General features: G+C 44.0%; 3 protein-coding genes and 1 pseudogene across 5 annotated transcripts in view; 2 read left to right on the top strand and 2 right to left on the bottom strand.

Moving 5' to 3' along the window:
• The first annotated feature begins 15,686 nt into the window (after positions 1–15,686).
• LOC147018057 (uncharacterized) lies at positions 15,687–17,220 on the top strand. The gene has a single exon (XM_085897348.1). It carries the CDS (start codon positions 16,078–16,080, stop codon positions 16,846–16,848), a length of 771 nt encoding a protein of 256 aa, XP_085753474.1. The 5' UTR covers positions 15,687–16,077; the 3' UTR covers positions 16,849–17,220.
• Positions 17,221–21,430: 4,210 nt separating this feature from the next.
• Positions 21,431–37,721, top strand: NDUFAF3 (NADH:ubiquinone oxidoreductase complex assembly factor 3). The gene is made up of 5 exons (XM_085897350.1): positions 21,431–21,623; positions 27,235–27,427; positions 27,662–27,728; positions 35,831–35,931; positions 37,208–37,721. The coding sequence occupies exons 1-5, from the start codon at positions 21,562–21,564 to the stop codon at positions 37,301–37,303; spliced, it is 519 nt and encodes a 172-aa protein (XP_085753476.1). The 5' UTR covers positions 21,431–21,561; the 3' UTR covers positions 37,304–37,721.
• On the bottom strand, positions 37,674–63,946 carry LOC147018055 (protein kinase C delta type-like; annotated as a pseudogene). The gene is made up of 17 exons (XR_015062237.1): positions 63,448–63,946; positions 62,525–62,622; positions 57,153–57,254; positions 56,711–56,771; positions 52,040–52,190; positions 50,679–50,710; positions 47,574–47,659; positions 47,186–47,315; positions 46,469–46,578; positions 44,912–45,011; positions 44,525–44,673; positions 42,978–43,151; positions 42,794–42,885; positions 42,537–42,599; positions 42,301–42,439; positions 41,720–41,908; positions 37,674–38,528 (listed from the first exon to the last, which is right to left on the bottom strand). The product of XR_015062237.1 is annotated as a protein kinase C delta type-like (transcript).
• A 49,460-nt stretch (positions 63,947–113,406) lies between these two features.
• The window catches only part of LOC147018054 (prickle-like protein 2), a 23,813-nt gene continuing 15,323 nt past the window's right edge, over positions 113,407–121,896 (bottom strand). For both annotated transcript variants that reach the window (XM_085897346.1, XM_085897347.1), the window contains 3 exons: positions 118,541–118,727; positions 116,268–117,116; positions 113,407–115,132 (listed from right to left, as the gene is read on the bottom strand). In XM_085897346.1, the coding sequence (XP_085753472.1) occupies positions 114,213–115,132; positions 116,268–117,116; positions 118,541–118,727 (1,956 nt within the window). In that variant the 3' untranslated portion in view covers positions 113,407–114,212. The remainder of the gene's footprint in view (positions 115,133–116,267; positions 117,117–118,540; positions 118,728–121,896) is intronic.

Genomic DNA, 121,896 nt, shown 5'->3' with positions numbered 1-121,896 from the left:
ACATTAAACCACCAGACCTGAAAGTCAAGAAAACTTTATGAGTTTCTGTATCATATAAAACAAAGTGTATCATTGCATCTTTCATGGTATTAAATATATTAACAACCAAAGATGACCAACTCTTTTTGGAACACCCATACAGTTCCCGAATACAGATATCCTTGTGCTTTACATTAGATGATGCCCTCATCTCACACCTGATGTGAAGTTCATCACTGGTACAGGACCTTCAAGATGTGTTATTAGCCTACAAGCAATCGTTGAAATAATTGGTGAGAAAGAAACAGAAGCCATGCCAAGATTCCATGCCTTCACTGGCACAGATCAACCTGGACCAGCAGATAAGCAAACTTACCTCCTGGAAAACCTTTGAGACTGCTTCTGATGAGGTGAAGTCTTGGAAAGCACATTCTGCCTTCAATCGAAATCAGAGAAAGTTTGGAAGCATGTGCGTGTTAGCTGTATGATAAAGGAACTCCTCTCAAAACTGTTGCTGATCTGTGCTGGAAGCTTTTCTGCAGGAAGCTGGCAGAAGGAGAGAAGTTTCCTCCAACCAGAGGAGCCCTTCATCACATGATGCTCAGAGCACATTACCATACAATGATTTGGGAGGAAGATACAGTGCCAAAGCCAGATCTGCCATCACTCACAAACTGTGGATGAAAAATTTATGACAACATATTCACGCCTGTGTCCACATCAGAACCCCCTGCTCCTCAAGCAATAGCTGAATTGGTGAGATGTCAGTGCTGCAAGACCCTGTGTGAAAAGAGGTTCTCATGAAGGCAACACAAACTGTAATGCACAGAAATGTGAAAATGTGAATCAGATGGCAATGTCTGTATGTGCAACACTACGATTGTAAATAACCTCACATCTGTGCCGGGTGATCTGATTGCTACTGATGACTACAGTTTCTCTGATCTGATGTAGTTGAAATTGTTGATAGTTTTGTGATGAGCCATGTTTGAACTAGCCATTTCATAATAACTCTGGTCGTTATGGTATCTCCATTTGTGGGTTTCAGGAGGTGGGAGGAAGTTCTCCCAGAACTCAGTCTCCACCTCCTCCTTTTTTGTAAAGTATCATGATTCATGAACCAAACTCTGAAACTTCGTTCTCATAGCCCCCTTCCAAGGGCTCTTTTCAGAATCTTCACTGGACTTCTGACAGCTTCCACTTACAGCTCGTTTGTGATTATATTCCCCGGAATGATTTTAAGTACTCCGTCAGGGTTTTCTTCATCATTCTTGTGGCTCCAACGATCACTGGTACAATTTCAGCTTTCTTCAATTTCCAAGTCCTCTTCACGTCATTTTTCCGATCCTGGTATTCGGTCATTTTCTGACTTCTGTGGCATTTAGTCCAAAGTCATTGGGAACTGAAACCTCGATCAACAATGCTGACTTTTCCTTTTTGTGTTTGAGCACCATGTCCAGACACAATGCTTTGTTAGCAATGTCCATGCTTGATGGGATTGCTCTGGAATACACATAAGCTGTATGAATTATATGTATGTATGTATGTCGAATCATTATAGGATCGTCCGTCCATCTGTCACACGAAGAAAAAGCAGGACCTCGAGCAGGAAGTGGGTACAGTATTGACACCATATTTCGCTCCCAGTGGCAGCAGGTATTATATGTATATAAGGGCCCTGTCACACCTTGACGTTTTAGCCAGCGTATGGCAACGTATCAAAATGTATATAAAACGCTGGCGTACACTGAACTATTAATGTTTTTTTTTCAGTTTTGGGTGTATTCATAACGAGTTGGACGTATGCATAACGTATTAGTAACATACACAGAACGTTTCGATAACTTATAGATAACTTATACCAACGAATGCTTAGCGTGTTGTCGACATTCACAAAGTATGCCCAACGATAGCCTAACGTATGCATAGCGCGGCAGCGTATCGCCGATGATCACGTGGGATAGCCTATTAATAGGCTGCTGCTCCACGATTTAAATCGCTGCCGCTCGACTATTTAAATGGACGCTGCCGCTCGACGATTTTAATCATAACCAAGCCAGACATCAAAGTGTCAACATCATCGACGTGCCGAAGAAAACTTCGAAGAATGCTGCCAAGAAGTCTCCTGGCCATGGCCGTGGACGCGGACGCAAGGAGGATCCATCATCACCCACACCCTCCCCATCACACTCACCTACGACCACTGACATGGACCTACTACTACTACTACTACAACTACTGATACTACCGACATGGACAACTACTCACCATGGAGTCTGAAACACTGCCGGGTTCCTCCTGTGAACCCCATTATTATATACCAATTCCCCAAAACTCTGCCAAATACGCCATTATACGGTAGCTGTAAGTTAGAAACACGTTCAGTAAGTTCTGTGGTCATTCGGAAGACGTCAATATGCGTTGGAGATGCATTGCACATAGGTTCAAAGCACGTTACTCATAGGTTAGAAATAAGTTTCGCTACGCTAAACATTACCTCGACGTGTTTCGACTTATGAGTAACTTACAAGTAACGTGTGTCGACGTGTGTCAACGATCGCGTAACGTGCCTACAACTTATGGCCAGCGTATGCGGAACGTGTGAGTCACACGCTGGCATACGTCGAAAATTTTTGAGCATGCTTAGAAATTGTCGACGAGCTCAGCATACTACGATGTATGCCAGCATGCTTCAGCGTGCTCTTAACATATACAAAACTTACCCATAACGTATTCGACGTGTTCCAGCGTTTTAGACAAATTTTTCATACGTCGGCATACGCTGGCTAAAACGTCAAGGTGTGACCAGGGCCTCAAAGGAAGAGTCCTGTCAAGTTTCATGGAAATCTCACCATCGGGCTCAAAAAAAAAAATTCTCACATATTTTCTTGAGTATAATAAATAGATGACTCCCAAAGCCTTTAAGTCAGACATAAATGTATGTTTTCAAACACCTTCGTAGTTCATGCTTAATGTGAAACAATTTATCCATTTTTTGAAGAGCATTCATTCGTTTCTCCATAAGGAATGGCTTCGTGACGAAACATCTTCAAAACTTTCGGAGCAACATGCACACAGTTATACAACTCACATTTTGCAGAGGGCACCCTGCAATGTCTCAAGTATCGGAGCGACAGCAAGTGCTCTGTGATAAAAAGCGGTCGGGTGTGGAAAAGACAAAACATTCCGGGTCTGTAAAATCCAGATTAGGATGAGAAAACTCTGCTGAGCCTTCGATGGCAAAAAGAGAAAAATCAATAAAATGCTTCAAACTCATCTTTTAAAATTGAATATTTTTGTCGTTGCGGTAAAAGTCATTCTAATTCCATTGAGCTTGAATACTGGTATTTAACTAACACGTGCCTGATTTTCATGGATAAATAAACTGTATGAAAAATTAAATGAAAAACAGTTATAAGTTTGTCAGCTTTATAAGGCTGAAGGAATTACACCAAAGATTTTTGGCAAATATCATCAATCGTGCTGTTCTCTGCCAAAGGCCTTACGAGTTTCAGATAACAAAGTTACAGCTGGATCCCTTAATTTCTCCGACCAGTTTATTTCCGGGTATAGTCTCAAATAACTCAGATTATACTTTGGGTATATTCTCCAATATATACAAACACAAAACCTAGAAGCTCGAACCATAACCCAAACACTATAATATAGCCCGAATCCCAATCCAAACCCTATAAGAGCTTAATCCCTAAACCAAACCCTATAATAGCTCGAACCCAAACCCAAACTCTAATAGCTCGAACCCTAACCCAAACTCTATAACATATCTCGAATCCTAATGTTAAACCTGTTATAGCTCAAACCATAACCTAATAATAGCTTGAACCCTCACACGAACCCTGTAATAGCTCTAATCGTAATGCTAAACCTATTATAGCACAAACCATAACCCAATAATAGCTTGAACCCTCACACAAACCCTGTAATAGCTCGCACCCCAACCTAAACCCAATAATATAGCTCGAACCCTAACCTAAACCCTATAAGAGCTTGAACCCTCACACGAACCCTGTAAAAGCTCGAATCCTAATGCTAAACCTATTATAGCACAAACCATAACCCAATAATAGCTTTAACCCTCACACAAACCCTGTAATAGCTCGCACCCCAACCTAAACCCAATAATATACCTCGAACCCTAACCTAAACCCTACAAGAGCTTGAACCCTCACACGAACCCTGTAATAGCTTGAACCCCAATCCAAACCCTATAAGAGCTTAATCCCTCAACCAAACTCTATAATAACTCGAACCCTAACCCAAACCCTAATAGCTCGAACCCTAACCCTAACCCAAACTCTATAATATAGCTCGAACCCTAATGCTAAACCTATAATAGCTGAAACCATAACCCAATAATAGCTTGAACCCTCACACAAACCCTGTAATAGCTCGAACCCCAACCTAAACCCAATAATATAGCTCGAACCCTAACCTAAACCCTATAAGAGCTTGAACCCTCACACGAACCCTGTAATAGCTTGAACCCCAATCCAAACCCTATAAGAGCTTAATCCCTCAACCAAACTCTATAATAACTCGAACCCCAACCCAAACCCTAATAACTCGAACCCTAACACAAACCCTAATAACTCTAACCCTAACCCAAACTCTATAATATAGCTCGAACCCTAATGCTAAACCTATAATAGCTCAAACCAGAACCCAATAATAGCTTAAACCCTCACAGGAACCCTGTAATAGCTCCAACCCCAACCCAAACCCTATAATATAGCTCAAACCCCAACCTAAACCCCGTAATAGCAAAATCCATGACCCAAATCCTCTAATAGCTCAATCACAAACCCAAACCCGATAATAGCTCAAACCATAACCCAACAATAGCTCAAATCCTAACGCCAAACCTATAATACCTCAAACCCCAAACCTAAACCCTATAATAGCTCAATCCAGAACCCTAATCCAATAGTAGCTCGAACGAGAACCCAAACCATATAATACCACCAGAACCCCAACCCAAACCCTATAAAAGTTTGGACCCGAATGCAAACACCTCTCATTCTTAACCTCACAGATTCACTCCAAACCTAATCTTGACCAAAGGTTAGAGGGGTGGGGGTATATATTATTGGTTCATCAAAATTATACCCAAAGGCCAATGTATATCATTATTTGCCACAAAATATACCCAGGATACAATGTGGGTATAGCCCCCATGAGACAATACGGGTGTAGTTTTCACAGCAGCAATTTTACAGAACGATATCTCAACAGATAATCTCCTAGCTCTGACCTTCTTCCTGTTCTGTTATTCATCTGGAGAAATTCTTTCAGCCTTAACTTCCCTCTAAAAGAACAATATTGCTTGAGGCATCCATAAACATTCTTGGATGGATTCGTTATCTAATTTTGCGTGTGGGCGAGGGGGCTCGGGGCACTCGGGGTTGTGTTTACCACCAGATCACGAATTGCAAAATTTCCAGGTTGCAAAGTCACCTTGTGTTGAGTGTCAGCGATTATATTTCAGACGAGTGGGAATACCAAACGATTGACCCAAAAGGCAAGTGTAACATTAAATTAAATTAACAAAAAGCTTAACATGTACTGATGAACCAATCGATGAAACCAAATCGCTCACAGCACGTATGATCCACACATTGATGCTCGATGCTCAGAGTCTGCATTTGCACGACTGGTCTCTGTTCTCTAAAGGTTGAACAAGACAACAGAGCAATATTGATTGTGAAAAGCACAGCAGCCCCAGAGGCATGATATCCTTCACCTGCAAATCGTTCCACGAATCTGACTTATGACGGAGTCCAGAAGTTGAATGCCATCAGTTTATTTGTCATTGTCCATCAGACTGGGGTTGTTGTTATGGTTCCTCTGCGGGCTAGTCTTCCCAGGAAGAAGCTCTGCTGCAATCGCTTTGGTCACAGTTGCACTCTGGTGTGACATGCCTCCTTTCTATTGGCCTCTCTCCTCCTGAATTGTGAAGGTTTCCAAGCCATCCTGACAAGTGCGTGCACGTGCACACACACACACACACACACACACACACACACACACACACACACACACACACACACACACACACACACACACACACACACACACCGAAATGGCCATATTCATATGAGCACCACTGATGATCTCATCAAAGATGTGAATCTCATCTACTCTGCTGAATTGTCTGATATCTCCTCTTATGTCCATTTCATTTTATAGACAAAAATAGTCTCACTGATATTGTTGCGAATCTGGAAGCCATGATCACACACAACATTCAGGTTCCTATAGCTCAGTTATCTCGGTAAGTACGTGCTTTATAGATAGGGTCCCGTCCCTTGTCTGAAGGGTAAATCAATGTAAATGCGCTGTGATGTGTTTTAATAGTTAGGGGTTTTACCAAGAGTCTGCAAAAGAACAGCCCTCCTCCACCAAGAACAACCATTCTCCGCAAGAACAACGCTCCTCGGAAAAGAACAACGCTTCATCCCTCCGCGGGTTGAGGAAGGGGAGGGTGAGCACGCCGGAGGATATAAAAGAAGAGAGAGGAGAGAGGGAGATAGGAGAGAGGAGAGAGAGGGGAGAGAGAGAGGGAGAGAGGAGAGAGAGGGGAGAGAGGAGAGAGGAGAGAGAGGGGAGAGAGAGAGGGAAGAGAGGAGAGAGGGGAGAGAGAGGGGAGAGAAGAGAAGAGAGAGAGAGAGAGATAGATAGATAGATTGGGACCATATTCTGTGCAGAACGTTGGTGCTGCAAAAGCAGTCTCCTTGGCTCTTGGGCACAATCCTGGACGGGTCTCCACTCCGACACAGTATACCAGCATGCTGGCACTCATTTTACTGACCTCCGAAGGATGACAGGTTGAGTTAACCCCACCTGGTATTATTGAATAGCTGAGCGGGATTTGAACTGTGGACCCAAGGATCCGAGGCCCACCACCCTAACCATTAAGCCAACACCAGATAGAAGAGAGAGAAGAGAGAGAAGGGAGAGAGAGGGGAGGGAGAGGTGAGGGAGAGAGAGGGGGGACAGAGGAGAGAGAAAAAGGGGAGACAGAGGGGGAGAGGAGAGAGAGGAGAGAGAGGGGGAGAGGGGAGAGAGAGGTGAGAGAGGGGGAGAGGGGAGAGAGAGGGGAGAGAAAAGGGGGAGAGAGGGAGAGAGAGGAGAGAGGGGAGAGAGAGAGAGAGAGGGGAGAGAGAGGAGAGAGGGGAGAGAGAGAGAAGGGAGAGGGGAGAGAGAGGGGAGAGTGGGGAGAGAGGAGAGAGAGAGGAGAGAGAGGGGAGAGAGAGAGAGGAGAGAGGGAGAGAGGAGAGAGAGAATCTGGTAAAGAGTGGGAATGTAACAATGGTAAAAAAAAAAACGAGAGGTAAAATATGAGTCCATCAAGTGCGATGCAAATTATGAGACACTCAAACTGAGGACGTTCTTGCTAATGAAACTCACAGAATTTACCCAGGTTGCAATGCAAGCTAATGTTTCAGTATGATTGGCCACTCGAAGCCTTTCCGAGTTTCCCTTATATGATCAGCATGATCACTGCCAGCAATGTTTGCCCAGTTTGGATTGTCGTGAGGCACAAAGTTAAGGGGTAGAATTGTCGACAAATACGAGGTTTATATGCACAAAACACAGGACTTTTAAGGGAAACAACTTTCTTGAGTGAGAAATATGATGGCGTGCACAATTATCCTGCATGATGCAAGCTTCGACAACACTTACAACAGCATTTTGAGGTTGAGAAACATTAAATTATGGCTACAAAGGTTGCAAACAAGATTAGTAATGTCTTCGTTTTGTCATAAATGTTCATGATGTAGAAAACAACATTTATTCAACAGGATTCAGCAGAAGACAGAATGGAATGACAAGTCAAGTTAGTTATACATTTGGGCAGTTTTCACAATTGCCTTCAACCATTAACTCCCTCTTGATACTCTTGTGGCAAATGTGAACCATTATCAGTTAACTGACCCACATCAGCTCCAAGTGCCTTTCACCGAAGACGAGATACATGCTCCAGAAGCAACACAACGAATGTTTTTCCATTGCTTTCCCAGTCGGGTGAGGATTTTAACCTTCAATCATTAGATTACAATGAAGAAGTTCAGACTGCTGAAGCAACCCAGAATCTGTGGACTATTTTGAAAAACAAGAACAACTCGTTCTTTATCTCTATTTAACGACTACTGTAGAGTGTACGAATTTCATGAAAAAGAAATGTTGTGACATGTTCAGGTCTGCATACATGTGCCCTTCCGTAGTGTTGTGGTTTCTGGTTGTTGGCTGCAACTGGCATTGCTTCTGTTGGAGCTTCGTCTTGTGCTTTGTTTTTCTTGGCCTGGATGGACTGCTCCAGTAAATCTGGGATTCAGGCCTTAAAAATTTGACATGACTGACCCATGACAGAAAGATATATTTTGCAAACCACTTATTCCCCCCCCCCACACAAATTTTAAACCCTCATTTGACATAATGACAGTGGACTAAAATGGTGGACAGGATCAAAAATTGCAAACCTGCTCTGCCAGAATTGCAAAACTGGACAAAATCAACCATTTTGTTCCAACCATTATCCCTAAAGTTAGAAACCACCAGTTGGATTTTGAAAGTCCTCATATTCTGACTTAGCTCCACCCAAATGGGAAATTTTTGTGATCATATTTGGTCATATATAATGTGCAAATGGGTGCTTGATCAAGCAAGACAAGCCACTGTCCTCTGAGGATCTGAAATTGTGGAAAATGGTGGTCTGCAAAGTATACGAGACGATTAGTTGCTCATTATATCTGTTTATAACATTGTACAATTTACTTGACTTGGCGCAGCAGCCAGTGAGCTATGGAACCGGGTTTTACAAAAGAGAAAGATCCTGTCCGAATACAGATTTTGCCACATATCTCATTTGTCAGTGTGGAAAGGAATTTGTTTCGGTGCACAAATTGTCTGCACTGAACTTTACAGCACTTGTCAAAGCAATTTATAAACAGTTGGATGAAGTGGAATTTCATGAAATCAGAAGCCATTCAAATGGTATATCACGAGAGGCAAAAGTGCATGTTAAATGCTGAAACAGCTACACAAATCGAAATAGGTTCAACAGAGAAGAAGGAAGGCTCAAAGGATGGCAGAGAGCAGTGGATGAGTCAGTATCAGCTTGGGTGCAAGACAAGTGAGCACAAGGATAAACGTGTCATTTGGGGAAAATATCGAGATAGGAAAAGCAAATGGAAGTTTCTGCTTATCGTTTAACCCAGACTGCCGCAAGACCATAAAAGAAAAGTCAAAAAACACTCCATGATGAAGACATGCTGAACAGACAACAAGGCTTTGGTGCAGGTTCCATTGAAATGGTGGCTGAAGACTTGCTGAGTGTCATCGCTCTTGCGTGACCACCGGCACAAACAAGAAAACTTTGACTGGAGCCAAACATCAAACAGACACATCTATTAAATTATGCATTTGAAAAGCTCATTGTTGAGATACAAGCTTCCCTTTTTATTGAAAGTAGGACACGGTACTATATTCCACATGAGAAAATACAACCAGTCGCTTCGCTGATGGGAATATTAAGAGAAGGGGAAGAGGGAGAGAAGTGCGACAGTGAGAGGGTGGGAGAGATAGAGGTGGGGAAGGAGAGAGAGAGGGGGGTCGAGAGAGGATGGAGGGGAGCGAGGAGGGGTGGGGGAGGGGAGAGTGAGGAGGGGGAGGGAGAGAGAGAGAGACAAGGGTGTGTGGAGGGATGGGGGAGAGTGAGGAAGGGTAGCAAAGTGAGGAAGGAGGGGAGTGAAAGAGGAGGGAGAGGGAGGTGGTGAGAGGGGAGGGGAAGAGGAAAGAAAGCACGGAGGGAGGAGCAGAGAGGGTAGGGCAAAGGGGTGGGAGGAAAGTGAGGAGGGAAGGGAGAAGTGAGATAGGAGGGATGGGGAGCGAAGAGGGAGGGGAGTGAGTAGGGGTGAGGCATGGGGGGAGCTAGGAAGGGGGGGGGGAGTGAGGGAAGAGGGAAGAGTGAATGAAAGCAGGGGGGGAGATCATAGAAGGGGAGGAGAGCGATGGCTCACCATACATCCCTCATCCCACCCTATTCTCTTCCTCCCCCCATCACCTCAACTCCCTGTGGACTCTCACCCCACCCATTACCCATTTTCCCTCCCTCCTCAATCCACCCAATCGCTTCCTCACCCTCCACCCACAACCTCCTACCCCAGCACCTCCCTCCCTTCCCCTCCCTCCTCCCACCCCTCCTCTGTGACAGGTGGTGGCTCGTGTGTTTATAAGTTATGAATTGTCAGAAAATGACTATTGAAAACCCCCAATAAGGTGTAAAACTATAAAGTTTCATCACGATTAACTTTGGGAGCTCAAAGCAGCTTGTGGAGCACTCGCCAAGTGTCTTAAGTACTCAAGCAAGCACTCTAATGAAACGGTTGATAAAGAATGGCTGGCCTGGCAGGTGATTCATGATGTTTCCAGCAAAGATGATGAGCGCTTTATTTATAATTATTTTTGTTTCACTCAATGAATTTATACATTCGGCACATGCCTTAATTATTTTCTTCACTCAATATAATTCTCCAAAGAGAAGAAAAATCGCCGTTTAACGCTTCGGTAATTTTTTAATATGGAGGAGGAGGGATCACAGCCTTGCTTGCTTTTAAGTGAATACGTAAATGCACTGCGATATAAGAATCGATAATTTCTTTAAATTTTCCATTTCACTCCAGATTTTGACACGTTAATAATCCACATGCTCCGACCCTCAAAATCTGAAGACAGATTTTAAATTTATACATTAATTAGTCCGTGAGAGCACATCGTGGTTCCAGGGCAAGGTGTTTTTGAGCAGGCCGCAACAAATGATACATTAATACTCGTGCGAGGGAGAGCGGGTTGACGAAGGATAAACCTGTTTTTGTCTGATAAACATGAAGTCTGAGCATTGGGGATTTCGTGGCTGAAGTTGACAGACTAAAGCAGCATCTCTCAGAAACAGACTGTCATGTAACGTGATGGTGAAGCACCTGCTGACGTATCTACATTCCTTTCAGCAAAGAGAATCAGGTTTGAGCTTAAAGATCAGACAAAATGGTCGATATCACTTTTGGATGGCCCATCGTCTTCTTTGGCAATTTATTTATCGATGTGAAAACTAAGATTTGCGTGTTTAGGGCGATTGGACAAACTTTTTCTCGTCTGTTTAATTGAAACTTTGTTCATCACATTCAATGTCACCATTCTTCATTTTCTTCTTCTGTCAGTCAGTTCAGGCCGAACTCAGATGGCATTGATCGATCCTCAGCTTCCATTCCTCTCGATCAGGCATTGCTCTGTGTATTTCCTCTGTCTTCAGGCACGTATCCTTCTTCACCATGTTGATGTAGTTGAGAGCTGCTCTGCCCCACTTTTGGCCTTCCATGTTTAGGTGTCCAGAGTTAAAGATTGGAAACAGTTCGTTTTTGCGACGGAAACAGTGTCCGGCAGATCTGAGACATTTTCTTGTAAGTTTAACCGACAGCGCTGGAAGACAACCACATACAGTATGTCACTATTGTATTGTTGAAAGTTGCTGTTTGAAACTTTCTCCAAAGAATTTGGATTTCTCGGAGTTTAGGGAAAAATACTGGCCCTGGCTTGTTGGGCTCCAAGAAAGATGTTTTGACACCAAATAATGAGAAAATTTCTGGTTTTGAGGTGGTAAAAATGAGCTAAGGTACAGTATTTAGCTTGGCTGGTGCTCAACCATAAGAAGTCTTTGTTTCCCTCGGCTCAGGCTATTTCCTTGGCAGAACAGACTCTTCGAGCAATTTTTGCCTTTTCTCGATGGTTTGTTTTTGTCACATTGTTGATCGCCTTTATCCTGGTGAAGTCTTGTTGGCCTTCATTTTGGCAAGGCCCTTGATGACTTTTATCCTGCTGAGGTCCTGGTGCTGGTTTCATGGAGTTGTACTTACTTGCTCTTGTTCCTCCCACCCCATCTCCAGATACAAAATATTTAAATGTAACGACTTAATGAGTTTTATGGAGTGAAATAAGTTTTCATTTTAAATGGCTTTGAACCTTTTCCATGTTTTGCCTTAATTAATTAAGTCCACAGTTTAACGGATATTTTTTGTAAAAACACAATTATCTTTGGTTCAACCTTTGTTTGGTATGTTCTGTTTGCAGAGATTCTTGGGAAAGAAGCATGCCACCTGGCTGATGCAATGGGAAGTTTCCTCTGTGTACCTGTACTCTCAAATGGTTCTGAACTCAATGAGCCAAAACTCCGATGATGGAGTGTTCGTGTCATTTAGAATATAGTTATGTAAAAACTTTAAGAACAGACAGCACTTTGGTTCAAGTTAACGTTTAACATGGAAGATCAGCCACGAAGTTCAATTCAAAGTTTCAACTCTGAGTCCAGAGCATAGCACATCATGTGGCGGAGACTGGACGGTCAGTTGGAGGCTTGGCATGTACTGAACGGACAGGGCAGGGAGCTGACCTTCTGAGACAACAGCTTCACTCATCGGAGGGCAAGGATGCATGGAAGATGATATGCGAGGAGATGCTGTCGTCCTGCTGGACTACCATATGATCATCATACTGGAGCTGCAGCATCCAGCCATACTGCTTAAGCACCGTAGGTCAGAGAACAGATGAATGAGTGATTGATGCCATCATGCCCGTTACCATACTGGTGTTTGGTTGCGGAGTCACAGGTGCTGTAGCCACAGAGTCTCAAAACAATGCCAAACACACACACACACACACACACACACACACACACACACACACACACACACACACACACACACACACACACACACACACACACACACACACGTAGATATATAGAAAATCGAGTTATCGACTTCAACTCATCACTAAAGGTTGATGACTTTGTCCAGTCTGAGTGGTGTCAAGCTTGAGTGCAGGTGAATGCAGTCACAAGTACAAAAAGAAGTAAAATAAAAATAAAAATGAGGTATCGACACCAGACACCAGGGACCAATTCGGCGTTGTGTCTGAAATAATATGATCCATTCGGTGACTCGGGTGTCATAAATGACCAGTGCCCATGGGAATAAGCTGCTCACCAAAAGGGGTTCGATGATAGTAGTCCTGCGCTTGAAAGGAGCAAAGACATACGTTAGATATGGTACGAAACTCCATGAGTGAAGAGAGCAAATGCATCACTGAAGAGAGGGATGCGAGCGCAGTTTAACTACCGTGAACTTTAGTTTAACTCCAGTGGATGTCAAGTCTGTGAGTTATTTCCATGATGGTAAATAGCGAGTCGCCAGGCAGGAAAGTGTCCTCACTCTCGTTAAAGTCTTCCTCCATGCTCGTCCCTTGAGGGGGAGGTACTTGAGCCCAATAGTGGTGTTGGGCAAAATGATTGGTCAGAAACAATATAAAAACCATGCCTACACTACTGCCATTGGTAGGACAAGTAAATGGAACAAAGTTCATGATGGAAAAGTACTAACAAGTTGGCAACGATGAATAGTACACCACGAGTAGCCCCCTCCTAAATCGCTAGTGACCAGAATTTATCCACATAGGAAGAAAGCGATCGATCAGAAAGGTGTAAAAATTGTAATGTAAAAAATGAACAGTCCCAAAGTTTTAGGTTCAAAAAAAAAAAACTGCACAAAACAAGCTGGACAATGGATTTGACGGCTAGATCTTCTTGGCCACCGGCACTTGAGGAACAGCTGCCGGTGCTGGTGCTGGTTGCAAATGAGCCGTTGTTGGTGACACATGTGCAGTAGTCAGGTCATGTTTTACAAAAGTAAGCTTGAACCTGTCAATGTTGGCATTGTCATGTTTTCAATTGTAGTTAATAATGAAAAACTTGTCAGCACGTCGGATGACTTCAAACTCTCCGTCATATGGGAGTTGAAGTGGCTCCCTCGCCGCATCGTTTCACACAAAAACATGAGTGCAACTCTGAATGTCTGAATTGGCCTGGGTTTGCCTGTGCTGTAGCCTGGTAGGTGTAGGTTTCAGGTTCTCATGTCTATCCATAGTGAATGTACATCGTTGCTCAGTTCCAAGTCCTGATTAAACTGACGAGGTGCCATAAACTGTGCCAGCAACTTGAGAGTTATGCCAAAAACTAACTCAGCAGCACAGCAACTTAACTGCAGTTCGGACACCGATCAAGACTAAAGAAAGACTCTCCGTCTAACTTGTATTTGCATGGACTTTCAGAGATGCTTTCAACTGTCGATGGAATCGTTCCATGAGCCCATTAGGTGATGGGTGATAAGCTGTGGTTTGGGTTCTCCAATTGTCTAGCAGATCAGACAGAACTTGGAAAAGTGCTGATTCAAACTGATGACCTCGGTCTGTAGTTATAGTTGAGGGTGCACCAAACAGCTACCCAATGTGAGATGAATGCTTGTGCTACCATCCCTGCTGTCTGGTAAGGGATGGCATTTGCGACCGGCCAACAAATAAAACAAATGCATGTGCGCAGGTCTGTATTGCCGTCTGATGGAGGTCGAGGTCCAACTTGATCAATATGAACATGGTCGAATCTGGCGTCTGGTGTAGAAAACGAGCCAAGAGGAGACCTCATGCGTCGATCGACATATTTTGGATTTCTGACATGCTCTGCAGGTTCTGAACCAGTCTCTGACGTCATGATTCATTCCCTGCCAGAAAAAATGCCAAGTCACTAAATGTTGAATGGCTCTGATGCCAGGGTGAGACAAATTGTGCAGTGTCAAAAACTGCACATCAATACTCGCTCGGAACGTAAGGGTGAGGATCACCTGTGGAAACATCACTGGCAATCCTTCCCTCAGAAGTAGGGAGTGGTACCTCCAAACTGGAGCGATGTTGTATTGGTTCATGGCCTTTGTAATTCCTGCAGAGTTGTTTTTGCCATTGATGTTCCTCAAGTCTGTTGTGAACTGGGAGATGAAATCAAGATGTCATACTTTTCACAGAGAGTGATAATCGAGTCCCGACTTGAGAGCATAGGTCAATGGCTTGTGGTCTGTCTAGCTCTTGATGGAGAATATCCTCCCTTCCAGCATATGCCGAAAGTATTTGACACCCATATAGGCTGTTAGAAGTCCCCCCCCAAACATGCTATATCTGGTCGCTGCAGGTTGAAAACACTTTGCGAAAAAGGAGAGTGGTTGCCAGATGTCATCTCTATTCTGCTGCAAAACTCCCCCTAATCCAAGGTCTGAGGCATCGACTGAGAGGCAGATTGTTGCTTCAGCCTTGGGAGAAACAAAACGTGTGACCTCAGCTGATCTCACCTTGACCTCTTTGAAGGAAGACGATTCTTTTTCATCGAGGGTGATGGGGTGATTTTTCTTATTCTTGTTACGTAGTATATCTGTCAACGGCTGAGATACGTAGGAGGAGTTAGGGATGAAACGCCTGAAAAAGACACAAGGCCAAAAAACTCCCTCAACTTGCGCAGTGATGTGGGTGCAAGAAAGGCTTGTATGGTCTTGACTTTCTCGTCCAGTGGGCAAATGCCACGTTTGTCCACGATGTGGCCGAGGCAGGTGAGTGATGCCACTCCAAACTGGCACTTGCTGGAATTGATGACAATGCCATACTTGACAAGGCGCTCAAAAAGTAATCGGAGGTGTGCCTCGTGTTCTTCCTCCGGAGGGCTTGCCACGAGCAGATCATCAAGGTAAGTGCAGATGAAAGGGACACCATGGATAACATCATCGATCAACCTCTCAAACATCTGCGAAGCATTATGCAAGCCGAATGGCATGAAAACAAACTCGTAGAACCCAAAACGTGTTTAGGCCATCAGCCGTAAGCTGTATCATGCAGTTTCGTTCCAATCATCGGGGGGGGGGGGTAGACAAAACCTTGATAATATGATAGTATATATCCAAATACATACGTATCCAAAAGTTCTCTACTCAAATAGCTGCAGTTATTGTGTATTTTCATCTTGAAAATCGATGCTTCAGTGCACGACAACAATGCAAACACCAGAAAAGAAAAAAAAAAAACACCCCCACGCTGGGTCAACAAGTTTAAGCCAAGTTGGACAACAGAGTTCAAGTGTATCAAGGCTTTGCATAAGGGAGACGGACATGCCTTCTGTGATATGTGTCGCTCAGACTTCTCCATCAGTCATGGGGGATGCAAGCTATTAGGATACAAGCTGTCACTGAACAGGACAACCAGAGGTCGAACAGGGAGCTATTTGTCGGTTTCCAGGCAATGCAACTCATTGTGAAGAACGCCCGAGAGGGGACCAGTGGAGTGACGAAATTCAGAGCAGAGATCCGAATGTTCTACGTTGGTTCCCTGACCTACATGATGGACAAATTCCCATTCCAGGACCCTTTGATTGGGAATGCGGTCATCGTGGACCCAGCCTCCTCCAAGACAGCTTCCATGCAGAGCCTACTTACACTGGTTGAACAGCTCCCTGCATCTGTTTCCCCAGAAGAGAACAGAGATGCGCTGTGCAGAGAGTTCTGCACATATCAGTCAGATGGCACCCTGCCAGCATATGACCCAGAGGAGAGGGTCGATGTGTTTTGGGCAGCCATGGAGAAGATGATGGACCCTGCCACTGGCACCAGCCAGCCCATTTACCCATCGCTCTGTAGACTGGCCAAACACATCCTGCTGATCCCTCACAGTAACGCCTACTGCGAGTCCCTTTTCAGCATGGTCAAGGAAATGACAACTGATCAGAGGAGCACGTTGGGTCGCGGCAAGGAAGGTCACGCCAAGTCAAGCGTGTACGAGGACAGCCATGGCGTCAGAAACACTCTGTGTGGTTTGCTGGCAGGGAAGATTAACATCTTCAAGCCGGATGGAGTCAGCTGCTTCTCGTGGAAGCCAGATGCCGACCTTCTTAAGAAGGCCAAATCTGCCACCTACCAGGCTCTGAATAGCTAAATGTGCATCTTAACTGTTCAAACCTGAAAACTGTAAATATGTTTGAAACTGTAATTGTTGTTGTTCGTCTTTCGGCTGCTCCCGTTTGGGGTCGCCACAGCGGATCGTCCATTATGATCCACATACTGATTTAGCATAGGTTTTACGCCGGATGCCCTTCCTGACGCAAACCTGGTCACCTCTTACGACACAGGGATAAGGATTGGGTTTCGCCATGATTCCAGGCTGCCCTGCACCCTCTCATAGTGCGGCCCAGTGCAGAGAACCCATCCTCAAGCGATCCTCCAACCCAAGCCTCCGAGTAGCCAGATTACAGGCGCACGCCACTACGCCCAGTATATGTGTGAAACTGTAAATATGTTATGAAATCAGAGTGGCCAGTCATTTCATTCATAAAGATGTATCAGTGAGTTTATGTAAAGTCTTGTGTACATGTATGGGCACATACATGTGGAGCTTGGACAGTGAATAATTTATGGAAACGTGACTGATGATCATGATCTCTTAGAAAAAGAAAGATTGGTGAGTAGATCAAACATGTTAAGTTTTCTCTTTTTCACTCTAAAAATATGTTGATATATTTCAGCTAACTGTGGTCTCAAAATGCAGGAGATTGCACCATTTTGCTTCATTTTTTTGAAAAATTTATGGGGGCATGCCCCCAGACCCCCCGAGGGAGCGTGCAACTGCGTCGCATACCAGCCTGCCACTTTCCCTTCAAAAAGGGTTGGCAGGTATGAGACTGTCATGTGACCACCTAAGTTGGCCAAGATGGCAGCTTCCTCCAGGGAGGAAATCACCAGCAGCTGATCGGTGACTTATCGGTAATTTTTGATGAATATGGCCAGTGAGGACGCTCCCCCGTGTATTATTCACCAGGACAATGTAGCGAATGAAGAAGTCAAACGTTTTACATCTGTAAGATGAGATAAATGGAGATAAAGTGTCAACAAATGGGTCGTCTTAGACGGTCACGAACAACGTTTAGCCGAGAGTGCTGGCGCGGGAGGACTAACTTCGATCATGGGCCTATTGTACCCAGAGTGCCAGCGCGGGAGGCCTAACCATTGTGCAACGCCAGCACATCGATCCAACAAATGAACGCCATTGACCCTGCCTCGGACAGCTTTATATATAGCCGGTCAGCCACGGCCGGACATTACATACATACGTCCGGTGGAGCAGACAACTGGACAGTCGAACCGGCACTGATCGACACTTGAGGCGCACCCAGTCAGCGCGAGGATGGACTTTGCCGCATTGCTAGTCGTGTGGCGTCTTCGTCTGGGAAGAGCAACCCTCGCCTCGCCATCGTCAGGGTGGCCTTGGGCCAGCCCCGCAGGGTTGAGTCGATGTAAAGGGGCGCCGGGCGGTATCGTGTGTCGCGGAGAGTTGATTCAATTATATTTATATATTTTACACCCACGTAGTTCGGCTCTAGTGTTGAGGACATTCCAGACCTCACGGGGTGGGGACCCAACCTCCTTACCCGTCACTGCTTCAGCCCCTAGATGGCCCCGACTACTACAATATGGAAAGCGGGGTAAACTAATTTTGGCTTTTCGTGGGAGTTGCAGGTATACAACATGTCCAACAATATTCGATGCAGAGCGCAGTTTTTTTGGCGATGGGTCATCCATGCAATCATCAACAATCGCAGAGTCATCATGCATGGTTTGTGAACAACGTTTCTCAGCCCCACGTATTCTTTTTGCATCGATGAAGCGACGGTTGCAAGTGTCGTGATAGCCCAGATGACTAGGAATTTCTTCACACTCAATATACACTCGTGCACTCTCGGCTAAACGTCGTTCGTGACCGTCGAAGACGAGCCATTTGTTGACACTTTCTCTCCATTTATCCCATCTTACAGATGTAAAACGTTTGACTTCTTCATTCGCTCCATTGTCCTGGTGAATAATACACGGGGGAGCGTCCTCACCGGCCATATTCATCAAAAATCGCCGATCAGCTGCCGGTGATTTCCTCCCTGCAGGAAGCTGCCATCTTGGACAACTTAGCTGGTCACGTGACAGTCTGACGTAATTTGCATACGCTGTCAGCCGATCTATTGGCTGCCGAGGCGTCACGTGGCCCACACGTGATCCGAGTGGAGAAAATTCAAATGAGAGAACGCTGGGAATGCATCGATTTTCAAGATGAAAATACACAATAACTGCAGCTATTTGAGTGGAGAACTTTTGGATACGTACGTATTTGGATATAAACGATCATATTATCAAGGTATTGTCTACCCCCCCAATGAGTGGAACGAAACTTGATTTTCAGGCACTTCCTGAGCCATGGCTGATGGCCGAGTTGTGATGGCTATTTTGTGCAAGTCAGTTGGCTCCACTGTTATCTGGTGATGTGTTCTGACGAGGTCTGTCTTGGAGAAGCATGCACCTTCATCTCTTTGGCTCTGAAACTAAGGTACGCCTGATGAGCTCAGCCTTGAGTTTGATATAACGTTCTGAGGCTGGAGGGGTATTTAGGAGGTCCCTCTCTTCTTGTGCTATTTCTGGCTGGAGCACCAGTAGAGTACGTGGTTTAATCCGTCGTGCGAGCATGGTGCACGGGGTCACCGTGCAGGGGTGCTGTATCGTGGAAAGTTTGGCCGAGCCGGGCACGTTGTATCGTGTGTGTTATTAAAGTTGATTTCACCTCACCAAGACTGGTGTTTGGCCTCAGTGCTCCGTTGGGGATTCCCTTTAACCCATGTGGCATGGTGGCAGCGTCGGGATACCATTCCACGCACTCTTCATCCCAGAGACGGCGATCGGCAGAACGTCCCTGTTACGAAAGCCATCTTCGAACCCCAATGGCACCTCACAAGAAGGTGAGCGGTCAACCAGCTCACTCTGTAGCTGTGTCATAAACAGCGTCCGTACAAAGTGCCCGTCGTAAAAATGGCCACCACACACCATACACCAAAGCAGTGGTCACTTAGCAAGAGTGAAACGGTGAACTCGTTTGAAAATTGGAGACACAATTTTCTTTATATTTTATCACTCGATCCCAACTTTGCGCCCTTCCTCACTGAGGGCGTCACCTGGGAGAAGAAGAGCAGAGCGTTCCCTCTTCGTGGACTTGTGGATGATGGTGACGATGTCCCCGGTGTGCAGCTTCACTCTGCCCAACAGAAAGTCACCGTACTGGAACTTATGCTGGGTCAGATTGCAAACTACTGCCCTGTGATATCCCGCAACAACATAGTCCGAAACTCCACCTCTGTCGTCAACATATGGCAATCGATTCGCCAACATTTTGGATTCCAGTCGACAGGCGCACACTTCATTGACTTTGCAGCGATACGCCATAACCCCGAAGAGTGCCATGAAGACTTATACCAACGCCTGATGGCGTTTGTGGAGGATAACCTGCTTCGACAAGATGGCGGCATCTTCTACCATAACCAGGCGATCACGGAAGATGAGGAATTGTCTCCCTCGTTGGAGAACTTTATTGTGCTCACATGGCTTCGCCTTGTCCACAGTGGACTCCCTGGACTCGTCACACAACGCTATGGAACTGAACTCAGGTCCCGCACTTTAGCCTCCATCAAACCGGAGATATCCCAGGCGCTTGACTCTCTACTAGATGAGGTCCATGTTGCTGAAGATACAATGTCCTTGCGCACTTCAACATCTCTACCACAGGTCCCCCGCCCGGCATCGTTCCCATCATCGTCAAAACCTCGTCAAGTCTTTTTGGGGACTCGTTCCAACAACCTTACGAAGTCCTGTCCCCTCTGCAAACAAGTACGCCGCACTGATTGCAGTCATTTCCTCAGTGAGTGTCCTTTCCTCCCCGAACGAGATCGTCGGTACATCACCAGAGCTCGCCATGTGGCTGACGTAACTGAAGAGTCAGACGACGAGTCTGGAGACAAAACATATGCCCATCTGGACAAGGTAGTTAATAACAGAGACTTTACAGAACCGTCCACTATCTCGCATGTCCAGACTCGCCAGTCTCCATATCTAGACACCTTCCACGGCCACCACACAACCCGAGTTACCATCGACGGTGGCACCGATGAAAAGTACACGACAGACGTCCAGCCTGGGTTGGAACATTACATTAATGACTCAGTGACAAAGAAATTGTCACCTTGTTAAATATCCCAGGGCTAAACAAAGTTAGATGGGGGGAATCTTGCTTTTCATGTATGTAAACTACTGTTGTTGCGTAAGTGTTTTATTATTGTGCTTTTTATTGTTTTATACGAGAGAGCTGATGAGGGTGAATATCTCTGGAACGTCTTTGTGCTTCTTTTACTTCGATAACTTGCCTTTGATTTTGTACTGTAACGTTAGCCATGTTGGTGTAGTACGTGACAGAAGTACGTCTATTCTTTGGATGAACTCAGCCGGTTGAAATAGTTTCGAATTCTCAGTTTTATGTGAAGTTTTGTAAAAGTTCGTTTCAAGATTAATATTTTTTAGACCTGAAATATTTTACATTGCAGAAATAGGAAATTAAGAATGAGGGGAAATCTCGTTTTGAGGGTTTTTTTTAATCTAAAGGATTAAAAAGATATTTGTGAAACGATTGTTCCGAGAATGAGTTGTTTTTTGGATTCAAAACGACGATTGAAAACCGTGTTTGATTTTACCCGGAGCTGTTTAAGTGAAAGTACGAATCTCCCCGAGGGAATGAATTATCTCAGAGGAAGGACGATCGGAGTGAAGAATGAAGGAATAAATACACATGGCTCTGTTTTCGAGGTGTATCCGACGGCTTCGGAGTTCGTACATGACCAATGTATTCAGGTTTGGTGTTCATTACTCATTAAAACCACTTTGATCTTATAATATGATGGAAATACCTCAATCCCCGATCGGTTTTATCTTCCTGATATTCACCTTGGTAACCAGGACCACGTGGTGTGTTCGCTCGTCCTTAAAATTCTATTTCATGTGGAGGGAGATAACACGGATCTGTTAACGTTCGTTTTACCTTCACAAACACCTCCCCCAACACCGCTGCACACCTCCAACGCCGCTGCACACCTCCAACGCCGCTGTACACCTCCCCCAACACCGCTACACACCTCCCCCAACACCGCTACACACCTCCCCCAACACCGCTACACACCTCCCCCAACACCGCTACACACCTCCAACGCCGCTGTACACCTCCCCCAACACCGCTACACACCTCCCCCAACACCGCTACACACCTCCCCCAACACCGCTACACACCTCCCCCAACACCGCTACACACCTCCCCAACACCGCTACACACCTCCCCCAACACCGCTACACACCTCCCCAACACCGCTACACACCTCCCCCAACACCGCTACACACCTCCCCCAACACCGCTACACACCTCCCCAACACCGCTACACACCTCCCCCAACACCGCTACACACCTCCCCCAACGCCACTACACACCTCCCCCAACACCGCTACACACCTCCCCCAACACCGCTACACACCTCCCCCAACACCGCTACACACCTCCCCCAACACCGCTACACACCTCCAACGCCGCTGTACACCTCCCCCAACACCGCTACACACCTCCCCCAACACCGCTACACACCTCCCCCAACACCGCTACACACCTCCCCAACACCGCTACACACCTCCCCCAACACCGCTACACACCTCCCCCAACACCGCTACACACCTCCCCAACGCCGCTACACACCTCCCCCAACACCGCTACACACCTCCCCCAACACCGCTACACACCTCCCCAACACCGCTACACACCTCCAACGCCGCTGTACACCTCCCCCAACACCGCTACACACCTCCCCCAACACCGCTACACACCTCCCCCAACACCGCTACACACCTCCCCCAACACCGCTACACACCTCCCCAACACCGCTACACACCTCCCCCAACACCGCTACACACCTCCCCAACGCCACTACACACCTCCCCCAACACCGCTACACACCTCCCCCAACACCGCTACACACCTCCCCCAACACCGCTACACACCTCCCCCAACACCGCTACACACCTCCAACGCCGCTGTACACCTCCCCCAACACCGCTACACACCTCCCCCAACACCGCTACACACCTCCCCCAACACCGCTACACACCTCCCCCAACACCGCTACACACCTCCCCCAACACCGCTACACACCTCCCCCAACACCGCTACACACCTCCCCCGCCGCTGTACACCTCCCCCAACACCGCTACACACCTCCCCCAACACCGCTACACACCTCCCCCAACACCGCTACACACCTCCCCAACACCGCTACACACCTCCCCAACACCGCTACACACCTCCCCCAACACCGCTACACACCTCCAACGCCGCTGTACACCTCCCCCAACACCGCTACACACCTCCCCCAACACCGCTACACACCTCCCCCAACACCGCTACACACCTCCCCCAACACCGCTACACACCTCCCCCAACACCGCTACACACCTCCCCCAACACCGCTACACACCTCCCAACACCGCTACACACCTCCCCAACACCGCTACACACCTCCCCCAACACCGCTACACACCTCCCCCAACGCCACTACACACCTCCCCCAACACCGCTACACACCTCCCCAACACCGCTACACACCTCCCCCAACACCGCTACACACCTCCCCCAACACCGCTACACACCTCCAACGCCGCTGTACACCTCCCCCAACACCGCTACACACCTCCCCCAACACCGCTACACACCTCCCCCAACACCGCTACACACCTCCCCCAACACCGCTACACACCTCCCCAACACCGCTACACACCTCCCCAACGCCGCTACACACCTCCCCCAACACCGCTACACACCTCCCCCAACACCGCTACACACCTCCCCCAACACCGCTACACACCTCCCCCAACACCGCTACACACCTCCCCCAACACCGCTACACACCTCCAACGCCGCTGTACACCTCCCCCAACACCGCTACACACCTCCCCCAACACCGCTACACACCTCCCCCAACACCGCTACACACCTCCCCAACACCGCTACACACCTCCCCAACACCGCTACACACCTCCCCCAACACCGCTACACACCTCCAACGCCGCTGTACACCTCCCCCAACACCGCTACACACCTCCCCAACACCGCTACACACCTCCCCCAACACCGCTACACACCTCCCCCAACACCGCTACACACCTCCCCCAACACCGCTACACACCTCCCCCAACACCGCTACACACCTCCCCCAACGCCACTACACACCTCCCCCAACACCGCTACACACCTCCCCCAACACCGCTACACACCTCCCCCAACACCGCTACACACCTCCCCCAACACCGCTACACACCTCCAACGCCGCTGTACACCTCCCCAACACCGCTACACACCTCCCCCAACACCGCTACACACCTCCCCCAACACCGCTACACACCTCCCCCAACACCGCTACACACCTCCCCCAACACCGCTACACACCTCCCCCAACACCGCTACACACCTCCAACGCCGCTGTACACCTCCCCCAACACCGCTACACACCTCCCCCAACACCGCTACACACCTCCCCCAACACCGCTACACACCTCCCCCAACACCGCTACACACCTCCCAACACCGCTACACACCTCCCCCAACACCGCTACACACCTCCAACGCCGCTGTACACCTCCCCCAACACCGCTACACACCTCCCCCAACACCGCTACACACCTCCCCCAACACCGCTACACACCTCCCCCAACACCGCTACACACCTCCCCCAACACCGCTACACACCTCCCCCAACACCGCTACACACCTCCCCAACACCGCTACACACCTCCCCCAACACCGCTACACACCTCCCCCAACACCGCTACACACCTCCCCCAACGCCACTACACACCTCCCCAACACCGCTACACACCTCCCCCAACACCGCTACACACCTCCCCCAACACCGCTACACACCTCCCAACACCGCTACACACCTCCAACGCCGCTGTACACCTCCCCCAACACCGCTACACACCTCCCCCAACACCGCTACACACCTCCCAACACCGCTACACACCTCCCCCAACACCGCTACACACCTCCCCCAACACCGCTACACACCTCCCCCAACGCCGCTACACACCTCCCCCAACACCGCTACACACCTCCCCCAACACCGCTACACACCTCCCCCAACACCGCTACACACCTCCCCCAACACCGCTACACACCTCCCCCAACACCGCTACACACCTCCAACGCCGCTGTACACCTCCCCCAACACCGCTACACACCTCCCCCAACACCGCTACACACCTCCCCCAACACCGCTACACACCTCCCCCAACACCGCTACACACCTCCCCCAACACCGCTACACACCTCCCCCAACACCGCTACACACCTCCAACGCCGCTGTACACCTCCCCCAACACCGCTACACACCTCCCCAACACCGCTACACACCTCCCCCAACACCGCTACACACCTCCCCCAACACCGCTACACACCTCCCCCAACACCGCTACACACCTCCCCCAACACCGCTACACACCTCCCCCAACACCGCTACACACCTCCAACGCCGCTGTACACCTCCCCCAACACCGCTACACACCTCCCCCAACACCGCTACACACCTCCCCAACACCGCTACACACCTCCCCCAACACCGCTACACACCTCCCCCAACACCGCTACACACCTCCCCCAACACCGCTACACACCTCCCCCAACACCGCTACACACCTCCCCAACACCGCTACACACCTCCCCCAACACCGCTACACACCTCCCCCAACACCGCTACACACCTCCAACGCCGCTGTACACCTCCCCCAACGCCACTACACACCTCCCCCAACACCGCTACACACCTCCCCCAACACCGCTACACACCTCCCCCAACACCGCTACACACCTCCCCCAACACCGCTACACACCTCCAACGCCGCTGTACACCTCCCCCAACACCGCTACACACCTCCCCCAACACTGCTGCACACCTCCCCCAACACCGCTACACACCTCCCCAACGCCACTACACACCTCCCCCAACACCGCTACACACCTCCCCCAACACCGCTACACACCTCCCCCAACACTGCTGCACACCTCCCCCAACACCGCTACACACCTCCCCCAACGCCACTACACACCTCCCCCAACACCGCTACACACCTCCCCCAACACTGCTGCACACCTCCCCCAACACTGCTGCACACCTCCAACGCAACACCGCTACACACCTCCCCCAACACCGCTACACACCTCCCCCAACACTGCTGCACACCTCCAACGCAACACCGCTACACTGCTCCCCCAACACTGCTGCACACCTCCAACGCAACACCGCTGCACACCTCCCCCAACACCGCTGCACACCTCCAACGCAACACCGCTGCACACCTCCCCCAACGCCGCTGCACACCTCCCCCAACACCGCTGCACACCTCCAACTCCGCTGCACACCTCCCCCAACGATGCTGCACACCTCCAACGCCGCTGCACACCTCCCCCAACACCACTGCACACCTCCAACGCAACACCGCTGCACACCTCCCCCAACGCCGCTGCACACCTCCCACAACACCCCTGCACACCTCCACCAACACCACTGCACTCCCCAACACTTCTGCACTCCCCCCAACACCGCTGCACACCTCCAACACCACCGCTGCACACCTCCAACACCACCGCTGCACACCTCCTCCAACACCACTGCACACCTCCAACACTGCTGCACACCTCCTCCAATGCCACTGCACACCTCCAACGCTGCTGCACACCCTCCACACACTCCACCACCCCTCTCTCCCTACACACACACGCACACACACACACACACACACACACACACACACACACACACACACACACACACACACACACACACCTCTCCCTCCACAGACACACACACACACACACACACACACACACACACACACACACACACACACACACACACACACACACACACACCTCTCCCTCCACAGACATGACACACACACACACACACACACACACCTCTGTCCCTCCACAGACATGACACACACACACACACACACACACACACACACACACACCTCTCCCTCCACAGACATGACACACACACACACACCTCTGTCCCTCCACAGACATGACACACACACACACACACACACACACACCTCTGTCCCTCCACAGACATGACACACACACACACACACCTCTGTCCCTCCACAGACATGACACACACACACACACACACACACACACACACACACACACACACACACACACACACACACACACACACACACACACACACACACACACCTCTGTCCCTCCACAGACATGACACACACACACACCTGTGAAACCCAATGACATCATACACAAGTTTGTTCAGACGAGTTTAAACTGATTTGTGATTTACATTGAACCGGTTCCTGCACACTATTTATTATTTATTATTATTTATGTATTATCGTGTCATTCCAGGCAGCGGCTCCGTGCTTGCAGCACCAACGTCTCTGATGATGAGTTCTACCAAAGAACCACATTGATGATGCTTCAACGAGACTCACCCGACATGATGTTCGTGGACAGCTACAGCCGTGTTGGATTCGTCATTAATGGCAACTCTGTCATGGGTCCTTGTGCTCTCATTCCCAACGCCATCCTGCAGTGGAACGTCCGTGTGTTTCTTTGCTTTTCCACGTCTAACTTTGCATGGTGGAAGTTCGAATCCTTAAAACAACCTGGTCACGTCGCTACATGTCTGTAGTGTTGATTTTATTTCTCACATCTTGTATCTCCTGAAATGATGTTCCGATGTGTTTCCTGTAATTGTGCATTCTCTGAAAAAAAAAAAATCTTTGGAAATGCGATGTATGTATAAATAATCGTGTCTTTCCTCGCCCTCTAGGTTAGGGACTGGAGGGATATCAATGAGGAAAGCCTGTCCTTGTTCTACCTCATTGAGCCACGAATAGGTAAGCCGAGCTGATCCAAATAAACCGACGGTCTCGCCGTCTCTGTCCATGCGCACCGATGTTGTTGAGCGGCAATGCTTCTGTGCAACTTCAATCGAAATCTACCCTGAGCTGTCCAACGACATGTTTGTACGTAGACCAGTTCATTCCAGAGTACCCTTTTGCTTTTACACCACCTTTCGAAGGGGTTCTGTGTTGTACTCGTTTGGTGATATCATTTGTTACCTCCGCCACTGAAGGTGAAGGTTATGTTTTCATTCCTCTCTGTCTGTTTGTCTGTGTACAGGATATCTCAAAAAAGTTGGAGACACATCCGGATGGAATTTTGGGGACAGGTTTGGTGTAGGACGAGGATGAACTGATGAGATTTTGGTGAAGGTCCGGATCCGGATCCAACTACTAGAATTTAAAAAAATTCTTCACCATTGAGAGATCGGGCTAAACTGATATAAAGCACAATATCTCAAAAAGTTCTCGACGGATTCGGATGGAATTTGGTGGACATGTTGGGTGTGTAACAAGGAAGAAATGGTTCGATTTTGGTGAAGATCTGGATCTGGATCTGGATACGATTAATATTTATTTTTTTAAAGTGATTCTTCACCATTGAAATATAGGGCCAAAAACGGCGTGATATCTGAAATATAGGGCCAAAAACGGCGAACATGGCGTGATATCTCAAAAATGTATTGGGCCAGATATGTTCTGCTGGATCAGGCATTGCATGGCGGAGGTATGCACTCTACCTCGTGCCCTTCTAGCTTTCAATATATTCCTCCAAGGGATTATCTTGTCCATCTGGGTATTAGTTGCATCAATTTCCTTGCATGGACGTGATTGCTGTCTGTATCCCATGTTTGTGCTCTGTGTTTTGGCATTATTTACAGTGGCTACAGCAGACTTTCATTAATTTTGAGACAGGAACTGTGTTTCACTTGAAGAATAGAACCTGTCTACTCTTTTCAAAAGGTATCGTGGAGTCTTTATCATTTCTAAGCAGCTAGTTTAATCATATCATCCACTCCTCCACAGGAAAACAGTATACTACTGCATCCTTGGAATAAACTGAGGAGGGGGGTGGGGGGAGGTTTTTGGGTGGGGGTTGAGGATGGACATGCACCTGGTGGTGTACCTGTGGGGAAAATCATCGCAATTATGTCCTAATTGCCATCCCTTTTTGGTGGGAAGAGCTTTGTCTACATGTGAGATCAACTTTTATTGGGTAGTCGATCTCGTCAAAAAAAATAAAAAAATTCAAAAAATTTTTTTTTTACTTTGTTCTACCCTTATTATCAGTATTTCCGTCGATATGTTTGTCTGTCTGTCTGTCTGTCCCTCTGTTCGGTCCAGTGCTCCGTTAATACAATGGCGATTTCAATGAAACTTGGTTGGTAGGTTCATACCATGACCGAGTTGTGTGCAAATGAGAACCGTTGCTATGGACACCACCGTTGCCGAGCAACGAGACTTTCAAATTTTTTATCATAAAAAATTTATTTTTTCGAAAATCAAAAATTGGGCCATGAGCGACTGTGGGCAGTACATTCAGCTATATTGTCAAAAATTTCCAGCCGGATCCTATGAAAACATTCGGAGAAGATAGACTTTGAATGAACCCTGGTCGAAAACAATAAAAAAACAAAGTTCGTTATATCTCAGAGACTATGAGTCAGATGTACATGAAACTGGTATCGTAGGTTCATGGTATGTCCTAGTTATGTGTGAGAAACAACCGTTGCAATGGACCCCTCCATTGCCAAGCAACGGCCGAAAAACCTCTAAATGTGGGGGTATTTTAACGAAAAAACAATCTGCAGCATTAACCCTTGAAGCTAGAATCATGAATTTTCTTGTGCTTAATCCTCAGGTCATTCCCCATCGAACGGGCCCATCAAGTCAGGTTCTATTGGGTAGGCGACAATCCATGTCCGCCTACCAGCTTGTTAATGTTGCAAGTCTGTCCTGCAAGCCGTTGTCTTACCTGCTCCTCCCTCCTTCCACCTTTTATTTTTCTGATCTTTCTGTTGCTCAACATTCAATCCTAGATTTGTCATTCCAGCACGAATGTCTCTGAATCTCGCACTCTCACTATGTCTCCTCGAAAGGACCGTTTGGAACACCCCCACCCCCATCCACATTCTCAACAATCCTCTGAAAGAAGTCCTTTCTTTTAAGCTTCTGGGTCTCACTCTCTGCCATGACCTTTCCTGGGACATCCACATTTCCAACCTGGCCTCCAAAGCCAGCCACCGACTAGGAATCCTCCGTCACGCAAAGTCCTTGCTCGGCCACCTGAGCTCCTGACCACATACAAAGACCACTTTTGTCCGCAGCCTGATGGAGCACTGCTCTCCCCTCTGAGCTGGTGCTCCTGCCTCCCACCTTTCTTGGCTTCATGCTGTGGAAACCAAGGCATTTCGGATCATTGCTATCTCCCGCTGAGATGAGGCTGAGTCTTTGGGCCTCTCACTCTCTCACCGCAGGCAGGTCGGTGGTCTTTCTGCCTTCTACCGTCTCCTCTCCGGTCTCACCCCACCTGCTCTGTCTGCGATTTGTCGCCACCATATTTCCACAGAGCGCTCAAGGTCCGCCAACAACCCCCTTCTGGTAAAACTACCAAAATCCCGAATCACTGCTCACCTTCACTCTTTCATTCCTCTTTTTTCCCGCCTTTGGAATAAACTCCCTCACTCTGTTCAATCCCATTGTTCCCTCCAGGCCTTCAAAACAGCTGTTCACCACCACCTCTTATCGTCCCCCATCCAAATCCTCGATCTTTTCTACCCCCATGAATCTACCTCAAACCCACCTCCTTAAAATTCCCTGCTTTCCTTCCTGAAAGTCCCTGTAATGTCCATCTTGTGTTCCCCGCCCCATCTCTCTCCCTTCCACAGATCCCCTAATGTCTCTGTTCCCCACTATTTTGTCCTTCCCTCTTCCTCCCCTCCTGTCTCATGCCCCCCATTGCTGTGCGTTGTGTGTTAGCTCTCATACGAGCCTCGACAAGGCATACAAAAAAAATAAAAAAATAAAAAGCTGGGCTTCTTATTTTATTTTATTTTATTTTTTTAAACGGCTGCTTGAGACTCCCCAGCCGAGAGCTTATGGAATGTTCCATGTGTAGGGAGTCGTAACGTGGTACAAAAGGAAATGTGTGTGGGTGCTGGGGAGAGATGATTGTCTACTCCAAGAAAAGGGTAGGCATGTGCGTGTAGTTCAACTGAAGGGAAATGAAAGGTGATGGATGTCAATAAAAGGAGGAGGTGTGTGTGTGGACATTTGGAGGGGAGTAGGAGTAAAAATGATGATTGAATACCAAGAGAGCATGAAACAGGTACTCGTCGGCAACAGCCTCTTCGTGCACGTCCATCTGCCTGCACGTATGGTGACGGCAAATTGCATGTCCTGCCGCCGAGCAAAGAGGTTCCATCATGTCGTTGACCCCCACCCCCTTACTTTTTCCCTCATTACTCCCCCTCCCCCCTCACCACTGTCCTCTAATGCTTGAAGTTCTTTTGTGTCTCCTGCTGTCCTCCCAGGCTTATTTATTGTCATAAATTAGGCTTTCTGCAGTGGATACAATAATGTTGGCACTCATGTAGAGATAGATTTGTGTTTGTCTGTTTGTTTTTACCTCCACCACCAAAGGTGAAGGAGGTTATGTTTTCAGCCTTTCTGTCTTTCTGTGTACAGGATATCTCAAATAGTTGTAGACTGATCCGGATGAAATTTTGTGGGCATGTTCGGTGTGTGACCAGGATGAACTGATTAGATTTTTGTGAAGATCCAGATCTGGATCCAGCTACTAGAATTTTTTTAAGTGCTTCTTCACCATCGAGAGATCGGGCCCAAAAAGATATATAGCACAATATCTCAAAAAGTTGCAGACGGATTCCGATGAAACTTGGTGGACATGTCGGGCGTGTGACAAGGAAGAATTGATTCAATTTTGGTGAAGATCCGAATCTCGATCCGGATCTGATAATTTTTAAGTGATTCTTCACCATTGGGAGAGCGGGCTGAACCGATATATAACACGATATCTCAAAAAGTTTGGATGGATTCAGATAAGACTTGGTGGACATGTTGTGCGTGTGGCAAGGACAAAATGATTCGATTTTGGTGAAGATGTGAATCCAAATCTGGATACGAGAATTATTTAATCTCTAAAGTGATTCTTCACCATTGAGAGGGCTAAAAACCATATATATATATATATATATATATATATATATATATATATATATATATATATATATATATATATATATATATATATATATATATATATATATATATATATGGTATACTCGTATAGCATATTTCAAAAAAAATGTATTGGGCCCGAAATGTTCTCGTGGATCAGGCATTGTGTGGTGGAGGTATGCTCTTCACCGAGTGCCCTTCGAGTTTTTTATTTGTTATTTTATTGCTCCTGTGCTGGTGATTGGTTATTATTGGACACCCTATTAAATTTGTTCAGATTATTGTTATTAGCCGCGTCGCGTTGCGAACACTGGCTCTAAGAGAGCTCTGCGTTGTTCTTCTTCTTCTTGTTCTTCTTCTCCTCCTTCTTCTGGTGAAGACAAAACCTTTATGACGTGGCTCTTGGACACATTTGTCCTTTTTATAGTTCTTCCCCCCTCACTTTTGCACGTTTATTCTCTTTTTAATTTGTGTTCTTTGTCATGAAACTTTCAACACAGGAGTGACTACTAATGGAGAATTTTTTTTATTATCGATAACTATGACATCATAGGTGATGTGGTATGGCAGCCATGTTGCATTAAAGGGAAAACTTTGGACCTCTCTGAAACCGCTGAACGAAAATACATTGAAACTTGGCACAGGTAAGGGATTCCTCATGGGGAATAACATTTTCATAACGATGACATCATCGGTGTCCTAAAGATAACGCCATAATTGGATGCGTCAAAATCATTGTCTTTTTTTGTTAGTTTGTTTGTTTGTTTACACAGTTGAGGCTCAGAGAAGAGCTAGTACTAGTACGAGGACACTGAGCGGATCAGGATGCAACAGGACAAAAGGAACGGTGTTAGAGGGGGAAACACCAACGGCAGAGTTGAAGGCAAAGATAGAGGCAGACTTGGACAAACAATGGGTGTGGGGAGAAATGACTGGCAGGAGAGGATGTGTGTGGTAGATAATATGGATACAGAAGGGAACTCTCAGGAGAAAAACTGGAAATTTGGAAGGAGGAGCAAATCTGGAGTGAGGGTTAACAGGGGTAGAAAATATTATAGTTTCCCAGGCAAACATGCTCCAGTTAGAACCATAGTACATGAGAGTAGTACTCTCATATACCAAAATTGGTAACGGGTCCTACAACAGTAGTCCGCAGACAATTACTACAGCAAAGGAGTGCTATTTTTGTCTGGGTTTGGATTGTGGATGATCTGAGATTGTGGTGAACAGCTGTCTTGAAGACCTGGAGAAAAGAATGAGATGGAAGAGAATGTGGAAGTTGGTTCCACAGGTAGGTAAAAAAAAAGAGGAATGAATGAGTGGAGTCATTAGAGGGGGGAATCAAATCAATATGAAAATTTTTGTGAGTGATCGATGAAGAAATTTGTCGAGATAATTAAATTTATGATGTCATCGGTGACATGGTCTGACAGCGAGATATTTATTTCAAATCTTAACATATACCCTTCTCTGAAATGGCTGAACAGACCAATGCGAAACGTTACATATATGATCACCTACCCATGGTGAATTTTTATTTTTTTTGCTAATAATGATGTCATCGGTGATGTGGTTTTGACAGTCATGTTGGATTTTAGCGAAAACCTTGAAAAATCCCCTTCTCTCAAACCGCCCAACCAAATGCCGCGAAACTTTAAGTAGTCATCGACTGGCTTTGGAGGTAAAAGGATGATAACTAAAATGTCATCGGTTACGTGGTATGGCAACCATATTGGTTTGATGAATAAAAATCTTGAAAAAAATATTTTTCTGAAACCACTTAACCTATGAAGGACATGAAACTTTTGCACATGTGATCCACTACCCTTGAGGCTTGCAGTTTGATAATGATGACGTCATCGGTGAAGTTGTGTGGCAGCCATATTGGATAGAAAAAAAACCATATCTGATCAATGTGAAACTTCATACATGTGATGGACTACCTACTTTGAGTTGGGTTTTTAATTTATTATGCCATAGGTCATGTGGTCAGGCAGCCATATTAGATTGAAAAAAAAAATACTCCCCATGTGGAATGTAGTTTTCTTTCGATGACGTCTACAATCGCGTGGTCTGGTAGAGAACAAAATGTTAAGGTTTCTTCCTTGAATCCAATATTGCTGCCAAACCAGGTGACCAATGATGTTTTAGTTTTCAAACTTTAATCCCTATGTGTAGTTGATGATTCGGTTAGTTTTGCTTCGATCAGTTTGGCTGTTTGAGAGTTTTTTTTTTTTTTAAGGTTTTCGCTAAAATCTGATATGGTTGCCAAACCATGTGACCATTGACGTAATTATCAAATTTGTTTCGGTGGCGGAGGTTATGTTTTTTTTCCCCCCTGTCTGTCTGTCTGTGAACAGGATATCAAAAAATTGTGGACTGATTTTGTTGAAATTTGGTGGACAGGTTGGGTGTGTGTGATGAGGCCGAATCCATTCGATTTTGGTGAAGATCCAAATACAAGAATTTTTTTAAATTTTTTAAGATGGGGCGAACAATGATATATAGCATGATATTTCAAAAACTTGTGGACAAGTTATTCCAAAACTATGTGGATGAGTTGGTGAGGTGACAAGAACAAGCTGATTCAATTTTGGTGAAGGCCCGGATCCAGATCTGACACATCATTGGGATACAAAGTGTAAGCTGTTCAACTTGGCGCTGGTATGCACTCTACCGAGTGCCATTACAGTTATTATTAACATTGGGCTGACACGATGATCTGGGTGAAACCTAGACGTATCCTCATTTGCCTCTTTGCTGTCCAGTCTGGGTTCGAATCCCAACCCAGCTATAAACTTTCATCCCGATGTTTCACAGGCAGGGTCATAGAAGAGCTAGAAGAGTCCCTCAGATGGACATATAACTGTGTGTCCTATCTGCCGGCTTCAGTCGGTGGACGTTAAAGATCCCATGATGTCCTTTGTGAAGAGGAGGCAAGCTATCATCGGCACCATGGCTAAGTTACAAATTCTTGACCTTACTACTGCCGGTAAGGCATTAGCAAACCACCCAGTATATCCCTTGCCAAGAAACTGCTTCAGCAGCACCCATGCTTTGTCACAGAATATGGTACATCAGAATGGGAGTTATTAAAATTATTGTGCTGGCAATATAGTTTTGAGGTCTGTGCACTCTCCTTTGAGCTGTCCAGCCTGGGTTCACATTTCAATCCAGCTCTGAACTTACCCTGCTCTTTTGCATGCACCGTGATGCGGCAACGTGTGCGCAATCCATCCAATGGACTTTAAACCAGAGGTCTCTTCTCCTGGCAGTGGTTGTTCGTGGATCTTAAAGATCGTTTGGTGTCTTTCTTGAAGAGTAGGTGAGTTATCACATATATTCTGGACAAATCCAAATTCCTGCTGCCTCCAATCGAACATCAGGCCTGGTTAGCCGATTTGTGAAAGACTTTGGCCAAAAACCTTCCCCTGTCAATTCCACATTAAGGTGGAAATAATTGGGCTGTTAAAAAGATTGCAGGTTATGATAATTTATTGGCTGTCCTTTACGTGATGACTGTTTCCCCACTATTGGGATCGTTTGAAACAAAGGGGCTAAAACCCTCTCTCACACAATAAAAGCGGCCAATAACCACTTGGCTGCCCAGGGTGTAGCCCCATGCAGACATGGTATCGGACCTGCTCATGTGACATGCTATAGTGTGCAGCTATGAACCTCACTCTTTGACAAAATCTTCTGCCTGCGAATCACCATGATAAGTGCTTTCTGTTGTGATCCAATTGAGAATGGAATCCAGATCAGACAACTTGGAGGCAAGCAAGCTGTCCTCACAGAATGAAAATTCTATTTGAATGTGGATCATATGTGAAGCTCTAAGAATGTTTAAGTTCATCAGGTGGTGAGTAGCTTGGTGTTTGTTTTATTGTCCCCAGAGATGCTATTACTGGGTACGGGTGACTGCTCTCAGAGGTTGGATTCGGCTCTACTGAAGTTCATGAAGAGAAAGGGAATTGGGGTTGAGGTGCAAGGCACGGTAAGATTATCTTGTATCACGTAGTCACCATGTTCTTTGGTGGTGGTGGTGGTGGTGGTGTTAACAGTGGCCTGATGTTAAATACGCGTGCGTGTGTGTGTGTGTGTGTGTGTGTGTGTGTGTGTGTGTGTGTGTGTGTGTGTGTGTGTGTGTGTGTGTGTGTGTGTGTGTGTGTGTGTATATGTGTGCGTTTTTGTGTGTTCCATTGGTCCAAGTATCTAATTTGCACAACAAGCCAAACCATGTTGAGGACTGTTATCATTTATATGAAGTAGTTGTCTTCCAAAATGGTTTTTAGGGATGTTAGCATTCTGATGAAAATTTTGACGATAAGTACATGTGTCTCCTCCATAACTCCAAAACCATGAAACCTAGCACCCTGAAACTTTGCATGCATACTATGGGAACTCTAAGGAAGTACAAGAGTGAAAATTTGATGTTTGGGTTTATTTAAACTCCCCTTTTGAAGATAATTAACGGCCTTGTTTAATTATATCCTTCATCAGGAGATCCTCGGTTGGGTATGTAACAAGGACAAATTTATTTGATTTTTGTGAAGATCAGAATATGAGAATTTTTTTTTTGTGATTCTTCACCAGAGAGTTTATTTTCTGACTCGCAGAGGTGTTCGGCGTTGCCCTCCCTCCCTCCCTCCCATCCCTTCCCCTCCAACAGCTGCATCCTCCCACCCCCTCTCCATCTGGACTACCTCCCCACCCCACCCCTTCCTCTCCCTCCCCTGATTAATGGAGGTTGGCTTTAGGGCTTCCCTCTCTCTGGCGCAAGTTATCTCCACAGCTAACACCCTTTGCCACCACCACCAGGTGGCGCTACACGATACACATTTACATAGACAATTTTGGTTGACCTTCCCTCCCAAACCCCCACGAATACAGATGAAACCAAGTAGCCCTTATTCACCATGAGGTCGAACTTGGTCCAAGTGCCAAGTTTGGTGGCAATTGGCCCAGTAGTTTTTGTGTGATTGGTGTTCCACACAGACAGGCAGGCAGACAGAAAATGACATTTATTTATTGGATGGGTGATAATTACTTAAATTGGCTTTTGATACAATTTGCTTTTGGTACATCCTTCTTGCCAACCCACACTTGGCAAGTGTGGTGAGTATGCCGAAAGCCTCTCAACATGAATTGGGGGTGGTTATTGCTCTGCAGTGACTGAAATAGGTTGGTTTGATGATTGAGAGAATCAATAAGAGAACACCTTGGTTAGCTGAGTTGAAAACAAAACTGATGAAGTTCTTTGTTGCCCACAGCCCAATGCCTGTGCCACGTTCAACTTCCTCATGTCTGATCGAAGAATTGTTGGTGCAGCACTCATTCCACCCTCAAAGCTTCCAGAAGATGATTAGTCTCGCTGGTCCTGCATCATGATCATCTTTGGCTTTGTATTGAATTGCTGCCTGCCTTTAGAAGGAAAGGTTAAGATATGGATGAGTGTACAAGATAGTTTTTGATTCATGTGCGTGTTTATTTTTGGACATGGTGCCGGAGATAGCTTGCCTACTCTTCATGAAGGACACTGTGGGATCTTTAATGTCCAACTAATGCTGGCAGACGGGATGCCCAGTTTAACGTCTATCCGAGGAATGGCACACACATTGATGAATCGCCCTGCCTGTGAAACAGCTGGGTCGGGTTGCAAACCCATGCTAGATGGCTTGGAGGCGAGGGTGTGTATCTCGTGGCCATAATATCAACTTGTGTAAATAAGTGCAAATATAAAATAAAATTGTACTTTATTTCACCAAGAACCAAGACAAACATACACGCGGTGTGTACAAAATGAATGTTTTTATATGTTTCAATGATGCGATGGTTCATGAATATTTTTAGAATTTAAAACAAAAAATAATTAAACTTTTATGACATCAATGAATTTATTACAAAAATTAAGTATAGGGACATAAATAATATTTAACATCACATCACCAGCGCGTGCACAATTTTATACCTGCTTCGCTCTCACTGGGGGTGCGGCGTCATGTTTACAACAAAGGTTGCAACAGCCCTCTTGTGGACGGCCTGGATAATTCCTGCCTCGTGGTAGGAGATAGGTTGTGTGGGTGGGCCACGGGTCATCCTGCCCTTTAATGGAGATGTCTGTGTAAATCGGGACTGACAAAGGAGAAACCTTCAAAAATCCTTTGGTTTATGGAACCAATCACATGGCTGTCACCAAATGACAGACGAGGCTTTTCGGACAGGAACTCCTGGTCGAAATTGCTGCAGTCACTGGCTGAGAACTGTAAAGTAATGCAAGATTTCAGATATTTGCTTACTTTCATGTAATTATACATTGGCTTTCGAGAGTCATCATTGGAGGAGGAAAGAGTTAAAAAAAAAAATTGAAAAGGGGGGGCATGCAAAGTCAATAGTTCCATCCTACATAAATGACATGACAAGTTGCTTAACTTTTGACAAAACCAACACAAGCTCCTCACATACCACTTTGGGCTTGAAGGGCGGTGTAACTTCCTTTCTCTCCAGAGCGTCCCAGTCCATGTTGTTGAAGAAAGGATGGTTTCGGATATTCCCAACAACACCGAGTCGTTTGGTGTGGTCTCTTTCAAACAACTGCATTCAGTTAGATTAAAGTGTTTGGCCCATGGAGCAATCTGGACCAAATCTGCTTTCAAATGTTGTTTCGTCAACAATAGCATTGTGCCAAATTGTACATTAATTATCAGAGGTAGTGATTTTAATCCTGTTAATTGCTGATTTTGTGAACTAAATACATTCAATTGCAGTGTCAAGTGTTGAAGCAAAATCAATCAAATTCCCAAAGAAATCGGAACTACGGGGATTTGATCTTAATACATACTGGCGCCGGCACTCATGCTCTCCAAATTTATGACAAAAATTTAGTATAGAAACATAAATGATATTTAACAACACATCACCAGTGTGAGCACAATTTCAAGAGTGTGAATGCCCATCTCAGCCCACATTTGGTAGGCAATTTAAAGTGGTGGTATTTCCATAAAGTGACTTTTTTGGCACACACTGTACATCTGAAAATTATTTTTGGCACATATTAACTATCATCATATTTTGCCTTGCTGGACAACACAATTTTTGTGAGAGAAAACGACAAGTGATCATTTTTGAAGTTTTCATCATATGTATGTATCGAAAAGTTATGCGCCCAGACCAGGAATCGAACCCAGGTCCTCTGGTAAACCACACCAGAGCACTGGTACGGGTTACCAGAGGACCTGGGTTCGATTCCTGGTGTGGGTGCGTAATTTTACCACATATACATTTTACATACGTTTTGTTTCCTGTTCATTGATAATTATATACTAGTGGGGTGTGCTTACACATTTATGTCAGCATACGAATTTATGTCAGCATATTCCCATTGTCTCGGGTCGCTCACCTGCATTTGATTTTTTCATTTATTTACATTTTCATTGACGGATGTTGTCCGACTATTCTGTGATCTTACGCCCCCCCCCCCACCCCCCAGCTATCATCTTTTCTTCCATCAGCACGCAAAATTTCAGCTTTCTACGTCACCCAGAAGGTCCCAATCGTTAATATCAGCTAGTCCGTGGTTTGGAATATATATAAATAGATAAATATATATTTATATTTATATATTTATATATAGACTCGTCCCACACTCCTCCAGCCGAAGAAGCTGCGTAAAGCAACCCAAAAAGACCTACACAAGGTAAGTGCTACGCTGTTTCAAACCCTTCCCAGAGTCCCTCAACAACTATAAAAGACGTTCACACATGAGGATCCTAATGCGATACACCCACTCGGCTACCGGACTGGTTTCATCACTTGTTGGCGAATCATCAGCGCTAGCCTAGACAGCAATGTATACCAATGAGGCTCCCAAGCATGTACCACGTGAAATGTCAAAAGCAGTCAATATATAAATAAAGACCCACCCATATTTTTCACCTGTCAATGGAGGGAATAGCCAATCAGCTCTCACCAATCACCAAAACCAATTAAGAGGGGTGATTGTTGGTGCACGTTTTGCAGGAGCTTCAGTGACCAAGACAGCTCAACTTGCTGATGTTTCATGAGCAACGGTGTCCAAGGTGATGTCTGCATGGAACTCCGAGGGACAGGCATCATCAGCAAAGGACAAAGAAGCGCATACTCCAGGATCGTGATATCTCAGATCAATTGATTAGAAATTTCAACCTGAGGCGTGAGGAGCCAGTTTCATCAAAAACGGTCTGCCAAGAACTCCATAGAGTGGGATACAACAGTCTGGTTGCAGTGCACAAACCGCTCATCACACCTGGCAAGGCATGTTTGCGAGTCCATTGGTGCAAAGAGCACAGGCAATGGATGACTCAGGAGTTGAGAAATGTGATATGGTCAGATGAATCATCCTTCACCATGTTCTCGACAAACAGACAAGTGCATGTGTGGTGCCAACCTAAAGACCTCTACAACCCTGAGTGCTTGGTTCCAACAGTGAAAGGTTCTGGTGGTTCTGTAATGTTGTGGGGTGCATTTTCTGGCATTGTTTTGGTGCAGTCATTCCCTTAGAAGGCAAGGTCAATGCCAATCACAACTTACTGGTACCGAGTGATCATCTTCACCTGAAGTTGCAGCATTTATTTCCTGCCAGGAGGAGTGTCTTCCAGGATGACAATGCCCCCATCCACAGAGCACGAGTGTTCGCCCAATGATTTGATGAGCATGACACTGATGTTATCCATATGTCATGGCCTCATTCACCAGATCTGAACCCAATCAATAATTTATGGGTTAATCTGGAATGATGTCTGAGACGGTTTTTTTCAACCTCTATCAAACAACCTCTATCATATTCAACTACTGTATTTAGGAAATGTTTTTTGCATGTATTGTTTTGCACCTTCACTTACCTGAATTTAATATATACACCAGGTGTAAGTTGATTGACTTTCTTGTGGAAGAATGTTGCTACATCCCTCCTGTATAATTCCAGACGCTGGTGGACTGTATGCCATGGCACATAGAGGCCGCACTCGCCTCATGTAACTTTACATTGGTGTTTCCATTTTTTTTCGTCCACTACCTGTTATATATATATATATATATATATATATATATATATATATATATATATATATATATATATATATATATATATATATATATATATATATATATATATATATATATATATATATATATATATATATATATATATATATATATATATATATATATGTATATATATGTATATATATACATATATATACATATATATACATATATATACATATATATATACATATATATATATATATATATATATATGTATATATATGTATATATATGTATATATATGTATATATATGTATATATATGTATATATATGTATATATATGTATATATATGTATATATATGTATATGTATATATATGTATATATATGTATATATATTGTTTTATTTGACATCATTATTTTGAAAAATAAAATAAAATGCACAATTAAGCAATATAATTCAAGTTATCCCAGTAATTTCTCTGCAGGCGCCCTATCTTGACCTCTACTGGATGTAATACATTTGTGGTTTTGCAGCCAATTACGAGCAAGACTTGGCTGCCTACGACAGAAATTGCTGGCATTGCATTTGCTGCATATGGTGTTTTTTTTTTTTCATGCATCAAATGTATCACGTTTGAGAAAAATCAGATCAAGTAATTTTTTTGTTTGTTTGTTTTTGTTTTTTTACTGCTATTAAATCTAACCTGCGAATAACTAACAGATGAAAGTGGCAAAAGGCACAAAAAGTCATCTCAAACCTTGCACAGAATGTCCCGAGTGTGCTCTTCAAGTGCACGAGGGTAGTACGGCGTGTGCACACGAATGGCTTCAAAGAGCTCGTCCTCATCTTTTCCATGGAATGGAGATTGTCCCACAAGCATCTCATACAGTAGTACACCAAAGGACCACCAGTCCACAGACACCCCATATGTTTGTCCAAGCAGAATCTGGGGGGGGGGGGGTGTAATCATAGTCATAACCTTTATATGTTTGGCTTGGGGTTTTTTTGGTACATTCCACCCTGCCAATATCAACTTGTCACATATTCAACTACTGTATTTAGGAAATGTTTTTTGCATGTATTGTTTTGCACCTTCACTTACCTGAATTTAAACACCATCTAGATTGTCAGACAGTTTGCAGAAACATGCTTTGAAAGGCAATCAAGTTCGTTTCTAGAAAATAAAAAATTCTTGTATTCATGTTGATACAACCCCCACTGCCCGTATTGATTTAACAGTACTAATGTGTCCTTTATGTCAACCTTTTTATCTACAGATGTTATTATTACTCCTTATGAGATTTCAACATAATTTAATTATTTCAAACTGAAGGTCACCTCTGGTGCAATATAGTCAGGAGTCCCGCAGAAGGTGGTTGCCCTTTTTTCCCCAAAGATATCCTCCTTGCACATTCCGAAGTCAGCAATCTTCACATGCCCCTCATTGTCCAACAGGATATTGTCCAGCTTTAGATCTCTACATTGTAGGAAGGCAAGAAATGAATAAATCTAGAACCTCAGGCAGAATGTTGGGGATATGCATCTGCAAATCACCATATGTATACTTGGGTTACCTGTACACAATGTGTTTGGAATGGAGGAATTGTAGACCACATATTACTTCGGCTGCATAGAACCTGGAGGGATCAGAACGATAAGAGAGCACTATCTGAATTATTTACCAAAGGTAAATCCTGAAGAGAAGTATGCAATGGCAACATTTTGAGTGTTGGGCCATAAAAAAAAAAGTGATAAAGATGGCAAGTTCAAATATCAAACCCAACAACTGTAAATGACGTAACATATTTTTTAATTTTTTCCCAGTACATACATAGCTCGTTGCAGGTCAAAGCGGCCATTTTCCTGGATGTGGAACATCAGATCTCCTCCATTGAGATACTCCATCATGAAGAACAAATGCTCCTATTGTGCAAAGGAATATAAGCATTGCATCTATTTCTCGAAGTGACATTTTACATCCTCGCTGCTACTATGACTTTATGTCCTCGACTCACCTTGGTCTGAAAGCTGCTATAAAGATAGGTGAGAAATGGGTGTTGCCAGGCAAGTGCCAATACTCTCTTCTCCACCATTGTGCATTCCACATCATCATCCATCAGAACCACATCCTTCTTTAGGACCTTGAGGGCAAAGAACTGGGCACATCCTGTAAGCTCTGCTAATAGGACCTGTCGAAGATAGAAGAGAAGAAGAGAACAAAGAGCATGGGAGATTAATAGAGCAATTTTATGAAGCATGTACAAGTTGTACATGTCCTTCTTGTCATTTGGAAAGTGGAATAGAGGGAAGAAAATTGTGAAGGAACGGAGGTAAAATATTTATGCAATGTTTAAATGTCAACATGAGGATAAGTCACATACCCAGAGGTAGTGATGCAGGTGCGTTTATTGATGAGATGTTACGTTTATTGATGAGAGTTAGAGTATCTGCAGCAATGACTGAAGAATATCCACCACCCCCCTCCCCCTTTTTCTGAGGATAAGCAGTCTGTATCATGCACGGTCAAGAATGGACCAATGTGATAGTTTATTACTATTATTTTTTTTGTCCGATAAGAAATTAACTTTTTCCCTGGGCTGGGATCCAATTCGGAATTGAGCTCCTTTCCTGTACCTCATCTGACGTCACACAAAAATTGTCGTGTTTTGAAGCACAGGTGCTTTTCTTGGCAGAGTTTTCTCACCGGCTAGCACTTGAAGGGTTAGTGCTTGAAAGAGTGGAATCGCGATGTTTGGAAAGAGAAAATTACATCCCATTACATCAATAAACTGACTTCAAATTGAAAGAATATATTTTGAAAGTGACTGTAATCGGGGGAATCCAATTATCACCATGCAATTCTGATCCTAGCCATGTTTTGTTTTGTTTTAACTTTTTTTTTTAATGACTCGTGCACCTACCTTTTTGAAATCCTGAATCTGCCTCTGACGTAGCTCCTTGCACATGAGTTCATGATATCATATTCTAAAGGTGGAGGTTAATTATGCAAACATTGGGCTTCCAGATTCCGAGAAGGCCACTGGAGTCTGCAGAGATTTTCTTCCATTTGTTATTTTTTATTATTATTATTATTATTATTGTTATTATTATTTTTTAACTGGGCACTGATGGCCTTAAGGTCATGTATTAACTTTATTAGTTGCTTAAAGTGGAGCCCTTTATCAGCAGCAACTATCAACCTGTTGCCGTTTCACAACGTGGGATCCGACTGGGATTGGAATGAGAAGAGCTATTGGGCTGCACACTCGGACAGGTTTATTAACATAATAAGGATTGCTTGGCATTGCTCCGTGAGTGTGTAACTTGTGATGAAGTAACCCCATGTTGAAATCCCATACACTGTGCTGATTTTCTTCTGTTGTCTACCAATGTCTCTGTAATTCATCTAAAAGTACACTTGTGTTTCATCCTGTCCTTGTTCTTGTGATTTATGTGCAAGCGCCCCCATGAGCCTCAGACACCAGGGACAAAGAAAAATGTAATTGCTCACATATTTTTGCTTTCAAACTTGTTCATCTCCACAATGCTGCATTCCACTTACCTTTCCAAAGCTTCCTTTTCCCAGCACCTTGAGCAGGGTTAAGTCGTTCAGTGTTATGTTTTTGACTCTGCTCTTCTCTGGACTTTTTTCTTGGAGCTTCAATGTATCGGGCAGCACCAGTGGTCGGTGGAATACTGCACCAGCTGATTCTTGCAACAACACATTGACATTGCATGGGCACGGTGTTGAGGCTGTGTAACCGTTTAACATTTCATAAAAAGTGACTTGAGAGTTAATTTTATAATATGAGATTTTTAAATACTGTTGTAGCTTGGCAAATCATTTCCATGGATTTGAACTGTCAAGGGTTTAAAACAGCATTGAAATACCACTTTGCATTGCTTATTTTCTCTGGTTTTATTATTTAATTATTATTGGTCTCCTTACCAGATTCTTCCCAGGCAACTGAAGGTGGTCGCTGAGAAGTTTCCGTGCCTGGTAGGAGCAGAGGTCCAACTCTGCTCACACTGTCTCTCTTTTTCCGCATCTAGCAGAGGAATGGTAATTTCAAAGAACAAACTTTGTATTCTCAGCATAACCTTTGGTAACCCAGCAATAAGCAGAACACTCGTACTTCAAAAGACACCGTTAAATAATTACGATTTTGATACTTTCCATGTTATTCAAGCATGAGGATGAATCGATGATTATAATTAATGATTCCTCTGAGTGACATTCAAAATTAGGAAATTTAGATATGATGGGAGGCCATTTGGTTCATTATCCTCTCTTTATTTTTATTTTTTAAATTTCTACGAATGAGGATCGTGGAAGAGTAAGGCAGAACTGACAGTGGGACAAATTTCGAAGGAATGGATAAACAGGCAAAGAGGGGAGGAAACATTGACATTAGCAAATAAGATGGTTGGGTTAGGAAAGGTTAATGGGGGTATAGTGGGGCAACTTAGCATAACAATTGTGCATTTTGTGAGGAAAGCACCAAATTTGGCACACTGGTAGCCTATCATATTGTGAACAGATTTGGATATTGGGCCATCTCAAAATTTTTGATGGCAGTGGAAAATGGCTGCCACAGCCATCAGCAGCTGAATTTGAGATGGCCCAAGATCCAAATCTGTTCATAATATGTTAGGCTACTAGTGTGCCAAATTTGGTGCTTTCCTCACAAAATGCACAATTGTTATGCTATATTTAGCTAAGTTGCCCCACTAGTAATAAAGATCATGGGACAGAGAGGACAACACCCTTTTACGACTGCATTAACAGCCACAATTAATCCCATCTTTGTGGTGTCAGCAGTGAGCAAATTTTGGCCCAAATCTTTCACGAACTGGCTAGTCGGGCCTAACCTTTGATTGGAGTTGTTTCAGGCAGCAATTTGGAATTTGTTCAGGATGTAGTCAATAACTAGCCAACACTTATTGAATGATACCACTAGATATTTTTCATCCACCAACTAATGCTCTCAGGTGGAACAACCAGCTTGATGTCCATCTGAGGGATGCCACACTGAGATTAGACATCCGGCTTTTAAAGCACCATTCTGCCAGTTTATAGTTGGGCCTGAAATAGAACACAGAATAGACAGCTCACAGGTAAATGCATGATCTCTGCACTGTCCTGATGAACTGTCCAGTGTCCCTATGCTCTATCGATACTCAAGCTTTGACTACCACAGGTGGTTCAAATTAAACAGCTACTCCCAAATAGGGAATTGGGCCAGGAGAGTTGTACACACTGGTCTGTTCTTCAAAGGGTATAGTGGGATCTTTCTTGCTGCCAATCATGATATCAATGAGACACCCAGGTTTGGTCTCCCGATGAAGGATGATGGATGAAAATGCAGAGCATCCTGCAAGCACTGCACCAGATTAGTGTTTTGTTTTTGTTATTGTTTTTTGTGAGTCTGACCCTGAACTGATCCAAGACTGCTCAAAAGCAAGCCTGCCACCAAACTTCATTCTCGAAGGTATACATGCTTACCTGCTGCTGCTGGGCGATCTGAGCTAGGGCTTCAGCCATGAGCTTCTGGTTTATTCCACACACATTGGCCACTTTGCTCATGCACTTACGGTGCACGTTCATACCACACTCTGCAGTACATGGATGAAACAAAGCAAACCAATGTATCAGGAACCTGAACAATAACGTGTAAGGTGGATAAGTGCATTCTAAACAGGCAGCTACAGCTGTGACTACAAACAGCATGAAGGCTTCAAAGTAATATTTTACAGCCAGCTTTATTCCTTGCCCCCCAGGCTGAAAATATCGGTATTGCTCAAGGATACACCGGATCATCCAGGAAAGCCGGACGAGTCACTGGTCCATAGAAGCAAAGCAAATTAAATTGCACTGCGTACAAAAATCCTCCGAGGGGTCTGAGGGTTGTTTTGAAATTCTTTTCCATGGTGGAGGATATGCTGGCAATGCTGGGTCACATTAAAATCGTTTAATTTTGTTCTTCCTTGGAATCCAAGACTTATTCTTCATACTCCAGCTTCTTATATACCAGCACCCACACCCTCACTTCCCCATCTCATGTTGGCCTTCATTTAAGAGATGTGGTAGCGATGGAGACGATACCTCTTTCAATAACATTGTGCTAACCTTATAACAACAACTAAACATCAATACAAGTGCACATTCTCGTGAACCATTTTGAAGACTCTTGAAATTAGTAAGCATTCAGGTTGGGCTTACCTTCACATTTTAGACCTTGCTTGACTACTCCCCAGAGTAAGGTGCCACAATGTTCACAGAATGTCGGACTGTGGTAGGTTTTATCTTTGAAGCGATGAGGCACATCCAGCTTGAATCGTTCTTTCATCATCTGAAATCGATGGCAAACCGTTTTGTTTGTCCTCGTAGCAAGGCTTTGGTTTAAAGACCAAATAGGTGTACAATATCTTGCGTTGACTGCATTAGACAGGTGTTTCAAAGAATTAGAAAGCAAGAGGAAAATAAATAAATTTAACAGACGCACCTAGACCAATTAACTTTATATAGACCAAATATCAAGGAGAAATGTGCTGATTGGTAGATGATTGATGAAGTAAGTCTGTTAACATGTTATCCAAATGTTTCCCACCTTGGTTTGTATGCTGTTTGCTGCCGTGCCTGTGCACTTGGCCAATATGGAATCCAGACAGCGCTTGTGGATGGCAGCATTGCACTCTGCAAACAACGTCCGCATCACAATTTGTATCCACAAAGGGTAAAGGTCGAGAGTACTTGAATCAGGGTTCATGATTTGTGAAATAGCTTGAGATGTTCCTGCTGCCATGATCTGCCATGTAATGTGATTGGCAAATGTATATTGCAAGCCATAGCGTAGCCTGGCGATGTGCATTGGAGGCTCACTTGTAGTTTAGGCTATATTGTAGTTTGCCTCTAAACTTTCTGGTCCTGAGTTTGACTCCTTGGGTTGTGGGACACAAACGAAAGTTTTTAAAGCGGTGCTAAGGGCCCTGTCACACCTTGACGTTTTAGCCAGCATATGGCAACGTATCAAAATGTATGTAAAACGCTGGCGTATGCTGAACTGTTGATGTTTTTTTTCAGTTTTGGGCGAATTCATAACGAGTTGGACGTATGCATAATGTATTAGTAACGTACACAGAACGTTTTGATAACTTATAGATAACTTATACCAACGAAGGCTTAGCGTGTTGTCGGCGTTCACAACTTATGCCCAACGATAGTCTAACTTATGCATAGCGTGCGGCAGCGTATCACCGACGATCACGTGGTGTGGCCTATTAAAAGGCTGCCACTCGACGATTCAAATCATAACTGAACTAGACATCGAAGTGTCAACATCACCGGCGTGCCCTGTCACACCTTCACGTTTTAGCCAGCGTATGCTGACGTATGAAAAATTTGGCAAATACGCTGGCACACGTCGAATACGTTATGGGTAAGTTTTGTATACGTTAAGAGCACGCTGGCATACGTCGTAGTACGCTGAGCTCGTCGACAAATTTTAAGCATGCTGAAACTTTTTCGACGTATGCCAGCGTATGACTTACACGTTCCGCATACGCTGGCCATAAGTTGTAGGCACGTTATGCGATCGTTGACACACGTCGACACACGTTACTTGTAAGTTACTCATAAGTCGAAACACGTCGAGGTAATGTTTAGCATACCCGGAACTTATTTCTAACCTTTGAGTAACGTGCTTTGAACCTATGTGTAACGTATCTCCAACGCATATTGACGTATGTAGACGTATTTGACGTCTTCCGGACGACCACAGAACTTACTGAGCGTGTTTCTAACTTACAGCTACCGTGTAATGGTGTATTGGCAGCATTTAGGGGAATTGGTATGTAAGAATGGGGTTCACAGGAGGAACCTGTCAGTGTTCCAGACTCCATGGTGAGTAGATGTCTATGTCAGCAGTATCAGTAGTAGTAGTAGTAGTAGTAGTAGTGGTAGTAGGTGAGCGTGATGGGGAGGGTGTGGGTGATGACGGATCCCCCTTGCGTCCGCGTCCACGGCCAGGAGAGTTCTTTGCAGCATTCTTCGAAGTTTTCTTCGGCATTATTGTGATGTTGACACTTCGATGTCTAGTGCGGTTATGATTTGAATCGTCGAGCGGCAGCCTTTTAATAGGCTACACCACATGATCGTCGGCGATACGCTGCCACGCACTATGCATAAGTTAGACTATCGTTGGGCATCGGTTGTGAACGCCGACAACATGCTAAGCATTCATTGGTATAAGTTATCAAAAGTTATTGAAACGTTCTGTGTACATTACTAATACGTTATGCATACATCCAACTCGTTATGAATACGCCCAAAACTGAAAAAAACATCAATAGTTCAGTGTACGCCAGCGTTTTACATACATTTTGATACGTTGCCATACGCTGGCTAAAACGTCAAGGTGTGACAGGGCCCTCATAGGTTAGAAATAAGTTTCGGGTACGCTAAACATTACCTCGACATGTTTCGACTTATGAGTAACTTACAAGTAACGTGTGTCAACGATCGCATAACATGCCTACAACTTATGGCCAGCGTATGCAGAACGTGTGAGTCATACGCTGGCATACGTCGAAAAATTTTGATCATGTTTAAAATTTGTCGACAGGCTCGGCGTACTACGACGTATGCCAGCGTGCTTCAGCGTGCTCTTAACGTATACAAAACTTACCCATAACGTATTCGACGTGTGCCGGTGTTTTAGACAAATTTTTCGTACGTCGGCATACGCTGGCTAAATCGTCAAGGTGTGACATTGGCTTAACAGGGGGCTTTATGCCACAGAGCAAGATGCCTCTTGGAAAAAGCAAAGGGTGCTCCATCATGGAGCAAAGATGCCTCTTGGAAAAAAAATATTAAGGTGTTTCTTGTTTCATTTACAATGAGTGGATGTTTAAAATTATCATTGGCAGCACTCGGTGCTTGCTAATAAATTAATGGAATATCACTGCATTGTGTAAACTTTTGGTAAATAAGACAATGGGATTTGAAATGCAGCACATACTGTACGTGATGGGCCAAATGCCTTATTCCTGTGTCTGTACTGTTATAAGAGGCTATTATTGTGAAAGACGAGTTGTTCAGTAAAACATGATAGATACATGTTTGGTGACGTATATTATTATATGCTTGTATAAAAGTTTCTCGCACAGTAAATGTGGGGCATTCACAAGGTTCTAAAAATCGAGATACTCGCAACATTGTGTAGCTGATGGAACACCAAAAGTTTGTTTGTTTTTAAACTACAAAATGGCATCTTGGTGTTTCACAAGAAGGATGATTCATCAAAGAATGTGCCATTCCTCCGATGGACGTTAAACTGAGTGTCCTGTCCACAAGCATTAGTTGGACATTAAAGATCCCACGGTGTCCTTCGCTAAGAGTAAGCGAGCTATCGCCGATGCCTTGAACAAATTCCAAATTCCTGTCCTGACTATCTTCTGCGAAGGTAAAGGCAAACCACCCAGTATATAACCCATGCCAATAAACTACTTTGGCAGTACTGATGCTCTGTAAAGAGTATGGTATGGGTCAGATCTCAGATATTGATAAAATAAACGATGGAGTCTCATTGGTCAGAAATGTTAAAAAGACTTTACAAGAATAAATTGTTGCTCATCATATTCATGTCTATGAATGAGTAAATTAATGAATGGTGTGATGAGCCAGAAAGCATGGACAGTGGCAGTATCCAACACACCTCTGCACTGGTAGCCTTGCTTATTGAGGCCCCTGCAACACAGAGAGACGTAAATACATCAGACATGTCAGTCAACGAGCAGTTATTTCAAGCAGAGTAATCCACTTAAGCAGAGCTTCACATCGTAATCAATAGCTATTAGAAATATTATATTAACCGTGTTTGGAGGAATGATTTATGTTGTTGCGGGAACTGCCAAAGGGGGTAAAGGGAGTAAGACAGACTCCTTATTTTGTTAATAAATGTCTAGTATGGATAAGTATTTGGTTTCTGTGTAAAATGCTGGGAAATATGGAGAAGGATGTTTCAGCAGACCTCCAGAGTACCCACCCCATACCCAACATGATGTATATGTCAAAATTCTGCCATTCCCGTACCATTAATTCTCTATAACATCCCCCATTGGAATCTTTTTGTGTGTGTTTTTCAAGTTCTCTCGCCCTCTTGAGTGGGACAGATGGAGGCGAACCGCACTAGGTGGTATGGTATGAACGCTCCTCCCACCGTGGAGAACCCTCTGGAAGCTACTCCAGCTTGGGGAGGGAGAGGGGTTAGAAAAGGTAACGCAAGGGTGCAAAGCAGGTCTCGCGACTGTCTCATTGCTTTCCCTCGCGAGTCTCTTCCTGGTCACTAATGACTGAACAGTGAAGTGAACACATCACTCGTCCTGGTCCAATTTATTTTTGTTTGTGCGCTCCTGGGTATCCTGAGGTCTTCGCATGTGCTGCAAGGGTGAGGATGTGCGGTGCAGAACCAGCTCTTGTTTAAAAGACTGCAGCACGACAACTTTCAAGCCGGCATCCCGCCACAGCTGACATCCCGCCCATTAGGAGGGTACTAACGCGTTGGTTCATCAAGAGTCTCGCTTGGCCCCCATCCTTTCCAACTGATGACCACATCACACGCGACAGACTCATTTGAGGTTCTGTGCGTCGACAATCGAAGTGAAGATTTTTTTCGGCTTCCCTGGCAGATGGCATATGGACAGCCCCAATGACTATGCATCGCTCAATTGGTGACCACACTAGTGAAGGATTTGACCTTGTGTCCACCCGGTCCACCGTGGGATTCAGACCCTGGTTCGATTCCCATCACCGTAACAATATGTATCAATTTATACACACAGAATGTTTGTTATTGGACTTTTTAGCGACTGTTAAAGCACTTTCATATCAAATATGAACATCCCATTTTAGTTATAAAACTGCCTTATCTGAAAACCTGCTTATATAGAAATTATTTGTTATGAATAGTGTGATCCCAAGTGCTTCTTGGAATGCAGTTTAATTACTCATTCCAGTAATGGGAGGGGTGGAAGGTATGTTGTTTTTTTTGTTTTTTTCCCCCTCTGCTGGACCTACCAAACAAACTCTCGACAGACCGAGCAGAATGTAGGCTGTGGGAAGAATGTTCCAACGAATTCATGGCCTTTCACATAATGAACCTTCGCCTGCTTGATGGCACCTCGTCGCTTGTTAAGTGGGTTTGAAGGTTCAGACATTTTGCTGTTTTCTGAAATGTACACACATGCACGGGTTAGATTGAATCGGCCATAACCTGCAAAGTTATTGTTGATAAACGGTAGTTAACAAGCATCTATCAGGAATGCAGAGGAATAGAGTTAACTTGTCCATGTTTGTTTTTGGACATCTATCATCCATACCAAGTCGAACTACAGAATGGTCTGTGCAGCAGGAATGAGATTTCTAATTACCCCGAACACTCAAAGCGAAAAGCAGGGTTGAGCAAAAGGTTCACTTCCGTTTGTCTGTCAACAAACGTCAGTTTCTGATTGAGGAACAACTTCCTTTCAATTAAATGTTATATTATGAATGTGAATCAGAGAACGAAGCTGCAGCTCAGCAGTACTTTGGCTCTGAATTCGACCAAATGTGACATTTGCATAGAGGAGTGAGATACTTTTTTTTAGTTTGTTGTTCTGTCTGGAAATCAAACAAAATTTAAAATTATTCCAAATAAGAAACTTACTTTTTTAAAAGACTTCATAATGGACACAAACAACCGGCATGAATAACTAATGTAACTTTAAATAAGGTGGTGTAAATCATTATTTTATTTCAATTGGATTATATACTCGTACGGTGTTCCATGAACTACATTTCAAATTGAGATTGCTTACATCATGTTGGGTTTATGGCATGCAGGATAGCTCAGATGAAGCCTGGTGTTGGCGTGCTGGCTAATGTGGCTAGCTTGGTATCTTAGGGTCCTGAGTATGAGCCCCTGTAGGCTGTGGGGTGGGGTTGACTCAGCCTGTCATCCTTCCTTGGTTGGCAAAATGAATACCCGAGTACTGGTAATAGGGGCATTGCATCAGCAGCACAGCTACTTCCTCAGCCAATGATGCTACTCGCAGCCTTGTGTTGAACATGAATGAGGAGGAGCTCAAAGTAATGCAGTAACTTTTGAGCTAGTTTGTTTGGGTTTGATTCCCGACATATCCACAAAATGACATTGGGGTGTTTCACAGGCAGAGCGTTCCATGATTGACTGTGCCATTCTTCAAATGGATGTTAAACTGGGGACCTGTCTGCAAGCATTGATTTTTGGTGGATGTTGAAGATTCCATGGTGTCTTTTGACAAAGAGATGGTGAGTTATCAACGGCATCCTGAACAATTTCCAAATTCTTGCTCTAACATCGTTCCCAGCTGCTCCTGGACTCTGTGTCCTTTTCTCTCGACAAGGTGGAGAGTTTGCTGTCAAACCTCGACTCTGATTCTGTAAACCAATCCAGACGGCATCAGCCCTCATGTTCTAAAAACCTGCTCTGCTGCTCTTGCTCACCCTCTCTCTGTTCTATTCACTCTCTCATTTGCTCAAGATCATCTGCCATCTGCTTGGAAATCAGCAAATATTACTGCCCTGCATAAAAAGGTGCAAAAACAGATCCCTGCAACTACAGACTAATCAGCCTTCTCCCAATCATCAGTTTGGTTATGGAATCCATCATCGCTTCAGACATTAAATCCTTCCTCTTCTCCAATGGGTTGATTTCCGATCATCAATTTGGATTCAGACCATGTCCCTCTACCCTGGACATGCTGCTTCCACTCTCCCAATAATGGATGGAGATCCTCAATGCCAGACATGAATTCAGATCCATCTACCTCGACATATCACATGCCTTCGATATGGTCTGGCAACCTGCCCTGCTCACGAAGCTCTCTTCCTATGGTATCCAAGGACATCTCTTCTCATGGTTCACAGACTTCCTCTCCTGTTGCAGTAAATGTGTGGCCCGAAATGAGTTGTCTCATCCCCTCTTCCTGTCCAGGCTGGAGTTCCTCATCTTCACTCTTTCATTCCTCTTTTTTCCCGCCTTTGGAATAAACTTCCTCACTCTATTCTTTCCCATTCTTCCCTCCAGGCTTTCAAAACAGCTGTTCACCACCACCTCTTATCTTCCCCCATCCAAATCCTCGATCTTTTCTACCCCCGATAATCCACCCAAGCCCACTTCCTTCATTTCTCCTGCTTTCCTTCCTGAAAGTCCCCGAAATGTCCATCTTCTCTTCGCCATGTTCCCCATCCCATCCCCATCCCTCTCCCTTCCACAGTTCACCTAATGTGTCTGTTCCCCACTGTTTTGTCCCTTCCACTCCCACCCCTCTTGTCTCATGCCTCCTTGCTGTGAGTTGTGTGTTAGCTCTCATACGAGCCTCGACCAAGGTATACAAAAAAAAAAAAAAGTGTTCTGGGCCCTGTTCTTTTTCTGGTTTTCATCAATTATCTCTCCGACTCTGGGAAATCCTCTATCTCTTTGGTGATAACTCCACTCTCTGTCGTACCATCTGTCATCCCTCAAATCGGCAAGCAGCAGCCTCTTCACTCTCTGCATATGTGGATAAAATCACAAACTGGTCCAACACATGGAACATGTCTTTCAACCCTGACAAATCTCACACTCTCACTTTGTCTCTCCAAAAGTACCATTTAGAACCCCCCCCCCTGCCCCCATCTACTTTCTCAACAATCCTCTTCAAGAAGTCCTTTCATTCAAACTTCTGGGTCTCACGATCTGCCATGATCTTTCCTGGGAAAGCCTCATTTCCAAGCTGGCCTCCAAAGCCAGCCGCTGACTGGGCATCCTCCGTCATGCAAAGTCCTTCCTGTGCACATCTGAACTCGTGACCACACACAAAACTTTCGTCCGTAGCCTGATGGAGTACTGCTCTCCCCTCTGGGCTGGTACTCCCGCCTCTCACCTTTCTCTTCTTCACACTGTGGAAACCAAGGCATGTAGGATCATTGGTATCTCCCGCAATGAGGCTGAGTCTTTGGGCCTCTCACTCTCGCACCGTAGGCAGGTCTTTCTGTCTTCTACCGTCTCCTCTCCGGCTTCGCCTCCTCTGCTCTGTCTGAGATATGTCCCCCCTCCCCCCCATATTTCCACGGGGCGCTCAAGGTTCGCCAGCAACCCCCTTCTGGTAAAACTACCAAAATCAAGAATCACTGCTCAACTTCATTCTTTCATTCCTCTTTTTTTTCCCCACCTCTGGAACGAACTCCGACATTTTCTTCAATCCCATTCTTCCTTCCAGGTCTTCAAAACAGCCGTTCACCCCCATCTCATATTTTTCTTCCCCCATTAATCCAGCCCAAGCTCACTTTCTTCAATTTTCCTGTTTTCCTTCTTGAAAATCCCTGTAGTGTCCATCTTGTTTACCCCATGTACCCCCACTCCATCCCTCTTTCTTCCACAAGTCTCCTGATGTCCCTGTTCCCTGCTCTTGTTGTGCTTCCTTCTTGCACCCACCCACCCCCCACCTCTTTTCTCCTGCTCCCTTCATTATATGTTCTGCGTATTGGCTCTTAGCTGAGCCTCGACAATGCATACAACAAAAAGCATGTGCAGAGATGCTGCATCAGTGTCACAGCCTCAGTAATGATGCATCCAGTGGGCCAAATTAATTATTAAATATTTGTCAAACTCCTCGTCCACGAAACATATTGTTGCTTTGCTTGTTTGAAGTTCCCATCTGAACACAAAACTCCTGCTGCTTGGATCCGAGGTTCAAATACCATGCAGTTTTGATTTCACCATTGTTTACTAATGTCCTTGTAATTCATGTCGTAGTACACAACACAACCCAACAGAAATATTGAAGGCCATTTTTCCCTGCGAGAGCAGGGGTTAGCCTATGTCGTAGGACACTGATGCCTCTTTATGCCCTTGTCTCACACTTTATGTAACAAGCTTCTCCATGAGCCTTGGTCACTGTACATGAAAATGTTTAAACATTTAAATGCTTAGTTGTCGGGTATTTAATCATCAGTGAATGTAATGCTCGCTCAGCGTTAATACGAGACCAGCTGTAATGGAATGGGAGTTGTGGTCCCCAAAGAGTTGATGGATTAATCTCCACAGTCATTGTTAAAACATGAGATGTTTCTCATGTGGATATTTTTTTTTGTACCAGAAACTTTTTCATTCACATAATGCATCAAAGCTACATCCAGCTGACTTTTGAACCACAATAGTTTTTCATCCACCATTTGACAACACCAAATCCAAAAACGCCAATAACATGGAATCAATAATCATCAAATTGCTCTTTAAACATAATTGTTTGATCTTTTTGTCGTCATGCTGCAGGTTTTGCTCACGAATTTCAATTTTTCATGCATATTTCGAGGCTCGGAGGAAGGTTTGACAACAAAAGTTCGAAGGGTGACGAACCAATAATGGGATGAAAGCAGACCAAGGATCTCTGAGGATCAAATAATCGATGTCTGTAATGACATTAGGTGAAGCAGGTAAAGTCTACACATTTCAGAAATAGTTTGGAGATGGCGAGCTGATGTTTTGTTTTTAATTTGGAAGTGCAGCCAATCGGTTGCTCTTGTATCCAGGGCTTATCATTTCAATGCAGCAGGGCTGCTGAGCACACCGCAAACCAGAACACTCCAGACCAAGAATGTTACAGCCATTGAATCGAACCCACCCTTCCGGAGTAAGAGGGGAAAGGGTATCAACATTTCTTTCAGATTCATAGTCTTGAGCTCTACCTTTCGTATCGTCCACACGTTGCACAGACAAACGGAGCCTGCCCTCAGGCTGGAGGTCCACCTGCGGGAGGACAGTAATTTAAGAGCTTGTCAAGCATTGTTGTCCTCATTAAGTATCTAATCAAATTTGTTGTCTAGTTAGAGTCTGGTGCAGTTGATCTGGAATTAAAAAGGGCTTTTAAGGAGGATGAGCGTTGGAACACACACACACACACACATGGACGCACGCACGCACGCATGCACGCACGCACACCAGCAGCAGCAGCAGCAGCAGCAGCAGCAGCATCATGCTCATTGCCCTCGATTTGTGTGCAAGATCATACATATAGGACACAATATCGATGGGTTTATATGTATCTCAGAACTCAGGTTTGAGTGCAATGCAAAATGTGAGGGTTAGAGTTTTTGGTAAGTATTTCCATCAATTGCAACAAAGGTTTACCCAGAATTCAGAGACTGCATCCCCACTGCAGTGCTCAGCCATACTGATTAGGGTGAGTTCAGTATCAGAAATAGGCTTGCCAGCACCACTCATCAGCATCATCTACCAGGAAAGACAAATCATACGATGTTGTATTCGATCACGTGACCGTATCCGATCAGGTAAAAATGACAATAAACGATTTTTAATCCTGGCTATCCTCATATTGTGGCATAACCTGAATGTTTTGCAACAGACAAAAAGGTGCGAGCAATCCCAGCAACAAATATGGAGTTATTTAGTGACGCATCAGTGACGTCAACGAGCCAAAATGGGTTTAAGGTTTTCTACGTCAGAGAAAGATTGAATCTTTTCTGGTGGAAAATAGATATGGGATTTAAAAAAAAAAAATATATATATATATATATATATATATATATATATATATATATATATATATATATATATATATATATATATATACACACAAGTCAAGCTTGTAAGATCACATTCGACTTCCAACGAAAAACTTTGAGATTTGACCAAAAAACAAACAAACTTGGAGCATGAAAGACAATGAGCAACGCGAGCACTAAAACCATTGAATCATATTACATGGAATCCTGGACTCTCACAATGAGCTCACACAGTTGATAGACTCGTTCAACAATTTGTATTCCAGAAACATATCAAAGCAGGAATGATAAAAAGCTTGTGTTAGCATCGCTTAAGGTTGTAAATGTGTGAACCTCATGCGGAACCAGTAAGGCCCATAAAAATGTTTCCTGCACATGAATCCTTGAAAAATAAAAATAACAAGTGAGTCTCGTGGGAAAATTTTGAGACTTGCCATGTGTGGATAAAGATTGCCCTTCTTCAATGTGTGGATGTGGTGCAGGTCTGCAATGAGCTGTGTTGAGGATAAGTGAAGAGGTTAGTCTTAATACGATGCTTCCTGCTCTGCTCATCTTATAAATTTGGTTTATTTTGTAATAATGAGATTGTAGCACGAGCCATGTATTCCATGTGACAATCAAAATGGCCATCTTAATCGCTCGGTAATTTGGGCCGCTGCTGGCCCCGTTATTGGGTGTGGTTTATGCCTTTGGGAACTTTTGTTAAGCCCCTCCTTTGGGGTGTCATTTGGCCTTCCATGTGCCCTGTTGGTGGTCTTGAACCCCCCCCCCCCTCCTTCATGTGACTGCATTGGTGTCAGGAGTGGGATTACACCTGTTGTGTTGTATTTTGGTGGGGTGCTCCATGATGCTCTTGTGATCAATTTTGTTTTTTTGAAGGTTCGCTTGTTGATTAAATTTATATAATCTGGTAATAGAATATCACACTGGATGGGCCTTGCCATCAAGAGGAAGTTGTGGAATGAGAGGTTGTTGTGCAGTGTTTAAATGGTATAGAGTGAGGTCTAATCTAGGTCTGTGACTCACTTTTGTGTGTGTGTGTGTGTGTGTGTGTGTGTGTGTGTGTGTGTGTGTGTGTGTGTGTGTGTGTGTGTGTGTGTCTCATTATTTGATGATTCATGTTATGAGTGCTCAGAATGCTAGAATGACATTGAATGCTGTGAATGCTCAGAAGGATGAACAAAATGTCAAAATGCCAACATGAATGCTTGTTCAGAACAAATTACCTCCCCCCCCCCAAAAAAAAACAAGCAAGAAAGACATAAAATGTTATAGTCCCATTATTTTAGTAATTTCGTTGTCTGGAGTCAAATAGCAAGCCAATATTTATTTATACAACTAAAATATCCGCCAGTCTACAAGTCAGCCATTTTTGATCAGATGGCAAAATAAAGTTCGGTACAAGTGTATGCCATCAAGTACTGTGCTTGTGCCACGTCTGAACAAAATCTGACAATGCATGTTCGAGAAATGGTTGGGGATACGTTTAAGCAACAAAATGGCCACCAATCGGTCATCTTGGATCTGATCTGGAAAACAAATGACTTGCATATGTAAGCCATCATTCGTTAATTATCTGTGTGCCAAGTTTGAGCAAGATCGGTAAATGCTTGTCCGAGAAATTGAGGGCCGTGTTCAACATTGGGGTTTTTAGATCCTCGTGGAGGATCTCGAAGTCTTACTCAAGTTGTTGTTTTTGTGGACTTTTTTGTTTCACATCCGACAGTTTTCGTTGAAACTTCCTGAAACTTGGCATATATATGTAAAAATACCCTGCGCAGACAGTAACCATCTCCGATTTTGAAAATTCCTCCTCGAAAAAAAGTTATGACGTCAAAATATCTCCGCCAATGGAAATCGCCTAAAAAATTATCTCCGAAACTAGGCCAGCTTTTTGAATTATGTTTGCGGGAATCGAACAGGGCATTAGCAGAGATGAATTACCGCACATATGATACATCACTATGACGTCATATTTTTATGACGTCATTCCTATTTTTGGACATTTTTTGTTTTTTGTTTCATTTGTTTCACAGCCCACAGTTTTCATTGAAACTTCCTGAAACTTGGCATATATATGTAAAAATACCCTGCGCAGACAGTAACGATCTCCGATTTTGAAAATTCCTCTTAGAAAAAAAATTATGACGTCAAAATATCTCCGCTAATGGAAATCGCCTAAAAAATTATCTCCGAAACTAGGCCAGCTTTTTGAATTCTGTTTGTGGAAATCGAACAAGGCATTAGCAGAGATGAATTACCGCACATATGATACATCACTATGCCGTCATATCAATTTTATGACGTCATTCCTATTTTTTGACATTTTTTGTTTCACAACCCAGAGTTTTCATCGTATCTTCGTGAAACTTGCCAGGCATATGCAGAAAGCCCACGAACAGGCAGTAACCATCTCCGATTTTGGAAATTCTTCCTAGAAAAAAAAGTTGATGTCATAATATGGCCGCTAATGGAAATCGCCAACACCATTATCTCCGAAACTAGGCAAGCTGTTTGAATTTTGTTTGCGCGAATCAAGCCGGGCATTAGCACAGATAATTTATCGCAAACCTAATACATCACAATGACGTCATATTCGTTTTTATGACGTCATCTTAAGAGGACGAGGATATTAGTTCATTCGAGCTTGTGTTTTTTTGCAATTAAAATGGCCGCCAGCCGGCCATATTTGATTGCATTGCGAAACAAAATGTTGTGCTTATATACACCATCATGTGCTGTTTTTGTGCCAAGTATAAATAAAATCGGTCAATACATGTCCGAGATATGGTGGTGGATGCATGCACGCACTCACGGACACGAAAATCGAGACCAAATCCATAAGCCCCCATTTCGGACTAAGTCCAACGGGAGCTAAAAATACGTATAAAAAAGGGAGGAATTGACACAACAAATCGAAACCCTTGAAGCATATGTGGAACAATTGGAAGAGTACTTTAGGGAAGTAACCATTGACACGATAGAAAAGTTTGTTATCCATAAAATAAAGTGAAAATCAGGGTAGAAATATTAAATTGGTTTCACGAGGACCAAATAGGGACTTAACCAGTGTGAGGAGCATTCAGTAAAGCTTGATCAGGTACGCCAATTAGTCGTAATATTTGGGACTCCAATGGAGGGGTGAAGAATGATAGGTTGGTGCAAAGCTTCAAAGGAGGGAGTTAGTAGGGAGGATGGATGTTCAGCTCCAAAGAAGCCATGCCATTGGTGCATTGAGATGGAGGTGGGAATTTGGAAGTTTTTTTTATAACTCATAATAACCGCTCCCTCCCCCCTCCCAGTAGTAAAATATGGTGTCAATACTCCCTGCTCGAGGTACTGCTTCTTCTTAGCGTGATGGATGGACACATCTTATTTTAGTAATAGTAACACCCATTCCCTCCTGGACTGAAAAAAATAGTGTTGATACCTGTTCTTTCCGGCAGGGGTCAGTGGTTATAAACCACTTGAACTATTTTCCGTGGACAGGTGAAAATTATAAGTTTGTCTCCCCCATTCTCGTCGGGAGGCCCATGACCTCACCCCGGGTACCTCAAGCACATATGCAAAATTTGGTGGAGATTCACCGAGCCATTTTCAATTATATAGTTATCAAACATATTGTGCATACATGTAATTACCTGACTTTAGTAAGATTCAAGAATGTGGCAATAAGTGGTTTGTGCAAAGCAAGAGCACAGGACATATTTTAACATTTCAAGAACGTGGACCCGCTGTGAATATTTTGTATTTGGTGCCAGCTGACCCCCTGGAAGCACAAATGATAATTGGCACGCTGAAAAATCCTTTTGGAAAAAAAACACCAAAGAGAAATGGCAAAAGCACAGTTGCAAGTGTGGAAATTGCAGCAGTTGCAATGATAGAAATTTGTCCATTGAATTCCTCAGGCAACATTTATGTAGTGTCATTGGGAGAGCTTGGAATTGGGGGGGGGGGGGGGATTGAATGCTCTTCCCGATCAAGAGATGCATTTGCAATTGGAAATGCAGCAAACTGCTAACATTTGTCAAGTTTTAGAGATGGTCAATCACATGTTACTTTTAACGAGGCCCAGGAAAGGTGGTGATAAAGGTGGCCATGTTGGAGTTGCTGGGCAGGGGAAGCCACAAAGCAAGAATGAAAATGAGCATCCTCCTTTGAGGTGAGTCAGCATGTGGACACCGATAGTTTTTCTGCCACTGCCAATCACCTATCGAAAATGCACTCATACTTTTTTAAACCAGGTAGTTCATGCAAAATTTGTCGATGAAAGAGACTATCTGGCTCAACCATTCTGTTATGTTATGGGACAATTTTAGGATGATGCATACTGTATGTCTGGTGTTGGCTTCATGGTTAGAGTGGTGGGCTGAGGAACCTTAGGTCTTGAGTTAAAATCCCACTTTTCAGTTGAATTAATACCAGGTGGGGTTGACTCTGCCTGTCATCCTTCCGAGGTCGGTAAAATGAGTGCCAGCAGCTGGTATCCTATGTCAGAGTGGTGACCCATCCAGGATTGGGCCCAATAGCCAAGGAGACTGCTTCGGCAGCACCAACACTCTGCACAGAGTATGGTCCCAATCCTCCTCCTCATACTGCGAATTGTATGCAGAATTTTGCAGTCCTATTATGCATTCCATTAGAACCAGGCATTATATGACATTTCTTTTGTGCAAGAACATTTAAGGAAAAGCAAAGGAGACACTAAGAAGGTGGGGAGGGGAGGAGGGGGGAAGGAAAGGATTCCTTGGATCATCATGTCTGTGATATTTTTCAAGGCAACATTCCGACAAGTCGCACGGTAAAATTATGGATCAACATTGGCACATGTGCTTTGCGGCTCAAGATAGGCAAAGAAAACCAGAGGGTTAAAGTGACAGATTCTTGCACATACAACGAACTCCGATCATTTATTGATCCATCCGATAAATTTTGCTCTCTATGGATATCAATTGCGGAGAGATGTGGACGTCAAACCTGCATGCTTCCTCCTTCACAAACTCTCGCATCAATTTTGGTTCTCCAGCGTGGATACATCGTTGGCTGGTTCTGGATGTAAGCAAGAGATCCCCGCTCTGTGTCGAACACACACAAATATTATTATAAAGTGGAATCAACAAACTGCCTCACTATGCAAACTGTCATCATGGCATTGAGGAATAATGTCTGAGATGCTGAAGCATTCTTGGCAAGGGTTATACTAGGCGAGTTTGCCATTGTCTTCCCAGCAGTAGCTGGTGCAGGAATTTGGACATGGTACTGACGATAGCTCGCCTACTCTTCGCAAAGGACACCATGGGATATTTAACGTCCTCCAACTGATGTCGGCAGATGGGATACCCAGTTTAACGTCCTTCAAAGGGACGGCACATGCATTAATGAATCACCCTGCCTGTGAAATACCGACCAGGATACGAACCAGGCTAGACAGCTTCGAGGCGAGTGCGTACCTCTAGACAAACCTACCAACACTGAGGTCAATCAATAGGAAAGAAATATTTTCGTAAAAAGTGTGACCTGATATCCTGTTTCAGACTCACCATTTATGGAGTGGTTATAAAAAAAAAAGAAGAGTTATAATGAGGTGAAATGGTCAAACACATGTTCATCCCTGAAAATTAATTTGGAAGTTGGTCAGGGTCGCAGCCAAATGACCAACTTTTTGAACAAGCTTCCGTTGGATCTTGCGGGTGACACCGGCCGCTTAATGCCACCTCCTAATGCATGGTGTTGCAACATGATTCAAATCCAGTGTGGTTAATTAGTAATATAAACTAGGAGAAAATAGCAAGCTCAAAAACAGTTAACCAAGCTAGCACAGAAGAGACCAGCATATTAAGTCGATAAACCAGTTGATTGCATTGGCATGTAAGCAGGAAACTCAAGCAAGCACCACGAACCAGAAGAGATTGCCTCTCGGACATTGACGGCACAGTACGGTTGTCCAATTGCAGCTCCATCTCCACCCTCCCAGGCTGTGAAGCTGATACGTAGCAGCATGATGTACCGAGTTCTCGCGTCCCTCCGGTCAAGCTGGTGTTAATGTTCCTCTTTTCGCTTGAAGTCGTCCTCCACCCACTGACTGCTACTCTTAGCACACAACCAGCTGAATGTATCAAGTGTCAGGCAGAATCAGCAGAGGGCTTATCCAGGAACACTTGGCTGTGTCTGAGACTTTCAGGAGAGCGTTGACTAGGCCCGAGGTTCAGAAAGAAAGACGTGTGGACGTGATAACTCTAGTCTCTAATCTGTACTACTAGGTTAGCTGATGCAGCTTTTTTTAGTCCAGCACTTTAACTTCAGAGGGAAAACTTGAGCATTTCCTGACTTTCATTTCCCCTACAATCCCTCCCACTCTCTCTCTCTCTCCCTCTCTCTCTCTCGCCCTTTCACTCACTCTCTGGACAATTGAGCGATGGCCTCATGCTCGTCGCTATTTTCGGGACAAGGTGACGTTTCTGCGGACCTTGATTTTCTGATTCAAGTCAAGCTTTGTTGCATTCGACACCAAATCTGCCTGGCCAGTAAGTTGGTGGATAGACCAGCAAATGGCATCGCCATATAGTGTCTCATTGCTGTTATAACTATGCAAATGTATGTCAAAACATGCACTGAACACCCAAAATTAAAATATAAAATATGTAGCCAATGAAACGTTAAATACTACAATGTATGTAATGCATATAGTTCCTTAAAAAAAAAGTCAACTCGAGATAAAGATTATGTTTCAGCATGGCTGGTTTGACTGCAACAAATTTTGACATATTGGCGGCACAGATAATCCAACCACAAACCACCTCGAGCCCATGGAAACTTGCACGTGGAAAGAAAAAGAAAAAAAAAACCTTCAGTGTACTTTGTCCCACATATTATACCAATACACCCTGATACACTTTAACGCGTTATTTGAAATCGACTTTATGGGAGATTTGAGTTAGACGATTTACAGTTAAATTAAAGTAGGAGTTAAGCAATGTGAAAGTAAATTATACAGCCAAGGTACCCACAACAGATCACATTAATATATTTTATTATTTTGTTGAACTTCTCATGGGAGTTGATGGAGAGAGGGGTGTGCATCTTTGAAATAGGGTGTGCCAACATGTATTAATGCTTGTAAATCCATTTGAATAGGGTACGCATAAAGGAAGAGAGTCACTCTTCTGGATGACCCTCCAATGAAATTGCTGAAATATGTGGAGCATTCAAAAAATTATTAGAACAAGATATTCACAATCGTTGAGCATATCAGGTCATGTCATGTCTGGGAGCATGCGCTGGATCAGCACGTCGCTGCGTCCACTTTCCAACCGGTAATCCAGGGACCTCTGGTACTCCAGGGACCTCTGTCTGGCCATCCCCCATGCAGATGCCTGGCCCATCCCCATCTCCTTGAGATGCCGATCAACCTGCTGCAACCACGAGGCACGTGGTCAGCCCATTGGCCTCCTCCACTCACGAGGTTCCCTCATTGAGAGAATCTGGTGAGCAGGATCAGCATCAGGGGAATGAGCCACATGTCCATACAGCCGAAGCTGATGCTCAGTGATAATGCAGGTAACAAATTTCATTTGAGTCTCTTTCAGCAATTGCTCGTTCGGCACAAAGTCTGGCCAGTGATAGCCAAGGATTCTCTGAAGAGACCTGGTATGACAGGAATTAAGTCTCTGCCTCAGATCCCTGGACAGAGTCCAAGTCTCACATCCATAGAGCAAGACTGGAAACACCAAGGACCTGAAGACTCAGACTTTTGTCGTCCTGCACAGGTACCGACATCACCACACCAAATGATCCAGTGAAACCATGACTCCCCAGGCACGACCCAGACGTCTATTCACCTCTGGCTAACAGCCAGCAGAGCCATGAATATCACTGCCAAGGTGAGTGAATCTCTCGTTGATCTCAACATCCTCACCACAAACAGGTACAGACAAGATAGCAGCATCCACAATGTCATTGAAACCCTGGATCTTAGTTTTATCCCAAGAAACCCATAATCCCAGCGGCTCAGACTCCTCATTCAGCAACTCCAGGGCCCCCAAAAAGGGATCCAGAGTCTCTGCAAAATGATTGCATCGTCTGTGAAATCAAGGTCAGAGATCTTGGCATTCCCAAACGATGCACCGCAGCTTGATCTCTCCGACATCCTCCCTAAAATCCAGTCCATGCAAGTGCTGAAAAGTGTTGGCATCAGTACACACCCCTGACAAACTCTAGTAATAACTGGAAATAAGTCAGAGATGGTATCACCACATTTCACAGCACTCTCAGTACCAGAGTATAGATCAGACATCAGATTGATACTGTTGCGAATTCGCGCCCGCCGGCGTGCGAGCGGCCACGTAACTCAAATCGCGGCACGTCGCCCACCGGACGGACAATTCCGTCGTGACCCTCTCGGACTAACGCCGGGAACTAGTCACGGGTGGGCCTTTCAGCCTCACCACGATCGTGCCAATCGGCCCCCCACGTGGGATAGGGTTGTTCGCCAAATTCGACCTACCTAAGTACCCACACGGAGGGTAGACCGGGCGATCGCACCTCGCCGCAGGTCCACTTCGGACACGGGCCACTTTAAGCGACCCGTTCCGTACTATCGGGATAACCGAGCGGTGTTATCGTCAACCTTGACGGTTCCGATTAATTATCGGGTGTATTTAGCCCACTACCAACCCTTTACGTGAAATAAGATGGAGATTCAACTAAAGAAAAGACGAAGCGAAACGGGAAAAGCAGTTCAACATGAGGCACATTTATTTCGCGGCACACGGAGAGCACACATATACAATTACAACAATTATGCACCAAAAGCAATTGCAAAAGAAACACAACAATGCAGATCTACTACCGACTATGCGAGCACACGGCAACACTTACACAGTTTTACTTTACAGATGGCACCGACAACACATATACTCAAAAGCAAAAGAAAAGGGCCACCCTCAACGACAAGGGGGCAGACGTGGTCTGTGGGCGCGAGACCGGGCGGACCCTACCCGTCTTGTGATGAGCCGCAAATGTCGCGGCGGTGTCCCGACTCCGCCCTCCTCCGCGGGTTTCGTTGGCACTGCTTGGAATGGGGTGGGAATGGGGCCCCCTTTCCGCACTATCTCAGCGCGGGGGGGAAAAAGGGGAGAATTGTTGATGCTCTGGGGAAAGAGGATAGCTGGCTTGCTTGGGTCCCGCGACGAGCGACTCCACTGCGACCTCGACCGCGTTCCCGACTTTCCCTCTCTGCAGCTCCCCGACAGACTCCGAACCCTGACAGACTGACTCTCCTTCAGACCCGTCTTGACTGCTGCTGCCACACTCTGCCGCTGCCACACTCTGCTGCTGCCACACTCTGCCGCTGCCACACTTTGCCGCCGCCACACCTCTCCAACTCGCCCAAGCCCAAAACTCCGACCGCCTCGAACTGCTTCCGACCCAAAAAACTGACTGAATTCGCCCCGTGCTCAGCGCTTTATAGTACGGCAGGAGAACCCATATGCAAATTTCCGGATCAGGATGAGTTCGGGGGCGGAGCCACGCTCGCCCATTGGACGGAGGAAAAGTGGGCGTGAACCTCCCCTGATCCTCAAATTTGCATATATCGATTCTACTCCGACGCGCCTGGAGGCGGGGCCAGATCGCCCCGCGCTTGCTGATAGGACGGAACAGAAGTGGGCGTGTATCATTCCTGATCCGACTTTTCCTCGGAAAGGCCGCTTTTTGCACCCGCGGCTCGGCGCGCATCCCGCACGAGGCCAGGACAGCCTGACGCTCGGCGTTCACAAGTGGTGTGGGAATGGCCACAGAAGCAGAAGAGGTGAAGGTGGTGGAGGGTTTATTGTGGTGGTTTATGGCCATGGCGACGCTTGGAATGGTGGTGATGCGATGTTTGCAAGAGCGAGTTGTGAAGGTAAAGGTCGTGGCTGTTGGCGTTGTTGTTGTTGTGAAGCGGCGTTGCAGTTGGTGGTTGTTGTGTGATGGCGGTTGAGACGTGGTTGGTTCAAAATAAAGATAGAACAGAAAAACGGCTATCTTAAAGGGTCGCAGCCCGAATGAATCACATTTATTCCCTCTAAACAACGGGTTTGGGTTAACTACACATGTACTTACAGAGATATCTCACCTACGGGACCTGAATGGTGGTTTGCGAATTTCCTCAACCACAACAATACGTTTTAGTGGCACCCCAAGAAGACCAAGAATCCTCAGGAGGGTATCCCAAATCACTCAATCAAATGCTTTTCAGAGATCAACAATCGCTGCAAGCAGTCCCTGCCAAAATTCTCATCTGCATTCGGTGAGGACCCAAAGAGCAAGGATACGGTCCATCGTGGACCTCTTTGGTGTAAAGCCTGACTGCTCTGGGTGCTGGTGGTCAAGAACATGGTGGCAAACACTATCAATAATTATTTTAACAAAGACCTTCCCGGCACTGAGAGCAGCGTCGCCCCTCGGTAGTTATTGTTGTCTTAGCGATCACCCTTCCATTTCCAGAGAGGGACAACAAGGCCCCTCTTCCAGTCATTTGGGATGATACCTGTGTTCCCGGAAGAGCACGGAACTGCATGCAATGACACGAGTACAGCATTTCCACTCGCCTTGAGAAGTTCAGCATGGATGCCACAGATCTTCGGAGATTTTCCCATTTCAACTGGTTCATCACAGCCTGTGTTTCCACAAATGAAGGTGGATCACAGTTGATTGGAGGGTCAGCAGGAGGGATAATAACACCTCTGGCATCCAAATAAACAGCTGGAGGTTCAGCCTGATACAGCTGCTCAAAGTAACCAGTCCAGCTTGCCTTCACTTTGGACTTCTCCATCAAGAGCCCACCACCCTCAGCTCTCACACAGTACCCTGAGGGATGGGCCGAGGGAAACCCAATGCGCGAATTCCCCTGTAAGCAGGATGAGAATCACTTGACCACAGGGGATGCTCTAGCCCCTCAAAGATTCCACGTACATTGGTCTCCTTGTCCACCCTCAGAGTACAAACAGTTTTATGCCTCAGCTCCATGAACATCTCAGCTCTGCCATTCTGCCTGGCCCTGCGACTCTGGTTAATGGTATCCAGTGTCCCTTGAGAGACAAATTTCTTATTTGCCCGATGGTGAGTTCCAAGACAGCCACCGGCAACATCAAGGATGGTGGTCTAAGAGGCACTCCTCAACTCTTCAGGATTTCTCAAAGCACCCAGACCCCCCAAATGTTCACTCAGCCTATTCACAAACTCCTTAGCAACCCTTTCATCCTTGAGCTTGCTAACATCCAACCAAGGCTGAGATGGTACCATTATACCAGATTTAAGCTGCAACTTCAGAGTTGCTACCACAAGCCTGTGGTTGGTATTGAGGAAGTGAGCACTCTGGTAGACCCTGCAGTTCTGCATCATCCTCCAGTGACCATCAAGAACCACATGGTCAATCTCCTTTGCCACACCACCAGCATTGGAATACCAGGTCAATTGATGAGCCTGTGGGCACTAAAACCATGAACTAGCCACCCGAAGTCCACGACTTCTTGCAAAGTCAAGGAACTTGGTGCTATTCTGGTTCACAGTTCCAGACCGATGGGGACCAACACATGTCTCATAACCATCCCTATCAGTGCCATTCGATACACTGAAATCCCCCTAGACTAGAAGAGTATCTCGCCTGGGTCACTGATCAACCACAGACTCAAGTGCGGCATAAAATGCGTCTTTCACTGTGAGATCACTCGCCTCCGTCAGAGCATATACAGAGACCAGGGGAACGACACCCTAGAAGTGATGAATCGTTTGTCTCATCATACACATGTTGACCGGTGCTACCTCAATAATCATTGAAGTCAGTTTATTCGACACAGCTACAATAACTCCTTGGGAATGGTAAACATCAGAGCGACCAGACCAATTGTTGGTGCAACCACCCACCATGATCTCGCCACTATCCGGTCTCCGAACCTCAGAGAGAGCTGCTATACCGATGTTCAAATGCTTGAGCTCAGATGATAACAGAGATGGGTGTCATCCTCTCTTTGGGATAGGACATTCCAGGTACCCTCCCAAAGGGACAACCTCAGGTTAACCCAAAGAGACCGCCATCTGGTGGATGACATCTCAGTCCCACAGCACCACAAACTGTCCCTGGAAGTTTACCCCATGCTTTCCTCCTCTCATCAAGGAATGGGGGTCCTGAAGGCTTTGCCCCAATCCTATCATCCGCTGATATCTATCGCGTCTGCCAATTCTGCCAATATCTGTTAATTGTAAGCCAAATTGCTCCTTCTGTGGGCCCTGAGCGAGGGAGGAGCGAAATATTGGATCAAACGAGGCTGTGGGGATTTTCAAGCTCCCCCATTGGCCATGTCGCCATGCCACACCAGGCCTCGGAATCGAAAATGGCCCCATTTGCTCCTAGACCTTGCCAGGCATTGAGGCTCTGAGAATAACATGGGGCAAGAGTTTTCAGGCCCCGAACGTGTGCTGGACTCCATTCAAGTGTGGCCATTTCGGGAAACCCCAGCACGATCCGTATGTCTTCAAATGAATCCCAGCGCGTGCTTGCGCTTTGAGTTACACCCCAAGCACCCCGATTATCCTTACTCTCGTTCCTTCAGTGTCTTTCAAGACTGTGGTGAGCGTCCAAGGGGTAGATGGTAGTTGTGGCGGTTATCAAGAGGTGAGAGAAGCATTGTCTCATTTGTCGTGAACATATTGGGGGAGGTGGTTGTCAAGGTGGCGTTGCGGTGAAGATTGGAGGAGGTGTTCGTAGCTGTGGTGTTTGTGGTGAAGGTGTGGCCTTAGGTTGTTGTGGGGATTTTTAGAGACGTGTGGAGTGGTTATGGTGAGTGTTGTAACGTTGTGGTGAGTATAATGAAGTTCTGCGGTGAGACGGCAGTTGGATTTTGGCACGCAATTTGAATAGAAATCGGCACGCATACAAAAAAGCAACCTTGCTGCTCTTCGCACTCCTGGTCCCGTTACTCTTCTGCATGCATGCTTGTGTGGCTTATGTAAAAGGTAAAATAAAGTAAAGGAATGAAATAAGAGAAAGAATAGAGGATTGAAGACCTAACTTAAAAGCCCTACGCAACGCATCTTTTCCATTTACCCACGGGACATATGGAAAGGACTGACTAAACACATATGAATGAAATAACTATCTTGGGATCACTGCGTATTGTGTGCCATTGTCTCGGAGGAGTACCGGTTTTACAAAACCGCAATATGTTTGAAAATTTTAAAGGAAGAGTAATTTCACAGTAAGTGTAGCTATTTTATGCATAAACTTTTTGAAAATACCTATACTAGATGAGATTGAACCAAGTTCTTATATTTTGCTACTGAATGCTAGCTCAGGAAGATCATGACTCGGTTGGTTTTGAGTTTGAATTTTTTCAGACACCAACTTTTTCATGCTGAACAAACTAGTGTTGATGTTGATATGGTGTTGCTGGAGTGTGGTGTTGATGTGGTGTTCATATGTTGATGTCGTTCATGTAATGTTGTTGCTAAAAGCCAGAGAACTGAAAAATGATCCGCCTTCGGCATCAACACTACATGAAATAAAGTAAACGACCAAAGGGGAAGCTTTGAAACACCTATCAGTGTGCACAAAGCCAGAAGAGCTTGTGCAATTTAAATGTGGAAATTACCCCCAATGCCTCTCCAGATATGCTTTGTGTAGACCACAGACAGGATGGTGTACAGCAGACATCTGCTTGGCCAGGATCCAAGAGAAAATGATCAGTGTGGCAAATAGTTCCTGGTCCTACAACAGGGAAGGAGTTGATACAAGGACATGTTGCAAGCTCTCCTGCCAGCCCTTCCTTCTCACTGTCCCAACTGTCTATTCATTTCTTCCTGAGGATTTGGTGTGGAAGATGGCATGGTGACATCATTGTTTCGGTCACGTGGAAAAGCTTCCGGTAGGCAGGAAGAATTCTTAATAAACACTTCTTGAGAAGCTTGGTGGATGCAGAGCAATCCAGATTAACTATATTTGTTGTGTTTTTGGTTAAGATTTTTTTAAATAATGATAATTTCTTGCATCGTGGTTGGGTGTACCAATAGTTTCAAAAAGGGTTCGGGGTTAGAATTTCATCGCATTCCTACAGAAAGTGATTGACGCACTGAGTGGCTTTTGCCAAGTCTTATGAGGATTGGTTGAAATATAAATGTTTCGCAGGCAATAAACATTAATTTTGCAACTGGTTTTGACCTTTCACCCCTGTATCTATCTATAATTCCAGCAATGTGTGTGTGTGTGTGTGTGTGTGTGTCTGTGTGTATGTGAGTGTCTGCGACCGCCGTTTCTCGACGACCGCCGCTCCGATCTGATTGAAACTTGCCAGGAATATTGCCAGGCTGCGTGGAGTGCCTTTTCAAGGTTTGATATTAATCGGACGAGCGGTTCCCAAGATACGGCCATTTATCTATAAACCAATGACAGTACACGGTGCTATGACATCACGAATGACGTCACAATTAATGTGTTTTTTTTTTTGCACGATTGACGTCACAATTCTTCTTCTTCATTGGGTATGACGTCACAATCGACGCTGGGGACCTTAGTATGTGCCTTTTCAAGGTTTGATATTAATCGGACGAGCGGTTCCCAAGTTACGGCCATTTATCCATCAACCAATGACAGGACACGGTGTCTATGATGTCACGAATGACGTCACAATTAATGTTTATTTTTTTTTGCACGATTGATGTCACAATTCTTCTTCTTCTTAATTTTGGATGATGTCACAATCGACGCTGGGGACCTGAGGATGTGCCTTTTCAAGGTTTGATATTAATCGGACAAGCAGTTCCCAAGTTATGGCCATTTATCTGTCAACCAATGACAAGACACGGTGCTATGACATCACGAATGACGTCACAATTAATGTTTATTTTTTTTTTGCACGATTTACGTCACAATTCTTCTTCTTCTTCGTTTGGTATGACGTCACAATTGACGCTGGGGACAATTGACGCTGGGAAAAAATGTGCCTTTTCAAGGTTTGATATTGTTCTTCATGCGTTTCAGCTGTTTCTCAAGGTTTCAAAGCTGTTTTTTCCCAAGGTTTGAATTAATTGTTCAAATTATTAATTAATCCCAAGTTTTGGGGGGGGCGAGAGAGAAGGGACGAGAGAGAGGGGGCGTCACAATTCGAGAGAGGAGTGGACGAGAGAGGGGTGTGAGAGTGGGGGCGAGAGAGAGGAGCGAGAGAGAGGGGTGAGAGAGGAGGGAGGAGAGAGGATTGGCGAGATTAGGGGGGATAGAGGGGATGAGAGAGGGGGGAGAGAGGGGTGAGAGAGGGGGCATCACAATTCTTCTTCTTCTTGGTTTGATATGACGTCACAATTGACGCTGGGGACCTGAGTATGTTTCCCAGGTGTTTCCCAAGTTATGGCCATTTATGATACGGTTGGCCCGATCTAATTGAAAAAATGCCCCAATCCAGTCGTCGTTTGCGAGAGCGAAGGAACGAAAGCTGCACCTACGGGCCCGCACGAGTGATCCCAAATACCACTGATCTGAAATGTCAAGAAATATCACCACCGGATGTGTTTGAAAGCATGCCCCTTGTTCTGACTTTCATCTCTCTCGACTTGTATACGAGGGAATGGCAAGGCAAAACGTGTGATTTTTCTGTTTCATCTTTGACCCCTTAAAATCTGAATGGGACATAAAAAAAGAATCTGCATATATTGGGCCAAGGTAACTCCGTGCCAAATTTGAAGAGGATCGGCTCAGGAATGATGCAATGTTGTGCGATTCCACGTATCAATTAATTATCGGTGCTATCCTTTAAGAAAGAACAATGAAAGCATATAGGTTCATAATAGAAGAAAATATCCTTCTCAACACAACCATGCTTCTTCTCCTCTTCCTGGCCAAAGGACCCTGAAGTTTGGAGTGTGGTACAAAGGTTAGGATGGGAGTCAGGTCGGAGTCCTTCACTCAGAGAGTAGTTAGTTACCCTGCACATGCAAAGCAAAAGGGTGGGTGAAGCAAATGGTTCATGTCTGTCTGTCCATCCATCTGTATAATCGGTTTATGATCGAGGATTCTGCTGTTTTGTGTCACTGAGTGTACCGCAGTGAGCATGGAGAAAAGAAAGAAAGCAGAGAATTGTCTGAGGAGGTCAGACACAAGATTGTAGCCAAGCATGGATAATCTCAAGGCTACAAGTTAATCTCCAGAGATCTTGAAGTTCCTGCCTCCATTGTACGCAATGTTATCAGGAAGTTTAAGAACCATGGCACTGCAGCCAACCTCCCTGGACATGGCTGCAAGAGAAAACTTGATGATCCACCAGATGGTGCTGTCCTTGGGTTAATATTTTTATTAACTCTTAGCCGTTTATTTTGAGCGGCTGGACCAGGCTGACCCAACCAGGTGTTGAGTTGGATGTCAGCGGTGTCACCATTCCTATTGCTGCCTCTCCAATCAACTGTGATCTACCTTTGTTTGTGGAAACACAGGATGCGGTGAATTGCTTGAAATGGGGTAAAACTCCAGGGATCTGTGGCATCCATGCTGAACTTCTCAAGGATGGTGGAAATGCTGCACTCATGTCGTTGCATGCAGTTCTGTGCTTTACCTGGAACACAGGCATCATCCCAACTGACTGGAAGAGGGGGGCCTTGTTGTCCCTCTCTGGAAAGGGAAGGATGATCGCCAATATTGCAACAACTACCGAGGGGTGACACTGCTCTCAGTGCCGGGCAAGGTATTTGCACTGATAATTCTTCATAGGGTTCGCCACCATCTCCTTGAGCACCAGCACCCAGAACAGTCAGGCTTTACACCGAAGAGGTCTACTATTGACCGTATCCTTGCTCTTCAGTTCCTCACTGAACGCAGACTAGAGTTTTGGCAGGGGCTGCATGCAGCCGATGTTGATCTCTGCAGGGTTCATTTCAGCGAATTGGGATGCCCTCTGGAGGATTCGTGGTCTTCGTGGGGTGCCACCAAAACTGATCCATCTGATGTCTGAACTCTACTCTGGTACTGAGAGTGCTGTGAGATGTGGTGGTACCATCTTTGACTGATTACCTCCACCACTGAAGGTGAAGGGGATTTTGTTTTCACCCCTTTCTGTCTGTTTGTTTCTTTGTCTCTTTGTTTGTTTGTCTGTGTGCAGGATATCTCAAAAAGTTGTTCAGGAATCCAGATGAAATTTTGTGGACAGGTTGAATGTGTGACAAGGACGAACTGATTCGATTTTGGTGAAGATCCAGATCCGGCTACTAGAATTTTAAAGTGATTCTTCACCATTGAGAGATTGCTCCCAAAAATTATGTAGCATGATATCTCAAATAGTTGTGGACGGATTCGGACAACACATGGTGGACATGTTGGGTGCGTGACAAGGAAGAGATTATTCAATTTTGGTGAAGATCCAAATCCAGATCTGGATCTGATAATTTTTTGAGTGATTCTTCACCATTGAGAGATCGGGCGAAACCGATATTTAGCACAATATCTCAAAAAGTTATTGACGGATTCGAATGAAACCTGGTGGACAGGTAGGCTGTGTGGCAAGGACGATTTGATTCGATTTTGGTGGATACGGGAATTATTTAATCCTCCACGTGATTCTTCACCATTGAGAGATAAGGCTAAAAAACGTTACATTGCATGATATTTAAAGAATGTATTGGGCCAGATATGTTCTCATGGATCAGGCATTACAGGGCAGGGGTATGCACTCTACCGAGTACCCTTCTAGTTTCCAGTTGTAACTAGACTTTGTCATGGGTGTGTACTGGCTCCCACACCTTTCAGCACTTGTATGGACTGAATTCTGGGGAGGATGTCGGATATCAAGCTGCAGTGCATCGTTTGGGAATGTCAATATCTCTGACATTGATTTCGCAGATGATGCAGTCTTCTTTGCGGAGGCTCTGGATATCCTTTTGTGGGCCCTCGAGATGCTCAATGAGGAGTTGGAGCCGCTGGGATTATGGGTTTCCTGGGTAAAAACCAAGATCCAGGCATCTTAGATGCTGCTATCTTGACATATTAGATGCTGATATCTTGTCTGTACCTGTTTGTGGTGAGGATGTTGAGGTCACGGAGAGATTCGCTTACCTTGGCAGTGATATTCATGTTTCTGCTGGCTGTGAGCCAGAGGTCAATCGACATCTGGGTCGGGCCTGGGGAGTCATGGATTCACTGGATCATGGGGTGTGACATTTTCGGTACCTGTGCAGGAGGACGAAAGTCCGAGTCTTCAGGTCCTTGGTAATTCCAGTCTTTCTCTATGGATGTGAGACTTAGACTCTGACCAGGGATCTAAGACGGAGACTTAACTCCTTCGGTACCAGGTCTCTTCGGAGAAACCTTGGCTCTCATGATTGGACTTTGTGTCCCATGAATGGTTGCTGAAAGAGACTCAGATGAGATTTGTGACCTGTATTGTCTGTGAGTGTAACCTGCTGCTGTATGGACATGTGGCTCGTTTTCCTGATGCTGATCCTGCTCACCAGATTCTCTCAGTGAGGGAGCCTCGTGAGTGGAGGAGGCCAATGGGCCGATCACATGCATCGTGGTTGAGCAGGTTGATCAGCATCTCAAGGAGATGGCGATGTGTCAGGCATCTGCTTGGGGGATGGCCGGATGGAGGCCCCTGGCATTCCAATGGAAAGCGGACGCAGCGACGCGCTCCTCATTGCATGCTCCCATATTTGACCAGACCTCTTGCATTATGTGCAAACTCAACACAGCACATCACCCAAAGAACACCATCCCTACTGTGAAGCAGGGTGGTTGCAGAATCATGTTATCGGGATGTTTCTCATCAGCACGGCCTGGGGCACCTGTCAGGATAGAAGGGAAAATGGATGGAGCAAAATACAGACCAATCCTAGAAGAAAACCTTCTGCCCTCTGCAAGAAAGCTGAAATTGGGATGGAAGTTCACCTTTCAACATGCCAATAACCCGAAGCACACTGTCAAAGCTACACTTGGGTGGCTAAGGAACAAAAAGGTAAATGTCCTTGAGTGGCCTAGTCAGAGCCCTGACCTAAATCCAATCGAAAATCCGTGGCATGACTTGAACATTGCTGTCCATCAACGACCCCATACAACTTTACTGAGCTTGAAAAGTTTGTACAGAAGAATGATCAATATTGTCCAATCAAGGGGTGCAAAGTTGGTACAGACCTATCCCAACAGACTCAGCTGTAATTGCTGTCAAAGATGCTTCCACCAAGTATTAACTCAGGGGATGGACACTTATCCAATCAAGATATTCTAGTTTTGGTTTTTGTGGAATTTGTTTTTCATTTGGAAGTTGTGAGTTATGATGTGTAAATAAAGGTGGAAAATGTCTGATTTGATGGAATTTAATTCTCGGCTATAAGGGAACAAAAGGTGAAAAATTTGAAAGGGTGTGTCGACTTTCTTTGGGCACTTTGTGTATATTTGTAGTTTTGACTTCTAATGGGTAAAATCATCAGTCTTTGGTATAAATGGTACTTATTTCATTGTGTATATTCAGTCAAATGTATTGTATTGTATGTAAATAGATATGCCTTGTGAATGTGTTATGAAGGAGTCCGCATATGTTCTTTTACTTCACACACCATCTTATTTTTTTTTCTTTTGTATACATAGTCAAGGCTCATGGAAGAACTAGTACTAGTACACTGAATGGATCAGGACATAGCAGGACAAAAGAAACAGTGGAGAGAGGTGGGAAACACCAAAAAGCAGAGTTGAAGGCCAAGATAGTGGCAGACAGCGATAATTCGTGGAATGCATGTGAACATTCCGTATGGGCACGCACCACTTCCGGATAGTGATGACTTACTGTATTCTAATAATTTCTCGATTTCTTATGCGCATTTATAGATAAACACAATGCCCCCATCCAGTCGTCGTTTACGAGAGCGAAGGAACGGCCTGTGTGGTTGTTTGAAATTTTTTGTTGTTTTTTTTGAGGGGGTGCACGTACGGGCACTCACGTACGGCCATGCGAGAGCGAATGAACGGCCTGTGTGGTTGTTGTTTCTGGCACGCGGTTTGAAAGTTTTTTTTTTTTGCACGTACGGCCACGCACGTACGGCCACGTACTAGTATTTTTAAATTTGGTTGTGTAATGGTTGGAGCATCCACTCTGAGTGTGGGAGGTCGGTGGTTCAGAGCCCAGGCTGAGTCATACCAAAGACTTATTGTTTGTGCTACTTCTTTGCATGACATTCAGCATCTAAAAGGTTGTGCGAATACAAACAAACACAAACACAAATAACATATAACATAACAAATAACATAACATAAATAATAACACAAACAGCCTCCATTGGCTGGCATCCATGGAGAGGAGAAAGAAATTCTTCCTTTGGAAATTCCCTGCTGAATGTCGTGAGAAAAGCGGCACTGTTGGTTGTGAAGTCGTTGGTACCCAGAGTATCCCGGAAAGTGATGTCACTTCCCCTAAGCTCAGTGGCTGTGTTTGTCTCGTCTGACAGTCTTGTATTGTGTCAGGTATGCTTGTCTGTATGGCAGCTCCATAAAGAGCCTGAGATCATGTAAAACAAAAACCAACAAAAAACCCTGGTGATGCCACTGTGTCTCCCCCAATCCCCACTCCTCCCCCAAGAAACAAAATGGCCTCAACCTGTCAAAGTTCCTTGCATACCCTTTTTTAAGTGCAGGGCAAAGAATACCTGGTTTGGAACACCAATAAGTTGCCAGCAGAGAGCAGCAAACAACTATTTATCATTCTGAAGCCACATCTTAACTGAGAAGGCATTTTAACCCTAAATGGTTAAACCCTCTATATCCCCGATCTTACCTTATCTTTTACTTGCCCCCTTTCACTCCAAACCAATTACCCCACATTATCCTTGAGAGGGAAGGCATTTGTTTGTGTGTTTTGTGGTGGTGCTGTCATAAACATGCACTCCAAGTCCTGCTTCCTCTTCCTCCCATCCGCAAGGATGGGCTCTTTGCTCATATAATCTAAATACAAACTCATCAAAGAGCTTGGGGCTGGAAGGATAGTCTCGAGGTAAGCACATTCACCTCTGAGATGTCTAGCATGGATTTGAATGTTGACCCTGCTATAAACTGTCATCTTGGTGTTTTGTAAGCAAGGCAAGGCATCGATGCATGCGTCGTCGGATGGACGTTAAACTGGATGTCCTGTCTACCAGCACTATTTGGTAGACATTAAATATTCAACAGTGTCTTTCCTGAAGAGAAGGTGACCTATCGTCGGCACATTGGACAAATCCCAAATTTCTACTTAAATCTATAGGGGGCACTGTATCAACAGCGCAGTCGCACACCCCTCTCCTCTCAGCAAATTATGCTACCCACTGTAATGTGCTGTCGACAAAAGAACAACCAAACAACGTTTTCTTGAACCAGCCTTTTCTGCACTGCCCCAGTTTGCAATATTCTTTGTGTTGAAAGATCATATTTTTTCTGGACTCAGACTCGAATTTGAGGCTGATTGACTTTCAGTTTGGCTCAAAAGCTAATGACTCACTCTCACATCCAGACATGGGGGCTTGGCTGCCATGAGTCATAACAACTATATTACCGATGATTACCACTTCAATACAGGGAGTCAAAATAAATAAATAATGTAAACTAGCACAGTTAATATCTTCAAAAATTGTCATGTTGTTAAAACGTTGAAATAAGAGTGCAATTATTACTGATTTGTGAAATGTGATGTGGCTCATTCCGCTCATTAACCAGAATCTTTCAAAACCTGCAGCATTCATGTTCCACAATAAACCGGCATGACAGGTGAGAACTAGAGGGGGAGCACTCGGTAGAGTGCAAAACCTCCGCCGCCAATACTGCTGGGTCACTTAAGTGAACCTGATATCCTATTCATTGTAGGTTAAAACGGATCAGACTCTACTGAACCACGATTGAATAAACAAAACTAGATCGACGCTCATTTAGAAATGCCAAAAAAAATCGAAATTTTTTTGAAAAAAAAGTTGCAAAATTTCTGGGTTTTTTTTCTCCAACAATTTTTTTGGGGGTTGGAAATCACTTAAAACATGTAGAAATGCAAAAAAAAAAAAATTCAAATGTTTTTCAAATAAAATCGAAATTTTTTTTTAAAAAAGTTGCAAAATTTAGTTGTTTTTTTTCTCTAACAAATTAATTTTTTTGGAGGTTGGAAATCACTTAAAACATGTAGAAATGCAAAAAAAAAAAATTTCTCTAACAATTTATTTTTTGGGGGGGGTGGGGGACCAAGTCCAAAATTTAATGGCATGATCCTTGGACCATACCTAATCCCCCCACCAAGTTTCGTCGAAATCCGTCGAGGAGTTTTTCCATAATACTGTTCACAAACAAACAAACAGACAGGGGTGAAAACAGTAACCTCCATCCATCTTCGATGGCAGAGGTTAATTAGAACTAGAGTAATTTGACTGCGTGCAGTCGATGGGCATGCCTCCGCTCTCCCGCACAAACACTTGAGTATTGACATATTTGACCCTTGACCTTTATCACATCTGGACCAAAATCTAATCAGTTAATTGCCCTGTCTAACTTTACCTTTGTACCAAGTTTGATGAAATTCTGTCCAATATTTCTTGAGTTAGGGCGTAAACAGTAAAATTTAAGAGTTTGACCTTGACCTTTGACTCTTGACCTTTATCACATCTGGCCCAAGATCTAATCACTTAATTGCCCTGTCTTTCTTTACCTTTTTACCAAGTTTGATGAAATTCTACAATTTGCTTCTTGAGTTATCGCGTAAACGAAAATCTAGACGGACGAACGACGGACGGACAACCCGGAAACATAATGCCTCTGGCACCCTTGGTGCAGAGGCATAAAAACAAATGTTGCAGCTCCTGAACTCATTTTGAAAGCTAATCAGTAGCACACTTCAAGAATGAACAACCATGTGCACATAATCCAACAAAAAGGCAAAATTAAAGTTAATTTCACCTTAACCACAGAAAGGGAATGTGAATGCATTTCGAAGTTTGCAAATTGAAGAGTATACAACGGTTGTAGTCACACTGCACAAGAGTAATGCACAAAAGACTTGGAAAACCACTGAAACATCAGTTTGTGCTTTAATCATGCCGAGGGACAACACTATGAAGAGATGAAGAAACTGTATTAGGCCGGGGGCCAGTGGGACCTACCTTGCACCCCCCCCCCCCTGCAACAATTTTTCACTGATACCAGTGTTCATATATATCCCAAGTATCAGAAAAAAGATGTTCCCAGAAAAATAACTCATTTGCACTCTGCTTTATTAAGCTGTTTCCATGGCAACCAATCAAAAATTGACGAATCTCACAAAGATCGGCAAAATGTCAATATATCTGTCAAATATAAACATAAAATCACAAAATTGGTGTCAAATTAAAGCTTATACATTTTACGTATTAAAATATATTTTGTTTATGCTAATTAGCTCATCTGCATGTTAATTAAATTTGACTTGAAGACAGTAATTCCAACAAAAATGCAAGAATTTCCAATTTCTTTCCTTGCAATTACCACACATGTCAGTTGCCAGATTACAAGCCAGGATGGTGAATTTTTTTTTTATTATAATTTTTGAATTTTTAAAGTAGATTAATTAGCATAAAATACAAAGCACAATGAATCGTTCGAAAATCATGTTAAATCAAATTAATCATAGAAACTAATTACCTGGGCCAGATATAATACATAACTGCGACTAATGATGGTTGTGGTGTTTAAAGGACACATAGCTCTTTTCTGTTTGGATAAAAGTAGTGAAAATAGTTGTAAATGCATTGATATGCTAATTAGGTTCCGCAATTATGGAAATTTACATTTTTGTAAATATCTCACCTTCCGGTGCATGGATATTTGTAAATGAGGAGTCTACACCTATGTTTGGATGGTCAATGAATCGAGTGAACAGATTTTCTTTGCTGTCAGAGATTTTGAATAGTCTTTATGGATGATATGTTAATTATAATCCCCGATCACCAGTAAAGGGGATCATATTGTTATCGCTTTTTTACGTGCATGTCTGTGTGTTGTCACTTTTCGCTTCCGTCGATGTAAATCTGAGGTTGTATGGCTCTATATCCTGGAGGTGTAGGTATACATGCTGTGATATCATCATCTACAGCTTGACATTGCTTCTTCTAGTTGTGATTGCATAATTCTTATTGTCATATACAACAATACATTGAATAACCAATTTGATTTGTTTCTTGCAGACATAATGCGTTGATGGCCCAATTCGTTGCACGGAGATGAAACCTCAGAAGAGAAAGCAGGAACAGACTGATGTCAGTGCAAAAAAGAGACAGATATGTATCCTGCATTGTGAGGGAGCAAAGAGTGATGGATTCACCTATTTGTCAGACTTGATGCTTAAGTTGGAACAGTTCACTTGCATCATGTATGGCAAGAGTCGATTTCAGGAAGTGGATGAAGTAAGGGTTCTCATGATAAGGGAGATGAGTGGGGACAAGCCTCTGGACTCAGGCCACAACATTGACCTTGGGAAACTACCTCCATGTAGAAAGTGCTTGGAGCAGCACATCCGAAGAGCTAATTATCAAGCAGCTGTTTGGAAGCGTTGTCATATCACAGATCCCAATATACCTGATGACATGCAGGAACATGGCTGGACATACACAGATGGTGTTGTGGAGCCACTGTGGATATCAGGTGATATTCTACCCAAGAAGTCGATTGGTTCACTGCAGGAGGCACTGGAAGAAGACAGTGATGATGAGGATGATGACGAGCCATGCGAATGTGAAGATTGTGTGGACTCGGACATTGAATGGTATGATGGCCAATGAATGACATAGCAAGCAAACATCAGGCTCAGAATCTGCGAACTAAGGACACTTCTTCTATATATGACTGATAGTTAATCGAAACAGCGTGATTATCAACTGGTCGAGATTGTCAAACTCAGATATGTGCTACAAAGTTTGCTAAGACTCCAACAGATTGCAGATCATCTACTCATAGTTTTTTGCCATTGTATCGATCGACTTCATAGTAGAGTGCACATGCAGGTGAATAATATAGTGGGGCAACTTAGCATAACAATTGTGCATTTTGTGAGGAAAGCACCAAATTTGGCACACTAGTAGCCTCTCATATTATGAACAGATTTGGATATTGGGCCATCTCAAATTTTTGATGGCAGTGGAAAATGGCTGCCACAGCCATCAGCGGCTGAATTTGAGATGGCCCAATATCCAAATCTGTTCATAATATGAGAGGCTACTAGTGTGCCAAATTTGGTGCTTTCCTCACAAAATACACAATTGTTATGCTATATTTAGCTAAGTTGCCCCACAAATGTGAAGATAAACCATTTGTCAGATCTGGTGTGTGGCTAGTAGGCTTTCAAACATCTGGTAACTCTGGAAGAAAGGGGATACAGTAAATATTATTAGATTAATGTTTTTATCTCCGAATGCATTCAAAGTGTGAGATCTTCAATTACTGCACTCAGATGGACCATATGAATACATTTTTGCTGTATATGCTCTCCTTTAGCCACAACTAATTACACATCAGTTTAACTTTTGTGCCTACAGGATGGTCACTATTTCCAGCCTCTGGTAGAGATACATTATGATATAATGACATCCACTTACCTTATTTACATACCACTGCATTTTAAAATATTTGATTTAACTTCAGGGCCCAATATTATCAAAATATGTAGTCATGATGCTTAAGTGAAGCTCAAAACGGAGAACACATCGCTCTGTGCCTTCTGTTCATAGGGAATAAAGATGTATAGGAAATTCATTGTTCCATGACTTTTGCATGTAATTAAGCTATCCAAACATTATTCTACATCTCTGACAACAAAGGAAATATGTTCACTTTATTCCTTGACCCCCCAAACATATGTGTAGATTTCTCATTTCCAAATTTCCATGTACCGGAAGTTAAGATATTTACGAAAATGAGAATTTCCATAATGGCGGATCCTAATTAGCATATCAATGCATTTAAAATTACTTCCACTACTTTTACTCAAACAGAAAATAGTTATGTTTCCCTAAAACACCAACAGACATCATAAGTCGCAGTTATGTATTATATCAGGCCCAGGTAATTAATTCTATTGATTAATCTGATTTCGCATGATTTTCGAACGATTCATTGTGCTTTGTATTTTATGCTAATTAGCTTACTTTAAAAAATAAAAAAAATTTAATACATTTTTTGCCAACCTGGCAAAACACTTGTATCTGGCAACACTTAAGTAACGTTTTTTTGACAAAAAACTGACATGTGTGGTAATTACAAGGAAAGAAAATGGAAATTCTTGCATTTTTGTGGGAATTATTGTCTCCAAATCAAATTTAATTAATATGCAAATGAGCTAATTAGCATAAACAAAATATATTTTAATACGTAAATGTATAAGCTTTAATTTGACACCAATTTTGTGATTTTATGTTTATATTTGACAGATATTGACATTTTGCCGATCTTTGTGAGATTCGTCTATTTTTGATTGGTTGCCATGGAAACAGCTTAATAAAGCAGAGTGCAAATGAGTTATTTTTCTGGGAACATCTTTTTTCTGATACTTGGGATATATATGAACACCGTGGTATCAGTGAAAAATTGTCGCGCTGGGGGGGAGGGGTGCAAGGTGGGTCCCACTGGCCCCCGGCCTGTATAGCTTTGTGGACTTATGTTCCATTGTAAGCGCTTGGTCATGGAATGGCGGTCAGGTGTGACGTCACAAAACTCACCTTGAGCAAAAGGAAGAATTTTGATGCTTGTTTTTTGCATACACGAGAGGCTTGTGGAAGAGCAATGGCAGAATGGAAGGGAACAAAATAGAAAGGGGGAAACACCAACGACAGAGTGTAAATGAGTGAGAGTGAAATCAAGGGGAGGGGGAAGAAGGACACATATAGGTAACAATCTGCACACAAGCTGAATGAAACACAGCAAGAAGAGGAAGGGTAAAGCAGGGATGAAACAGAAAAGGAAAAAACTAACCGACAACTAGCAAACAATAAGAGGTGAGGGACAGGTGGAGAAATCACAATAACCTGGAAAAATGGAGCGATTGTAAATGGGGTCATTTGGGGGTCGAAAAGATCATGAGTATGGATGGGGGATGACCTGAGGTAGTGAAGAACAGCTGTCTTAAAGCCCTGGAGGGAAGAATCGGACTGAACAGTCCTGGAAAGTTGGTTCCACAGGTAACAGAAAAGAGGAACAAATGAGTGGAGGTGAGCAGTGAGCCTGGATTTTGAGAGTTAAACAAGAAGAGAGTTACTGGCAGACCTGGTGTGTGCCATGCAGAAACCTGGAAGGAACAGAACCAAGAGAGGACAGAGGGTACAAGACCACGATGTAGAGGTAGCAGATGCTATGCCAATAAAATGGCACCCGTAAGTGATGAATCCTGTAAAGTTAGAACATCTTCATCAAGAGGTTGAATCCATGCTCGGGAATGACATCATTGAATGCAATGACCGTGAATGGAGTTCACCCTGCATCCTGGCATGGCATTTTCTGTTGTTGCACTGATTTAAAATGGGTTAATGCAGTGACGAGAACGGACTCTTATCCAATCCCGAGGAGATAAATAGACAGGATTGGTCAAGCCAAGTTTATGAGTGAGTTTGACTTATTTTAAAGGGGTACTGGCAGATTCCTCTAACTGAATGAGCAAAGAAAATCTCAGCTTTTACGACAGCGAATGGATTTTACCAGTATGAAGTTCTTTATTTCGGCCGAACGAATAGCCTCGCTACATTTCAACGCCTCATCAATGACCTTATCGTAGATCTGGAGTGGGAGGGGGGAGGTTGAAGAATATCTTGATGGTGTCATCATCAGTTCCATGACTTGGGATGAGCACCTTAAGAGAATTCTTGCTTTCTTTGTGAGACTGACTGAGGCCAAACTGAACTTGAATCTGGTAAAATCGGAATTTGCTAAAGCACAGGTAGTGTTCTTAGGTCATGTTGTGGGTAAATGTAAGGTTCAGCCAGTAACGGCAAAGGTGGAAGCAATTGATAGCTTGACAGCACCGAAAGGTATAAAGCAACTCATGATATTAATGGGTATGGCTGGATGGTGTCGGAGATTTTGTAAAAATTTCTGACATTGTTGTCCCTTTGACTAATCTGCTTCGTAAAAAGGTAAAATTTGTATGGGATGGCAAATGTCAGGCAGCATTTGACAAAGTTAAAGCCATACTTTTGAGTTCTCCAGTTCTTACCACACCAAATTTTCAGAAAAAAAACTTCAAATTGGCTGTGGATGTTTGCAATATGGGGGCTGAAGCTGTTTTGCTGCAGAAAGATGCTGCAGGCATAGATGACTGTACACTAGAACTCAAAGAAGTTTAACAAACACTAAAATAACTATTCTACAATAGAAAAAGAGACCCTTGCTCTTTTGCCAGCTTTGTAACAGTTTTTGGTATTCTTGGGTATAACTACCTTTTCAGTAGTTCTCATACATCACAATCCCTTAACGTTTCTTTATAGAATGAAGAATAAAAATCAGAGATTGATCAGATGGAGGTGGTGTTTACAAGAATTCAAATTAGAAATTAAACACATCAAGGGCAAAAACAAAGTAATTGCAGATGGTCTATCAAGATCTAAATAACTCTGGAATTGTTCTTGTCATCATTTGGGAAGTGTTAAGAAGGACAAGCTGTTTTTATTTTGTATTTTGGAATGCTACTCATGGCTGTGGAATTTTTTTTTGTTGTGTTTAAACTTTATGTAAAAAGAAAGAAAGTTCTCGCTCTGTTCAAACTTTCTTTTTTTTTTTAGAAGGGGGAGGGTGTTATGGAACAGTATAACAAATAATTGTGTTGTAGGTGAAAGTTAATTGTAATGTGGGTGAAAGGGTTTTGCAGTGGTAAAATAATTGTTTTATGCAAAAGGAATTCATTGCTTGTGGGTGAACAAAGCTGTTTAATGTCATCATGACCAATCAAGGTAGCCAAGGCTTTGACGGGCTTTGGAAGGAAAACAACTCGAGAGATAAGAGGGCCAGGTGGTGACTGCCATTATTGGCCTTGCTGGCCATGGACCCTGCAAGACCAAAAGACTTACTGACAATTTGAGAAAGATATAAAGCGAGCCAACAGTTTGCTTCAGACAGGAGGGAGTACCATGTAAACCAAGAGAAGGAACAGCTGCATTTATTGTGGCAGAATTAATTTATAAAACCCAATCATCCAGTAAAGAGGGAATCGAGAGCCTTCGCGATGTGAACCAGGACTAGTTAAGCGACTACAACCACTGACTTAAAATAAACAAACTTCACCCCACTGCTCATTGGTTGTACTTACTTACTGGTTGGTCTACTCATCAAATCTGCTGTTGTTTCAGAGATGACTTCAAAGCAGGCATCTCCTCTCTGGCTGCATCGAGACAGGAGCCTACCTATTCCCTCCCTCTCTCCTCACCTGCTGACAGTGCGCATTGTCCTTAACATCTCGCAGTCCAGAATTCAACGTCTCACACAGATATTTTTTTTGTGAACATTGTCAAGGCTCGTATGAGAGCTAACACACAACGCACTGCAAGTGGGGCATGGGACAAGAGTGGCGGGAGAGGGAAGGGCAAAAGCAGTGGGGAACAGAGACATTGGGAAATCTGTTGAAGGGAGAGGGATGGGACGGGGAACATGGGGAATACAAGATTGACATTACAGGGACTTTCAGGAAGAAAACCAGGGAATTTGAAGGAGGTGGGTATGGGATGGATTAACGGGGGTAGAAAAGATCGTGGTTTTGTATAGGGGAAGATAAGAGGTGGTGGTGAACGGCTATTTTGAAGGTCTGGAGGGAAGAATGGGATTGAAGAGAGTGTGGGAGTTCATTCCAAAGGCGGGAAAAAGAGGAATAAAAGAGTGAAGGTGAGCAGTGATTCGTGATTTTGGTAGTTTCTCCAGAAGGGGGTTGCTGAAAGACCTTGAGCGCCCTCTGGAAATATGGGGGGGACGTATCGCAGACAGAGCAGTGGGGGGGGCACGAACGGAGAGGACACCGTAGAAGACAGCAAGACCACCGACCTGCCTGCGGTGAGAGACCCAAAGACTCAGCCTCACTGTGGGAGATACCAATGATCCTAAATGCCCTGCTTTCGACAGCGTGAATTCGAGAAAGGTGGGAGGCACGAGCACCAGCCTAGAGGGGAGAGCAGTACTCCATCAGGCTATGGACAAAAGCTTTGTAAGTGGTCAGGAGCTCATGAGGGCCGAGGAAGGACTTTGCACAATGGAGGATTCCCAGTTGGCGATTGGCTTTGGAGGCCAGGTTGGAAATGTGGCTTTCCTAGGAAAGATCATGGCAGATAGTGAGACCCAGAAGCTTGAATGAAAGGACTTCTTCCATCAGATTGTTGAGAAAGTAGATGAGGGGGGGGGGTTCCAAACGGTCCTTTCGGAGAGATATCTTGAGAGTGTGAGATTTTTCAGGATTGAAAGTCATGTTCCACGTGTTGGACCAGGTTGTGATTTTACCCAGGTCTGCGGAGAGTGAAGAAGCTGCTACTTGCCGGTCTGAGGGATGACAGATGGCACAGCAGAGGGTGGACTCATCAGCAAAGAGATAAAGAGGATTTTGCAGAGTCGGAGAGATCATTGATGAAAACCAGAAAAAGAACAGGTCCCAGAACGCTGGCTTGGGGAATTCCAGCCTGGACAGGAAGAGGGGATGAGAGAACTCAATTTCGGGCCACACTTTGGCTGCGGCAGGAGAGGAAATATGCGAGCCATGAGTGGAGATGGCCTTGCATACCATAGGAAGAGAGTTTAGTGAGCAAGGCAGGGTGCCAGACTGTGTCAAAAGTACTCAACATGTCTCAGGATACGGCTATGATTTCATGTCTGGCATTGAGTACCTCCATCCATTGTTGGGAGAGCAGAAGCAGCATATCCAGGGTAGATTAATCTGGTCTGAAACCACATTGGTGATCGGAAACCAAGCCATTGGAGAAGAGGAAGGATTTCATGGCTGAAGCGATGATGGATTCCATAACCTTGCTGATGATTGGGAGAAGGCTGATTGGTTTGTCGTTGCAGGGATCTGTTTTTGCACCTTTTTATGCAGGGCAGTGATGTTTGCTGATTTCCAAGCAGATGGCAGATGACCTTGAGCAAATGAGAGAGTGAATAGAACAGAGAGAGGGTGAGCAAGAGCAGAGGAGAATGTTTTTCAGACACGTGGGCTGATGCCATCTGGACCGGTTGCAGAATCTGAGTTGTGGTTTGACAGCAAGATATCCAATTTGTCAGAAGAAAAGGACACAGAATCCAGGGACAGTTGGGTATGACTGGGTAAGGTGGGTACAGAAAGTGATGGGTTTCAGACACAATGTTTTGATGCAAACACCGAGTTTAGGCATTCAGCCTTTTCACGTGCGGTATCAGCAGTGCGGCCATTTGAGGTAAGGGAGGGGATGGAGGGGGAACATACACCAGAAACAGATTTGATTAGATGCCACCAGGATTTGGAGGAGGGAGAGAGGTTTGAGATTTCAGACTTGAGATTAGCAAGATGTTGTTTTCTGGCTCTCCTGAGGGTAGATACACACTTGTTCCGAGCTTTATGGAAGGAACTGAGATTACCCTGTTGGATTTGTTTTCCATGAGGCAAAGGCAAGTTGTTTCAGGACAACTGCTTCGCCACAAGCTTCAGTAAACCAAGCGTGGGAGGAAGGTTTGGACAACTGAAGACGAGAGGGGATAAATCTGTGCATGAGGGAGAGTAAGTTTCTTTGAAAGAATTCCCAGGATGAGTTGATGTTTTAGAAAGTCGCGATGGGAGCCCAGTCTTGAAGTTTCATGGCTGCTTGGAGACCCTGCCTGTCGGCCTGAGTGAAATCCTAGACTCAACGGCGTCGAGGTGGATCTCTGATAACAGCCAGAGAGATGTCCACTTTGACAAGGACGTGGTCAGAAGAACCGATTGGAGCGAAGAAAGAGCAGCAGGTATTTTCAGGGAAATTTGTCAAAATCAGATCCAGAAGAGATGGAGTCCTGTTGGCTGAGATCTGGGCTGGGAAATTGACAGATTGAGTCAGTCCCAATGAGTCGCAGAAGTCTTTTGCTGAAGTTCCATGACAGGTAAGAGAGGTACCCCCAATCAGCCAACTGGCATGATGACAATTGAAGTCACCGCATATGAAGAAGAGAGAGTTCAGATGAGAGGATAGAAGTTGGTCCATGCTTTCGGATAGTGAGCTTGATCTGAGGATTCGGGTTCATCTGCAAACTTTGGTGATGCAAAGCTCATATCACCTTCTGAGAACTTTTTGCAATGCAACTGGTCGGTTGCATTTATCCTGTGCGCACTCACTGGACAAGATCTTTTTTATCGTGTTTCACAGTCGACTTTTCACCGATTAGTAACCTGTTGGGGTTTATGTTGCAAACTGGTTAACTGAGATAATGTACCATCTCAAAAGTTGTAAGTTAATTCATAGCTGCAGTGATGTCTGTAATGTTTGTGTTTTATTAATTTGGGGATTCTTAGGAAAGTCATGAAGGGTTTATTTTCATCAGTGTTATTGTTTTAATGGTCGACAGGAGGGATTAATAAATTAGTTATTAAATATCATACTTCCTCCCGTTGTACATTCGTTTCACCAGTTAAACAGCAAATGGGGCATATTATTGTCTTTAAATAGTTTTGCTGTGATATCCTGCAGGAAAGTGGTGCATTTGCTTCGGTGCCTCGATGTGCATGTATAACAGGACACATGCACTGATGCTGTCTGGGCCTGACGCAGAATCGGAGTTGATGTTTGCCAGAAACCTCTCCATCTTCTCAAGTGGAAAAGACAAAGTATCCAGGTGCAGTTGGGTATGAGAGGGTCGGGAAGGTGTAGGGAGTGAGCGGTTTGGTACACAAAATTTGGTAGCATACACCAGAGACAAACTTGGCAAGGCACAACCACATGAAGAGAAGGCAAGTTGTTTGAAGGCAACTGCCTCAACCACAGAATTCTGTGCACTTGGAGCAAGAGGATAGGTATGATAACTGCAGAAGAGATGGTATAGATCTGTACATAAGGGAATGCAAGCTGATGTGGAAGCATTCCAAGGCAGTAATAATTTCAGGCGAGGAATAAAATTGATTTATTGGAAACGGAAAATTTATTGGAAAAATTGGAAACGAAGAATCAGTCTTGACATGAGAGGGCAGCTTGCAGTACCTGACAGTCAGCAAAACGTGTTGGCCCAAAACATGTCTGCCAGACTCCATGATGCTGAGGCAGCTGTCTGACAATAGCTGGAGAGATGTTGACTCTCACAAGCACATGATCAGATGAACCTATTTGAGCAACTGAGGAACAGGAGACATTAGTAGGAAAATTCGTCATTACCAAATCCAGAAGGGTGGACATGCCATTGGGAGAAATCTGGGTCGGAAAGTTCACGAATACCAGCTGAGTGGGGAAGGGCTCAGTGCATGAAAAACGTGTGTGTGTGGGGGGCTGGGGGGGGTGAAATCTATAAAACGTGTGACTGGGCTTAGCTGAGACAGACTCAATACTCGACCAGGATGCTGAGCCATAGAGTGAGCCCATGTGAGAGAGTCAATGGGGTTTCCCCACAAAATGGGCCCCATCACACAGCTGGAATCCACTCGCCCATCCAGGAAACCTAGGACACTCTCTGTGCTCACCCCAGCTGGGTCACGACCTGGGACTGTCAAGTGCTGGGAACTTGCTGTGTCCTGCTGGCACAGCAATGGTGTTTCCATTTCTATCTATCATCTATATCCTGAGGCATGAATGGGCCTATTAAGATTTAGATGCATAAAGATCTTCCATTGTTTGTTATGGGCACATATTTGGGTCGAGGGTTAATGATAATTGTTTGATGATTGTGCTCCTTCTGGTTGGATTGCTGCCCCCATATTTTCTCTCAAAAACACTTGGTCTCTGAGTGAACTTGGGTGGTTCTGATCGCTATTAGAATTGAACACATCTGTTAAAGGACAGATTGGATTTGGGCGAATAGCGCTCATAGCGAGACCATGCCTTTGCCTGGTGACTTCACTCGGTCGCTATTCAAGAAAGGGAATATGGAAGCAATCAGCATGGCATATCAACTGGCTCAGTAGTTGCACTAGTTACGGTATTGTGGTAGACAGGCCCATAATCTGACTTGGGAATGACCGAGTTAGTTGGCCTCCATGACCACTTTGACGTGGTTTACTGGGATTCGAGCTGGGAAGCTGGATGAACCTGGTGGCTGTAACAATATGAACAAGAAAGAGAGCAATCAGAGATTGCAGACCCTCACCAGGACTTCTTTTGAGTGGTGTGTTTTATAGGTTTCAGGGTAAATCCAATCTGACTGCCAAACCATGTGACCTATGATATCATATGTGTGAACCTTTTGTTCCTCATGGACAGGCGATCATACGTGTAAAGTTTTGGCTCGATCTGTTCAGCCACTTCGAGGAAGAAGATTTTTGAAGGTTTATTTTTTGTGTAACAACATGGCTGCCGAATCACATGACCGATGACGTCATGATTTTCTTTTTCTGCAGACCATTTTATCCCAACACGACCCTCAAAGATTTTCATACTGACCGGATATGGGGTTCTACATATACAATTATGACGTCATAACGAGGGCACCTGTTGTTGTTGTTGTTGTTTGTCTTCCTTCGGCTGCTCCCGTTAGGGGTCGCCACAGCGGATCATCCGTTATGATCCGCATACTGATTTGGCACAGGTTTTACGCCGGATGCCCTTCCTGACGCAACCCTGGTCGCCTCTTACGACACAGGGATAAGGATTGGGTTTCGCCATGATTCTGGGCTGCCCGACACCCTCTCATAGCACAGCCCAGTGCAGAGCTCCCGTCCTCAAGCGATCCTCCAACCCAAGCCTCCGAGTAGCCGGATTACAGGTGCACGCCACTACGCCCGGTTATAACGAGGGCACCTATGATGTCATAAAAAATCACACTCATTCCCCATGAGGAATCCTTGCCAAGTTTCAATTTTTTCCTTGGTGTGGTTTCAGAGATACAGAGGTCCAAAATTTTTCCGTTTTTCCAATATGGATGCCACACCACGTGACCCATGGCGTCATAATCATCATAAAAACATTTTTCATGAGTAATCGCATTAAATGTGAAAATTTCCTCTCAATCCGACAAGAGGTTGCAGAGAAAAACATGAAAGTTCTGTGCGGACAGACAGACCCAAATGCAGCACCCTCTCCTCTGGCAAGGTCCATAAGACTTGACTCGGTGGCATAATGGTTCATGCACTGGGAGTTTGGTGGTTCAAACCCTGGCTGAGCTACACCATACATATATATATATATATATATATATATATATATATATATATATATATATATATATATATATATATATATATATATATATATATATATATATATATATATATACACTTTTTGAAGGTATGTGCTACTTCCTTGCTTGATGCTCAGCAACTAAAAATAATAGAATGCAGAAAAACAACCACAGGCTGGCAACCATTGCACGTCTTGATGGACCTGATAGCCTCCTCCTGTGTTGAAGTTCCTTGTTAGGGAACGCATATCATTGTTTAACAATTATCTTTACTCCTAATAGGTTATTTACCCTTTCCTCTTAATTTCCCTTCCTGTCTTGTCCTCGTGACCGTGGGGAGAAGGCGTTACGACCTGCCCACCGTTGCAAGGCCCGAGATCAGGCGCGGCTATGCTAGTTGCCATGGGGAGGAGGCATCACGACCTGCCCACCGTTACAAGGTCCGAGATCAGGCGCGGCTACGCTAGTTGCCGTTGGAACGACACGTCGTGACCTGTCCACCGTCGCACCACGAGGGTGCGGGTAAGACCCTTCGGTCTCGTGGGCCTTTTCGGTCATCCACGGCCCACGACCATAAAGGTCTACGGACCCCGTCTACCCCCTTGCCTGTGAGGGAGGTCTTTCTTTGTTTTTGGATGCATGCTGTGGCGCCGTGTCCTGCCAAGTAGAAACTGTGTAAGTGCTTGTAAATAATAATTATAGTCGGTTGTATTGCTTTTGCATTCTATTTGTTGCTTGTATATTGCATGATTCCTTGCTTGTGTTGTGTGTGCAATATGTGCTTTGTAATTAATGTCCTTGTGTGAAATGTATCCCGTTCATCATCTCTTTCCCCATTGAAAGTGCAATCTTGAACCGCAGAATAAATTAGTAGTGGGTTTTGAACACCCGGGTGAAGAAGAGAATCTGATCCGTCGAGGTCGGCGATAACACCGCTCGGTTATCACTGTGGAACGGAATGGACCGCTTAAGTGGTTCGTGTCCTCGGCCGACCTGCGGCAAGGTACGATCGCCCGGTCGACCACTCGCGCAGGTACTTAGGGAGGGTGAATTTGGCGAGCAACCCTATCCTGCGCGGGTGGGCAATTGGCACGATCGTGGTGAGGTTAAACCCCCACCCGTGACTGGCACCTGGCGGTAGTTCCAGGAGGATCACGACTGAATTGTCCGTCCGGTGGGCGACGCGGTTGCGATTGGAGTTACGCAATCGCTCGCATGCCTGGCGGGCCAGAATTCGTAACAATATGCTGGTGATTCAGGCGAAGTTTGTTTACATGACGTATACCCAGCATATGTGCCCAGCTTGGGTAAATCAGAGTTGAGGATGCCACCATACAGAGATTCTTTGTGGCAGCCCATCCAGAGGGCAAATTTTCGAGGTTGCAATCTGTCAGCAAAGCTTGGAGCAAAATCCATAAATTCCAGCACCTGTGGGTCATGGGTGGCATAGGTAAGAGAGGCAACTGGCCATAGATTGTGGAAGCCTTCCACCACCTCCAGAATATGTTTTGGAACTTGCAAATTGCTCTGCTAAATGTAAGCGTACCAACTATGCAAATTAAGCTCAGTGTACTTGTCTCAAAAATAGTAAGCAGTACCCTCCACTGACCTGTGCAAGTGTAGTCGAGAAATTTGCAGCAATGTCACTGGTCAAAGTTATGACTTGGAGGACGAAAATTATACAGATGAGTCTGAAGAAGAGTTTGAGGTTGAGGATGACTATTAGTTTAGGATTTTTTTTGTCAATTGTTCACAAGGGAATGCCCAAAATTCTCTGGAGTCGATGACATTTGGCTGGGGCAAAACCCCAAAATCGGAGGGGACTATATGTTTACTCTCCATTCGTCCTTCACACCTGTGCTTTTTCAAACTTTTTCCCACACCCTTTAACCTATTCAACTGAAACTTGGTTGATGGCTTTATTATGATAAGTTACTGAACAACTTTGAGTTTCAGGACGTTTCATCAATTTTTCATAGTTATTCCCTTTTTCGACTTAGAAAATATCACATCGGTAGGGGACGTGTATTGCAAAGCAATTCTCGTTCTTGTTAGCCGAGACATGCATTTAAATTTGAGTCATGCAAGCTGATCTCATTGACATATTAGCCAGAAAAGGGCTCGATGAATATTTGATGCCAGGTGTGGTTTGTCACTTCCAAGTTCGGTGGACCAATTCAAAAGTTTTTTTTTAAGTAACCCCAAAAATATGTCCACCCCAAAAATATTTTGAAAAGAATGGGTAGATAAAAAAAATAGCCCCGTGGGGGACTGACGGTTATTTCCTCAAAAGATGGGATGAAAATGAGGGATTGGGGGATGGGGACATGGCTCCCCTTCCTTCAGTGGTATGGTCATGGCGGGCACAACTTAAGGTTATGGCATGGTCACGTTTCTGCATGACCAGTTTGGTCTGGTTCCAGTTGGCAGTTTCTGAGAAGAGGCCTTTTGAATGAAATACCAATATTTGGGGCAAATCCGTGCTTTCACCCTTTTAAATGGGCAGATAAAGATGGGGAGCACAACTCCCATAAGACCTTCCTGTCCTGATGCATAGTACCAAATTTCGTCCGTGTCACTCAGTTAGTTGTGGAGATGTTTTCGTGAAAATGAGGGATTCGTGGAGGGGTCCATGGCCCCCTTTACTGGGGAGATATGGCCATGAGGAGCACACCTGAAGGGTAGGTCATGTTCCTTATGCCACGTTGCAAGTTTGGTCTGGATTTGTCTGGTTTTTGTAATTTGGGGCAACCCCCCCCCCCCGTCCCCCCTTCGGGGCACATCCAGATGGGGACACCATTGTTCTATCCCGGAGGTAGGAAGGCAAAATAAGTTATTTGATCACAATGAGTAACAAAATGTTTTCAGTTCTGAAATAATGAATCGCCATAATCATGGCAGGAAAGCCGAGAGGTACGCATGCTTGCTTGATGTAACCTGGATTCGAATACCGACCCAGCTATAAACTGTCATCCCGGTATTTCACAGGCAGGGTGATTCATCAATGTGTGTGCTGCCTCTCGGATGGATGATAAACTTGGCATCACGTCTGTCTGCGGTTTTATACCATTTTGACCTTTAATTGCAATCAATGACCATTGACCAGTCATTTAGTAAATCCTTCCATTTATTTGTCACACAAAATACACCATATAAAATAAGTTCTGGAAAAGGACTGTAATCTCTTATTGCTCATCTATCTATAATTCCAGCAATCTGTGTGTGTGTATGCCTGGTGTTGGCTTAATGGTTAAGGTGGTGGGCTTGGGATCCTAGGGTCCTGAGTTCAAATCCCGCTCAGCTGTTGAATTAACACCAGGTGGGGTTGACTCTGGCTGTCATCCTTCCGAGGTCGGCAAAATGAGTGCCAGCATGCTGGTATACTGTGTCGGAGTGGCGACCCGTCCAGGATTGTTCCCAATAGCCAAGGAGACTGCTTCGGTGGCACCAACGCTCTGCACAGAGTATGGTCCTAATGGATGGATGGTGTGTGTGTGTCTGTGACCGCTGTTTCTCGACAACCGCTGGTCCGATCTAATTGAAACTTGTCAGGTATATTGCTGGGGACCTGAGGATGTGCCTTTTCAAGGTTTGATATTAATCGGACAAGTGCTTCCCAAGTTATGGCCATTTATTTACCAAACCAATGATAAGACACGTTGTTGCATGGGCATGGCCGATGGGGAAGGAAAGCTCAGCCGCGTTCGCCATTATGGGTTACAACGTACGGACTTCCGAATCCATTACGGGTTACAATGTACCGACCTCCGGAGAGTGATGACTTCGTGCATTCTAATCATTTCTCGATTTCTTATCCGCATTTATAGATAAACACAATGCCCCAAGTTATGATCGTTTTCATTTTAGACGGTGCATAAATTTCGGTAACATCAGAGTGCTGGTGTGCTCCGAACCAGGAAGTAAAATTTTTTTCTCTCTCTTCTCTTCTCTTTTTGTTTTTCCTTGCCACGACATTGCGAAAAGGTAAAATACGTTGGCGCTAATTGAATAATTGACCATTAAAACCTAAATTGCGAATCATCGTAACTGTGATATGCGAAATTCCGCACCAAGCACGCACAGGCACGTGAGAGCGAAGAAACGGCCTGTGTGGTTGTTGTTTGTTGCTCGCGGTTTGAATATTTTTTTATTATTATTATTATTATTATTATTATTTTTATTTTTTTTTTTTACGGGCACGTACTAGTTCTAGTTAACTCCACCACCAAAGGAGGATGGAGTTTCTCTTTTCATCCCCTGTTTGTCTGTCTTTCTGTTTACTTGTCTGTCTGTTTTTTGTCTATCTGACTGTGAGCAGGATATCTCAAAAAGTAATTGACAGAGTCGGCCGAAACTTGGTGGACAGGTTGGGTGTGTGACAAACAACGACGAATCGATTCGATTTTGGTGAAGATCTGGATCCAGATCCAGATACAAGAAATTTTAATTTTTTAACAGTGATTCTTCACCAATGAGAGATCGGGCCAGAAACGATATGTTGCATGATGTCTCAAAAAGTTGTGGACGAGTTATGACAAAACATGGCGGAAGAGTTGGGTACGTGACAAGAACAAACCAGTTAGATTTTGGTTCAGGTCTGGATGCAGATCCGGCTTAGTGGGATGCAAAATGTAGTGTTCAGCTTGGCGGAGGTATGCACTCATATGAGTGCCATTCAAGTTTGTTGTTGTTGAATATTTTTAGGTGATGGGGCTGAAACTCCAACTCCCCCTATCGAAACCACCCCTGTTTGATACCTTGTCTTAATTGCTTGCAATTTTTGGGGGCAATTATGGACATATTTCGAAAGTACTTTATACATAAACTGAAAAGCTTTCATACATTACAATTCAAATGAGATGTACCCTTTGTTCCAATGCTGGCCTGTACTCTTGCTGACAGAGAGGTCGAGAGCACATGTTGTTATAACAAAACAAAAAAGTAATTATGTTCAAGTGTAAAGTTTTGTTTTTATTGACTACATACAAATTGTCAACTGTATTCCCATGAACCAAATGTGTCGTTATCTCAGTGAAGACAACCTTTGTAAATTCAGTCAAAAACAATTGTCAACTGAAAATCATCGACCAGGGTGGGATTTAACATTATGGATATACTGTATACATTTGTGTTTTTGGAAGAAAAAAAGTAAATTCACTGCAATTCTCATTTACAGAGTTTGCTTATTAAGGCATCCTCAGTAACACCAATTTACGACTTGTACAGACAGAATTGTAAACTTAGTGATTTGGATATTCCATTTGTGATTTAGACTTGCAAATTGAAGAAGAAGAAAAAAATGTCATTACAATTTGTTCTTCTGATTTAAAAAAATGTTTCTAAAGGCAACTTGAAGTATCAACAATTGGCTGATACAATTGTTGGCAGAACATAAATATCTTCACAATGACTGACAATTAGTCGGGGGGGGGGCTTATTTCTTATGATTGTGCAGAGGTGAACAGACAAAATGTTGTTAAGTATGTCCTATAGACCAATTTGTGAAAATTTTATTGACTACCAAGGTGAAGAGCATGAATGAACACAAAAACCTAACTCGGCACATGGTCTACAAGTACTGGTTGAAATGCTCTACATGTTGGGTGAAAATTGAAAGCTTTAAGGACTTTTATAATTCCAGCCTGACCTGAGCTAGATGGGCTATCCACTATTTCTATCAATGTCTTATCAATAGCAATGATTCACTGAATTCAAAATGAAATGTAATGAGTTTCCTAAAACACATTCTGTATTGTTTTCCCACATTCACAACATAATTGAGTGAGACCCATATCCTGCAAGAGTCCATATTCTCATGTTTTCCCCTATTTGTTCGATTTCTCCTGCTCCATCTTATCTTTTGTACACAAGTTTCTCCATGAGCCACAATCCAGGGAAGGATAAGCATATACTTTCATGAACTTTCTATCATGGTGGTGGCAGAGGCCAAGACATACTCTTGGCAGAGTATCAGTTCATTCACAAGTCGTGAACATTTCAGTGGCTAAGAACCAAAGCTGCACAGATCACCTTTCCATGGAAATCTCTGCTGAGTAGCAATGGGAGTAAAACTAGTGAAGGCAATGCAACAAGTTTTCACCAAATCCAACACTATGGCCACGCTCATGCAGGACAAGGAAAAAGGAGATTGAAAAACGATTCTTTTGTATTACAATTATATATATTTCTTATGATTGTGCATCGGGGAACATTTCTTGTGAAACATATATATATATATATATATATATATATATATATATATATATATATATATATATATATATATATATATATATATATATATATATATATACACATACATACATATAAGGAGCTTCCAAGTTTTGAAGAATGCAGCTACCTTAAGGAATTGAAGCTCCAAACAATTTATGCAGGCAGAAGCAAGGCCAGGCCAATTCGCTAAATTGCTTAAAACCCCAGGCCTTTCCTCCGGGGAGAGCAGAGGCCCGGCGGTCTGAGTTCCTGCCGACAGACGCACCTGGTTGCACCCAGAACTTTCGAACATTCCTCGGGGCCGGCTACCAGAGGCAAGAAAGTAGCTTTTCAAAGTCGGCGAGCATACAAAGGATTTCTTTTAGCACAGCAGGGAGGCAACGTAAAAAGCTCGGGCCAAGGGCGCAAGTGTTTCTTTCCACTTCGCACAGCCAAATGGGACGAGAAATATTCCTCTGCGGATGCAAAGATGGCTTTGATGCGAGAGGCGTTGTGACCCAATCCAAGAATTAGATGAGACTCAACTTTGTTGTCACAAATATCTTTCTCATTTGTTCTAAAATCTGCAGTAATTGAACACCAATTTACTGGATAAGTGAGGAAATTCTTCATGGACAGAATGAAGCCAAATCAATTTTTGGGAAACATTGACTTGCCGGAGCTTTTAAAAAGCCTAAATAATGTAAGTACAACATGCATATTCATCACAGTAGCGAAAATAATAATACCAATAACCGGAGAGCAGATAACTCAAAATAATCACGGAACTTTCTGATATACCAACTGTGATCACTGAATGTTGCATGCAGACTGAGTAATCTCAAAAGCTTCTTTGCCACCTCGAGTTTGCCCATGCTCTATCTTTTTACAATGCTGAGCATCAAGCAAGGGAACAGCAAGCATCATTTCTAAAATCTTTGGTATGATTCAGATGGGGTTTGAACCACCAACCTCCCAAACTTGGAGCACACATAATATTAAAGCAACATTTCACTGAATCTGGTAAAACCCAGTTTTTATACCGTTTTTTACCCCATGCACATAGTGTGAAGTGTGATTCAGTAATTGGTTTTACCGTCTGTATGAAAGACGTTAGTCTGTGATCAAGGAACAACTTAATTATCCTGTCGTCCGTGCAGAGGAGTTGGTTTTGCAATCAGCTCTGTGTGTCCATCTACCTGTCTGTCTGTCTTTCTGTCTGTCCAGGCCATAACTTTTTTTTTACAATTTCAGCTTTTGGCATTAAATTTTCAACAAAGCTTTATTATGAGAACATGGAGAAGACTAATTAATAATTTGGACAAAACTTCAAAGGTCAGCATCACAAAATCGTCAATTTTAATCTACTTGACCTGAAATTTTAAGAATTTGTATATTGTGTCAATTAATTGGTTCATCAATCAAAAGCGAGAAGCAGATTGTTTTGTGTTTGTTTTTGATCGAAAGGTCAAAGGTCACGGTTGAATAAAATCATCAATTTTCATCTGATTGAATTGACATTTGAGCAGGGTTTGCATAGTGTGTCACTGAAGCTTTTGAGGTCAAAAGGTGAAGGTCACCAAATATCGCTCATTTTTTTTGCAATGTTTATTTTTTGAGTTTATTTATATTGCAATGCTAACAAATTGCAATGTTTATTTATATGCTAATTTGTTTATTTTGTCATGTTTAGGATACGGAAGAAGAAGTCTGAACACAAAGCAGACACGGACAGGCTTTGCATTTTCAGATGCTTTCTCGTTTTAATTGAATTTAATATTTTGAACACTGCAGAACATGAATCGGAACACAAACCTGAAGTTTAGCAGTACTTTGGCTCTGCATGTGGCAAATTGTATGGCATCGATTTGTCCCGAGCACGCATGCGCACTCACAGTAAAGCAATTGCATCAGTCTGGCAGTCAAAGAAAAGTTAAAATAATTTCAAAGAGGAAACTTACTGTTTTTAGGAACATCATAAAGGAGACAAACAACAGGCACAAATAACGAATTTAACTTGTTATATAAAATGATGTAAAAGAGGGTGCGTCTGCAACGGGAAACTTTCGATTCAATGGTTTGTTTTTGGGGTTTTTTCAACAGGCTTCAAAACTTTTATTTTATACTCTAGAACACAAATTGCCTTGTTTACACTTCCAAAAACCCTCAGTTTAGTAAAAATTGGGCAAAATTTTATGCCATCTGGACCAATAAAATTTGCCGTATGCTCTGTGGGTGGAATAAATGGTGGCACATAGTGATGCAATGAAAGAGCTAACTCCGTCCAAAATATCTGTTTATTTAAGTGCATCTTTTTCTTAAAGATCGTTCCAAAATCATCAGTTTCTCCAAGAAGAGTTGGTAGAAGGTGCAGCTCTGGACTGTTCCATTTGTCCCATTGGCTTCGCATGTATGCCATCACACCTGTTATTCAAAGTTCACGAACAAAGCTAAAATAGTTCGTATGTGGAAATGCAAAACAATCGTTGAAAAAACCTTTCTCATGTCCTTTTTTTATTTTTTTTTTTTTTTTTTTTTTGTATACCTTGGTCGAGGCTCGTATGAGAGCTAACACACAACTCACAGCAAGGAGGCATGAGACAAGAGGGGCGGGAGTGGAAGGGACAAAACATTGGGGAACAGACACATTAGGTGAACTGTGGAAGGGAGAGGGATGGGGATGGGACGGGGAACATGGCGAAGAGAAGATGGACATTTCGGGGACTTTCAGGAAGGAAAGCAGGAGAAATGAAGGAAGATCGAGGATTTGGATGGGGGAAGATAAGAGGTGGTGGTGAACAGCTGTTTTGAAAGCCTGGAGGGAAGAATGGGAAAGAATAGAGTGAGGAAGTTTATTCCAAAGGCGGGAAAAAAGAGGAATGAAAGAGTGAAGATGAGCAGTGATTCGTGATTTTGGTAGTTTTACCAGAAGGGGGTTGTTGGCGGACCTTGAGCGCCCTGTGGAAATGTGGTGGGGACAAATCGCAGAGAGAGCAGGGGGCAAGGCTGGAGAGGAGTCAGTAGAAGACAGAAAGACCACCGACCAACCTGCGGTGATTGAGTGAGAGGCCCAAAGACTCAGCTTCATTGCGGGAGATGCCGATGATCTTAAATGCCCTGGTTTCGACAGCGTGAAGCCGAGAAAGGTGGGAGGCAGGAGCACCAGCCCAGAGGGGAAAGCAGTACTCCATCAGGCTACGGACAAAAGTTTTGTAAGTGGTCAGGAGCTCAAGAGGACCAAGGAAGGACTTAGCACGACGGAGGATTCCCAGTCGGCGACAGGCTTTTGAGGCAAGGTTGGAAATGTGACTTTCCCAGGAAAGGTCATGGCAGATAGTGAGACCTAGAAGCTTGAAAGAAAAGACTTCTTCCAGAGGATTGTTGAGAAAGTGGATGGGGGGGTTTTGTAAACGGTCCTTTCGAAGAGACATAGTGAGAGTGAGATTTGTCTGGATTGAAAGACATGTTCCACGTGTTGGACCAGTTTGTGATTTTATCCAGATCTGCAGTGAGTGAAGAAGCTGCTGTTTGCCGCTCTGAGGGATGACAGATGGTACGGCAGAGGGTGGAGTCGTCGGCAAAGAGAAATAGAGGATTTTCCAGAGAGTCGGAGAGATCATTGATGAAAACCAGAAAAAGAACAGGGCCCAGAACGCTACCTTGAGGAACTCCAGCCTGGACAGGAAGAGGGGATGAAAGAACTCCATTTAGGGCCACACGTTGACTGCAACAGGAGAGGAAGTCTGCGAGCCATGAGTGGAGATGGCCTTGAATACCATGGGAAGAGAGTTTGGTGAGTAGGGCAGGGTGCCAGACTGTGTTAAAAGCACGTGATATGTCCAGGGATACGGCTCGGATTTCCTGTCTGGCATTGAGGACCTCCATCCATTGATGGGAGAGCAGAAGCAGCATATCCAGGGTAGAGTGACCTGGTCTGAAACCAAATTGATGATTGGAAATCAAGCCATTGGAGAAGAGGAAGGATTTCATGTCTGAAGCGATGATGGATTCCATCACCTTGCTGATGATTTGGAGAAGGCTCCTTTTCCTCAAGACAACATGGGGTAAGGTGTTCTATGAACTCTGTAGTTACTCCCTGTTTTCAGAATTATTCTTCCACCAATACTGTTTATCTACTAATACCTCTTAAACAGTCTCAATTATTCCCACCTTGTAGGGTTAGGCAGGGAACATTTTTGGTGCAAGTCTGTCACAAACCGGTTGGCAAGGCCTAATGTTCGACTGAAAGTGCCAGAAATTTGATATTTTGCCAGGGTGGTAGTGATACAGTAACTCACCTACTCTTAGTGTATGAGACTGTGGGATATTTAAAGCCCACCAACTAATGCTAGCAGATAGTCTCCTAAAATCTGTGAAGGAGCCCTGAGGTTGCCAAATGCATGCAGTGCAGTGCAGGTCATGGTGAAAAAGTTTTGAGAAGGTCTGCTGCGTGCAAATTGGCACAGCTGAATTACATACTCGAGGGGAAAAAACCGAAAAGGTCGTTGAATGTCAACCAATATTTTGACCCATGGTTGCCAGATGAACCAACTCAGAAATTTGGATGCAACTCCTATCTCCTCCACAGCTCGGTCTCAAATGTAATGCTGCTAGCCCCGTACAACAACTCTTTCAACAAATCTCCATGAATTTCTAATTGCTGCTCTCTCTGAACTTTAATCTCAATTTTCATCTGTCACTCATGCATCCCTTTAAATTGTCTCTTCCCATGCTCAACCCACCTCTAATTAGTGCATCTTCTAACCAACTGACCAATCACAGTTGGCTCAAGCACTGATGAGATGAACCAGACATAAGGAGCATATATGAAAATTTATGTTAAAATATTCAGGCCACTCTCAGGTTGGCAGTGAGTGCATGGTGCCAGCAAATGTCTAATAGATTCATAACGGCCTCAAAAATAAAAACAATATATCTGTGATTACAAAACGATCACCAAAGGCAAGCCTCCCCTGGCTTACCCTTGGCGATTGCCCATGACTTACCATTGGTCCACGATCAAATGATGGCATGTTTTGTTCAGACTGCAATATGACCTTGATCTTCAACATTTAGGAATAGAGTGTAAATCAAGAAAATGTGTCCCCATCTACAACCTATCCAAAAAAAAAAAATTAACATCATGAAGATCGCCAGAAAATTATTCAAGTTATGATTAGATCTGGATAAAATCACAAACTGGCCCAACACGTGGATCATGTCTTTCAATCTTGACAAATCTCACACTCTCACGATGTCTCTCTGAAAGGACCGTTTAGAACCCCCCCCCCCCACCCTTCTACCTTCTAAGAAATCCTTTCATTCAAGCTTCTGGGTGTCACTATCTGCCATGATCTTTCTTGGGAAAGCCACATTTACAAACTGGTCTCCAAAGCCAGTCGCCGATTGGGAATCCTCCATCGTGCAAAGTCCTTCCTCGGCCCACCTGAGCTCCTGACCACATATAAAGCTTTCCTCCGAAGCCTGATGAAGTATTGCCCTCCCCTATGGGCTGGTGCTTCTGGCTCTCACCTTTCTCGGCTTCACGCTGTGGAAACCAAGGGATTTAGGATCATTGGCATCTCCCGCGATGAGGCTGATACTTTTGGCCTCTCACTCTGTCACTGCAGGCAGGTTGGTGGTCTTTCTGTCGTCTACCAATCTCCTCTCCGATCTCGCCCCCACTGCTCTGTCTGTGATATGTCCCCACTATATTTCTGCAGGGCACTCAAGGTCCGCCAACAACCCTCTACTGGTAAAACTACCAAAATCACGAATCACTGCTCACCTTCACTCCTTCATTCCTCTTTTTTATCGCCTTTGGAATAAACTCTCTTCAATCTCATTCTTCCCTCCAGGCCTTCAAAACAGCAGTTCACCACCACCTCTTATCTTCCCATATCCAAAACCTCGATATTTTCTACCCCAAAACCACCTCCTTCAAATTCCCTGCTTTCCTTCCTGAAAGTCACTGTAATGTCCATCTTGTATTCCCCATGTTCCCTGCCCCATCCCCCTCCCTTCCACAGACCTCCTAATGTCTCTGTTCCCCACTGTTTTGTCCTTCCCTCTCCAGCCCCTCTTATCTCATGTCCCCCTTGCTGTGCATTGTGTGTTAGCTCTCATACGAGCCTCGTCAATGTATATAAAAAAAACAAAGTAAAAAAAAGTGTTTGGGTCACAATCCCCAAAAAGTAGGTCAAGGACAATAATCAAATATCAGGTGCACAACATCATTGCAGGTACACTGTTATGATGCAACAACATATTGGAAGGCCAAGCGGTCTGAGATTCCGCTTTGGCAAATTCAGCGATTTCAGTGGCTCTCAAAACGACAGACTGCCACTTGGGCTTGACCTTTACTTGGAGGTGCATGATGTAAATTAAGCATAAATGCAACTTGCTCGAGACTATCTCGAGAGGAAACGTTTGTTCCATCCGGACAAACCATGGTCGAGTTATGGTGAAAATGTTAAATTGTCCATAATTGGGTCATGATTTTAATTAGGTCAAGATAAAAAATGTCAACCCCGCATACTTTCTATTTACATTATTGATGCAAAATTTCATTCTGAAAGTCCCAGGCAGATACAGCTCGAAATTGGGAGTTAGGAGTGCAGGAATTTTTTTTTCTAAATCATGTGGTTGTACTCCAATGATATGCATAACTTTGTACGCATACTAAGAAAACTCCAAGGAAGTGCAAGGGTGAAAATGGGGTGTTTGTGTTAATTAAAACATCCCTTTTGAAGACACTTAATGACCTTATTTAATTATATCCTTCATCAGATAATCCTCGGCCACTTCGACCTCTGGTGTCTTTCCTGGGTAACCTCGCTGGGGTCTGAAGCCGCCGTGTTTTTTGGCCTACTCAACAATGCCTTGACTTTGAACAGGCTGCAACGATTTATTAACGATAAAGTTATTTCTTCTATTTTCCTCACTCATATTATTGAATGCCTGTTCATCACAGCTACGAATCATTGCATACATTGCAATGCTTATAAACGCCCGAGGATGCCAGCGTTCGTTGGTTTATTTCATTTCCGCATATGCGATCACCATGAGTATCTCTTAAGCTCAGGAAAATTACAAAATGTAAGCTCCAGAATCGAAGTTACAAGCAGTTTCAACTCTTAGAAAAATGTTTATTTGTCCAATTCGGACATATTTGCCATTTCAGGTGTCTCCATATATGCTTAATATGACGGTTCAGTAATTGCCGATTGAGTGTCAAGGGAGCTGTTCCTTATCAACCGTTTCGTTGGAGTGCTTAAGCCAGCGCTCCACAATATTCACACTGTCACTGAATACTGTACATACAGGGTGGCCATAAAGTCTGGAAACATACGCTACAGTGGTGAGGGAATGGTTGGATGATAATAATTTCCCTAACTGTATTGGATGGCGTGGCCCTGTGGAGTGGGCTGCGTGCTCGCCAGATCTGAACCTCCTTGATTATCTCTTCTGGGGTATGCTAAAGGTGCAGCTTTATTCATTAAAAATCAGAGACACTAATCATCTGAGGAAACGCATCACGGATGCATGTGCAGGGACTGATGGAAATGCTGCATTAATATACCACATTCATTGCAGTTTTGCATGGCGCATTGAACTGTGCATTTCGCATGAGGGACAACACATTGAACATGCAATGTAATGTCATTGAACATATCATGTATTGTAATATAACGTCAATATACCATTTTTTAATGTATATTCGCCTTTGTTTCCAGACTTTATGGCCACCCTGTGAGATCGACTTGAGCAAAGTTCAGGGCTATTCGCCTGTGTTGGCCACGTGTTGTTCTGCAGTGCAACAGGCGGTGGCTGGCTTTCTGAAAATGTGACATTTTATTTTCCATGACGTTTCCCGTTTTTGATGACGTTCTACGACCCGTCACTTCGGCAGGGATAAATACAAATAAAAATTAAATGTTTCACTTTTATAAAAAAAATTTCAAACATTTTGGGCATTGCATGGTGCAGCCACTTGCTGCGTTCTTCAACTTTCAATTGCGATACCATGGTTCGACACTGTAGGTAGGAAGGAATATAGATATATACATATTGTTGCGGTTCTGCAAAACCACATGCCTCAAAGGCAATGGTACCCAACATGCAGTGATCCCCAGGTGGTTATTTCATGAGTCTTCATGCAGTCAGACCTTCCCCTCATGTCTAATGGGTTAATGAGACGAAGTGCGTTGCGTGGGTCTAATAGCTGGGTCTAATAATTACATCTCTGTCTTCAATCCTGATTTCCATCCAACCCTTTCCTCTTATCTACGATATAAATCGAAGCAAGCAAACATGTACGATACCAGACACCCATACAACCCGCCTCATAGATGGAGGACCTGAAGTCACGTGGTTGAGTTATTGGCGTTCACGGTTCACGTTCACGGAGCAGACGAGCGATGAAGATGACATGTAATTGTCCTGACACTTCTAGAAATTCCATACATTATGATGTGACCAGAAATTAGTTGCGAATCGGATATAAAATTGTCGCCACATGCTGGAGATCAAATACGGGCCTGATGAAGTTAAGTGGATCATGAATGAAACGTTGTTTGAGGCTGTCTGCACTTTCCTGTTTGATTCAAAGCTGGGAGAGCAATGCATATTTATTGCAATACATCAATAAAAAGATGAAGCCGTTTTTAGTGAAGTCCTAGATTCCACTGGTAAAATCAAACCCAAAATGCAAAACATTTGAATCAAGGGTACTATGACCGAATGATCACGTTCCCTGAAAACACAAGTTCCTGTCATAGTTTGCACCCATTGTGGAAGCTAAATAGTTCGTCAAATCGCTACAAAAAAATCCTTCTTGGGTTACAATGCATGTCAAACAGAATGATGCCCTAAATTCCCAAATGTTGCAGAGTGGCGCAGATCAAGGAGGCTCTGTCGGTTGAGACAGGCACCCACGAAAGGTGTCTATTTAGCAATGACAGCTATGTCAGCTAAGCATTTCCTAATGATCAAACTCTGACACGGTGCCCTGAAGACTTCCCCGCATGTTCACAATGGCTATTTGCCTGACCGCTGTGGTTTCTGAGGTATTCTCTGCACATAGGCCCTGAAGCTCTGCTGCTTATTAACATTTTCTACACTCAGTGTTTTGCCAAAGCCATCAGGCCATATGAGATTGCGATCCAGAAGAGAAAGCATTCTCAGCCAGACGGCCCTGCCTCACAGGAAGCCGTCTGTTCATCCACACCCTTTACCAGGGCAGTATGTTGGTGATGGAAAACAAAAACATTGCCTCTGTAAGCCTCAACACAAGTGCATGGCAGCATAATGGACTACGGGGGATGCTTATTAGCGTTAGGTGGCAGTCATTCTGGCAAGCTGAGCAATATATCGATGCAAGTACCTGCATCTGGATAACTCGACTCAGCTAGGTGGAACGGTTGAAGGAGACACGAGTTTATACACTGGAAACGAGGCGATTTGATGAAGATGTTAAAGATAATGGAGGGTGTGGTCATGATTGGCACAGTGCAGTTTCTCAACAGAGTGGACAGTGTTTCGGACCAGGGGCTATAGCTTGAGGGTAAATAACATAAGTTAGGACACTTTTAAGGCAGGGGTCTTTCAGCCAGAGAGTGCATGGTTAGTGCATGGAATGGTCTCCCCAGAAAGGTAATGGCAGTGCAGGTGGTGGATACGTTTTTACTGGAGTTGGTGCAGCATAGGCATGAAAGCAGAGAGCATCATCTCTCTCTCCTGCTGTCATGTTCATTTTGCTGTATTTATTCAGCGAGTTCAGTGATCCAGCGCTCTAACCATTACACCAATGAGCCTGGTGTGATGTCGTAATGGTGTGAGTGTCTGGTTGGAATCTGGGAGGTTGGTAGTTTGAAACCTGGCTGAATTATATCAAAGACTAAAAAGGATACGTGCTGTTTCTTTGCTTGACGCTCAGTATTTATACAAGAACGGAGCATTGACAAGCAACCTCGACACAGGTTTCATGGGCTGAATGGGTTTCATCGTGTATTAAAGCTTCTTGTGTTGGAGATCATGTTAATATTCTGCCTTTGATTTTTAGGATAATATTTTTTTATTGTTTATTTATTATGTGTGTGCATGGTGATTATTTCAGAAAAAGAAGATTATAGGAAAGAGAAATGAGAGTCGTGTGTGTGAGGAGTGGGGAGAGAAGAGAAAGGAGTTTGGGAAGGGGCAGAGAGAAGAGGCATGTCTACATGGTATATACAGTTTTGCGAGGAGGCCTTGGAGGAGGAGGAGGAGAGGATGATTAGACTCAAGATATTTACCATACTGCCCAATACAATTAATGTAGAAAGGTCTCATGGGTTTCCAATTCAAGAATCAAGGAGTTCTTCGATCATATCATATAGTATATGCCTGGTGTTGGCTTAATGGTCAGGGTGGTGGGCTTGGGATCCTAGGATCCTGAGTTCAAACTCCCCTCCGCTGTTGAATTAACAACAGGTGGAGTTGACTCTGCCTGCCATCCTTCCGAGGTCGGCAAAATGAGTGCCAGATTGCTGGTATCCTGTGTCGGAGTGGCGACCTGTCCAGGATTGCACCCAACAGCAAAGGAGACTGCTTAGGCAGCACCAACGCTCTGCATAGAGTATGGTCCCAATGGATGGATGGATGGATGGATGGATGGATATAGTGTCTTATGCAAACCCCTTGGATTCTTAAATACCATGCTTCATGGCATAATACGACAAGGCACGAAAATGCTCCTCTGCTTATGCCATGGTATCTCATGCAAACTCATGGAGTATTGTTTTCTTATTTAAACACTGTGGGAATTTGTTGGGACATTTCTGGAAAGACATTTGTCAACCCAAAAATACATAGCCCCTTATTCAGAACACATTCGGAATTAAAATATATATATATATATATATATATATATATATATATATATATATATATATATATATATATATATGTAAGCATTTACATTACTAATAAGTGTGTGTGTCTTCCATTACTTCAAAACCATACAACCTATCAGCCTGAAACTTTGCATGCATACAAAGGGAACTCGAAGGAAGTGCATGAATGAAAATTGGGTGTTTGAATTAATTAAAACACCCCTTTTGAAGATAATTCAAGGCCTGATTTAAATATATCCTTCATCAGGTGCATCCTCAGTCACCGCTTTCTATGGGGTCTTTAGGCATATCCTGGGTAACCTCGCTGAGGTCTGAAGCCACCATGTTTTTTTGGCCTGCTCAACCATGCCTTGACTTGGAACAGGCCGCAACGATTTCTTAATAAACTATTTTTTCGCTTTCCTCTCATATTATCAAATTCCTGTTCATCGTCGCTACAAATCACTGGATACATCACTTTTATTGGTGCTATAGTTTTCAAATTAGGAGTTTGGAGCAATTTCATGCATTGTATGATACGATATTCCACTATCTACTTTCGTGGACGAATTAAAGTATATCATCGAAATATTATTTCGGTTTTGAGGATCTGATATCGTCCTTATTAAATAAGTGTCGAAATCTGGAGTGAAATCTGATAATTTAAAGAAATAACAAGTCTTATAACTAAGCCGATATACCTATTTACTTTTTGCAAGAAAGGCTTTGTTCCCTCCTCCATACATACACAAGAAAATGTGAAATTTCGAAAGTATTAAACTTATCTTTTTCTCCTGTTTGGAAAATTATATTGAGTGAACAAATTTTTTTGGAATGTGCCAAAATTAACGAGCTTCATTGAGCTATATGATTTAATGCATTCATTGCTTGAGCTCATGCAGTGTCCCCCAGAGGGACTGCTTATCCATTGCAACTTCCAGATCTGTCTATATTTTTGGAGGTTTTGCAAGGTGCTCTACAGGGGATCAAAGCAAATCTGGTGAAAAACGGACACTTAAAAAAAGTTATAATGTTTGCGCAGACCGTGAACTGATGTACCATGTGACATGAGCAGGCAACATGGCGAAATATTTGCAATGTTTATTTCATGGGTGATTAAACTTTGCAATGTCTTCAGGGTTGTTCCACATTAAACAGCAATACTTTTGTGGATAAAGTCATTGTTTGAATGAATTCCATTAAATTTATTTAACTGCTGTGGGAGCGGTGAAGACTGGCTTTAATGTTAAAAGGATCCTATATGGTATGCAGCTACAGCCTGGCCAGCCATTCCTTATCAACCATTTAATTGCAGCGCTGTAGCCTGGTGTTGGCTTTGTGTTTAGGGTGGTGGCTTGGGATCCTAGGGTCCTGAGTTAAAGCCTTGTTTGCCACTGAATTAACACCAAGGGGTTGACTCAGCCTGTCATCCTTCCATAGTCGGCGAAATGACCACCAGTGTATTGGTAATAGGGGCATTGACCTTTTTTTTTGTATACCTTGTCAAGGCTCGTATGAGAGCTAACACACAACGCACAGTAAGGGGGCATGAGACAAGAGGGGCGGGAGTGGGAGGGACAAAACAGAGGGGAACAGACACATTAGGAGATCTGTGGAAGGCAGAGGGATGGGACGGAGAACATGGGGAAGAGAAAATGGACATTACAGGGACTTTCAGGAAGGAAAGCAGGGGAATTGAAGGAAGTGGGCTTGGGTGGATTCTCGGGGGTAGAAAAGATCGAGGATTTGGATGGGGGATGATAAGAGGTGGTGGTGAACAGCTGTTTTGAAAGCCTGGAGGGAAGAATGGGAAAGAATAGTCAGGGAGTTTATTCCAAAGGTGGGAAAAAGAGGAATGAAAGAGTGAAGGTGAGCAGTGATTCGTGATTTTGGTAGTTTTATCAGAAGGGGGTTGTTGGCGGACCTTGAGCGCCCTGTGGAAATGTGGTGGGGACAAATCGCAGAGAGAGCAGGGCGGGGGGGCAAGGCTGGAGAGGAGACGGTAGAAGACAGAAAGACCACCGACAAACCTGCGGTGAGAGAGAGTGAGAGACCCAAAGACTCAGCCTCATCGCGGGAGATACCAGTGATCCTAAATTCCTTGATTTCCACAGCGTGAAACCACAAAAAATGAGAGGCAGGAGCACCAGTCCAGAGGGGAGAGCAGTACTCCATCAGGCTGCAGACAAAGGCTTTGTATGTGGTCAGGAGCTCAGGTGGGCTGAGGAAGGACTTTGCACGACAGAGAATGCCAAATCGGCGATTGGCTTTGGAGGCCAGGTTGGAAATGTGGCTTTCCCAAGAAAGATCATGGCAGATAGTGAGACCTAGAAGCTTGAATGAAAGGACTTATTCCAGAGGATTGTGAGAAACTAGATGTGGGGGTGGGTTCTGGGGGTTCTGGGGGTTCCAAACGGTCCTTTCAGAGACACATAGTGAGAGTCAGAGACATTTTTTAAGCAGAGCGGTAATGCTTTCTGTTAAATATTCAAACAATAAATAATCAATATTTAAATAATAAGGACCCACCCACATATCTCACCTGTCTCTCTCTCTCTCTCTCTCTCTCTCTCTCTCTCTCTCTCTCTCTCTCTCTCTCTCTCTCTCTCTCTCTCTCTCTCTCTCTCTCTCTCAGCCTGTGGCTGCTGGTTGCATCATTGGTTGGGACGTGGCTATGCCGCTGATGCAGTGTCCCCCTTACCAGTACACTGGTACTCATTTTGGCGACCTCGGAAGGATAACAGGCTGAGTCAACCTCCTGGTGTATTTTAATTCAGCGACCAACGGGGCTTGAACTCAGGACCCTAGGATCCCAAGCTGCCACCCTAACCACTAAGCAAACACCAGGCTTGGCTCGCCTGTGAAAAATGTGAATAGCCAGTCAGCTCTCACCTCATCAACGATACCCAAGTGGCTAGCATTATCTAAATAATTAACACCTCCCACACTCCTTTAGCCAAAGCTACTGCATAAAGCAACCCAAGAAGGCTGATATATATATATATATATATATATATATATATATATATATATATATATATATATATATATATATATATATATATATATACTGTCTACCTTAGAATGCATTTTGGCATCCTAGACCATTGTATCTCCTTGTTAGATACTTTTGAAAGCCCCACAAAAAACGTCCCAGCTCCTCAATCAAACCTTTAAAGCTGTAAAATAATGACCAAAACGTTATTTACTGAGCAAATTGTATCTCACTCAGCTTGCCTGTGCTCCTGCCAAGGTCAGCTCTTTTACAAAACTCTTGTTGCTTGTTGTCGCATATTAATTTCATATTAAAAAATACTTTATTTTAAAATTTTCATCTCAGCATTTACAACACAGAGGCAGAGGCAAGTTGTTTGTTTGCAAAACTAGAGAATAGCTCACAAAGTTATTTGGGACAGCGACGTGGCTTTTGTTGAAGGGTGTATGGCTTTACTATAATCCCAAATCACAGACATATTGTGAGCACAATGAAACTTGTACACAATCAGTAAGCTTGCTGCATGCTAAATCTGAATCCACTTTATTCGTAAATAATTTAAATTACATAAAAACATCCTTTCCAACAATTTTGTTACAAAGAGAAAGCCTGGCTTTTTATCCAGGTAATTATCAGTAAATCCATAAAAGCTGGCTGTTTTTTCCTTTCTTGCACGTCAGTAATAAAAGGCATTGAATTCACAAATAAAATTAGCAATTTAGTGTGTAAGGTAGGAGAGTAAATGGTATTTTTGCTTCTTGATATAATAAAAAGCCTGTTCTTAGGCAATGAACAGTTTCTTGCAGCAATATCAATTCTACAGAAGAAAGAAAGTCTTATATGTCAGCAATGCTCGAGCACGTAAGGACTGAATTAAAAACGGTCATAAATGATTGCTGGCAATTTTGTTCTTTGTAAAAAATAAAAAAAAATTTTAAAAAAGGTTTGATAAAGACGTTACGTGTTTCTAACCCGTAATTTGGGCCATTAACCAAAACGACCTTTAATACGCTGCATATAACCTTTCCCTTTTCCACTGGGTGGCAGGAGTGAGTCAAACTGCATTGCTAACACCAAAACAAGTTGTAGTCCAGAAGTATTTACATGAAGAAAAGAAATCGTTGCTTCATTTCGCTCCGGTAATTGTTCTGTGATTCATCTTTTAACAGGATAAATGGTGAGTTTGCATCACTGATCTTGCAAAAGAATCTTCCTTTTCCACGATGTTTTTCCCTGGAAAGTTTGGTTTGCAACATCTGGAGTGCTCGCCTTAAAGGACAGCACATGAAACTTCATTGCATCATAGCCACTGGAGGTTTATGAAATTATACAGTTTTTGCGACGCTTGCTTCGTTGTCTTCCAATTGTTGAAGATGGTCGGGTGGATTGTGGGAGGCTGTATGCAAACTGCCTAGGCCCAAGAGGCCTGGGAATTGGTTCTCCAAGAAAGAAACCCTCCTCCTCACTGTCTGACGATGAATACGATGAGGAACATGTGGAACACCAACCGGTGTCAATGAAGTCATTGTCATTGCGTAGAAAGTCCTCTGGCTGTAGTGCAAAGGTAGAAACAGCCCGAGGATAGCAGGCCTTACCCTGTGCGAAAGACGATGGTTTCATAGCATGCCAGTCTATTTCATTTGATCTGTTGGCTAACAATGCGTGGTTGTGCCTTATCCTGCGCTCTGTAGCTCGTGCAGTTGCTGGACGTCGTCCTGTAAGATGCAAAGCATTATCTGATCGAGCACGCCGAGAACGGTGGCGCCGGTGTCGGCGTGGGCGCACGCCTTCTTCCCGCAAATCAGCGATCGACCGACGTGGAGTCCTTACACTTTGTGGAAGATCATTTCTACCACTCTCAACATCACCAATATGCACATCTGCATAAAAGTGTCCTGTTGGCACAGCTGATATCCCATGGTCAATTTGTCCTAACCTCGATGTTGCAACACCAGGTTTTGCTTGTTTTTCGGTTCGTGGAAGAGGTGTGCTGCCAGGGGAACGACTGTCAATGGGCACAACAGATTCACGAGGAGAGGTAGTGACAGAAGGTTGGTGTGGTGAGGGAAGGCCTATGCTCTGCAGAGAATCAGAGCTGCGGCCTCTTATCGATGAATTAAGTGTTCCCATATTGCTCATTTTCTCAGAGCCATTCATGCCTGAGTCTTTGCTCAGGTCCGGTATAGAGAATTTGGAAAGTCCCTCATGCCTCCGGGACTGCCCTTCTCCTAAAAGGCCTGCAAAACACAAAACAATGTGTTAACAGTGGAACAATGCACTTTTCTACGAATAATCATCCAACAATCTCACATATAATTACAAACTTCTTAGAGTGACAATGTAATTAAAAAAAATAGGACCGTGTGTCCTGAAGCTCACCTTGATCAGGAGCAACGGTCACTCAAAGCCATACAGACCCCTTAGACCCTGATTTTTTTTTAATGCTGTGAACAAACTTTGATACATCACGGGTGATGAAGGTTGTGGCCAAGTTTCATCAAAATTGTTTGTGTAGTTTCAGAGAAGAAAGGAAATACCTATTTTTGGGGTTCGAACCCCCCTACCCCCCATATACCTCTTTTTATGAGTGCAGATTTTTATGCGGTTGATAAAATTTGATACATCATTGGTGATGAAAGTTGTGGTCAAGTTTCATCAAAAGTGTGTGTAGTATTGGAGAAGAGAGCAAATACTTTTTCTTTTTCTTTTTTTTTTGGGGGGGGGGTGGTCAACCACCTCCTCCCAATAAACCCCTTAAATGAGCACAGATTTTGATGTTGTCAATAACCTTCGTTAGGCATCAGATATGAAGCTTGTGGCCAAGTTTCATCAAAATCGTGTGTTTGATTCAAGAGATAATGACTGAAGTGTTTACTGGCTGACTCACTCACTCACTCACTCCTTCACCTATGGACACTGCGTGATTTCATAAGCTCACCTGATAAAGTCCAGGTGAGCTAATAATTGACTTTCACCAATAAACCATTTGACAGAATATTCCTTTGAGAATAATATGTAACTTCAATAAACATGTGAACCCTTACAAAAACCTACCAGGATTTATTTTAAGATATGATCCAAAAATCTGATGAAAATCGAATCAGATATCATCAGAAATTTCTGGAGATCAAATGTACAAAAAAAATTAAATTACTTTTCACAAAAATTCAACTGTAAAAAAAAAAAAATTAAAAAAACTCAAAATATTGATATCAATAATAACATAACATTTTTTTATTGTATTTTTACAATATGTTATTCTGCTTATATAAAGACTGCACAATAATATTGTGGTTTTATTCAATATAATGCTCATGCCTTCCGAATATAGTGTGTCGAGAAAAGACGAGGACAAATTGAGTGATGCATTACCTGTAACAGTTGAAAGAGACAAAGACTCCACTGAGTCATGTGATGTGAGGCACGTCATTTCAAATTCTGCTGCTCGGCTTGGGCTGCCCACAGATTCTGGACTGTGCCACCTTTGTCGCAGTGCCCTGCACAAAGATGCTGCTCCACTTGTGCTTCCACATGCCGTAAGTCCTTTCTCTTCCGCAAGGAGGCAGAACAGTGTTTCAGAGCCAACATTGTAACGCCGTACCCGGTCAAATGTCTCGACACCGAATTCTGTACTTGCCGTCGAACAGTGACTGGAGGCTGTAGGCCTGTCTCCAATTCTCCTGTCTTCATCATCTATATTCAAGTCATCGTCTGCACTGTCATGACACAGACCAAAGTCTTCATCACTGGTCCATGTATGACCTGAGGACTGCCCCATTGGTTGACTGGCCAGGCTAAGAGTATCCATTTGCAATGATAGCATGTCCAGGCCTCCAGAGTAGGTCTCAGGATCAACCTCGGAGGACGATTCAAAACCGAGCCCCATTGTTTGCAGTGATGGGCATGGCTGCCTGATATTGGGGTTTTTGACAACGGGTTTACAAGCCATGGCAGCAGAACTTAGCCGGGAATCCCGTGAACGGCCACTCTGGAAGGCCGAGTCAGAGGAGTCTGAGGCCTCGGCATCGTCAGGTCGATGAGAATGTCCCATTGTGCTTCCAGGTGGGCTGCTGCTGCTGCATGGTTTGGAGCAGAATATTTGGTCACGACAAGGGAGGAAAGGTTGTCCAAGAAGTGGGGTGTGACACTGTGCACAACTGAAGCAGATCTCGTTGGCATGCCAGTGCTGCCCAGCATACATCATCTGTCCCTGGTCAATTCCTGAGGGCAGAGGAAGAGATAAAACAGACAAGTATTTAACGTCTCAAGGTAAACTCGATAATCATGCCAAATCTACAAAACCATGAACGACTGAATCTTCTGAGTATCCCTCAGCAGAAAGAGCATGTAAAACAAAACTCCCTTGAGTTCATACCAACACATATGGTTGCACAGCCATAAATATATGCCTGGTGTTGGCTTAATGGTTATGGGAGGTGGGCTTGGGATCCTCGGGTCCTGAGTTCAAATCCTGCTCAGCTGTTGAATTAATACCAGGTGTGGTTAACTCAGCCTGTCATCCTTCTGAGGTCAGCAAAATGAGTGCCAGCTTGCTGGTATACTGTGTCGGAGTGGCGACCCGTCCAGGATTGTGCCCATTAGCCAAGGAGACTGCTTAGGCAGCACCAACGTTCTGCACAGAGTATGGTCCCAAGGGATGGATGGCCATAAATATTCCAAAAGCATCATTAATGGTTACACGTGATGGTGGAAAATATTGGAAGCTTCAGTAAAAGATCCCATCAGTAATGGTGGGATATTTCACTTAAGCTTACAATATATTTTTTCTTATGGAACCCTGATGCTGATGACGTCTCTCTCCCTCCTCCACACGAATTATTTAATTTACCCCTCCCACCTATATCCTCAAACAAACGTTTTTTGATTTCTAAGTCTCAAAAGGTTTGAATCATCCCCAAATGATATGCAAGTGTTAAAACTTTGTTCATTACACAATCATTATCTGTGAACATGAAGAGGTAACTTATTCGCAAGTGGTTATCGCAAAGAACCTTTTTGCAGAATCCGTAGTTGTGCTTTCTGCAGAGATTACAATTATAACTAAGTTAAGAAGGGGGGAAAAAAAAGACATCAAATACACAACATTTTTCGTTTTGTTTATGGCATGCTACTTTGTGGTTAGGTTTGCAGACATCAGGTCAGACCTGTTGATTTGGGGATTTGAAACGGTGGTCATTTGCAACTTGCTGCTGCCCTCGCAAGCATGTCGGTGCAAATACATCCATTTCGTATCTTCAGTGTTTACATTGTCGGATACCATTGGATTATTTTACTTTTCCAAAATGCAAGTCTCCACAAATAATGTTCAGGCTTTGGCAGTACACAACACAATGTGGAATTCCTTAGATCACTTCCTGTCCCTCCCTTCATCTGCCCACCCTTTTCTTCCCCCACCATGCTCCCTGCCCCTACCCTGAAAGATGAAACGCAAAACTAGATGTCGAAAAATAAAATATTTACACCGATTGTAGGATAAATGCAATCAACGACTTTAAATGAAACGGAATACAACCATTCCAGGCACAGCAGGCAATAAATAAGGAGCATCGCTTATAAAGTGACATGTACAGAAGTAAAAAAAAATAATAATAAATTGTTTGATACAACCACAATTAGCTGCATACCAATAAGCTTCCCGCAAGCTGCACACATATCTGAGCACATGGTCTGGAAGCAGAAGCAGCAAAAAGGTTGGCCATCTTTCATGACGTATCGCTGCCCGCCAAGCACGCAAGCACACTCCTGGCAGCAGAAATGTTTTGTGTGCCAGTGACGACCCTCAGCCTCGGTGCATTCATCTGCAAAAATTATCTGGAGGTTGGAGAGGAGGGTTAGAGGGAAGAGAGATTTTGGCTGAGAACAATCATCAGATACATGTACAATCTTTTGTCGGATTAAAGACAGCACTCATGTTCAGAGTTGGATAACGTTGTTTCATTCTAATGAAGCATGCCAAGGGGGCAAGGTATCCTTTGGAGCAAATCACCTGTCATTGCAGTATGACATGATTAAGTGTTCCATAAGGCATGGTGTCTTTTCCTCATTCATAGGCTTATCGACTTTAAAAGAACCAGTGGTTCATTAAGCTGGGATGACAGGATGGCCTGGAGGTATGCAAGCTTGCTTCTAAGCTGTCGAGCCTGGGTTTGAATCCTGACCCAGCTATAAACTGTCATCCTGGTGTTTCACAGGCAGGGTCATTCATCAATGTGTGTGCCATCCCCCAGGTGGACATTAAATGGACGTCCTGTCTGCCAGCATTCAATCGTCGATGTTAAACATCCCACGGTGTCCTTCATGAAGAATAGGTGAGCTATCGCTGGTGCCATGGCCAAACTCCGAATCCACGCCCTAACAAGCACCAGCGGCTTCAACTCGGCCAATGATGCTACCCCGCAGCTACATACACATGAAGAGGAAGAACTTCATTAAAGCCATCAATTGTTCACTTGAATTATGTATTGTGACGAAGAAACCTTAATATTTATGGTACGAGCTTTTTGTACTTTTGATACGATTTCCAGGAATCCGATGCGGATGTTGAGGACCGAAAACATTGAAATTTGTACATTTATTTCTTACTTTCTACAGGAATTTGGTGGTGATGCAATTTTTACCAATTCTCTTCCAGTCTTGCTCCGACTGCTCTCTCGTTTATCTGCCCAACCCCCCACCCCCAGGTCACATGCATTCTATCATACAGCCATACCGACCTTGTTACCTTCCACAAGTTCAAATTTAATTTTTAACCCTCCATTTCCTTTGTTATCCCTTTCTTTATTTTAATTTTCTCGAATTTTTTTTTCTCTCTCCTCCTCCCTCTCTCTCCTCCTCCCCTACTGCCTATAGCCTACATTACCATCCTATCTGTGGTCGTCAGGTTGTGATTTTTTTAAAAAAGAACTTGATAATGAGTATGCTAACAAAGTAAAGAGCGGACACGAGTCTTAAAATTTTTAAGAAGGGATATACGAATATCGTTCTGGTTTCAAAACATGAATGTAAATGTGAATATATGAATGCTCTTTGTGAACACTGAGGCAGGACCTTCTAAGCCACTGCCTTGTGTGTATTTAGCACTGGGTTTAACTGCCGCCCTGTTGTGCAAATGCACAAGGAATTATGTTTGCCGCGGATGATAAAACACATCTCACAGGCAACCCACACACATGGCACAAGGACCACCCTGCTGCTTGATCGTGGGTGCTTTCATTGTTTACGGTCTGTTTTTTTCCACTGGGAGACCACACGTACAAGTGAACGTTCCCAAAACACATAGTCCTTGTACAAGGTACGTCAAGGTCTCTGCAAAGGAAAACGTCAGCAATCTAGGTGGAAAGGGAGAGTGGGTTTGTGGAGAGAAAAAAAATTCAAAGGGGAGGAGTGGGAAGGGGAGGTAAAACCCTTTGAAACATGTATTTAAAGTGCAGTTATAGGTGAGCAATAAGGCGTCAAATTGGACGAAATTTGAAGTTCTACGTTTGTTCCCGAATAGTGGGGGCAACTTAACATAACAATTGTGCATTTTGTGAGGAAAGCACCAAATTTGGCACACTAGTAGCCTATCATATTATGAACAGATTTAGATATTGGGCCATCTCAAAAGTTTTGATGGCAGTGGAAAATGGCTGCCATAGCCATCAGCGGCTGAATTTGAGATGGCCCAATATCCAAATCTGTTAATAATACGATAGGCTACTAGTGTTCCAAATTTGGTGCTTTCCTCGCAAAATGCACAATCGTTGTGCTATATTTAGCTAAGTTGCCCCACAAGAATGAAAACCTCAAAGTGTAACCTTCACTGCATGATGTAGCGTCTAATTTCTAAAAAACGATGACCTGGTTTTAACCTTTGAAAGGTTAAACAATCTGCAGGTACATTGATTCTTCATGCTGATCAGAATGTGTAGCTGAGCCAAAGGAACCTTTTGCTTCGAAACCTTGAGATATCCAAGAGCGTGCCGTGCTGTTTCTGGTTGTTTCATGAAGGTATACATTTCTCTCCCCAGAGTCATAACCGCAAAAACAAGAAAGCAGCCATTTAACGACGGACGGCATGGAGTGAGACAGATATGTGCATGACGCCGCAGCTCGTTAGCGCCACCGAGCACTGAGGCCGGCTTGTGGCATTCGAGTAGGAGTGAGAGCATGTTTGGTTTGCGTTTCCCCTGACGATAGAGCAAGCGCGATTGTAGGCCTCACAGTGAGGAGGAATGGGGAGGGAAGAGGGCAGTCGGCCAAACCGAGTCAAAATGCTTAAGTCCAAAGGCAAGAACATTCTTTCCGTTCACGAAGCTGAGGAGATGATGTAGAGTGCGGATATGTTTTTCCAGTTGCCTTTTGTCGGTCAGCGAATTTGGGGATTTTTTTTTTCTTCCTGCCATTGGCACATCTCCATAGCTTTCCCCCTGGTCATCGCTTGAGTCGAAGTTGATTCAGCACTGCTTGGTTTTTTTTTGAGGGGAGGGGGAAGGAAAGACGGAAAGTGGGGGGGGGGGCTGAATTCTTCCTGTGGCGCTTCTGCTAATGTCGATCTTCTGGGGAAATTCCAATGAAAACCATCTGCCCTTGTCACAACAATAAAGTACCAGAAGATGATTCAAGTTAATACAAGGACACAAAAGTTAAAAAAAAAAAAAAAAACAACAAGAAAAAGGATCGTGTCTTTGCAGCGGTCTCTTTTTTTTGTCGGTGATCACCACTTTCACTTCCGGCAAATTCCCACAATCAAAGTAAATGTGAAACTACATGCATGAGGGCAGTGTCAAGTGGACGTTGCATTCCACATTGCATCATTTGCAGAGCCCTGTCTGTGTCTGTGAGATGAAAGGCAACAGAGTCCCGGGATATACAGGCCATACACAGGTAGTGCATGTTGGTCCAAAGGGATTGTTTTAAGGAATTATTTTAACCAATTTTTTTTTTTTTTTGGGGGGGGGGGGTGTTTATCTATTTAATTCCCATCACCTCTCCTTTTCAT

This window comes from Eptatretus burgeri, chromosome 10 (assembly GCF_056783735.1).
Source record: "Eptatretus burgeri isolate ZD-2024b chromosome 10, Ebu_testis_v1, whole genome shotgun sequence".
In the NCBI taxonomy this organism is placed as follows: domain Eukaryota; kingdom Metazoa; phylum Chordata; class Myxini; order Myxiniformes; family Myxinidae; genus Eptatretus; species Eptatretus burgeri.
Note: the sequence above shows the minus strand (reverse complement) of the source record. Positions and strands in the feature narration are given on the sequence as shown.

What these genes read in the sequence shown, in the direction of transcription:
- LOC147018057 (XM_085897348.1), top strand. Translation starts at nt 16,078, where the DNA reads ATGCAAGCTATTAGGATACAAGCTGTCACTGAACAGGACAACCAGAGG.
- NDUFAF3 (XM_085897350.1), top strand. Translation starts at nt 21,562, where the DNA reads ATGGCTCTGTTTTCGAGGTGTATCCGACGGCTTCGGAGTTCGTACATG. An exon ending in TACATGACCAATGTATTCAG is followed by an intron (nt 21,624 to 27,234) that starts GTTTGGTGTTCA and finishes GTGTCATTCCAG; the next exon opens with GCAGCGGCTCCGTGCTTGCA. An exon ending in CCTCATTGAGCCACGAATAG is followed by an intron (nt 27,729 to 35,830) that starts GTAAGCCGAGCT and finishes TATTGTCCCCAG; the next exon opens with AGATGCTATTACTGGGTACG.